The following is a 144,179-nucleotide window of genomic DNA, read 5'->3' as shown; positions in this document are numbered from 1 at the left end:
AGAATTTTTTGGTCATCAAAAAAATTTTTTGCCATAAATTTTTTTTTAATTTTTAAAAATTTAAAAAATTTAAAAAAAAAATTGGAAAAAACTTTTTTAAGAAGGATATATGTATAAGATTCGGCACAGACAAATATAGCTCTCCTACTTGTTTTTCACTAATAATTTTAAAAAAATTTAAAAAACTTGAAAAAAAAAACAATTTAGAAAAGAAAAATTTGGTAAAAATTTTTTTTTTAAATTTTAAAAAACAATTTTGAAATTTTTTTTTAAATTTTGTATATCTAAAAATATTTAAAATTTGTATTTTAAAGTACAATTTGGTGAAGGATATATAAGATTCGGCACAGCCGAATATACATAGCTATAATACATTTGTGTAGATGTTCGTAACGCCCAAAAATATTAGTCTAAAGGTAGGATCACACGATTGCCGCAATGCACCAATTATTGGTCTATTTTATACGTCAATCGTGTGATTTCACAACTTATTGGCTCATATGTCAAACCACAACAATATTGTGCTTATTTGGCCCAATCAAATGCAACCCTGGTACGGCAATCATGTGAATGCTTGATAGGCAGGCAACATGCACCAATAAAAAAGTTAAAAATACATCAATATTTATTGTGTTCTAGTGCGGCAATCAAAGAAGACAATTAGCGCCAATATTTATTTTTGTAAATGAAATATTGTTTTTGTCAGCCACTCTCTGACCCACATACATCTTTTAACATTTCTTTATTAATTTTTTTATATGATAATTAAGGCCGACGCAATTTTCTTTTTTTATTTAACAAATATTTTTTCAAAAATAGATTGTTTTTACATTTATGTAAACAAAACAAAATTTAAAATCTAGCACAACAGCTGTTTCTCTGAGTTGCCGTAAACTAGAACAATCGTGTGACTGAAATGCGACAATTATTGCCACTAAATCGCTTTGCGCCAATTTACGACAATCAAATTTATATAAAATGAAGCAATCATGTGACTGCAGAGAATTTGATTGGGACAATTTCTTTATTGGGCCCCAATTCAGCACAATAAAAATTGTATTAAATTGGTTCATTGCGGCAATCGTGTGATCCTACCTTAATAGGGTTTTTACACTTACGTACATTTTGGCGAAACGTATGGAAGATGTTGAAAACTTGAAAGATTTGTTCACACTTGCAACATCTAACATCTACCATCAGTAAAATTGCAAAAAATATTAAAAATCATATTGTTTGTATGAAAACAAAATGAATTGAGACTGGTTTTCTTTTTTATACTATCAAATTAAATAAGAAAATAATTTCACAAGCTAATTTCAAACAAATAAAATGTCCCCTCATTATTATATTATATTTGTTTACATTTTTTCTTAATATAAATGCCATTTTATTAGTGGTGACACTAAAATAATTGAAATATGTTAGGTGGAACGAAATGAGATAGGAACATTTTTTTTGAAGATGTAGAAAGATGTTGGCACTCAGCGCTGTGCAATTCTTATGGGAAGATGTTAACATCTATGCAAATTGATGGTTTATGTTAGATGTGCGCTAGTGTAAAAACCCTATAACACCCTCAGAATCACTTTATGAGTCGATTAATTTTGAAGACATTTCGATAAAATGTGGTATATACACTTTTTTTAGGCCCAAGGACGAAGCCTATTGAAACTAGATGAAATCGGTCCATTATTTCCCCTAGCTCCCATACAAATGTCCTCCCGAAATACTTGGAAATACTATGGAAATCATGTCACCTAATTTCATGCCGATCTATCTATAATTAGTCATAGCTCCCATATAGGGCCCGCTTTTGTGGTATACACAAAAATTTCAACGCAAATAACTTTGATGGCGATCGGTCCATAATTAGTCATAGCTTCCAAATAAGACCCTCTTCCGAAAATTACTTTTTTAAATTTTAAAAGAAAAAAATGGTTGGGCATTTTTTCTTACTTGTTTTAATACATGTCATTGAACAATTTGACAGAAATGGTTAAACTGTACTTTTTCTTGGGACTTAGAGCTTTTTCTTGTGATAAATTTGCTCATCACTACAAAACAACAACAAAAAGCGAGATAACTACAATTTTTTTCTTTGTAATCAATGTATTTTTACTTATTGTACATTACTGCATTAAAATATCAAATTCCAAAAAAAGTGGACTTAGAGCCTTTGCATGTTAAGCCAGCGATATTTCAAAGACGTATATAAGACCATCATAGTAAGTTATACCTACAATTGGTAAAAATCGGAAAAAAATAATTTTTAACCCGAATTTTTTTTTACCAAAAAAATTTAACATTTAAAAAAAAAAATTTAACATTTAAAAAAAAGAATTTTTAAATTTAAAAAAAAAATTAAATAACAATTCCAAAAAAAATGTTTTCCAAAAAATGAAAAAAACAACTTTGAAAAAAAAAATTGGTTTACCTAAAAATATTTAAAATTTGTATTTTGAAGTATAATTTGGTGAAGGGTATTTGAAGTATAATTTGGTGAAGGGTATATATCTCTTACTTGTTTTACATTAAAGAAGTAACGTAAAACTTCCCGCATATGACGCTTTGTTAGCTTAAAATTCGACATTTTTGAAGCAAAGAAAAATTTTGTTGTTTACACTATAATGTCCAATAACTAAGTGAGAATAAATCACAGATATGAGGAGCCGCAGAACAAAAGGTACTTTTTCGAAAAATATTTTTACAAATTGATTTGTTTGGAATTTTTAGAATATTTGGGTTGAAATCTTCTAGAAAAAATCAGTTTCCCAAAATTTTTAAATTTTCAAAAAAGTACCTATTGTTCTGCGGCTCATATGTACCCTTCAAAATGATATATGTATAAGTTATTAAAAACAAAACCCGTTGTCCTCTTGAACCGGATGTTTTTCCAAATAATTTTGGGACGCAGACATGTCTTAAAATATTCACATCCATGTACTTGGTCTAACGACGAAAAAAAGTACCAAACTGTTTACACTGATTTTATTCAATCTACATCTTGAGTTCCAAATAACAAACAATTAGTTAAATTTTGTATCACTGGAAGAATCAATGTTTAAAATTTTATAAAAATTGGCTTAAGTCCCGGTCCACACTGTGAAACATTTGCTGCAAAACATTTGAGTTTGTTGGTGAAAGGGGAAAGAGGAATGAAAATGGGAACTTTGTTTCATGTACATGAAGTTTTTGTTGAGTATGTCATCCACATTTATTCGTTCGTATTCGTACTGTACAGAAATGTCAAAAACTGAATTGCAAAAACTTCACTGTGTGGACACGAATGCAGTTTCAAAAGAGAATTTAAAAATGTTTTGCAGCAAATGTTTCACAGTGTGGACCGGCACTAAGAGTATCGGATAAAATGTATTATCCCGTTTTTACCCCTTTTTGGTACTTTTTTTGTCCCCATTGAAATGATACACGTTTTATTTAAATAAATTTCAGTATCGTAGTGGAAGTTCATAATATTAGGAAAGTAGTATAAATAAAACTAGACTGGATCAAAATCTGCCCAAAAACATACGATATTATAGTGGACAAGATTTTTTAAAATCGCAAGATATTTTAAATATCAAAAACTTCTAAGAAATTCCGGTAGTAATTCTTTCATATTTTTTATTTATTTACGATAGTGGTAGCGAAGCACATCGGGTTAAGCTAGTATACATAGAGAATAGACATAGAGCGGAAACTCTCCTGTCAAAGACCTAACTCAGTTGTCAGAAACCTAAGTGGTGAGAATGTATTAGTAGAAAAAACTATGTGAAAACAAAAACAAGACTCGTATGTGTGATTATTTTGAGTAATTTTTTTGTTTGAGTTTTTTTCTAGTTTCCACTCTATGTTTCTCTATGTATACTAGCATAGAGAAACATAGAACAAAATTACTCAAAATAATCCCACATACGAGTGTTGTTTTTGTTTTCACATAGTTTTTTCAACTAATACATTCTCACCACTTAGGTTTCTGACAACTATCTTTGACAGGAGAGTTTCCGCTCTATGTCTATTCTCTATGCTAGTATAGCTATATAAATTGATGGATAATAATATGACCATCTATTGATTGTGAATTTCGTTTCTTATTTAATATTTTTTAATGACATCATTGACATTAATATTGTAAAATTTGTTGGTAAATTATTTGTTTGAAAATTCTTGTCATTTAATACTCTTTGTCTATACCTACTAAATTTTTGTCGTAATAAACGTGAAAATAGTTGACAAGATAAAAAATTATCAGGTATAACCTACATTTATTAGTGTTATTGCTTCGTCTTGACAACAAACGTCATATAATTGTTATGATATGATATTTGTCAAGTACAGGAGTTTATAGATTCCGGAATTGAAAGACTTTAAAAAAATGTTTCTTAATAGTTTTTCTTTCCTTAAAAAGGGAGGTTCTTTATGTTATTGTTTTCATTTTAAATTCAGGTATTAGACAATTTTCCCTATTTTGTTTTGGTAGCCTAATTTCGTTTGATTATTTTGTGTGTGTGTGAAAATATTGTTCTTTTCTTTTAGGTACATTCTTTTATTATTTTAAAGAATTTTATGACATAATTGTTAACAAAAATGAACCATAAAATGTATACAAACGAGGAATGCTAGGTATCATTCTCATAATCCTGGCTGCTAGATTTATTTAATAGTTGAAATATCCTAAGATTAGATTAAATCATCTTTTGGTTTAAAAATTCTTTCAAAGACAGCTGAAAATTTGCATAAATTGTTATGTATTTTTGAGGTGTTAGAATTGCGAAATATTGCATAAGATTTTTAATAAATAGACAGCTGTCTAGACAAAGAGTTTGTTAGTAATGTTTATTGACAACTGACAGTTGACTAAGGCAAAACAAAATAAGTAAATATTAGAAGAAAGTAAGACTGAAATAGATAGAAACACCATAAAATTAAAAAGAAATATGATTATAATTCTCATGTAGTTTAACAAGAAGTCAATGAATCCTTTTTAGACTCTACCTAAATATAATTGTCACTAAAATTTCTAGGCCGACTCCACTTTATTGGTCAATTCACAAGTTCTCTTATCAGTCATATTGTCATAATGTCCTAATATTTCACAATGGTTTTTATTGTTTTTCAAGTAAAAAGTGAATTGACCAATATGTTTTAGTATCATTTAGCAGCTAAGTATTCCTTGTAAGCTAAAAAATGTCAATTGTTTACTTTATTGTTTCCAGGTAATCTATCGTGAAGCCAATTGTTACCTTAGTGTCTCGAAGTAATCTAAAATATAGTCACTTTTAAAATTGTTTGTATTGCTTACTAGGATGTTGTTATTTTACCTACCAGAAGTAATCTATGGCAGAGTCAACCTGTCACTTAGTCTTTGTTATCTGAACAATAGTTTGTTTAGATTTTTTATTTTTACTCTAATTTACATATTTTTGGATCATTTGACACGTATAAGCTCTTTGTAAGGCTATGAAAAGTCAATTGATTACTTTATAGATTACATGTAATATAAAGTTTAAGCAATTCTAACTTTAGTGTCTCTAAGTAATCTAAAATGTAGTCACTTTAAAGTTTTTTGTATTGCACTTTAGAAAGTAATTATTTTACCAAAGAACAGCTAAACATTTTTGTAAATTTAAATGTATTTTAGGGGATTAGATATTCAAAGTATTGTTACGAAATTGTACTTGAATTCAAATATAACGATTTTAAGGGCTGATTTAAAAGTAGCATAATGCTTTCAAATAACAGTGCTGTAATAGCAAACTGTAACATATCTGTGGGCATTATTAAATAAAAGCTTTCACTTGACCATTTATCGTAAGTTGGCAACGCTGTTTGCTGCGACCGTATATTCGAATTCGAATATTCAGTTAAAGAACATTGTAGAAATAGAGCTTTCTAGATGGTAATGCAGTGTTATAAATAGTGGCAGAGGTTGCAGGAGACGCTATTTGAATAAACATCAACTGAGTGCCTTAAAAAGTGCTGTGTTTTTCAAGTGAATTCGTGTGCATTGTAAACTATGTCTGTATTTCTGAGAATTTATAAACGTTAATAAAATAAAACATTGAGTGACTATTTAATTATGTTGTTGTACATTTTTAAATAAATAAAGATTTGTTACAATTTTCAAACTACTAAACGGCTTTTATTTGCAATCAAAAGTATCCGGTTTATTTAAAGGAAATAAACCAACGTTTTGAAAAGGTTAAAACGTAACAGTATATATACGATTTTCAAACGGAAGACAAAGATAGTCCAGACCAGCAAAAAAAGTTTGAAGACCAAGAATTGGAGGTATTACTCCATGAAGAGGTTGCAAAATCATTGGGAGCTACTCAAGCAAAAATTTCAAAACGTTTGCGAGCAGCAGGATTGATCCAAAAGCAGGGAAATTGGGTATCATACGCATTGAAGCAGAGATACCTTGAAAGACGATTTTGCATGTCCGAAATGATGAGTTTTGTACCGAATCATTACTTGCGATAAAAAATGGATCCATTACAATAACCCGAAAAGTAAGAGAACGTATGTCAAGTCCGGTTAACCAGCCGAATCGACACAAAAGCAAAATATCCATGGCGCTATGGTAATTCTCTGTATTTGTTGAGAGCAAAAGGGAGCTATCTATTATGAGCTGCTGCAATCTGACCAGGCCATCACAGGGAACCTGTAGCGAACACAACTGATTTGTTTGCAGCGAGCAATGTCCGAAAAATGCCCAGAATATGCGGTCAGACATGAAATCGTAATATTTTTTCATGACAACTCTCGGCCACATGTTGCAATACCTGTTAAAAAGTATTTAGAATGAAGTGGTTGAGAAGTTTTGCCTCATCCGCCTTATAGTTCAGACTTTTCGACCAATGCAGAACGATCTCTCTGGGATACGCTTTTCTTCAGAACACAGTATCCTATATTGTCTTGATTCGTTCTTGGCCTCAAAAGTTGAGCAGTTCTTTTAGCTGGGAATCCATATGTTTCTAGAAAGATGGGAAAAGGTCATAGCTAACGATGGCCAATACTTTGAATAAATTTATATTGTACAAATGTTTCAAAACAAAAGGGAAAAATTTACTTTTTACATCCCCGGTAATCTAGTGTGAAGTCAATTGTCACTTTAATGCCTCTAAGTAATCTACTGTGTAGTCACTTTTATTTTAGCCACCACAAATAATCCATTGGAGAGTCAAGTCAATCCCTTAAAGTTGCTTTGTAATCTGAAGAGTAGTTTGTTTTATTTTGATTTCACTTTAAGGATATGTTATTTCACTGTTCCTTGTTAGACCAAGCGGTAGTCATTTCGATAGTTGAATTATATTTAAGCAAAAGTACGAATGAATTAATTCTTAATTCAGTTTTCAAAATCAAATTAAATTGTATTCCTTAACTTTCCATTAAAAAATTCATTATGAATAAATTCGTAGACTTAATTCCTTAACACTTCAAACGTATTGCATTCATTCCTTTGAGAATTCATTCTTTATAGAATTAATTCCTTATGGAATCATTAACTCAAAAACATGATGGCTTTAAAAATAGTTATTGAATGATTCTAGCATTTGTTCAATTCATTTTGTAAATTATTAAAAACAAAACAAATTGAATGAAGAACAAATAGTTTTATTCAATTATTATTTGATTAGATTTTAATTAACGAAAATGTAATCAAAAGTTGAATGAATTCTAACCACTATGGATTGGAATTAATTCAACAAAATATGAATTCTTTTAAAATAAAAGCCTTTGAATAAAGAAAATGAATTTGTTTTGTTTGGGAATGATTTTATGGATTGAATTGCTGATATTTTTTAATTCTTTAGTGAAATAAGTTTTTTCACGGTTTTTATTTAATCCTAATTAACAAATCCAAGTGGGAATACAAAGATAATGAATGATTAATCCCTGATTTGCAAATTATTAGCAATGTTTATTAACTTGCTTAATCACAATCTATTGATATTACCGGCAAAAGGAAATCTTCAAACAAGAAATTAATCATCCAGAAAAACAGCTGATTATTTTTTTTTATACTTTAAAAAACCTCACCTTAATGCTGTAAACCGTATTATATACGGCTTGATTTAATTATTCCACAAACTATATTGTTTTCTAACAATTTGGGGAGGATTTTGTTTACAGACAGCATTACTTCTTGTCGTTTTTATCAGTTCCCTTTTATACACTTTATCAAAATACAATGGACTTTTGTAAACATCAAACAAACAGCGATCATTCACAATAGCCTATTAATAAAAGGAGAAATAATATAGAAAGTGAAAGTAAATTAAATAATTGTGCAAAAGTAAAACAAGTAAATATTAGGTTATTAAGATGATTATCAATAAAGGCTGCCAGGGATGAAAATGTTAATACAATTGTAATTTTCTTCATTTCCCTAGACTCATTTGGTTGTTTCAAATCATTTTATTTAAGAATTCAAATGTACGCATTCCTATAGACTCACCCCCATATTCATAAACAATTTTTAAATGTGTAAAAGGTTTATAAAACTAAATTTCCATACAAATTTCATAAACCTTTGATAGATTTAAAAACTGTTTATGAATATGGTTGTCAGAATTTAAATATTCGATTTAAGCATGTCCGTTCATGTCGTATTAATGTTATTTTCTTTTGTTTGTATTTCGCCAAATTGTAAAGAATAGAATTACATAAACCCAATACTTATTGCACAGAAGCTGGACCCATTTCAATACTGCCATTGCGCAATAATCTTAATTCAGTTTATTTTGTGGTTAGTATTCTATTGAAAATTTTGTGAAGAAACGAAAAATATCGATTAAAAAAATGAATTTTTTAGCATTTATTCTTCTGAATTCGTTGATATTTGGTATATTTCTTATGGCCACGAAGAATTTTCAGTACTCCAGAATTTCGGAATTCGCTTTAGTTTAGTTTTTATCAATATATGTAGGTTCATGCTTTTTAATAGATGCATGCAAAATACCTAAAGTAAAATTGTTAATAGCTTTAGAACTGCTAGTAGGATTTGATCATTTTTGATCTCATATTAAAGCTAACAAGTAAGAGAGCTGTGCCGAATCTTATATACCCTTCACCGAATTATACTACAAAATACAAATTTTAAATATTTTTAGGTAAACAAAATTTTTTTTCCAATGTTGCTTTTCATTTTTAAGAAAACAATTTTTTCGAATTATTTTAAAATTTTTTGTTTTTAAATTTAAAATTTTTTTTGTTTTAATTTTAAAGTTTTTTTTAAAACTAAAAAAAAAATTTTTTAAAACTTTTGTTTTCCCGATTTTCACCCATTGTAGGTCCAACTTATATACGTCGTTGCAAAGGTCTTTGAAATATCTCTCATTAGATATCCATATTGTCTATATTAATGACTTTGTAATCCAGATATAGGTCAAAAATCGAGGTTGTCCTGGTTTTTCCTCATATCTCAGCCATTTGTGGACCGATTTTGCTGATTTTAAATAGGAAACTTCCCGAAAGCATGTCTGAGATTTGGATCCCGAAGATATCTGGGATCTTCTATAAGGATTCAGAAAATATATCTTTAATTATGAGCCATGTGCAAAAACATATATAAAATTTAGAATGAGACCAGGGGAAGAGGTTCTCGAGATATCTGAAATTTAAGGATATATTTGAAATGTATTTAAATTTTAATGTATGTATATTTCTATGTAAACCAGGGACCGTAACAATTATGACATTTATAATAAAAATCACAACATAATTGTTATTTTCTGAGTTTTATTTTTTTTGTCAGAAATAATTGTTATTTTTGATTTTTATTTTTTTTTGTCAGGAATATTTGTCAGACTTTGATTTTTATTTTTTTTTGTCAGAAATAATTGTTATTTTTTGATTTTTATTTTTTTTGTCAGATATATTTGTCAGACTTTGATTTTTATTTTTATACCCTTCACCACGAGTGGCAAGGGTATATATAAGTTTGTCATTCCGTTTATAATTTCTACATTTTTCATTTGCGACCCAACAAAGTATATATATTCTGGATCGTTATAGATAGCGAAGTCGATATCGCCATGTCCGTCTATTGAAATCAACTGTATGTTGAAATCAACTTTCCGTAGCCCCCAAATAACTTACAAACATAATTGATACGTCAATATATCGGGAATTCTTCCGGCTCGGTTGCCATTTAAAATCGAGAAAATCGGCCCACAAATGGCTGAGATAACGGGACAACCTCGATTTTTGGCCTATTTTTGATCTATATCTGGATAACTAAGTCATTAATATAGGCATTTTTTTTTACCAAAAAATTTTTTTGGTAAAAAAAATTTATGACAAAAGCATTTTTTTGGAAACAAAAAAATTTTTTTGGTAAAAAAAAATTTATGACAAAAAAAATTTGTTGTTAAAAAAAAAATTTATGACAAAAAAAATTTGTTGGTAAAAAAAAAAATTTATGAACAAAAAAATTTTTTGTTAAAAAAAAAATTCGGGTTAAAAAATATTTTTCCCGATTTTGACCCATTGTAGGTCAAAGCCTTATATACATACATCGTTGCAATGGACTTTGAAATATCTATCATTAGATATCCATAATGCCTATATTAATGACTTAGTTATCCAGATATAGATCAAAAATAGGCCAAAAATCGAGGTTGTCCCGTTATCTCAGCCATTTGTGGGCCGATTTTAAATGACAACCGAGCCGGAAGAATTCCCGATATATTGATGTATCAATCATGTTTGTAAGTTATTTGGGGGCTACGGAAAGTTGATTTCAACATACAGCCGAATAGACGGACAGACGGACATGGCGATATCGACTTCGCTATCTATAACGATCCAGAATATATATACTTTGTGGGGTCGCAAATGAAAAATGTAGAAATTACAAACGGAATGACAAACTTATACCCATGCCACTCACAGTGAAGGGTATAAAAATAAAAATCAAAGTCTGACAAATATATCTGACAAAAAAAATAAAAATAAAAAAATAAAAATTATTTCTGACAAAAAAAATAAAAATCAAAGTCTGACAAATATTCCTGACAAAAAAAATAAAACTCAAAGTCCGACAAATATTCCTGACAAAAAAAATAAAAATCAAAAATAACAATTATTTCTGACAAAAAAAATAAAAATCAGAAAATAACAATTATTTCTGACAAAAAAAATAAAAATCAAGAATTTAAAAAGCATGTTATTTTATGAAATTATAGTTGAAAACAATCAAAATGGTATGCTTGACTTGACTCTCCGATATTATCCTGTGATGGCTTTTTTCCTTAGAAATTTCAAGAATAATTATTATTTTCGGTCCCTGATGTAAACACAACTGACAAGAAAGAAGAGCAATGATTAGCAGAATTTTAAAATATTTTCAAATTGCGCCACTATGTTAGAATCTTCTTTCAGTATATGGAATAATCGAGTTTCATATTCTCGCCACTTTCATAATAAAAGATCTGTGCATAATAAGAGTAGAATGCACTTTTTGAACTTCCAAATACAAATTTAGACAAGTATGAAATCATATTCTAACAATTTCATTCTAAAAGCCGATATATGTTGTCCCATTATCAGACCAGAAAGATATGTTCAAACATAATTTAAGTCTAGCTAAGTCATCACGAGAAGTGATATAAAAGCAACTCCTATCCGTCTTCTCATTGCAAGTGGCAAATAGCAACTCATATAGCACTCATATAACCTTCGTAATGTCCATGATATCTTTGAAATAATAGACTTTAATATGGTGAGAAAAATTGTAATATGGAAGCCGGCTCAATACTCACACTATTTAGAAATATATTTGGACGACAGTCCACATTCCCTGAAATTATCATAATTTTATATTTCGCAGGATTGAGATGGAGGAAATTTTCACGAGAACAAGTAAGAACATTATCTAATTCAATGTCTATGTCCCTGTCAAATGGAATCAAGCCAGTTACTAATATCGTCTGACTTACGCAGACTTACAATACCAGAGTATTGAATTCCTAATTTAATGCACCTTTCATACTAGGCAATTTAGTTGCGCAAGTCTCTTGTGTTTTGTAAATGCCAGAGGTAATATCGGGTTAAGGAGAAGAAAATTTTACATGCTGTTTTGTTGTTGGGCAAGAGACTTGCGCAACTAAATTGCCTAGTCTTTGAAACTTTACAAAAAAATACAAAAGCTTGATAGATTGCATAGTGAAACCAAAGTGGTCAATCAATGTTCTAGCTAATAATTCGTGACATAAAGAGTCGAAAGCTTTATGGAAATCTAAAAACACTAAAACACTAACTCAATGTCTATCTAAATTTGCTCGTATAGACTCTATAATATTTAACCTCAAGGTCGATGTGTTAATGCCTTTCCGAAATCGCGATTGAATTGGACTTTAATAATATTTGAAATATCTTTGAGCAGCAAGATAAAATAGTTATTGGACGAAAGTCCTCTACCGGAAATGCATTTTTGGAACCACTCTATCAACTTTCCATTCCAAGGGGAAATATGATCTGGTAATACACAAGTTTATGATAAATGTGAGGTGCGTTACTACTTCCGGAAATATTTAAGATCGTACATATTCAATGATTTCGGGTTCCAATACTCATCACCGAAACGACAGAGAACCCGGCCATGAAATGCCTTATGCATTAATTAATTTGTTTCACGGACTGTAATACATGCCGTCCACAAAAATATGACGAGATAACGAGCACTAGGAACAATCACTGTATCATTTAACAGGATCATTTTCAAAGAAGCATGATCAAATCCGAACCATTGACATTTTGTAGATGCATTTGTTTTTCATTTTAACTAACTCAAAACTGTGAAATGTCAAACTATTTACTGTACAAATTGCGGCAAATTCAATTCTTGTGCGAATTTTGCCACACCTTTCATTCATTTTTAATCCACTTCACTTGAGTTCATATATGTCCAAAATGGCGCTTAATTGAAGTTTAAGAATTAAACTTTTTCATAATTACCAAAGTGAAGCGTATCCCCTTCTGTATCTATCGAAACAAATAGTAGTCGGAGGGGGCAGAGTCTGGACTATAAAGCGGTTAAAGGCAAAACTTCCAACCACTTCGTTATAAATAGTTTTAAACAAATATTGCAATATGTGGCCTAGCATTGTCATGATGGAATATTACGGTTTCATGTCTGGCCGTATATTCCGGGCGTTTTTCGGCCAATGCTCGCCTCAAATAAATCAGTTGCGTTCGGTACAGGTTCCCTGTGATGGTCTAGCTAGATTTCAGCTGCTTATAAAAGATTGGACCTTTTTTGTCCCACCAAAAACTGAGCATTACCTTAGCGATATTTGGAGTTGGGGTAGATTCGGCTGGTTGGCCGAGCTTCACGTACGATCTCTTACTCTTCGGGTTATCGTAACGGATCCATTTTTCATTAATTCGGTGCAAAAATTATTTTTTTTTACAGCGTTCAAACATCATTTCGGACATGCAAAAATCTTCTTTCAAGGTTTCTCAGCTTCAATTCGTATGGTTCCCAATTTTCCTGCTTTTGGATGAATCCTACTGCTCGTAAACGTTTTGAAATTTCTGCTTGAGTAGCTCCCAATGATTTTACAAGCTCTTGTTGTGTTTTACAACAATCTTCATGGAGTAATGCCTCCAATTCTTGGACTTCCTTGTCAAAATCACCACTTTTGAACGGCACAAACTATCTCTCGCACCTTTGGACCTCCGAGTGCCAAATTTCCGAGCAACTTAGGTAATATTTATGATGTATGGGAATGGAGTATGTAACGGGTGCATTTTTATATGTATAGAACTTCCGATAGGGATAACTGTAAAACTAGCTGTCATACTAATGAAGTGTGTTTGACTTATTTTTCAGTATACTTTGACAAATCACCATGCAAAGAAATTTATTTTCAAAATTTACGCTCTGTTTGCCAAACTATTGACTTTCATCGTCAAATCATATTCAGCGATGAGGCTAATTTCTGGCTTAACGGGTATGTAAACAAGCTAAATTGTTGTTTTGAAGTGGCCACAATCCGCACAAGCCTCTTGAGACTCCATTACATCCCGAAAAATCACTGTTTGCTGCTCTGTTCGCCAAATTTATAGAAAGTTTTATCGTCAAATCATCTTCAGCGATGAGCCTCATTGCTGCCTTAAAGGGTGTGTAAACTATCAACATTTTCGTTTTGGAGAGGCCACAATCATCATGAGACTCTAGAGACACCATTACATTCCGAAGAAATCACTGTTTGCTGCGGTTTACATTTACATTCCGCAGGCTTCATCGGCTCATTTTTCTTTAAATCCGAAACCAGAGCTAACATTATCTTGAATGGCGAACGCTACAGGCAAATGATTCGTGTTTTTTATTACTCATGTCATTGTATTTGGAGGAGAAATAATTCCAACAAGAGGGAGCAAAATTGGACCGACAGGAGATGGCGATAATAAGGCGCAGTAACGGAGGCCATATACCAGAAATTATTTTTAAACATTAAATGACATGAAATTTGTGAGTCAATAAAGTCAACATTTAGCCAAAAAATCTATGCCTCTATTTGTTGAAAAAATCTCTAGTATCACTACAGTTAATAGCCTAACTGAATTGAATTCCCTAATTGATCATATAACGATCACCTTTTTCAAATATTTCTAGATTTCTACCACCCACAGAGATTTTGTACAACTTGTAGCAGCAAACCAAGTATCTCACAGTTGAAGTCTGCTTTAAAAGCCGACCTTGTAAAAGTGCTTGTGTGTAAACTGAAAATCTTGTTTTATAATCTATTGATTATAAAAGATGTTCCCAAAGAATTGGGATTTCTAAATCCGTGTGTAAGCGTGCAAATTACTTTTAGAACATTATGTGTCTTAAAAGAATAACAAATCCGTTTTCAATACTAATTAATAGTTGTAAATTCCATATAAACATAGAGCAACTGAAAAAAGATTAAAAGAATTAGGAAAAATAGCTGCTAAACAAACTAAAAATAATATCCGGTTTAAGAACTAAAGCAAGTAGAAGCCATAAATGATAATTAACGGGGAGGAAACCTACAACAGCTTTCAACGATAGCTCTGGGCCAACATTCTGCACAGGATTACAGGGAAAAACTGAAACGTGTTAACAAAAGAGAGATTTACGGCAATTATAAAAGGCGCATAGACCACAGGAAAACGATACACCCACATAAAGGACAAAAGCAGACAAACGGCATTAAAATTAGAAAGAAACTCAACAGGACTAAAAACTAACAATTTCAGATTACCTGCAAGTGATAAGTGTTAGAATATTTTGCTACGCTAATTATTTTATGGCTACTGGTAAATACCAAGAATACGAAACATATGTCCTTTAAAACAACCTAAAAAGGCCACAGGTACAGTAACCTAAACAAAGTCATAATACCTTTTCTTTCAATGGGACTAAGCCGAGTAGATTTGTAAAGATATTTAGTACCTGGAAAAAAGGAAAAAACGTCTCTAAGAGATTATATAATAGCAATGATCTTGTGCATGACTCACTCGAAACATTTTAAGTATAAAAACAAGGACATTTTCTTAAAACACATCATTACAAACTAAAACGTCAAGGTGATAACAACTGTGCTGTAAAAAATCTAAAGAAAAAATACATACAATTTTGTGAAAGTTACTTGAAAATAATCTCGAAGAAAAACTATAAATAAACATGTATTCCAACATTCAACAAAATTTCATTGCCGAAACCCAGGAATACTATCAACAAAACTACAACCAACAAAAACGCCTAAGAGAAGAGGAGCAAGAAAACCAAGACAACATTACCAACATGCTGAAAAGAAGACAACCCAAGACCCTGTTCAGGCCCTGGGGTGAAGAGGAAACTAAAACAAATACTAGCCCTGAAGTAGCAAACCGCAAAAAGGCGCCTACTCCTCCCTCTCCTCAGGCCTATCAACCTCAATTACCATTAAACGCTGCTCCAGCTCCCTATCAACTAACACCCTACCAAATGGCCGTGCAACAGCAGCAACGCCATGCCGCTTTGGCTCTACAACAAGCCATGTACCAGCGTCAAATGTTAATGGCCCAAGCCTGGACCCAACATCGTCAGCAACAATATCATCACCAAATGATGCTGCACCATCAACAGCAACAAATGCGTCAACAGCAAATGTTCGTATTTGGCCAACAACAAGGACCTAAATAGATTTGAAAATCTATTTTAAAATTTAGTTTTAAAAGACAAGTATTTCAAATATGCATCGCTGTGATATTTATGTAGTTAAGTTGTGATATTTATTACAATTATTATTTAATAATATGAAATTAATAAATTTATTTAAACAAAAAAAAAACAATTTGAAATTCTTATTTACAATACGAAAATGGTAAAAAATTAACAAGATATCGAATGAAAAATTAGTCAAAAATATTTGTTTGAAAAATACTCAGTTTTTTCAATTCTTTCCAATAGTTTTCATAAAAATTTATTCGAATCATTTTTCTCTTCGACGGAATTGTTAATGTTTAATTAAAGTTTTGTTTATTTACAGAGGTTTTTTAAATTAGTTTTTAATTTAAATTAAAATATAATTCATAACAAAATTAAAAATTTATTAGAAATCTATATATCTGTGAAGTTTGGACAAAACATTTTAAGTCGAGATAAGAAAATATATTAGTTTTTTTATAATATTTTCTTAGGAATATTAGTTTCTGAGATATCATAAAAAAACAAATCAACTTATTTGGAGTTGTTTTGAAAAAAACAACTTAATTCGCAAAACTTGTGAATTTATCGATTTATCGAATTTATTATCTATCCATTGTATAATTCTTTGAGACATATAATAAAGTATTCAATGACAAATAATAAAATATTGATCGATAAATTCAAGGCGTATTAACAAGGTGAGTGCATAAAATCAGCTGTTTCTTAATTCGCTGCGGTTTTATGTACACTATATGTCAAACTTTGTTTATGTTTACATTTGTTATTGTAAATAACATAGTAATATTTTTATTCGCCTTGATTTTGACATTTACCGTACTTTTTAACAAAAACAAATTGCCTGTTGTTTTTGGATTGTTGTATTTGTTGCCGGGACGCACTCACCTTGTTAATACGCCTTGGATAAATTCAACAGTTCTCCTGAAAAATTTGAAAATTTCACTTAAGTTGTTTTGTCAAAAGTTCACAGATATATAAAAGAGTAACGTGGCTGACTGATTCATCATCGCACAGCCCAAACGACTGAAGCTAGAATCATGAAATTTTAACTTCCCAAAACCTTTCCACTAAGAAGGGATTTTTAGGGGGTAAAAAACGGGTAAATTCGGTAACCTTATATCTTCAATACTAATAAAGATACAAACAAACTTAAATTACATATTACTCCATTTAAAGAATATACTGACGGTGTTTCGTACTTTTTCGAAATTCGAACCTTTTAGGGAAGAAAACGGGTAAAAACTGTATTTTGGTACTTTTTTGGCACCCCTATGTATCTTTTAAACAAATAAACATAGAAACAAAATTTAAATCGTATTCTTTACTTATCAAAAAACACAAAAATATAAGTTTGTTACTTTTTGGAAATTCTTATGGGATAAAAATTATGTTTAATTTTGGTACTTTTTCATAAAATATTTGAATAAAATTTTACCATCGCAATGGGGATAAAAAAAGTACCAAAAAGGGGATAAAATCGGGAAAATTAACTCGATTCATACTTGGAACTCGAGTGCCAAGGTTTATATTGGGCCAAATCCGGGTAAACAGTTTGGTACTTCTTTTAAAACATATTTTTTCTTGGGTACATTAACACAGATTTCAATCGTTTGAGACATGTCTGTCGCATAAACAATTTTGGCAAAATGGAGTATTTTTAAATTTCAAGCTTTAGGGGTGTTCAAGGAGGAAAAGGGAAATTGGTACTTTTCTCCTAATGGTACTTTTTTAATATTTTAAATTATTTCACTTATCGACATTAAAGTTAGCTGATATGCATCTGAGTGAAGTTAGTGTTAGGAATAGGGGATAATATTTAGGTACCAAAATGTGAGAACTGAACTATAGGTACTTTTTTGTTCTTATAATGGTACTTTTTTGAAATTTCTATAACAATACACTTAGAAATATAAAATTAAGTGAGTGAGAATTCTGGGGGTACTTTGGTACTTTTTCTTTATTCGAATGGTACTTTTTGTAATTTCTTCACCAATGAACCTAGAAACATGAAATAAATGTTATATGGACCCGAGTGAGTGGGAAACTACAAGTGGGTGCTTTTTGGTACTTTTTCTATATTCTAATGGTACTTTTTAGAGTTTCCAAAAAACGGAAGAATTTCAAAACCGCGGTTTCAGGTTTAAAAAATTAAAAACCGATCGGTTTTGTGATAATTTATTAAATATTAAGTGTTAAAGAAACAATATTAGTTAATAATATAGGAAATGCTATATAAATTTAATATTCATACTTGACGGGTTATGGTGTAGTGAATGCGAATTCAAAATCAATGGTATTATTTCTTTATTACAATGGTACTTTTTGAATATTTATAATAACAAACCTAAAAATTTAAAATTAGGCATACATGATTCTGAATGAATTTGAAAGGTAATTTTAGTGATAAGTTTCTTTTGCATTTTCTATAATAATGGACCCAGAAATATGAAATTAGGCCTTTACAATTAGATTCACAAAGGGCGACTTAATAGTACTATTTCTTTCTTCTAATTGGGGTGGCGAAGCGCACCGGGTCAGCTAGTAGTTTTACAAATTTTTTCCACAAATTACTCATGTTTTCATTTCATTTATCTAGTTTTTATTTACTGTTTCCTTTTATTCACAATGTTATTGTGAATAATCGCGATTTTTTTTGGTTTGTTTACTTAAGTACTTTCATTTAATCAACTATGGCAATATTGTTATGAGTAAGAGTATGAGAGAACGTAAGAAAAGAGAAGAAAACGTAAACACCAGGGATGGAAATGTTGATACTATTGTACTTTTTAATACTATTTAATAACCGATTATTACATATATGGGCAATTTCATAAGTCTGTCAACCACAACTGAAAAAGCAAAAACCCTTTTCAAGATGATTTGAATAGCATAAAACACTACAATTTTATGAAAAGGTAGAGAGCTATTACAACAATTTAGGATCAAAAATAATAGTTTAAACTGAATATCTTTGATTATTTAATTAGTTATATAATTTTACTCTGATTGTTTTTTAGCTATTATCACCTTTGTTTTTTAGTTTTTGTATGATTTAAAAATAAGAGATTTTTCAAATTTTTAGCTTTAATTTTGAAACGTTTGTACAATATAAATTTATTCAAAGTATTGGCTATTGTTAGCTATGACCTTTTCTCATCATTCTGGCAACATATGGATTCCGACCCAAAAGTGCTGTTCATCTTTTGAGGCCAAGAACGAATCCAAAGTGAATCCTATCATCGATCGGACGGTCACGGTTTAGGATACAACCACTTCATATTTCAAATACTTTTTAACATGTAGCCGAGCGTTGCACAGTGGGGGAACTAAAAAAGAAGTGGAAATAAATCATGTACCTTCTAAAAGATAGCCTACCACTAATCTCATTAATGGCTTCAAAATACATAACTAGCAGTAATTACCTTCATCTTGTAGTATTCTCAGACGTTTGGTAATGCAGTAGTCGGTTATGCAGTGCAAAAAATAAGTATATTACAAAAAGGAAAGATTCTGTAAAAACTGGTGTCTTCAACTCACCTTATTTATTCAAAAATTAAGCCGGTGATCCTGACCTCACGATGATTGATCCGGGTGAGATGTGGTTTCAACCGGATGGCGCTACGTGACATACGGCGACCTTAAATATTAATTTATTGATATCAACATTTGGCGATAACTTGATTTCGACAAATGGACCTGTCAATTGACCTCCAAGGTCGTGCGATTTGATAGCAAAATTTTATTCCTGACATACGGCCAGCTCAAAATTATTTTCAAATTGATCTGTCGAATAAAAAATTAGTTTGATTTTTATATAGATTCAAAGTTCATATTTTTTAATAGTTTAGTGCAAAATACCTAAAAGAAAACTTTTCTATAGAAAACTGTTTTACAAAGTCACTTTTCTATAGAAAACAAAGACAGTGCCTTACAAAGACATTTTTTTTTGGAAATTTTTTTGCAAAGATACTCTTCTACAAAAAACTGTCTTGCGAAGATACTCTTCTATAGAAAACTGTCTTACAATGATACTTTTCAATAGCAAACTGTTCTAGTTCAATTATAGTTAAGCTCTAGTTCAGTTCTAGTTCAGTTCTAGTTCAGTTCTAGTTCAGTTCTAGTTCAGTTCTAGTTCAGTTCTAGTTCAGTTCTAGTTCAGTTCTAGTTCAGTTCTAGTTCAGTTCTAGTTCAGTTCTAGTTCAGTTCTAGTTCAGTTCTAGTTCAGTTCTAGTTCAGTTCTAGTTCAGTTCTAGTTCAGTTCTAGTTCAGTTCTAGTTCAGTTCTAGTTCAGTTCTAGTTCAGTTCTAGTTCAGTTCTAGTTCAGTTCTAGTTCAGTTCTAGTTCAGTTCTAGTTCAGTTCTAGTTCAGTTCTAGTTCAGTTCTAGTTCAGTTCTAGTTCAGTTCTAGTTCAGTTCTAGTTCAGTTCTAGTTCAGTTCTAGTTCAGTTCTAGTTCAGTTCTAGTTCAGTTCTAGTTCAGTTCTAGTTCAGTTCTAGTTCAGTTCTAGTTCAGTTCTAGTTCAGTTCTAGTTCAGTTCTAGTTCAGTTCTAGTTCAGTTCTAGTTCAGTTCTAGTTCAGTTCTAGTTCAGTTCTAGTTCAGTTCTAGTTCAGTTCTAGTTCAGTTCTAGTTCAGTTCTAGTTCAGTTCTAGTTCAGTTCTAGTTCAGTTCTAGTTCAGTTCTAGTTCAGTTCTAGTTCAGTTCTAGTTCAGTTCTAGTTCAGTTCTAGTTCAGTTCTAGTTCAGTTCTAGTTCAGTTCTAGTTCAGTTCTAGTTCAGTTCTAGTTCAGTTCTAGTTCAGTTCTAGTTCAGTTCTAGTTCAGTTCTAGTTCAGTTCTAGTTCAGTTCTAGTTCAGTTCTAGTTCAGTTCTAGTTCAGTTCTAGTTCAGTTCTAGTTCAGTTCTAGTTCAGTTCTAGTTCAGTTCTAGTTCAGTTCTAGTTCAGTTCTAGTTCAGTTCTAGTTCAGTTCTAGTTCAGTTCTAGTTCAGTTCTAGTTCAGTTCTAGTTCTAGTTCAGTTCTAGTTCAGTTCTAGTTCAGTTCTAGTTCAGTTCTAGTTCAGTTCTAGTTCTAGTTCAGTTCTAGTTCAGTTCTAGTTCAGTTCTAGTTCAGTTCTAGTTCAGTTCTATTTCACCCAAACCCGCTGGCCCGCAACATATTAGATAACCGTGGCCACACTCGATTAAGAAGGAGGGACACAGCAGACCTAATTTAGAAGGAAGAATGCCAATTTAACCAAAACAACCATGAACACAAAATTTTTTCGTCCGGCACTGGCTGGACTAAGTAAATAATAATATTAGATATAAGATTTGAACCACTTATTGTTAGTTCATTAAATAATGAAGATACAATAAATAAATGATGATAAAAAAAAAGTTCAGTTCTAGTTCTTGGCAAGACACTTTTTTTTTGTAAAACTGTCTGATATTTTTAATGCTAATGTTTAGAAAATAGTGAAAGAAATCAGACAAAAAATGTTTTTGTTTAATATTCAGATCATATATATTTTTAAAATAATTTAATCAAAACTAGCGGACTTAAAAACTAAATAATAAAATAAATTCTATAAAAAACTAAAATAGAACACAACCAATGCCGTATAAAATAAATGTTTCTTCTCAAAGAACATATCACTAGACTCGTTTCAATTCAATAGATAAGTCATCCTTGTATCGCCAACAATAAATACTTCCTTATTTTAGCAGTTATTATAGAAAGCTGGATTATTGATGGCATTGGGATGTACAGAGGGCCAACCATTGCCATTCTCATAGAATTGCATGACATGTTTCATGTAGAGAGCGGCACGTTGTCTTTGCAGTTTGAGAGCGTATTGTTCCTGAGACTGTTGAGCGGATTGTTGCAGGGCATACAAATGCATGTAGTGATCTAGTTGAGCTTGATCGGGAACTTGAGATTGTGTTGAGGAAGTCTTGTTGGTTGTCGTCTTATTATCCAAATCGTAGGGTCTGAAGAGTGTGGCCTTTGAGGTGTTGTGGTTGAAGGCAGGAGTTTGTTCCTGTTGCTGCATGATCTCTTCGTCCTGGCTGTTTCTGCGCAACAAACGCATGCCCAGCTTTTTGTGTGAGTAACCACAGTTGAATTTCTTGTGAGTATATTGTAGAGTTTCCATTTCTTGATTTTGTGAAGGAGCCATTTTTTGCTAGTTTAAAATTTAAGTTTGAATTGGATTGGAATGAGGTGTTTACTGTTTGATGTTTGGTGATTGAATGATGATAGTTCCGTTATATGCTGGTCCTTTTATAGTGGCTGCGTTCACCAGGTAAGTCTGTTCGTCTGTCTGTCAGTCTGTCTCCTTTAATCATGGATCAATTTTCATATGTCGCTCATGTGTTAAGAAAATCCTTACATTATCATTAACTTAAGGTCATTTGTTCTTGTTTTCAAGCCGTTTTATGAAACTAAGTAAGATAAAATCTAAATACACCTTTTTTGTCTAAACAAAAGAAAATTTATGTAAAAATCCTTTTGTTTATGACTAGACTAATCCTGGAACGGTTTAACTGTGTTCGTCATACAAATACTACATGCTATTTATTATCTAACTGTTTTCTCTGCTGCTACCTAAACATCCTGACTCACACATTTCAATAACCTTTTGTTCTGCCGTCTCCCTTATTAATTTGTCCTGTGTAGTCCCCTGCCTATTCCCTTACCTGTGTACGTCATGCTCTTTTGTTCTCTCTTTCTCTCCCCTGCGCTGTTTTGCCGGCATCTAATCAATTTTGCACACTTTTGATCGCTAGTTGTCGGATCTTGTTTTCTTAAGATCATGTTTCGTTTTCTTTATTATTAAATTGTTGTTGTTTTCTTTTGCTTACGATCAATTTAAAATGTACAACGTTATCCTTACCGCAATGTATTTGTAAGTAATTAGCAACATGCTGCAGATCAGCTTGTAGCAATATTTTCGCTTTCTCGAACACATTTCTTTTTGTTAAATACAAGTCTCTAAAGTATTTTATTACTCGGCCGTGGTCCTTGAAGTTTAATTAGTGTGTTTCGGCAAATTTGTTACGCTCTATGGTGAATTAGCAGTTCATTGGGTTTTTCCAGCAGGCAAAAAGTAGAAAATTAAGTGGTTTTGAAAACAAAATATTAGTTTGTTAGTATGCCAGGGGTTATTTTAATTGTTATGGAAATTTTTTAAAGTCGTTAAGATAAATAAATCTTTAAGGGGTCTATTGTCTAAGGGATTTAATAAAACATTATTTGAAATGTCTTAATTAAAGTTGAGAAATGCAAAAATATGTTTATTTAAAATAAATTAACGAAAAACAAAGTGAATAGAACTCAAAGTCGATAAATTGTCTTACAAAAACAATTTCCTATAGAAGACTGAACTAGAACTGAACTAGAACTGAACTAGAACTGAACTAGAACTGAACTAGAACTGAACTAGAACTGAACTAGAACTGAACTAGAACTGAACTAGAACTGAACTAGAACTGAACTAGAACTGAACTAGAACTGAACTAGAACTGAACTAGAACTGAACTAGAACTGAACTAGAACTGAACTAGAACTGAACTAGAACTGAACTAGAACTGAACTAGAACTGAACTAGAACTGAACTAGAACTGAACTAGAACTGAACTAGAACTGAACTAGAACTGAACTAGAACTGAACTAGAACTGAACTAGAACTGAACTAGAACTGAACTAGAACTGAACTAGAACTGAACTAGAACTGAACTAGAACTGAACTAGAACTGAACTAGAACTGAACTAGAACTGAACTAGAACTGAACTAGAACTGAACTAGAACTGAACTAGAACTGAACTAGAACTGAACTAGAACTGAACTAGAACTGAACTAGAACTGAACTAGAACTGAACTAGAACTGAACTAGAACTGAACTAGAACTGAACTAGAACTGAACTAGAACTGAACTAGAACTGAACTAGAACTGAACTAGAACTGAACTAGAACTGAACTAGAACTGAACTAGAACTGAACTAGAACTGAACTAGAACTGAACTAGAACTGAACTAGAACTGAACTAGAACTGAACTAGAACTGAACTAGAACTGAACTAGAACTGAACTAGAACTGAACTAGAACTGAACTAGAACTGAACTAGAACTGAACTAGAACTGAACTAGAACTGAACTAGAACTGAACTAGAACTGAACTAGAACTGAACTAGAACTGAACTAGAACTGAACTAGAACTGAACTAGAACTGAACTAGAATTGAACTAGAACTGAACTAGAACTGAACTAGAACTGAACTAGAACTGAACTAGAACTGAACTAGAACTGAACTAGAACTGAACTAGAACTGAACTAGAACTGAACTAGAACTGAACTAGAACTGAACTAGAACTGAACTAGAACTGAACTAGAACTGAACTAGAACTGAACTAGAACTGAACTAGAACTGAACTAGAACTGAACTAGAACTGAACTAGAACTGAACTAGAACTGAACTAGAACTGAACTAGAACTGAACTTGAACTAGAACTGAACTTGAACTAGAACTGAACTTGAAATAGAACTGAACTTGAACTAGAACTGAACTAGAACTGAACTAGAACTGAACTAGAACTGAACTAGAACTGAACTAGAACTGAACTAGAACTGAACTAGAACTGAACTAGAACTGAACTAGAACTGAACTAGAACTGAACTAGAACTGAACTAGAACTGAACTAGAACTGAACTAGAACTGAACTAGAACTGAACTAGAACTGAACTAGAACTGAACTAGAACTGAACTAGAACTGAACTAGAACTGAACTAGAACTGAACTAGAACTGAACTAGAACTGAACTAGAACTGAACTAGAACTGAACTAGAACTGAACTAGAACTGAACTAGAACTGAACTAGAACTGAACTAGAACTGAACTAGAACTGAACTAGAACTGAACTAGAACTGAACTAGAACTGAACTAGAACTGAACTAGAACTGAACTAGAACTGAACTAGAACTGAACTAGAACTGAACTAGAACTGAACTAGAACTGAACTAGAACTGAACTAGAACTGAACTAGAACTGAACTAGAACTGAACTAGAACTGAACTAGAACTGAACTAGAACTGAACTAGAACTGAACTAGAACTGAACTAGAACTGAACTAGAACTGAACTAGAACTGAACTAGAACTGAACTAGAACTGAACTAGAACTGAACTAGAACTGAACTAGAACTGAACTAGAACTGAACTAGAACTGAACTAGAACTGAACTAGAACTGAACTAGAACTGAACTAGAACTGAACTAGAACTGAACTAGAACTGAACTAGAACTGAACTAGAACTGAACTAGAACTGAACTAGAACTGAACTAGAACTGAACTAGAACTGAACTAGAACTGAACTAGAACTGAACTAGAACTGAACTAGAACTGAACTAGAACTGAACTAGAACCTAAACTAGAACTGAACTAGAACCTAAACTAGAACCTTAACTACTTTACGTTTCTATAGAAAAATTACTTACAAGTTGACAGACAACTGCTGTTATAAAAACATATTATTATATTGCAATAAATTCTACTATTATTTTATAACATGTATATTAAAACTAATTTACTTTTATTTATTTTAAGCATCAGCTACATACGGAATTTTTCCGGCTTAAAATTTTACCTGAAATATACCTTTTTCTTCAACTTGAAGAAATTTAACAAATTCTTTTTATGGCTCCGCTTAATCCAGCACAACATGAAAAGCAATAAAATTCATATTTTAATCTATCAGTTAGAAGAGTACTAAAATTTAAAGGACAAAAGAACACAAGTATGAACTACAGCGGATTAGTGAAAATTTCATATAGTTTGTGATATCATAAAATGAAAAGGTCACTATTTAAGCTGACAATAAAGTTGTTTAAATTTTAACTACAATAAATTACACATTTCAGGAAAACATGTACTATAAATTTATTTTATTGATTACACTGATGAACATATATTTCCTATAGATAGATATCAGAAAATATTATGATAAGATCACATTGTTCAAATAATTGACTAAATTTCATTATCATTGAGCTTAAATTACAAGAAAATATGTATGTTGATATAATATTTAGTTTTCAAAATAATAAAAAAAGTCTATAAAATTTATTGTTCTGTAGTATTTACAAAGTTATTAACGATTTAAGATATTTTAGTTTTTTTATACTAAAAATCGATTTTTGATATAAAATATGAGTGATCAAAGATCGAGCTTATTTTCCATAAATTTCCAGTATTTACAAAGTTATTAACGATTTAAGATATTTGAGTTTTTTATACTAAAAATCGATTTTTGATATAAAATATGAGGGATCACAGATTGAGCTTATTTTCCTTAAAATCGCAGTATTTTAAAAGTTATTAGCGATTTAAGATATTTGAGTTTTTTTATACTAAAAATCGATTTTTGATATAAAATATGGGTGATCACAGATTGAGCTTATTTTCCTTAAAATCGCAGTATTTACAAAGTTATTAACGATTTAAGATATTTGAGTTTTTTATACTAAAAATTGATTTTTGTCAGTTGCTCTTGCTCGAGTCATATACTAACTTCAACTAAGACTCTTTCTTTAGTCATATTTTAGCTTTAGTTAAGGCTCTTTCTATATTCAATTTTATTTTACAGACAGATTCTAGCTTCTTGAGTCATATATTAGCACGAATTTTTGCTTCAATTCAGGATTTAATTAGATTTTACCTTCATTTGCTGCTCTTTTGGAACTCATATTTTAGCTTCAATTATTTATCTTTTTAAATGCATATATTAGCTCTAGTTGCCGTTCTTTTAATATGGTCAGATTTTAGCTTTAATTGATGATATTTCTTTAATCATACATTTGCTTCAATGAAGGTCTTTCATTAGATACATTTAGCTTCAATTGAGTTTCATTCTGTAGTCTTGTTTTAGCTACAATTGACATTTTTTCAATCATATTTTGGTTTTAATAGAGGCGTCATATTTTGGCTTCAATTAAGGCTTTTACTGTAAAGAATTCTTCAAACGTTTCCTTGGTTATTAAAAAGCGTGGCGAGCAATATATCAAACTGAGATCGGCAGTTGCTCTATACTCCCATTTAATCTTTAATCTTCTAAGCTACAATCGTTGATCTTTCTATACTCCGATTTAGCTTCTATTGTTTCTGCTTCCAAATTCACATTTAAGCTTCAATTGCTGTTGTTTTTATAGTCAGATTGTAGGTTTAATTGAGGCTCTTTCTTTAGTCTCAATGGAGTTTCATTATGAAGTCTTGTTTTAGCTTTTATTTTAAAACATTTGTACAATATAAATTTATTTAAAGAATTGGCCATTGATAGCTATGACATTTTCCCATCTTTCTGGCAACATATGGATTCCGAGCCAAAAACACTTCTCGTCTTTTGAGGACAAGAACGAATCAAGCCAATTTCGGATACTTTGTTCTGAAGTGCAGCGTATCCTAGAGAGAGTGGGTGAGGCAAATTATTCGAACCACTTATTTTTATATCGTTATTAACAGGTTATCGTAATGAATCCATTTTTCAATGCAAAAATTATTATCTTTTATAGCGTTCAAGCAGCATTTCGCACATGCAATATCGTATTTCAGGGTCTCTCGGCTTCAATTCGTATCGTATCCAATTTCCATGCTTTCGGATGAATCCTGTTGCTCGCAAACGTCTTGAAATCCCAATGATTTAGGAGGCTATTGTTGAGTTTGTAAACAATCTTCATGGTCTTCAAACTTGATTGGCTGGGCTGGGAGATCCTTGTCTTCCATGTCAAAATCAACACTTCTGAACCGCCCAAACCATCTTATAAATTGCAGAAAGTTCCAGATCGCAATGCGTTAATGAACTTAGAAGCAAAAGAAAAAGCAAAAAATTGAGGTAAAATTTTATAAAAAAAAATACACCTGTTGAGTGATGGATGATGAAACTTATGTTCTGGCCGACTTTTCACAACTTCCAGGTCCAGATTTTTATGTGGCTGATCGACGAGGTATATTCATGAACATACCGGACAAAAAAAAACAAACAAAATTCCCCAAGAAGTTTCTATTACGGAGAATATACAAAAACGGCCTTCATATTTCTGGCCCAATTTGGCATCATGCCACTATGGAAAAAATGCTTTTGAGTGGTATTCAAACAATAATGTCAATTGTGTACTACGGGAGGCAAATCCACCCAACCAGAATTTCGGCCTGTGAAAACGTATTGGTATCTTGTAAAAAAGAATTAAAGAACACAGGAAAGGTATCCCAGGATATGTCAGATTTTAAGCGTAAGTGGGCAACCTCATCCAAAAAATGTAACGGTTTGATGAATTGGTACAATATTTGAATTATTTGGCTTTCCTTTATTCTAATACTAGCTGACCCGGTGCGCTTCGCCACCCCAATTAGAAGAAAGAAATAGTACTATTAAGTCTCCCGCTCACTCGGGTCCATATAATCTTTATTTCATGTTTCTAAATTCATTGGTGAAGAAATTACTAAAAGTACCATTCGAATAAAGAAATAGTACCAATAAGTCTACCACTAGAATCCTAACTCACTTAGGACCATATATGCTTAATTTCATGTTTCTAAGTCCATTGTTATAGAAATTTCAAAAAAGTACCATTAGAATATAAAAAAAGTACCAGAAAGTCCACACTTGTGGTTTCCCACCCACTCGGTTCCATATAAGCTTTATTTCAGGTTTCTAGGTTCATTGGTGAAGAAATTACAAAAAGTACCATTAGAATAAATAAAAAGTACCAAAAAGTCTCCCCCTAGAATTCTCACTCACTTAGTACCATGTATGCTTAATTTCATGTTTCTAAGTCCATTGTAATATAAAATTCAAAAAGTACCATTAGAAGAATGAAAAAGTACCTATAGTTCAGTTCTCACATTTTGGTACCTAAATATTATCCCCTATTCCTAACACTAACTTCACTCAGATGCATATCAGCTAACTTTAATGTCGATAAGTGAAATAATTTAAAATATTAAAAAAGTACAATTAGGAGAAAAGTACCAATTTCCCTTTTCCTCTTTGAACACCCCTAAAGTTTGAAATTTAAAAATACTCCATTTTGCCAAAATTGTTTATGCTACAGACTATGTCTCAAACGATTGAAATCTGTGTTAATGTACCCAAGAAAAAATATGGTTTAAAAGAAGTTCCAAGTATGAATCGAGTTAATTTCCCCGATTTTATCCCCTTTTTGGTACCTTTTGTATCCCCATTGCGGTGGTAAAATTTTATTCAAATAAATTTCTGTATCGTGGTGGGAGCTCATAATAAAATATTCGTATATCTATGTCAAATTATAGAAAAACATATTTTATGAAAAAGTACCAAAAATAAACACAATTTTTATCCCTTAAGGGTTCGAATTTCCAAAAAGTACCAAACTTATATTTTTCATTTTTTATAAGTAAAGAATACGATTTAAAGTTTGATTCTATGTTTATTGGTTTAAAAGACACATAGGGTGCCAAAAAAGTACCAAAATACAGTTTTTACCCGTTTTCTCCCCTAAAAGTTTCGAATTTCGAAAAAGTACGAAACACCTGTCAGCTTATTTTTTGGAATGGAGTAACATGCAATTTTAAGTTTTTTTGCATCTTTATTAGTTTTTAAGATATAAGGTTACCGAATTTACCCGTTTTTACCCTTTTTACCCCCTAAACGTTCGAATTTCCTTCTTATCGGATCGTTTTGGGGAGGGAGGAACCCACAGTTAAAATTTCATGATTCTAGCTTCAGTCGCTTGGGCTGTGGGATGATGAATCAGTCAGTCAGTCAGTAACGTTACTCTTTTATATATATATAGATGAGCTTCAATCATAGGTGTTTCTATACTTCAATTTGTGCTTTAATCCAAATCCTCCAAATGAAAATACAATCGTAGGTGTTTCTGTACTCCAACTTGAGCTTGAATCGCAAGCCTTTCTATACTCTAATTTGAGCTTCATTCGTAGGTCTTTCTATACTCCAAATCTGAACTTCAACCAATTTCTATTCTCCAAATCGAGATTCAATAGGTCTTTGTAAACTCCAATTTGTGACTCAATCGTAGGAATTTCTATACTCCAATTTGATTAGCCATCGTCGGTCATTCTACACTAATTTTAAATTCAATGGATGGTTTATCTATACTCCAATTTCCGGATCAATCGTAGGTCTTTCTATACTCCAATTAGAGCAGCCATCGTTGGTCATTATATAATCCAATTTGAGATTCAATCGAACGTCTCTTTATACTCCAATTTGAAATGTAATCGAAGGCCATTCTATACTCCAATTTTAAATTCAATAGTAGATCTTTGTATATTCCAATTTGAGATTCAATTTCATGCTCATTCGTAGGTCTCTCTATCCTCCAAATTGAGCTTCAATCGTAGGGCTTTCTATACTCTAGTTTGAGCTTTAATCGTAGTACTTTCAGTACTCCAAATTGAGCTTCAATCGTAGGCCTTCTTTATTATAATTTGAGCTTCAATCATAGGTATTTCTTTACTCCAATTTGAGGTTTAGCCGTAGGTCTTTCTATACTCCAATTTGAGATTCAATCGTAGGTGTTTCTGTATTCCAATTTGAGCTTCAACCGTAGGTGTTTCTATACTCCAATTTCAGACTCAATTGTAGGTCTTTCTATACTTCAATTTGAGCAGCCATCATTGGTCATTATATACTCCAATTTGAGCTTCAATCGTAGGTATTTCTGTACTCCAATCGTATGTTATTCTATACTCCAATTTCAGCCTCAATCTAAGGATTTTTTATCCTCCAAGTGGAGCTTCAATCGTAGGTGTTTCTATACTCCAATTTGAATTTCGTTATGTAGACTCGTTTTAGCTACAATTCAGTTTGTTAGTCATTAGCAATAGCTTTAACCATTTGCAGTGATCCCGATTGAAACCATTTCTTAGAAACTCCTTTCAATCTCTTTACAAACTAATTCTCAATTTCCATCTATCTTTTATTTTATAAAAATCAAGGCTATAAAACAATTTAACTCAAACTCTTATTTATTTCCTGTTTGCAATAAAACTTTCTCAACTAATTATATTTCCTTTCAAATATTCCAATCTCCTTCTTCCGGACTGTTGTTTTTTTCTCTTTCTGAAAACAATTAAACATAATTGACTTTAGTTTAATCAAATAAACTCAAGGTCGCTATAATATTGTAACAGAATTCGCGTTTCCTGAAGTTAAAGAATAAAACTTTATTGAACTAATGATTTGAACATTTCCTATGAAATTTAAGTACTCTGCTCTCTGTTCTCCTCTATTCATAACCTTAAAATTATTAAATTCATATTAAACTCGTATGTGACAATAATGCAGAGTTTCAAATTAACCATTTGTTTAAGATTATAAAAGAAATTCTCAAAATCCCGCACACAGTCGGCAGGAAAGAGAAAATGAAATGTGGAATTTGGCATTGTTATGACCTCTACAAATCCTGTGTCCTTTATTATAATATTTTTTGCTGGAACATCATAAAACCGTATTGTTAGAGAATCTAGGAACATGTTTTACGCTCTATTGTACTGTTAACAAACAATTGTAAATCCATATGACACAACTCCTCTTGTCATAAAACTCTATTGTTGTTTCATTCATCAATTTCGCACTTCTAGACAAAGGGATCAGTTTACAAGCAGAAAACAGAAAAAAGGGATCTGACAAACAGCAATAGACAAAGATTAAAAAAGATAGAGGGGACACACAGAGAGAGACAATTGTTGTCTTTGGTAATTACCCAAGGGTATTTAAATTCAGGTACATTTTAACAAACAGGATCCTTTTACATTCGCACTTTTACTGACACACACTCAAATAAACAACAACAACTACCAACTGTAAGAAATATATATCCTTTGTTAAGGACTAACACTAAACTCTAGGCTGATTTAATCTTTAAAAGAAATTTCATGGTGTTTTTCATAAATTTCTAAGAAACTCATAAAAATATGTGCACGAAATGCTTAAAGTACTTTCCTTAAAGGATCAGGTCACACTTTAATGCTGACACACACAATTTCACATGATCTGTTAACATGCATATGTCAGTCAGCATTGATCCCTAACAAGACACAAATAGCCTGCTGTTAATACCCAGTATATGGTTTTTGACGAAATTAGAAAAATAAAATACTTAGACGCCGCATGTAAAAAAGAAGATTTTTCTTAGACATTAACAGTTGAGATCCTTGATGATTTACACAAAAATAAAAGACAAGCTATTAAACACTAGCAGCAACACAAGTAAATAGACACTTAAACATTTAAAGGTCATTGTCGTCTCTCCTACTGCCTTTCCCCAGAACAATCTGTTGTGTCTCTGCATCTATTTGCAATACCGTATGTGTCCCGACAATAGAATGGACCTCACACTTATCATTTGTTTCATCATCAAGTCTTTACATGAAAGTAACAGGATATGCCGGTTACAAATGTGTCAGATCTAATAGTTACAATGCAGTTTCCATTAATCATCAAATATTGTTTTTTTTTTTGTTATTCTTTGCTTCTTTTGAAGAGCGTATCATGTTACAATCTCTATTAAGGGTTTTTTTTCGAAATTAAATTACACGGTCTGTAATGCATTAAAATGTAGGCTTTGTCTATATTGCAGCGACACCATGACGAATCTTTAAAACCTAAAGAAATATTAACATATTTGCTGACCTTTTATTATAGAAATTTTATCATTGATTTATATACTTCCGGGTTTTAATAAAAATCTTTAATTGGTTTATAGTATACACTTGATTGTTTGACATAAGTGATGACTCATAGCGGGAGTACATAGAAGGTTTAGGAATACTTTGCTTTCAAAAAAAGGAAGTTAAAATTCTTAAATTCCTATGGACAATTTTGTATGGCCTATCCTTGTAATCTCGCGATTATTTGCGGATTATATAATGCCTTTATGTAATCCAATTTGAGCTTCTATCTATCATTCAATTTGAGCTTTAGTCGTAGATCCTTCCGCACTCCAAATTGAGTTTCAATCGTAGGGCTTTCTATACACAAATTTCAGCTTCAGTCGTAGGTCTTTCCACCCTCCAAATTAAGCTTCAATCGTAGCCCTTTCTGTACACAAATTTCAGCTTCAATCGTAGGATTTTCCACCCTCCAAATTGAGCTTCAATCGTAGAGCTTTCTATACACCAATTTCATTTTCAATCGTAGGTCTTTCTATCCCCCAAATTAAGCTTCGATAGTAGGCCTTTCTATACACCAATTTCAGCTTCAATCGTAGATCCTTCTACCCACCAAATTGAGTTTCGTAGGTCTTTCCACCCTCCAAATTGAGCTTCAATCCTAAGCCATTCTATACACCAATTTCAGCCTCAATGGTAGGTTTTCCCCCTACCAAATTGTGCTTCAATGTAAGTCTTTCTACACACCAATTTCAGCATAAGTCGTTGATCTTTTTATACACCAATTTCAGCTTCAATCGTAGGTCTTTCCACCCTCCAAATCGTAGAGCTTTCTATCCACCAAATTAAGCTTCAATCGTATGCCTTTCTATACACCAATTTCAGCTTCAATCGTAGATCCTTCCGCCCTCCAAATTGAGTTTCGTAGGTCTTTCCACCCTCCAAATTGTGCTTCAATCGTAAGTCTTTCTACACACCAATTTCAGCATCAGTCGTTGATCTTTTTATACACCAATTTCAGCTTCAATAGTAGGTCTTTCCACCCTCCAAATTGAGCTTCATTCGTAGGTATTTAAATACAAATTTTAGCTTCAGTCGTAGGTCTTTCCACCCTCCAAATTGATCTCCAATCGTAAGCCTTTCTATCCTCAAAATTCAGCTTCAATCGTAGGCCTTTCTGTCCTCCAATTTCATTTTCAATCGTAGGCCTTTCTATACACCAATTTCAGCTTCAATCGTAGGTATTTTCACCCTCCAAATTGAACTTCATTCGTAGGTCTTTCCACCCTCCAAATTGAGCTTCAATCGTAGAGCTTTCTATACACCAATTTCATTTTCAATCGTAGGTCTTTTTATCCTCCAAATTAAGCTTCAATCGTATGCCTTTCTATACACCAATTTCAGCTTCAATCGTAGATCCTTCCGCCCTCCAAATTGAGTTTCGTAGGTCTTTCCAACCCCCCAAATTGAGCTTCAATCCAAAGCCTTTCTATACACTAATTTCAGCTTCAATCGTAGGATTTTCTACCCTCCAAATGGAGCTTCAATCCTTGGACTTTCTATACACAAATTTCAGCTTCAATCGCTCTTTATACTCCAATTTCAGCTTCAATCGTAGGTCTTTCCATCCTCCAAATTGAGCATCATGCGTAGACCTTTCTATACACCAATTTCAGTTTCAGTAGTAGTTCTTTCTATCCTCCACCTTCCATATTGAGCTTTAATCGTAGGTCTTTCTATACACAAATTTCAGTTTCAGTCGTAGGTCTTTCCACCCTCCAATTTCAGCTTCAATCATAGGTCTTTCTATACACCAATTTCAGCTTCAAGTGTAAGTCCTTCCACCCTGCAAATTGAGCTTCAATCGTAGACCTTTCTATACACCAATTTCCGCTTCAATCGTAGGTATTTCCACCCTCCAAATGGAGCTTCAATCGTAGGTCATTGTATCCTCCAAAATCATGTTCCATCGCAGGTCTTTCTATACTCCAATTTGAGGTTCAATCGATGGTCTATCTATATTCCAGTTTAAGATTCAATCACAGGTCTATACTCCAATTTGAGCATTCATCGTAGGCCTTTCTATACTCCAATTTGATACTCAATCGTAGGTCTTTCTATACTCCAATACGAGCATCTATAGTAGGTACTTCTATATTCCAATTTGATATTAATTCAAAGGTCTTTTTATACTCCAATTTTAGATTCAATCATTTGGGTTTCTATACTCCAATTTGAAATTCAATCTTAGGTCTTTTATACTCCAATTTAAACATCCGTCGTAGGTCGTTCTATACTCCAATTTGAGACTCAATCGTAGGTCTTTCTATATCCAATTTGTGCATCCATCGTAGGTCGTTCTGTACTCCAATTTGAGACTGAATCTTAGATCCTTCTATACTCCAATTTGATATTTAATCGAAGGTCTATTTATACTCCAATTTGATACTCAATCGATGGTCGTTCTATACTCAAATTGGAGCATCCATCATAAGTCTTTCTATGCGTTTCTATACTCCAATTTGAGATTCAATCGTAAGTCGTTCTATACTCAAATTGGAGCATCCATCGTAAGTCTTTCTATGGGTTTCTATACTCCAATTTGAGACTCAATCGTAGGTCTTTTATACTCCAATTTGGACATCCGTCGAAGGTCGTTCTATACTCTAATTTGAGATTAAATCAAAGGTATTTCCGTACTCCAAATAGAGCTTCAATAGCAAGCCTTTCTGTACTCCAATTTGAGACTCAATTGCAGGTCTTTTTATACTCCAATTTAGAAATCCATCGTATTTCTCTACTCCAAGTTTAGATTCAATCATAGGTCTATCTGTATTCCAATTTAAGATTCAATTGGGACTATATCGTAGGTCTTTTATACTCCAATTTGAGCATCCATCGTAGGTATTGCTATATTCCAATTAATATTCTACACAAAACCAGGATCCCAGAGTTGAGGAAACTGAAATATCATTGAAAGATCGATATATATATTATTTTTCCAATGCTAACTGAATGATTGGAAAAGTCAGATTGGTGGAAGCTATACTTTAATATTAATGAGACACAATGTTCGGCTCCAAATGGTTCCAAGGAGATATCCAACTTTGGAATGTATTTGTTTGAATCTGATGTGAATCAAGTTGTATTATAGGCGCAATCAAACTTGTCATTGCGTTCTTAGATACCAACTATAAGTTATAGGCAATATTGAGACCAAACAGTGCAGATATGTTGGTTCCTTGAATGGCGAAATGTCTCTTGGAGCCGAACAGAATAATTGAATTCATTGGAATCCTGCGTATATCAAACGACCTAGCAACAGAAAATCAACAATGATATTCCAATGTATCTACTTTTATAATCTTTAGCAATTATTTTGGATTTTTAATTTGTTCTCAATAATCTTATTGATCGAATTTCTAATTCATAACACTATCGTTTTTCAATTCACAGCAGATGTGTCTTGAATTCTTTATAGCCATTGCTTAAGATTTTAATTCAATTGAAGAAGCTCCTTTTAAATAATTTCAATTTGAAACAGTAAGAATCTATGAATAATTAATTTTCTTTGTCCATTATAGGACACACATTTTTAAGAAGTAAATTGTACCCTAAACGGAAGTATTTACACTTAAATGATTATGCAACATTTTATACAAATAGAAATTGATTATCATTCTTCTATTGTAATGATGACAATCTTGATGTTTGCTAAAGATAAATGAAAATGTGTTTAAATAAATCTATAAAAAAAACAATAGCTTAGGAATTATTGAGAAAAAGGTGGTTGTTTATAAAAATTATATTCAAAATCTTGTTCTTTATAATGTTTTAAGTGAGTGTCATCTTGACACTTTGTCTGAAGGAACAAACAAAAGAATAGATAAGGAATTTAAGTAAAATGATACTGAATTAATGGGAGATGTTAGAGATCTTAAGGAATTAAAATACAATATATTCTACATACTTATAATAATAGAAAAACAATAATTTCAAGAAGAAATGGGATATTTAGAAAAATGTCTTGAGATCCATGCTAAGGATTCTTAGAACTTTGTTATATTAGATTCCAGATTTTGACGCTCATATTCACAACAAATTCTAAAACAATGATGTTTATTATATTCCTAAGTAAATCATTGATTGTCCTTTTTAAATGATCATGTAAAATCAAAAATCACAAGCAGCTACATAATAATCCACTTTTAATTCCTATGATCATCAGATAAATACATAAAACCTCGGACAATTTCGCGAAACTGTCACCGCAGCAGCCGCTCGTTTCATTTACGCTGGTTTTACATGCCAGCTGTACTCGCAGATGAGCGTGATGACACCCGAAATTCCAACCCAAACTATACCAGATACCAGCAGAACCACCAATTTCAGTTTCAAGCTTCGTCTTTCCATCCTTCAAATTGGGCTTCAATCGTAGGACTTTCTATTTACAAAGTTCAGACTCAATCGCAGGTCTTTCCTCCTTCCAAATTGAGCTTCAATCATAGGCCTTTCTATACACCAATATATCCACCAATCGTTGGCCTTTCTATATTCCAAATTGGGCTTCAATCGTAGGTCTTTCTATTCACAAAGTTCAGCTTCAATCTTTGTCTTTCCATCCTTCAGATTGAGCTTCATTTGTAGGCCTTTCTATACACCAATTTAAGCAACAATCGTTGGTCTTGCTATACTCCAATTTGAACTTCAATCGTTGATCTTTTTAAGCATCAATTTCAGCTTCAATCTTCGTCTTTCCATCCTCCAATTTGAGCTTCATTCGTAGGCCTTTCTATACACCAATATAAGCATCAATCGTTGGTATTTGCATACTCCAATTTGAGCTTCAATCGTTGATCTTTATATACACCATTTTCAGCTTCAATCTTCGTCTTTTCATCCTCCAAATTGTGCTTCAATCATAGGCCTTTCTATACACAAATTTCAGCTTCAATCGCAAGTCTTTCCACTCTCCAAATTGAGCTTCATTCGTATGCCTTTCTATACACCATTGTAAGCACCACTCGTTGATCTTTCTATACTCCAATTTGAACTTCAATCATTGATTTTTTATACCGCAATTTCAGCTTCAATCGTAAGTCTTTCTATCCTCGAAATTCAGTTTCAATCGTATGCCTTTCTATACTCTCATTTGGGTTTCAATTGTTGGTGTTTCTGTACTCCATTTTGAGCTTCATTCGTATGTCTTTCTATTGAGGAGAAGAAATGATCACAACAGTAATTACAAGGCAGTCTAGTCTCTGCAGTTGTTATAGAATGAAGAAAAGTCCAGATAAATTTAGAGAAGACCAGAATATGAATAAATGACAGCCAATTCAACAGATGTAGCTTCAACAATATGGCCGCTAAAAACAATCAAATTTCTCAAGCCCCTAAAGAAAGACCATTTATTATGCCAATGGCATAAATAAGGACCACGAAGTCATTGGTATATGTAATCTAAGCTTGGAAAAAGTTTAGTTTATGACAAGATTTCCCAAGAGTAGATAATAAGTCTGCTGTCTTCGGAAGTTTTGTCCCTGTGAGAACAAACTATTGAGACTCGGTTCATTTCGGATCAAAAATCCAATTGTCGTGGGAACGGAAGATATATGTAGTGGTTCTTGTAGCAGCATTAACAAGTTTACAATATTAAATCAGTGTAGATCTATATGTAGATCAAGTTTCAGGAATTGTGCAACTTCGACTGAATGAGTCCATAAATCCACTGGACGTAGTGAAGTATGTTTGGTTGGTTGGACAGTTGTATATGTGGACTGTGTCATGAGGACCCTGACCACATGCTGGACATAAGTTGCGGGTCCAAAGACATTAGTTGTGCCAGAACAACTCTTATTTTAGCGACAGAAACTTCTAGGCATCTGCTATCGGTGCTGGTCTTCTGTGCTTCGTGGAGGGAGTCCATCAATATGTGTAAAAATCACTTCGCTTCGTATTCCTTGTTCTTCAAGGAGAGACAAATTAAAGTTTCTAAAGTCGCATTGATATGAAGGAGAAAATCCTTTGTCCAAATTAACAAGATTAGGGACAATAGAGAAATATGAGTTATTTCTTCTTTCATTATATTCGCCTTCTTCATTTCCTGATCCACATCTAGTTTCACTTTCTTCTGGATTTCTTCTACTGCTGATTCTTCCTATATTTTCCGCTTCTTCTTGACTTTCTCCTTTTCTTTCACTTCCATCTGAAGGAGAAAATCCTTTGTCCAAATTAACAAGATTAGGGACAATAGAGAAATATGAGTCATTACTTCTTCACCTTCTTCATTTCCTGATCCACATCTAGTTTCAATTTCTTCTGAATTTCTTCTACTGCTGATTCTTCCATTTTCCTCTTCTTCTTCTTGATTTTCTCCTTCTCTTTCACTTCCTTCTAAATTGCTGTCTCTACCATCTGTGTGTTCACTGGTATTATATCTGAATCGTTTGATAAATTTAGGTCCTTCTTCGTTTTCTGTAGAAAAGTCGTCCAAAATCAAAGGTTCCCACATTGTAACTTTTTCACTTGTTGTACTTCAATTTGCACTGTTAATATCACTTCTATCAATATAATTTATTTCGTGCTACCGCGGAATTGATGGTGTCTCTATGAATGTTGTTCAAAGCTGTCATATACGACCTGCGTATTTGCATAGGTCCTGTCTGACATGCCTCGGCGGACACTCGAACTGAGTGATGTCAAAGTTTGGATGACTCCTCAGGTGACATCCTAGAAGTAACTGTTGCATCAACATAACGTTATGTTCCTTGACCGGTAGAACCTTAGTTTCCTCGTGAAGATGGTGTTTGGGTGTAATTTGAAGGCAGCCTATGACGGTTCTTAAGGCTACATTTTGACAGCTTTGAATATTTCTCCACTGAGTATCACTCTACGAAGACGAGCACACCGGAGCAGCATAGTTGTTCACTGACCAACCAATCGTCTTGTAGGTAGCTAGCAAGGTTTCTTGGTCCATACTCCAAGTGCTGCCGGCTAGTTCCTTGAGGACCTTGTTCCTATTTCGCAGTTTATGCGTGATTGCAGTGGCATGTGCTGAGGAGGTATCAAAGTGACACTCAAGATTTTCGGGTAGTTAGCCATCAACCATGATGCCTAAGTTGAGTTCTACCTCCTTTGTCCAGATTTCACCCCTTGGGGCACGGATATGCATCTTGGTGAGTTCCACAACTTGATGTTGTGCTTCGAGGGGAAATATGGAGCGAAACCGGGGCTCCGAGGTGGACGGGCCTCTTTCCTGGTGAGAATTTAATATTTTTAAATTCGCAGCTGACTTGAGTCTTATCAAGTAGCACAGGGATCCTATGGCCCCAGGACTCCGGTCCTGTAGGATCATTGGTGTTGGTCACTTCGGGTGATGTCATGCTGTCTGTGGTTTCAACCCAAATTGGTTTACCAGGCCGGATGTTGCAGCTCTGATAATTGTCCTGAGCTTGTTAGTTGATTAGCTATGGATGGCAGGGATTAGATAGCCCGAGCTCTCGAGCAAGGGGTTTGTGCATTGATCTATGCAATCCTTGTACAAGAATTTTCCAATTGAGTGTTCTTTGCAAGTCATTCAATGGCGGTGATAGACGCATTATTTCTATCCGGTGTTAAGTCCACCGTGCGGTTTAGGCCTATGCGGCAGGTGTCCACGTTAAAACTTAGACACATCTGTCCAGATGGTGAAGAGTGTTGCCGATGACTTTGTTGGAGATAACGGCAGGTTACGTGCAGTGAAGAAATTCTGGATTTCATTGAACCATTTATCGATATATGTAAATATCCCTTATGAAGTCATTTTCTCTCAACGTTTCCTTAACCTTCTCACTGTAATTTAGGACCTTGTTCAATGTGGAAATATTAACAGTGAAAAATATATCATAATGAATTCCGTTCAGTCAAGAGTTTCCTCGATATTCGGTACTTCATGCAAGGACGTCTCCATATGAAGAAACCTCCATTTTGTAATGGCAAAACATGTCTATTAGAATTTTTGAAATTTAAAGTTTTTATAGAGGACTTTAGTGTCTCATTAAATGTTCATCAGGTTCAATAATTTTAAGTGACATTTAGACTTCTTTAACTGTGATCAAAGATCACTCTTGACAGCTGAAACTAAGCTCCGAGTGTGTTAGGAGCAATTAAGAAAGCTTGACATTTACTGGAAAATAGTTTTTCCCAAAAATAAGTGAAAATACTAAATGATTCCTTCATATTTCGAATATTTGGATTTAAACCATCAAAAAGTCTCATAAATAAGATACAATAGCTTTATTACAGATCTAATATTAATCGCTGCTCCAGACAATAAATAAGTCAGTAGACTACCAAAAAACCCTGTCAAATTCCTAGAATTCTTTCCATCTCTCTTGCATAATCCACTACAACAACTTGACCTAAAGAAAGATCAATGTCATTTATATTGAATAAAGTCACTCACTATATTATTTATATGAACACAATATGTTTTTTTTTGTCTCTCGAAAGGAAACCTATCACAACTTTCACCTGCTATTGAAACGCCTCTCAATTGATTTCAAAGATTATAAAAAAAAAAATACAATAAATTATAGTAACGATTAAAAGAACATAATAGAAAAATGAACAGACAACTGAAACATATTGTGAGAAAAAGTGATAAGAGGGGATGGTCTCGCCATGACATCATGGAATCATAGTATAGAAAATAAAAATCAAAAAATCGTTAAGCACAGCAGGGGTTCAGACAGGATGAGGAGATACAATGGAGGATTTAAAAAGGGAATACTCAAAACTGAAGGCAAAAGAAATGTTTAGTGAGCTGCAATGTGTTTTTTTAGATTTTTTGAAATGCAACAACTAAATGGAAAATTAATTAGTTTTCATGCTTAAAAACAATAGATATCCTGGAGAGAGATAACAGAACAAATGCAGGTTTTCATGAAATGTAATTGAAGAAGGTCGACATATGTGGAAGGTTAAACAGAATGATGGCGTGGTGTGAAAGCAGAATGGAATTCAATATTTGAGCAATTTAGCATAAATCTTTAGAGTTTCAGGATCTAGAGGATTCAGATTATTTAAAACCAAACATCCTAAAATATTAGACCAAAAAATATCAGAATTTATACAGCCCAATTATGAATAAAAAATTCCACGGGAGTTTGTTCCCCGGAAGTTTTTTTCCCATTGAATTTCAATAGGAAAAATGAGAAAAGGGAAAAAAACTCCCGGGGAATTTTTATTCATAATTGGGCTGATAAAGTAATTACGTGGAGATAAAATTAACAAATTGTCCTACTTTTTATAAGTTGGACCCCAATGAAATAATGAATTTTTAAATCGTCTGTCGCTTTTATTCTATTTCTACTTCAACTTTTACACAGTTAGATAATAAAACAAACAATTAAATCCCAAATTCTCTACAGTAATCCTTCCCCAGACACACACAAGACAAATGTCTAGAAGATTTAAACAAATCCCTTAACAATAAACAGATTTTAAAGGTGAAAATTGTTTATTTATGAAGAGAAGAGAATAGAAATGAAAAAAACACTTAAAACAAGTTGATAAATGTCCTGGTGATCGGAAAAAATAGAGAAAAATCCACTACCTGCTAGAAACACAACCCTAAGAGACAGAAACACAAGAGAGACAACCCAAAGAGCGAGAGATTCACAAGAGAACTATAAAAGCAGGGTGAAAATTAGACAACAGCATCAGTCTGCTTTCAGCCAGCAAAACAAACACACGAAATATTTTAAATTAACCAAAAACTAAACTCAAATTAAATCGAAAAAAAATGGCTCCCTCACAAATGGAACATCAGCAACAACAAACTTTGGGCCAAGGATACACCCACAAAAAGTTCAACTGCGGTTATTCACACAAAAAATTGGGACTACGCTTAAGACAGCGTGACCAGGAGAACAAAGAAAATCACCAGCAACTCGTTAAAACCAACAAATCATCTTCTAAAAATCTATTCCGTCCCTATGCTTTGGATGACAACAATACACCCAGAAAACGTAAACTCTCCCGATCATCAGAATCTTCTGAGGAAAACTATAGTACAACACCTGTCAGCTCGCCACAATGCTCACCTACACCTGCTTATCAACCACAATACCAGCAACAACAACCACAATTAGCCGCTGCCACACCCCCACAAACTTGTGCCTCCCCCGCCTTGAGCCCCAATTCCTATGCCATGCGTTTGCAAAGACAACGTGCTGCCCTCTACATGCGTTATATGGCTCAAATGCAGCAACAACAGGCTGCTTTCCAAGCTGCAACTGGTTATCCTAATGTAACCATGGGTTATCCCAATGTAACAGCTCCTATTTACAATGGCTGCTAAATTTTGGAAAACATAATCAACCCAAAGAAATGATTGTTAACTTGTTGTTTAAGCTGTAACGTGATACTTATATTCTTAAGAAGAATAGTTTTATAATTTTATTTAAAACATAGATTTTAAGTGTTTTTTATTGTAAATATATAATCAAAGATATAGAGATAAAAGCCTAATTTATATATTTATACAAAAAATTATTCGAATAATAAGAAAATTATTTAAAAATCAAATTTATAACTGGAGTTTTTAATTTTATTTTAAGGAAAATAGACTCGATCAGAGATCACTCAGATTTCATATCGATTTTTAGAGTAAGAAAACTCAAATATCTTAAATCGTTAATAACTTTGTAAATACTGCGATTTTAAGGAAAATAAGCTCGATCCGTGATCACTCATATCTTATATCGAAAATCGATTTTTAGAGTAAGAAAACTCAAATATATTAAATCGTTAATAACTTTGTAAATACTAAGATTTTAAGGAAAATAAGCTCGATCTGTGATCACTCATATTTTATACCAAAAATCGATTTTTATTATAAAAAACTAAAGTTTTTTTAAATCGTTAATAACTTTGTAAATACTGCGTTTTCAAGGAAAATAAGCTCGATCTGTGATCACTCATATTTTATATCAAAAATAGATTTTTGGTATAAAAAAACTCAAATATCTTAAATCGTTAATAACTTTCTAAATTCAGCGATTTTAAGGAAAATAAGCTCGATCTGTGATCACTCATATTTTATATTGAAAATCGATTTTTAGTATAAAAAAACTCAAATATCTTAAATCGTTAATAACTTTGTAAATACTGCGATTTTAAGGAAAATAAGCTCGATATGTGATCACTCATATTTTATATTGAAAATCGATTTTTAGAGTAAGAAAACTCAAATATCTTAAATCGTTAATAACTTTGTAAATACTACGATTTTAAGGAAAATAAGCTTGATCTGTGATCACTCATATTTCATACCAAAAATCGATTTTTAGTATAAAAAAAACTCAAATATCTTAAATCGTTAAGAAAATAAGCTCGATCTGTGATCACTGATATTTTATACCAAAAATCGATTTTTAAAATAAAATAACTCAAATATCTTAAATCGTTAATAACTTTGTAAATACTGAGATTTTAAGGAAAATAAGCTCGATCTGTGATCACTGATATTTCAAACCAAAAATCGATGTTTAGTATAAAAAAACTCAAATTTCTTAAATCGTTAATAACTTTGTAATTACTGCGATTTTAAGGAAAATAAGCTCGATCTGTGATCACTGATATTTTATATCAAAAATTGATTTTTGGATTTTTTATATCGAAAATCGATTTTTAGTATAAAAAAACTCAAATATCTTAAATCGTTAATGACTTTGTAAATACTGCGATTTCAAGGAAAATAAGCTCGATCTGTGATCACTGATATTTTAAGCAAAAATCGATTTTTAGTATAAAAAAACTCAAATATCTTAAATCGTTGATAACTTTGTAAATACTGCGATTTTAAAGAAAATAAGCTTGATCTGTGATCACTCATATTTTATACCAAAAATCGATTTTTAAAATAAAATAACTCAAATATCTTAAATCGTTAATAACTTTGTAAATACTGCGATTTTAAGGAAAATAAGCTCGATCTGTGATCACTCATATTTTATATCAAAAATCGATTTATAGCATAAAAAACTCAAATATCTTAAATCGTTAATAACTTTGTAAATACTGCGATTTTAAGGAAAATAAGCTCGATCTGTGATCACTCATATTTCAAACCAAAAATCGATTTTTAGTATAAAAAACTCAAATATCTTAAATCGTTAATAACTTTGTAAATACTGCGATTTTAAGGAAAATAAGCTCGATCTGTGATCACTCATATTTTATACCAAAAATCGATTTATAGCATAAAAAACTCAAATATCTTAAATCGTTAATAACTTTGTAAATACTGCGATTTTAAGGAAAATAAGCTCGATCTGTGATCACTCATATTTTATACCAAAAATCGATTTTTAAAATAAAATAACTCAAATATCTTAAATCGTTAATAACTTTGTAAATACTGCGATTTTAAGGAAAATAAGCTCGATCTGTGATCACTCATATTTTATATCAAAAATCGATTTTTAGTATAAAAAAACTTAAATATCTTAAATCGTTGATAACTTTGTAAATACTTCGATTTAAAGGAAAATAAGCTCGATCTGTGATCACTCATATTTTATACCAAAAATCGATTTTTAGTATAAAAAAACTTAAATATCTTAAATCGTTGATAACTTTGTAAATACTTCGATTTTAAGGAAAATAAGCTCGATCTGTGATCACTCATATTTTATATCAAAAATCGATTTTTAGTATAAAAAAACTTAAATATCTTAAATCGTTGATAACTTTGTAAATACTTCGATTTTAAGGAAAATAAGCTCGATCTGTGATCACTCATATTTTATACCAAAAATCGATTTTTAGTATAAAAAAACTTAAATATCTTAAATCGTTGATAACTTTGTAAATACTTCGATTTAAAGGAAAATAAGCTCGATCTGTGATCACTCATATTTTATACCAAAAATCGATTTTTAGTATAAAAAAACTTAAATATCTTAAATCGTTGATAACTTTGTAAATACTTCGATTTAAAGGAAAATAAGCTCGATCTGTGATCACTCATATTTTATATCAAAAATCGATTTTTAGTATAAAAAAACTTAAATATCTTAAATCGTTGATAACTTTGTAAATACTTCGATTTAAAGGAAAATAAGCTCGATCTGTGATCACTCATATTTTATACCAAAAATCGATTTTTAGTATAAAAAAACTTAAATATCTTAAATCGTTGATAACTTTGTAAATACTTCGATTTTAAGGAAAATAAGCTCGATCTGTGATCACTCATATTTTATACCAAAAATCGATTTTTAGTATAAAAAAACTTAAATATCTTAAATCGTTGATAACTTTGTAAATACTTCGATTTAAAGGAAAATAAGCTCGATCTGTGATCACTCATATTTTATACCAAAAATCGATTTTTAGTATAAAAAAACTTAAATATCTTAAATCGTTGATAACTTTGTAAATACTTCGATTTTAAGGAAAATAAGCTCGATCTGTGATCACTCATATTTTATACCAAAAATCGATTTTTAAAATAAAATAACTCAAATATATTAAATCGTTAATAACTTTGTAAATACTGCGATTTTAAGGAAAATAAGCTCGATCTGTGATCACTCATATTTTATATCAAAAATCGATTTTTAGTATAAAAAAACTTAAATATCTTAAATCGTTGATAACTTTGTAAATACTTCGATTTAAAGGAAAATAAGCTCGATCTGTGATCACTCATATTTTATACCAAAAATCGATTTTTAGTATAAAAAAACTTAAATATCTTAAATCGTTGATAACTTTGTAAATACTTCGATTTTAAGGAAAATAAGCTCGATCTGTGATCACTCATATTTTATATCAAAAATCGATTTTTAGTATAAAAAAACTTAAATATCTTAAATCGTTGATAACTTTGTAAATACTTCGATTTTAAGGAAAATAAGCTCGATCTGTGATCACTCATATTTTATACCAAAAATCGATTTTTAGTATAAAAAAACTTAAATATCTTAAATCGTTGATAACTTTGTAAATACTTCGATTTAAAGGAAAATAAGCTCGATCTGTGATCACTCATATTTTATACCAAAAATCGATTTTTAGTATAAAAAAACTTAAATATCTTAAATCGTTGATAACTTTGTAAATACTTCGATTTAAAGGAAAATAAGCTCGATCTGTGATCACTCATATTTTATATCAAAAATCGATTTTTAGTATAAAAAAACTTAAATATCTTAAATCGTTGATAACTTTGTAAATACTTCGATTTAAAGGAAAATAAGCTCGATCTGTGATCACTCATATTTTATACCAAAAATCGATTTTTAGTATAAAAAAACTTAAATATCTTAAATCGTTGATAACTTTGTAAATACTTCGATTTTAAGGAAAATAAGCTCGATCTGTGATCACTCATATTTTATATCAAAAATCGATTTTTAGTATAAAAAAACTTAAATATCTTAAATCGTTGATAACTTTGTAAATACTTCGATTTTAAGGAAAATAAGCTCGATCTGTGATCACTCATATTTTATACCAAAAATCGATTTTTAGTATAAAAAAACTTAAATATCTTAAATCGTTGATAACTTTGTAAATACTTCGATTTAAAGGAAAATAAGCTCGATCTGTGATCACTCATATTTTATACCAAAAATCGATTTTTAGTATAAAAAAACTTAAATATCTTAAATCGTTGATAACTTTGTAAATACTTCGATTTAAAGGAAAATAAGCTCGATCTGTGATCACTCATATTTTATATCAAAAATCGATTTTTAGTATAAAAAAACTTAAATATCTTAAATCGTTGATAACTTTGTAAATACTTCGATTTTAAGGAAAATAAGCTCGATCTGTGATCACTCATATTTTATACCAAAAATCGATTTTTAAAATAAAATAACTCAAATATCTTAAATCGTTAATAACTTTGTAAATACTGCGATTTTAAGGAAAATAAGCTCGATCTGTGATCACTCATATTTTATATCAAAAATCGATTTTTAGTATTAAAAAACTCAAATATCTTAAATCGTTAATATCTTCGTAAATACTGCGATTTTAAGGAAAATAAGCTCGATCGGTGATCCCTCATATTTCATACCAAAAATCGATTTTTAGTATAAAAAAACTTAAATATCTTAAATCGTTAATAACTTTGTAAATACTGCGATTTTAAGGAAAATAAGCTCGATCTGTGATCACTCATATTTTATACCAAAAATCGATTTTTAGTATAAAAAACTCAAATATCTTAAATCGTTAATAACTTTGTAAATACTGCGATTTTAAGGAAAATAAACTTGATCTGTGATCACTAAAAAAAACTCAATTATCTTAAATCGTTAATAACTTTGTAAATACTGCGATTTCAAGGAAAATAAGCTCGATCTGTGATCACTTATATTTTATACCAAAAATTGATTTTTTAGTATAAAAAAACTCAATTATCTTAAATCGTTAATAACTTTGTAAATACAGCGATTTTAAGGAAAATAAGCTCGATCTGTGATCACTCATATTTTATATCGAAAATCGATTTTTAGTATAAAAAAAACTCAAATATCTTAAATCGTTAATAACTTTGTAAATACTGCGATTTTAAGGAAAATAAGCTCGATCTGTGATCACTGATATTTTATATCAAAAATCGATTTTTAATATAAAAAAACTCAAATATCTTAAATCGTTTATAACTTTGTAAATACTACGATTTTAAGGAAAATAAGCTCGATCTGTGATCACTCATATTTTATACCAAAAATCGATTTTTAGTATAAAAAACTCAAATATCTTAAATCGTTAATAACTTTGTAAATACTGCGATTTTAAGGAAAATAAGCTCGATCTGTGATCACTCATATTTTATATCGAAAATCGATTTTTATTATAAAAAAACTCAAATATCAAAAATCGATTTTTAGTATAAAAAAACTCAAATATCTTAAATCGTTCATAACTTTGTAAATACTGCGAATTTAAGGAAAATAAGCTCGATCTGTGATCACTCATATTTTATATTGAAAATCGATTTTTAGTATAAAAAAACTCAAATATCTTAAATCGTTAATAACTTTGTAAATATTGCGATTTTAAGGAAAATAAGCTCGATCTGTGATCACTCATATTTTATATCGAAAATCGATTTTTAGTATGAAAAAACTCAATTTCTTAAATCGTTAATAACTTTGTAAATACTGCGATTTTAAGGAAAATAAGCTCGATCTGTGATCACTCATATTTTATATCAAAAATCGATTTTTAGTATAAAAAAACTCAAATATCTTAAATCGTTGATAACTTTGTAAATATTGCGATTTTAAGGAAAATAAGCTCGATCTGTGATCGCTCATATTTTATACCAAAAATCGATTTTTAGTATAAAAAACTCAAATATCTTAAATCGTTAATAACTTTGTAAATACAGCGATTTTAAGGAAAATAAGCTCGATCTGTGATCACTCATATTTTATACCAAAAATCGATTTTTAAAATAAAATAACTCAAATATCTTAAATCGTTAATAACTTTGTAAATACAGCGATTTTAAGGAAAATAAGCTCGATCTGTGATCACTCATATTTTATATCAAAAATCGGTTTTTAGTATAAAAAACTCAAATATCTTAAATCGTTAATATCTTCGTAAATACTGCGATTTTAAGGAAAATAAGCTCGATCTGTGATCACTCATATTTTATACCAAAAATCGATTTTTAGTATTAAAAAACTCAAATATCTTAAATCGTTAATAACTTTGTAAATACAGCGATTTTAAGGAAAATAAGCTCGATCGGTGATCCCTCATATTTCATACCAAAAATCGATTTTTAAAATAAAATAACTCAAATATCTTAAATCGTTAATAACTTTGTAAATACTGCGATTTTAAGGAAAATAAGCTCGATCTGTGATCACTCATATTTTATACCAAAAATCGATTTTTAAAATAAAATAACTCAAATATCTTAAATCGTTAATAACTTTGTAAATACTGCGATTTTAAGGAAAATAAGCTCGATCTGTGATCACTCATATTTTATACCAAAAATCGATTTTTAGTATTAAAAAACTCAAATATCTTAAATCGTTAATAACTTTATAAATAGCGCGATTTTAAGGAAAATAAGCTCGATCTGTGATCACTCATATTTTATACCAAAAATCGATTTTTAGTATAAAAAACTCAAATATCTTAAATCGTTAATAACTTTGTAAATACAGCGATTTTAAGGAAAATAAGCTCGATCTGTGATCACTGATATTTTATATTGAAAATCGATTTTTAGTATAAAAAACTCAAATATCTTAAATCGTTAATAACTTTGTAAATACTGCGATTTTAAGGAAAATAAGCTCGATCTGTGATCACTCATATTTTATACCAAAAATCGATTTTTAAAATAAAATAACTCAAATATCTTAAATCGTTAATAACTTTGTAAATACTGCGATTTTAAGGAAAATAAGGTCGATCTGTGATCACTGATATTTTATACCAAAAATTGATTTTTAGTATAAAAAAACTCAAATATCTAAAATCGTTAATAACTTTGTTAATACTGCGATTTTAAGGAAAATAAGCTCGATCTGTGATCACTCATATTTTATACCAAAAATAGATTTTTAAAATAAAATAACTCAAATATCTTAAATCGTTAATAACTTTGTAAATACTGCGATTTTAAGGAAAATAAGCTCGATCTGTGATCACTCATATTTTATACCAAAAATCGATTTTTAAAATAAAATAACTCAAATATCTTAAATCGTTAATAACTTTGTAAATACTGCGATTTTAAGGAAAATAAGCTCGATCTGTGATCACTCATATTTTATACCAAAAATCGATTTTTAGTATTAAAAAACTCAAATATCTTAAATCGTTAATAACTTTATAAATAGCGCGATTTTAAGGAAAATAAGCTCGATCTGTGATCACTCATATTTTATACCAAAAATCGATTTTTAGTATAAAAAACTCAAATATCTTAAATCGTTAATAACTTTGTAAATACAGCGATTTTAAGGAAAATAAGCTCGATCTGTGATCACTGATATTTTATATTGAAAATCGATTTTTAGTATAAAAAACTCAAATATCTTAAATCGTTAATAACTTTGTAAATACTGCGATTTTAAGGAAAATAAGCTCGATCTGTGATCACTCATATTTTATACCAAAAATCGATTTTTAAAATAAAATAACTCAAATATCTTAAATCGTTAATAACTTTGTAAATACTGCGATTTTAAGGAAAATAAGGTCGATCTGTGATCACTGATATTTTATACCAAAAATTGATTTTTAGTATAAAAAAACTCAAATATCTAAAATCGTTAATAACTTTGTTAATACTGCGATTTTAAGGAAAATAAGCTCGATCTGTGATCACTCATATTTTATATTGAAAATCGATTTTTAGTATAAAAAAACTCAAATATCTTAAATCGTCAAATTTTATACCAAAAATCGATTTTTAGTATAAAAAAACTCAAATATCTTAAATCGTTAATAACTTTATAAATAGCGCGATTTTAAGGAAAATAAGCTCGATCTGTGATCACTCATATTTTATACCAAAAATCGATTTTTAAAATAAAATAACTCAAATATCTTAAATCGTTAATAACTTTGTAAATACTGCGATTTTAAGGAAAATAAGCTCGATCTGTGATCACTCATATTTTATACCAAAAATCGATTTTTAAAATAAAATAACTCAAATATCTTAAATCGTTAATAACTTTGTAAATACTGCGATTTTAAGGAAAATAAGCTCGATCTGTGATCACTCATATTTTATACCAAAAATCGATTTTTAGTATTAAAAAACTCAAATATCTTAAATCGTTAATAACTTTATAAATAGCGCGATTTTAAGGAAAATAAGCTCGATCTGTGATCACTCATATTTTATACCAAAAATCGATTTTTAGTATAAAAAACTCAAATATCTTAAATCGTTAATAACTTTGTAAATACAGCGATTTTAAGGAAAATAAGCTCGATCTGTGATCACTGATATTTTATATTGAAAATCGATTTTTAGTATAAAAAACTCAAATATCTTAAATCGTTAATAACTTTGTAAATACTGCGATTTTAAGGAAAATAAGCTCGATCTGTGATCACTCATATTTTATACCAAAAATCGATTTTTAAAATAAAATAACTCAAATATCTTAAATCGTTAATAACTTTGTAAATACTGCGATTTTAAGGAAAATAAGGTCGATCTGTGATCACTGATATTTTATACCAAAAATTGATTTTTAGTATAAAAAAACTCAAATATCTAAAATCGTTAATAACTTTGTTAATACTGCGATTTTAAGGAAAATAAGCTCGATCTGTGATCACTCATATTTTATATTGAAAATCGATTTTTAGTATAAAAAAACTCAAATATCTTAAATCGTCAAATTTTATACCAAAAATCGATTTTTAGTATAAAAAAACTCAAATATCTTAAATCGTTAATAACTTTGTAAATACTGCGATTTCAAGGAAAATAAGCTCGATCTGTGATCACTCATATTTTATATTGAAAATCGATTTTTAGTATAAAAAAACTCAAATATCTTAAATCGTTAATAACTTTGTAAATACTGCGATTTCAAGGAAAATAAGCTCGATCTGTGATCACTGATATTTTATACCAAAAATCGATAAAAAAAAACTCAAATATCTTATAACGTTAATAACTTTGTAAATACTGCGATTTTAAGGAAAATAAGCTCGATCTGTGATCACTCATATTTTATATCAAAAATAGATTTTTAGTATAAAAAAAACTCAAATATCTTAAATCGTTAATAACTTTGTTAATACTGCGATTTTAAGGAAAATAAGCTCGATCTGTGATCACTCATATTTTATACCAAAAATCGATTTTTAGTATAAAAAACATAAATATCTTAAATCGTTGATAACTTTGTAAATACTGCGATTTTAAGGAAAATAAGCTCGATCTGTGATCACTCATATTTTATATCAAAAATCGATTTTTAGTATTAAAAAACTCAAATATCTTAAATCGTTAATATCTTCGTAAATACTGCGATTTTAAGGAAAAGAAGCTCGATCTGTGATCACTCATATTTTATACCAAAAATTGATTTTTAATATAAAAAACTCAAATATCTTAAATCGTTAATAACTTTGTAAATACTGCGATTTTAAGGAAAATAAGCTCGATCCGTGATCACTCATATTTTATATCAAAAATCGATTTTTAGCATAAAAAACTCAAATATCTTAAATCTTTAATAACTTTGTAAATACTGCGATTTTAAGCAAAATAAGCTCGATCTGTGATCACTCATATTTTATACCAAAAATCGATTTTTAAAATAAAAAAACTCAAATATCTTAAATCGTTGATAACTTTGTAAATACTGCGATTTTCAGGAAAATTAGCTCGATCTGTGATCACTCATATTTTATATTGAAAATCGATTTTTAGTATAAAAAAACTCAAATATCTTAAATCGTTAATAACTTTGTAAATACTGCGATTATAAGGAAAATAAGCTCGATCTGTGATCACTCTTATTTTATATCAAAAATCGATTTTTAGTATAAAAAAACTCAAATATCTTAAATCGTTAATAACTTTGTAAATACAGCGATTTTAAGGAAAATAAGCTCAATCTGTGATCGCTCATATTTTATACCAAAAATCGATTTTTAAAATAAAAAAACTCAAATATCTTAAATCGTTGATAACTTTGTAAATACTGCGATTTTAAGGAAAATTAGCTCGATCTGTGATCACTCATATTTTATATCAAAAATAGATTTTTAGTATAAAAAAACTCAAATATCTTAAATCGTTAATAACTTTGTAAATACAGCGATTTTAAGGAAAATAAGCTCAATCTGTGATCGCTCATATTTTATACCAAAAATCGATTTTTAAAATAAAAAAACTCAAATATCTTAAATCGTTGATAACTTTGTAAATACTGCGATTTTAAGGAAAATTAGCTCGATCTGTGATCACTCATATTTTATATTGAAAATCGATTTTTAGTATAAAAAAACTCAAATATCTTAAATCGTTAATAACTTTGTAAATACTGCTATTCTAAGGAAAATAAGCTCGGTCTGTGATCACTGATATTTTATATCGAATATCGATTTTATTATAAAAAAACTCAAATATCTTAAATCGTTAATAACTTTGTAAATACTGTTGCTCCTTAAATCGAGGTCCAACTGAGAAAAGGACGAAGTGTGATCACATATATTTGCCGCCATTTTTTGTCCTTGAATTTGTCATTATCCTAAACATATTTCAACTATATCTAAAGGTTCTAAATGAGACATTTGAATTTCCTAAACCTTTTTATTTTCCTCCTCCTCGTTGTCTCTCGTCCTTGCTCTGCAACCATCACAATTTCAGCAGTTTGTTTATTCTCCTAATTAACTTTGTCCCTAAGGATTATCTTTAACCACAAATCTATGTCCTGTAACGAATTGTGTAATAAAATAAAAATGTTGTTTCGTCTTTAGAATAACATGCCGAAAACTATTCGTCCTTAACCTCATTGTTTAGGACGAATGCTTGGAAACGTGCATATTCTAAAGAAATTAAGACAATGGTGTCTTACAAATAAATCGCAAGATTTCTTTAGATTTGTAAAGAATTGTGCACATTTCGAGAACCTGGTCATTAAGCGCCAGTGCAATAAAGGTTTTAACTTACAATGAATTTCTTAAGAAACGAGAAAAAAACATATTTGTTTAGCAGATTGAACTGTGTAAACATTCGGTCATAAAGGTGTTTTTCTTACAATTTTCTTTACAATTTGCAAATTGTTATTTTATAACCATGTTCTCGGAAAAGGTGCATGTTTACTACGTGATACTAATGCATTTTTCAATTCAGGTAAAAAGGTAATGCAGGCAAAGGGAAATCCCTGTGTTTTAAAAAAAGGTACAAATCCCTAAATGAAAAAAAGGTCTTACAAACGAAAGACAAACGTTTGAGTGCATTAATCCCGGGAAATTAATGAATGAATGACCGAGTGTTTTTCGATTGTTTCGAAAGATAATGACTTGAAAGTATTAAAGGAAAAAATCCAGTAGTTTATTTAAATAGGATCAAGATTAAATAAAAAAATCGTAGAAAAAACCAATACGTACGAGTAATTGTTATAGATCGTTTGTGTATTGATTAATGATCCTTTTTGTTAATTGTTTCTAAAACTAAAAACGATCAAGTCAAAGAAAGTGTAACATTTGTTGTTCAATGTGTTTCATTGTAATTAAAATGCAATAAAGACTTCCTCCAGGCAAGATCTTAAAGCTGCAATTTTAAGATTCTAAATAATTGTTGGGATTCTTTAATGGCTATCGATTAGACGGTAGTTAATTGATGGTTTACTTTCAGTTAAATATGCTAGTTTGTTTTAAACTATTTACTAAAATCTTTCTTTGCGATCAAAGTAAAGTGTGTCTTTTACGCAATAGTGGACATTATTGAATCTTGAATTCTGTTCTGTTCTTTAATTTGAAAAAAGTGATGCTGAAGTACACTGATTGCTCACCAAAGCTTATCGGTTTCAATGTGCGAAAGATGGTTTGTGCAGTTCAGAAGTGGTGATCTTAACACGGAAGACCAAGATCGCCCAGGACAGCCAAATATGTTTGAAGTCCATGATTTGGAGGCATTACACCATGAAGATTGTTCTAAAACTCAACAAGAGCTTGCAAAATCATTGGGAGCTACTCAATCAGTAATTTCGAAACTTTTTCGAGCAGCAGATTCATCCAAAATCTGGGAAATTTGGTACCATACGAATTGACGTCAAGAGACCTTGAAAGACGATTTTTCATATCCGAAATTATGGTTGAACGCAATAAAAGAAAATCAGTTTTGCACCGAATCATTACTTGCGATGAAACATGGATCCATTACAATAATCCGAAGCGTAAGAGATCGTATGTGAAGCCCGGCCAACCAGCCGAATCGCATCAAAGCCAAATATCAATGTCTCTAAGGTAATGCACTGTATTTGGTTGGAGCAAAAGGTATTATGAGTTGCTGAAATCTGACCAGACCATCACAGGGAACCAGTACCGATTGCATCATATTCGTTAGAGGCTAGCATTGGCCGAATGACGCCCAGAATATGCCGCCACACCTGAAACCGTCATGACAACGCTCGGTCACCTGTTAAAAACTATTTAGAATGTACTGGTTGGGAATTTTTGCCTCACCCGCCTTATAGCCAGACCGTACCCCATCCGACTACTATTTGTTTCGATCGATGCAGAACATTCTCTTTCGGATACGCTTCACTTTGGAGCAAAGTATCCGATATTGGCGTGATTCGTTCTTGGCCCCAAAAGATGATCGGAATCCATCAATAACATTTGAAAAAAAACCCTTATTTTTTAGTCATACACCAAATATTTACGATAGTTGTTCATAACAGGTGTATTGTCGATTATGTAGGAGTGAAAATTGTTGTGTCATCTGCAAAATAATATACACCCAGAGAAAAAATGAACACATCCGTGTACGATTTGACACCATTCGGTGTCAATAGTGTATCAACCCCATATGTGCACAAATTGTACACGAACGGTGTCAATTTGTCAACGAAAAAATTACACCATTCAGTTGTCGAATTCACACCATCCGTTGTCGATTTGACACCGTTCGTGTACGATTTGACACCAGTTCACTTCACTTTTTTAATGTAAGACTGCTTTTACACACAGCAAGTTTACTTGAAGCAAGTCTCTTCGATTCCTTTTTAAACTTGCTCGACTGTTTACACACAGCAAGTCTGTTTTCAATTTTGTATGTCAAAACCTAATAGACGTCATAGTGAAAATGAGAAAACAAAAGAGAATTGAAGAGACTTGCCAGTACAAGCAAGTGTGTACCCCTCTTCTTTCTTCTTGCCTCTCTCTCCTATAAACTCTAGACTTGCGCAAGAAAACTTGCCCTGTGTAAAAGCAGACTAAATAAAATTTAAAACTCACTTATAAAAACAAAGCAGAGCAAAAAGTTTCGCCGCAACACTTTGACAATAACTTGTCAGCAACTCACGTTGAGATGCGTCGGCGTTTAATTTAACAACATTGCGATTCGTCGATTCGTACCCGTTTGTTTACAATTCATAAACGTACGGTGTCGAAAAAAAGTGACACCGTATGGTGCCAAAATGACACCAACCGTTTTCGATTTTGCAACGTCATTTTTCCCTCAGTGTATAGATTTCCCAGTTGATCATTCTGAAAAATGTAAGAGGGAAGAACCGAGAATACCAGAATCCAGTATAAGTTCTTTGAAGATAATGTGTTTCCAATAAGGTCGGTTCGGGTGACATTGTAATTTTATAATATATTTATCACGGACTTCCTTAAACTCATCCTTCACTTGTGGTACTTCTAAGTCCCTGTGAATGTTCTCATTACTTATGGTGCTCTTCCCCCTGACGATGTTATAAGGTTTTATACTGACGGCTCTAAAAGGGGTAATCGAGTCGGAGGCAGAGGTTTCTTTATTGAAAATTGTGGGACAAAACCTACTTTAGGCTACCTCACATCTGCACTGCTCTTCAGGCTATAAAACGTCCATCCAATTGACAAGGCTGTCGTTAACGGAATAGTGGGTGTCTACACGACATCTTGGTTAATCGAGGAATGTCGGGTATCTCTAAATGAGATAGAGAGATGTTCTAGGATAACGCTTAGATGGACACGATGGTAATCAGGGTAATTGTATGAATTAGCCAAAAGGGATGAGGAGGCGATCGATTCCTTTTCTGGTATTTCCCTTGCAAAATGTAAGATGGTTGAACAGCAGTGGCTATATGAGACTGGCCAAAACAGGTGGACCAAGGAACATGTGTTATAGCGAGGTCGATTTGGCCCTTATATGTTGCCGGCATATAAGTCTAATTGTTTTCTTCTATTACAGAACTCAAAGTAAGCAAAGCGAGATCAGCGTTTGGAAGATTAAAAAACATATGGCGCTCACAGCAACATCTCTCCACACCAAGTTGCGCATCTTCAATGCATGTGTAAAATCACCTCTGCATTATGGAAGTGAGACTTGGTTGATTACAAATGCAAATCAACAAATTCCTAAGAATTATATGCCACATATTCTGGCCAAACACAATTACCAATACAGACCTTTGGAGGAAAACCAAAGAAACACCCATCGAAAACCAAATCAAGAGATGAAAATGGAAATGGATTGGGCATACACTCCGTAAGCCCATCGAAAGTATATCCAGAGCTGCACTGGACTGGTACCCGCAAGGCAGCAGAAGAAGAGGACGGCCAGCGAACACTTGGCGAAGAACAATACTAACGGACGCAACAAAGATAAATAAAACATGGGAAGAAATCAAAACATATAGTAACGATAGAGTAAGATGGAATAATCTTGTCGAAGCCCAATATTCCCTAGAAGAATAAAATAAAGGAAAAAAAATTACAGAACTCTATTACAGTATAATTGGGACACATGCTAGAACCCTACGGTACAACGACTACTGTAGAAGGTGCAATAACGAATAAGAGGAGGAGACTATGTCCCACCTATTCTGCAAATTTCCGACTCTGACAAACTTGAGGGAACGTATCCTTGGAATCCCATTCCTATCGTGTTTAGATTAGCTATCAATGATGAATCTATGACGAATCCACTCCTTCATCAGATAATATGGTTGGCTCACCTCGGAGACAACGGACGTATTATAAATAACCTCCTGTTTACTTTGTGTGTATCACAATCGGATCAGTTTTAAATGGACCCAACTGAGCTCCTTGACGAGTAGCTGCCCATGAAACCTAACCAAACCTAAGGTACACCCGTCATGATCCTAACAATGTTCAACTGCGCCCTGTGTATAAGGTCAATACTGCTATTGCACGCCTTTCCCCACAGTTGGATTCCATATGTCCAAATTGGTTTTAAAACACTTTAGCATTTTAGATTTGGCTCTCTGTATAAGATCAACACTGGTATTGCTCGCCGCTCCACACAGTTGAAGTCTATATGTCCAAATTGGTTTTAAAACACCTTTATACAGGATGACTTTAAAGTCAAGGCTTAATTTTGATTGCTCACTGATCAACCAGTGAAGGCTAGAGGGTTTTAACCTCATGTGAAGTCTCTTGGTTTCTATATGACGACTCCAAGTAATTCGCCTAGTTGGGTGTGGCTGGTGGACAATTTCCCATCTTTAACACGGTCGTAATATTTTTACTTTTTAACTCATTCACCAGTATTCGCCAGTTTTTCAACCATTTCTTCAAACATATGTGGGTTTTTGTGCCACCTAATCATCAGCAAATGTAGAAATATTTAATCTATCGCAAGGTGGCAAATCGGTCTAAATTAAATAGAGGGTAGATAAAACTTTGTTATCAAAATAAGTGTTCGTTAGTCCAAAAGTCATATTTTGCGAAGTATCGTAATATTTAATGAATGGCTATGTTAATTCACCACGTGGCTTTGCATCCCAAAAAGTTACTCTTTGTTGCGGATTTTGTGCCAGCGGCATAATTATCCTGCCATCTGCTGCTTGAAAAAAATCTCGTAGCTGCGTATAAATCTATTTGTCTATATATTTCTACCTAGCGCTATTTCTGTCACTCACCTAAATAAAGTAGGTTGATGAGAAAGCGATTAAAATTTGTTGAATAACCAAGCCTATAGAATACATTTGGTTTATAATAAAGGGGTATTTTTTTAAAACAATTTATGTCATTTTAAAAATATTTCCATACAACGAATTTATACGAAAAGAAAGATGGGAATCTTTCTGGCAACATATGGATTCCGAGCCAAAAGAACTGCTCAACTTTTGAGGCCAAGAACGAATCAAACCAATTTCTGATACTCTGTTCCAAAGAGTATCCAGAGTACAAGACAGCTCTGTGATAAAGAAGATTTCAAAAGAAGCAGACCTTTGAAGAACTTGGACTGATTAGACATACCCCGGATGGAAACAAAAACATAACAGTATAGATATTATTTATTCTTAATTATTTATATTTAATGGTTTCTCTCCATAATTCTGATGACGATGTGACTCTTGTGGTCCCCATGAGAACCAACTGATACTTCTAATAAATTTGATTAGGTTTAATAGTGATAAATCTCTGAGTTTGTCCAGATCATTAAATAGAGATCTACCAAGATGTAATAGTCTACGCTATTGTATGGCCGGACAGTGACATAGTTGTACTGATTCTTCCTCCTATTCATCTAAACAACTTCTACAATAGCTATAACGTGGGTAACCCATACGTTCCGACATGTGTCCAATCATACAGTGCCTAGTAATTATACCCGTAGGAGACAAACGATTCCTGGTCCAATCCTTTGTCAGAATGGGCCAGAGCATTCTGGATATTCTACAAGTGATGATATTTGACCACCTGTGTTCCATATCTCTCAACGCCCATTTATTTATCTAATTCGATACTGTCAGCAAGTGTGAATATCCCTTTGCGCAAGAATTACGTCCAGGGAACCCTTGATTGCGCATTCATCAGATACTTCATTTCCCCGGATGATCCCATGACCTGGAACCCATATTAATTCGACGTGATTAGTTGTGCCAGTGAATGAATACAATTGAAAAGACATTTCCACCTAATTACGCTGGAGTTAAGAGCCTTGATTGATGCAAGGCTGTCCAAGTAGATATGTATAGTGTAATTTTCGATATTCAGTTCCCGAATTCTTCAGTTCGCAGCTGTATCGATGGCATAGATCTCAGCGTGGATAACCGTGAAGGTATCGGACAATCGAAGAGATATCAAAAAGTCCAGTTTATCGGAGAAAATTCCCGAGCCCGTGCCTTCAGTGTAGATTGAGATCACGTAGTCCCGAGTCATACATTGTCGGTATACTGATCCTATTCTATCAAACTTCAGTGTAGGTATCATGTAGTGCGTTTGTTGGACTGACTATCTTTCATAGGATGTTGCAGTGATCAATACGGTCATGCTTAAGTCCGCCCGACTCTTTGAGTCGTAGAGCAGACTTAGCGGAAATGCATTGGATATATATGTAGTATATAGACTGGCATGAGGTGTGGAATTCTTTGTACCTTGTTTAGAATAGAAAGGTGAGGTTTTATGTCCACTGCTCTTCACCAAACAAGGTGAAAATAGGTCTTATGGTTTAAGACCCCATCCAAAGTTTTTCTTACATATATAGAAGGCACGTTACGTTTCCACTAGAGCTTAGAGTCCAGAATTACGCCTAGATATTTGGCTTCACCCGAAATCTTCAGATAATCAAAGAAACAGTTCGGTTTTGACAGGGTAGACCCCTAGACCGTTTTCCCTGGCCCATGATAGCAAAACGCTAAGAGCTGATTCCAGAGTTCACTTATTTTTTAAAAACACATACTCAGGTCAACAAATAAAGAAGAAAATGTTGGTGCCTTGCTACCGTTAGTGGTTTTGTATTAGGTGTGTATTGAAAAAAACAGCATTTTGTTTAGAATTTTTATTCAAATGGACTTAAAAGATTTGCTAATCGAGGAATCATCCGCAAAAAATTTCCAAGCGAACGGGAAAATAAATGTAGATCCATCGGAAAAAAATGTATAGCTTAATTCAAGGTTAATATCTGTTATATTTAAGCAAGAATAACATTAATATTCTCTATTTTGTGCGATAGTTTGACAATATTAAAGAATGTACAAAATATCCAGGAGATTGTGACAATAAATGTGGAGCTTAATTAAATATAAAAATCAATATATTAATTTAAGCCAGAATAACATTTTAGATATTGAATTATTCTAATGATCTTAAAAGATTTGCTAATCGTCCCTAGCGATCGGGAAAATAAATGCAAAGCTTATTTCAATTTTAACATTAATATAACATATTTTTCTGATATAGGGGTTATAGGGGGGTAGGGACTGATCCTCACAAGAGTTGGTAGAAAGATTTAAGTTCATATAAAACATGTTTGTGTAGAATTTAATCACTATATTTATTATTATAAGACAATTATGAACGTTCAAGTCATTTTCTGAGGGGGACCTTGTATGGGGACTAGGAACAAATGTTGTCGGGTTTTGTCATAATTTACAGTATAATTTCAAAGTACTTAGAACTAATTTGTGCAAAATTTTATCAGGATTGCCGCATAAGGGAATTTTGGTACAATACGAATTGAAGCCGAGAGACCTTGAAAGACAATTTTGCGAATGATATTTGAACGCTATTAAAAAAATCACTTTTACACCGAATCATTACTTGTGATGAAAAATCAATTCATTATGATAACCCGAAGCGTAAGAGATCGTACATGGAGCCCGGCCAATCGACACCAAAGCCAAATATCCATGGCGCTAAGGTAATTCTCTGTATTTGGTGGGAGCAAAATCGTCGCATATATTATGAGCTACTGACATCTGACCAGACCATTGGCCGAAAAATTACCAGAATATGTGGCCAAACATGAAACCGTAATATTCCATCATGACAACGCTTGGCCACATAATACAATACCTGTTAGAAACTGTTTATGGTCCAGACCTTGCCCCGACTATTTGTTTTGATCGAATAAAAACGCTCTCTCTGGGATAAGCTTCACTTTGGAAAAGAGTATCCCAAATTGACTTGATTGGCCTTAAAAGATGAGCCGTTACAAGCTAAAAATTTTAACAAATCTCACTTTTTTAAGTCATACTCCCAAAATATTGTCCATTTTCAATACCCAACCAACCATATCAACAGAGAGTATTTGTGGAAAATTTCAGCCAGCTAACTCCTTTCGTTTGGGAACTATTGTGTCATAAGGATCCAGATTATATATACTTTTGAGGGCCTGCGATGAATATTTCGATGTGTTCCAAACGTAATGACAAAAACAATAAAAAATAAAGATCACCCTAAGGTCACTGCTACACGTTCAATATATATATTGACCGAGATCCAGTATAGCGATATTTTTTGAACGTGTAGCATGCAGTATTGATGGATCGCAATCCAAATCGCAGAATAACCTAATTACAATGGATCGCAATCCAAATATCACAATATATATTAGGGCACTGCTACACGTTCAATATATATTGTGATATTTGGATCGCAATCCATTGTAATGGATCACGCAAAATTAGGTTATTCTGCGATTTGAATCGCGATCCATCAATACTGCATGCAACACGTTCAATAAATTTCGCTATACTGGATCTCGGTCAGTATATATTGAACGTGTAGCAGTGCCCTTAGGTTGATCTTTATTTTTATTTATTTTGTCTTTACGCGATCCAAATCACAGAATAACCTAATTGTGCGTGATCCATTAAGCTGGAGGTCCACACCACGCGTTTTACGCTTTCTCGCATTCTACGCGGCTGTCAAAAAAGTACAATCAATATATTTGTACGCTGCAAGTTACAAGTACAAAAGCGTAGAATGCTTAAAGTAGATCTACTTTCTACTTTTATAAGCGTCACAAGCGGCGCACGAACATGTCAGCTGATTTTGACAATTTATATTCTTTTTTTAATGTGTATTTTTCAATTTTAATAAATTAAAACAAGTTTAATGGTGAAAAAATAAATAAAAGCTGCAGAAAACGCGAAGTTTTTTTAATAATAAAACAAAAAATTGACGCTTAAAAAGCATCGCATGTAACTTGAAGCGTAGAATGCGAAGAAGGTATGAAATGCACGCAACGCTTTGACGCGAAAACGCGTGGTGTGGACCTCCAGCTTTACAATGGATCGCGATCCAAATATCACAATATATTTATATTGAACGTGTAGCAGTGCCCTAATAAAGATCAATACTTATCAATGAAGTAACCGATAACTGTGTGTCAAAAATCCATCAGCGAATAAGAGAGAAAACAAGTATTGCAAGATTAATTAAAAACAAAAACTAATAAGAAAAACAGTTGAAAAGAAAGTTCAAATAAAATAAAAAAAATTAATGCAAAAATATGATAAATTTACAAAAATTCTTGAATTTTCACTGGTAAAAAAAAAACAATAATAAACAAATATTATTATAAAACCGGAAAGATCTTCAAAATAAACAAGTATGTAATTGAAAAACTACACTTTTGAAAATTAACATAAACTAGTTTTAAGTTAAGAGGGAAAAAAACATCAATGATATTAAATTCCACGGGTTATTCTTCAACTAATTGAGGGTTTTTCTTAAACTCTTGCGCTATCTAAAAGATTATTTAAACATTTTTAATGAATACTAAGATTTAAACATTAATTATTCAAACAGTTTTGTTAAAAAAAAAAAAAAAAAAAAAAATATGTTTGTTGTGTAGCTGTTAAAGCGGATTAAGAGAATACAACTAAATGAAAAATTAATTGGTTTCCATTGTATGCAAGCAGCAGTTTGGTACCTCCTCCGTCCAGCAGGTAAAAGAACAGCAATTTGAAACTGCAGCTTAGTTTCAAAAGAAAATTATGACTATAGCCATTTAAACTAAAGTAATTCTAACACAAACACTTTAAACAATACTCTCTAGCACCACAGGTAACCGAAACCCGATATGAAAAACATGACAAGATAGATGACACATTCGTGTAATGGCTGTAATAGAGAAAAAATTCCTTATTTTTTATGATTGTTCAAAAAACATGTTTATGATGTCTTTAGAATGTTTTTTTTTATTTTCTTATTTTCAGAATCAACTAGAGCATTTTCCCCAGATCAGGCAACAAGAATTATACAACCTGTATGCATGTGTGCACTCAAACTTTGTTAAAGGTGTCATAAATTTTACGGTTAATGATAATTTATTGATGGAACAAACGTCAAGGGTCATGTCATATGACCAGAACCTTTTCTACCTGTACATGGGAGGGGGCATACAGGCCGCTAAGAAAAAGGGTGATCTGTTATATAAAATCAGTGATCATGTGGAAAAACGCAACAGTCTCTCTTAAGACATCAATGAGTAAAGATCATTATAAAATTAAACACGCTTAAGCTCGGAATTAATACGTTAAATCTCAGTGAATTAAATAAAAAATACAAGTGAAATATATTTCTTAAAAATGGCACCAGCTTTGGATATTTCTAATCAAAATAACGATAAATATACCCACAAAAAGTTTCAAGGAAAACGCAATTATGCTCACAAAAAGTTTGGAACACGTTTGGCTGCTACAATTGCAGCAGCATCGGAAGATCATACACAAACTCATCTTCCTGTCCAACAGGAATTTGAACAACAAAAAGTTGTACAAACCTTTATCAACACAAAACGATCATCGGCTGATATCTTTAGACCTTATGCTCTGCCCGATACTACCCCCAGAAAAAGGAAACATCATGAACTACAAACTGAACAAACCGAAGAGTGTCTAATGGAAGTTAAAAGATTTGCTCCCTCGTGTATGGCCACTCCTTCACCATCGCCACCACCACAAGCTCTATCACCAGTATTACCATTTAGTGGCCATTTTATGCAGCCCTCGCCCATGATGATAAATCCCTACTATCGCCCACAACACTATCAGTTTAATCCCCAAACATTTGCCTTAATTTTGCAAAAGCAAAGGGCCGCCCTGTGCATGGGTGAAATGTTAAAAAGGCAAGCAAATTTTAATCTATATAATCTTATGGGTCAATAGATTTCCTTAATCTCAACTAATCTAAAGGCTAGACAATAAGAGACTCCTTATAAAATAATCTTTTGTGATAAAATCTATATTAATGTAATAATATTAAATTAACCAACCTCAGCCACCAGTGATTTTTCTTATAATTGTTTATAATAATTAAAATTTTTTAAAAATTACTTTAAGTTAAATTAAGTTTTTTTTTGTATATTAGATTTAAGTACATTTATATTTCTTTTGCAATAATTGTATATAATTTGTAAGAATTTTTTTAAAACAATTTATATTTATTAAATAATTAGTTTGGACGAATTTACAAACAGAAAATTTAAATTGAATTACAAGGTGTTTTTATTTATGGGATAACATGGGATTAATAATATTGTTACGAAATTGCTCGAGCACATTTCCAGTGCTCGAAACTTCTACTTATCAATCAATTAACATCAAAACTCTAGAAATAGAACATTCTAGTTTTGTCCGTTAAGATGAAACTACTAGAAGATGTCACTGATACGAAAACAGTAGTAGCGGGCTGCAGTCAGTTTTTCATAGGTCAGAATTGACATTAAAAGAATAAGGTTTATTTGATGGAAATAACTACCGTTTTTTAAAGGTAAAACCGCAACAATATGTTAATGAATGAAACGAATTAATTGTCATCTCTTGAGTTCTTAATCTAGGATTAAGAATCTGTTAGTTAAACTAAAAATCATGATTTTATTGGATTAATTCTCTTGTGTTTTATGCAAGGTTGGCTACCAATTCGAAGGGGTTAAAAAGTAACGATATTTTTTGTTTATTTCCGTAACGGCATCTTAGTGATAACGGTCATTTCGGTCTATCTTAAATGATTTATAAAGTTTGTATACCCACCATCAAAAAATATGGAGGTATAATGATTTTGTTATTCCGTTTGTAACATATTTGCCCAATTCACAATCTGTGTCGTAGTGTTGTATCGTTGTATGTCGTATTTTTTTTAATATTTGGTCAATTCACAAGGTCTCCTATCAGTCATATTGTCATAATGTCTTAATATATCTCGACTCGGCAGCTCGGCTTAACCGACACTTAGAAATTCGGCGAAGGTCTCTACTGGTTGGTTACGATAACACAATAAACATAGCATACAGAGTACTATTATTTTAGGACACTTTTTACTTGAAAAACAATAAAAACCATTGTGAAATATTAGGACAATATGACATGATAAGAGACCTTGTGAATTGACCAATTTTGTTTTTGTTTCGAAAAATTTTGTTTGAAAATATCTATGACAAACAACTTACAACGATACGACTCCGATTGTGAATTGGGCAATTGAAATATTGATCGTAGAACCAAATATTATATATATTCTGGGTCTTCTGTCAAGACCAAAACAAGATAAGGCAAAAGGAAATGAGCTGTCATTTTCCAGAAATAGTCTCTGTTTGACTATTTTGACTATGCTTGAACCAGCAATCAGGGAATGAACCCTACTTATGCAATGCATTTTGTTGGAATTGGGAAAATAAGTTATTGGAGGGAGGATAGAGGGAGTAGTGTTTGTGTACATTTGATTTGAATATTCCTATATTGAAAGTGACAGGAAATACGGTTATTCCACGGCTATAGAACGTATCTTTACTGAAATGTGTTGTGCGATCCACTATCCAGTCGACCACGAATTGATGAGTCCTTGCCGAATAACGTGTATTGTGCAAAAAACTAAGGGTATCGGGAACAGGTTCCCTAATTTCTTCAGAGCACATTCCATTGTAGTATCAGTAGCACAGTGAAACACAACACACATTGCGACGATGTTCCAGTAAAGCACTTCCTCCCTCTCCTGTCCTCGGTCGAGTAACTCCAAAATATACTTCTAAGCACGTGAGAGTCCCAGTTTAGTTTGGATATAAGTGGTGTAAATAGTAAGGAGATCAGATGGAGTATTTCCTACACCGTTTTAGAAAACCCAAGAATGCTTCCTTCGACTTGCGTGTATTAAAATCGACTCTATTCACATAACCCCCCCCCCCACCATTCAGAGATTGTTACAAGCGTTAAGAGTAATATTCATGTTTTGCCTTATTGCCACAATCTACGTCTGGCTTGGTCTACAATTGTATGAATATGAATGGCAAATGTTGTTGTCATCTGCAAAAGAATAGATAGGGTTGGAAGTTTGACATAGAAGGACGTTTAGAAAGATAAGAAATGGAGTAGAAGAAAGAAATTCCACCTACAACAACTCGTATAGTGTGATCTCCGAGAAAGCTCGATATAAATCGAGCAATTTTACACAAATTAGTACTTGGTACGAATAAAAATTACCAGACGACTGACTTTAAGGAATTCTTATAAAAAAAACCTTTCGCAATGTAGGAATTATCTTTCTATACCATCTAAAATACTTATAATAATCCTCCTGAATATAATAAATGATACAATAGAAACGAAATTGTGTAAGGAACTAGTTGGTTTCCGGCCGAACAAGTCGTCGTGTGTTGACCACAACAAAACATTAAGAATTATCGCTGAACGAATAGAGAGATGGCAAAGTAATCTGTATCCCACTTTTGTAGATTATACTACCGCATTTAACAGCATATTTCGTTGCAAAATATGGGATCTCTTTAAAAACAGTGGTATTCCACATAAACTTATTAACAGAGTCTTGCAAAGCAACTGGCTCTCAAAACAATTTTTACCGAAATAGAGTGTAAGACAGATATGTCTACTGTCTCCACTACTCTTTCTGATTGTTATAGACAATATGACGCGGTATCCAATGGAACTTAACCAGTCATCTCGAGGTTTTAGACTTCGCTGACGTCATCTGTTTTCTGTCCACTAAACATTCGGATATGCAATCGAAACTTGATGACTTGATTGTCCACTCAGCAAATGTTGGTCTTAAAATTAACAAATGCGATGAAAATAAGAGCCGCAAACAACAAGCCTTTTGTCATCGGTCAGGAACAGGTCGAGTTTGCTGACAAATTCTGCTAACTGGAAATCAACCATTAGAAACGTTCTAGCAGTTTTGCTTTAGAGCTGCTAAACGTGACTGACAACAATAGCATTGAACTGTAAACTACAAGGATTTACAACCCTCAGCTTGTGTGTTACATTTTGAAAATCTGGTGGTCAAACATCATAACCAACCACGCACTATATAGAAAATGCAACATTGAGCCTACCCAAATTATTATTAAAAAAAAAAGAAAGTGGAAATGGATCGGGCACACTCTTAGAAAGTACCCAGATGAAATAAACCTCCACCAGACAATTGAAGAAGAGGCCGGCAAAAGACCACATGGAAAAGAAGCTGGCATAAAGACATCGAAAACTGCGGAAGAAGCTGGAATGAAATAAAAGTACTTGCGAATGATCGAATATCTTGGAGAAATTTTGTAGAGGCCCTATGCTCCACAGGGAGTTAAGCGGAGAGAAGAGGAATAAGTACTCTGAAATTATACTGTCCGTCCACAAGGCCTTTGCTGGTTCAAACCCTGAGATCCAAGAATAGGGAAGTCGGCTTGTACGATGGTAAGTGATCACGTTGACCCATTTCTTAGGTGATGGTTATAATTACGTTCTTCGACCCAAGGAGTTCCAACATCAGCATGAATAATCCTACGGGGCCTACTGCCTTTGAAGTCATGTCTACGTTTAAGGCTTCTGTTACTTTAGTTCGGGTATACAATTGTGGTATCTAAGTCAGGAAGATCATGTAGTTTGCAAACAATGCTTTTCGCCTTGTATCTCTCGTAGTGCAAAGTAATGCGTCGCCTGAAAGTACGCATGCCCGGCTTAGGATCAGAAATGGTGGTATCTGCAAACTAAATCCTCCTTATGTCCGTAATTTCAACAAATAGATATCTATACTGATAGAATTCTGGGTATTTTACACCGGAGATATATATTTGTTGAAATTACTGGCATTAGTTTGATTGGAGAGAGACAGAAATGTAGGCCGCAACTTGCCAAAAAAAAAAATGATCCAGCCATTTGTTCAGCTTCTCCTTATTTACAAACCTGCTGATATCGCAGTTCAGCTGAGATCGTCAGGGTTGGAATTTCAGAAGTACGACCTGCGGGAATGAAACAATGATGCGGTACTGTTTCGAGAATCTTCCTCTCTGCTACGTATACGAGGGAATCGGTAGACCACTGTAGATGTTCTGAAGCCGTGTCAATCTATTTTCTTTTGGTTTATATATGTTCGGCGTTCAGATACGATAAAATCGTTGGGTCTATCCAGACAAATGATTATGGGTAAATGTTCTGACCCCAGAAAAATAACTGCACGCCAGGTGCCAAATTACCGCATTCGATATCGAGTAAAATTTATCATAATTTTCTTATTTGAGATTACGGCATTCGACATCGAGCAAGAAATTTAGTACATTTTATCACAATTACGATATCGAAATCATTTTTCGATGCGATAGCTCATTCGATCACGAATGCGGTAATTTGGGCCCAGGTTACGCAGTTAAACAGACCAGGACTCGCTATGGTGATATCTGGCGAACTAGCGCAATTATTCATAACCCGTGTAGGGAATAAACATTTAGGTTGCAGGTGGATTCGTCAATCTCTTGACGCCAGCGACTCTAATATCTGATCTCTTCAGTGGGTAACGCAGTTTCCGCCGTTAAGATCAGTACGCTTAATCCATCAGCAGGACAGAACTTTCGATGACAGCAGACCTGTTACAACAGTTCTTCCATTTAAACAAATCTTTGTCCGTGATTACCAATTTTTAATTTCTCCTGAACTGAAAGACAACATTTATTTAAGTAAATTTAAAGAAAACACCTCAACCATTATTTTATTTAATTTACTCTCTTTTTTATTTTACTGATAAAATACTACTTGTTTTTCTTTAATACTAATATACATATTTAAAATTAAAAATACTAAAACGAATGATAGTTTTTTTTTCATTTAGTAGAAAACACTTAGCATCTAGTACACAGAAATACCATGACGATAAACAAAAATAAAAAATAAAAATAAAAACAATATATTTAAAATGAACCAAAAAAATAGAGGTAGAGATAAACATAAACAACTTATTAAATTTGAAAATAATAAGGACCAATAACGTATACGAGAGATTTAAAATAGAATAAAAACTTAATACTTGTAATGAATTTATAAAGACAAGTTCAAAATTTTTAAAACGAAAAAGTAATAAAGACTCGCTTATTTCTATAATTGTGGTGTTAGGAAACGAAATCCTTAACACATGTTATTTGTAGTATAAATTAAACGACATGTTTTTTTCTTAAATAAAAAAAGATGTGTAATTTCTAGCATTTTAAAGTTTTAACTCTAAACATTAAGACATTTATACGATTTCTTTATTAAATTACAATTTCAAAAATAAAGTAATAGGACAATGATCACTACCCAGACATTGGCTACGTATACAATTATCAACGACACGCTTGATAAAACGTTCCGAGACAATGAAATAATCCAGACGCCAGCCCACATTTCGTGACCGGGCATTACCCATGTAAGTCCAAAAGGTATAAGCCCCCTTGCGTTCCGGATACAAGTGTCTGAAGGTGTCTACATAACCAAGAGCCAGCAGTTCAGACATTTTATCTCTTTCCTCCTTGGTGAAGCCAGCATTACGGGTATTTGTTTTGGGATTTGCCAAATCATGCTCTTGATGTGATACATTCATATCACCACATATGACCACCGGCTTGCGGGCATCTAGATTTTTAATAAACTCCTGGAAAAGTTTCTCCCATTTCATGCGCGCCTCCAAATTTACAAGTTTCCTACCCGAATTGGGTACATAGACATTGATCAAAAAGAATTTCTCATATTCAGCCGTGATAATTCTACCACAATCATCGAATTCCTTATGGCCAATGCCATACTCGACATTAATGGGCATAATTTTCGAATAGATGGCCACGCCGGCATAGCCACCCGGCATGCACAGCCAATAGGGATGATAGCCGGGTATGCGTACGACTTCTTCGGGCAACTGTTCCGTGGTGCATTTAGTCTCTTGCATACAAAATATATCGGGTTCTTCGTATTCTAAATATTTCAAACCCTCCTTCTTAAGCCACGATCTCAGGCCGGCCACATTCCAGCTAGATATTTTCAAATTAAATCTGGGCTCTTCGACCGTTTGCCCATCGGCTGGCGGTGGCAATTCAAAGTCGGCTTTATCGTATTTGGTGGCGGTGGCATTTAGCGGAGCCGTGCCAGTTTTGTTCTTTTTCGACTTAGAAGCTGTAAAACAGGAAAATAAGAGATTTTTCAGTTGCGTGCCGCACGTCATATCTAACTTACGTTTCGAACCGTCTGCTTCGTCATCCATATCAGCATTATCCACACCATCGTCCAACTCATTATTATCATCTGCAGCCGTTTTCGCTGTTTTTTTCTTGTTAGTTGACGGTGCGGCACGTTTACGACCACCTCTAGTTTTTTTTGCTGGTGCCGCTGGCTCCTCTGTCTCTTCAGCTACTTCTTTAGTTGAGCTAGGGGTTTCTGGAAAAAGTTGTTGGGTATTGTAAAAGTCGAATTTTAGATTTTTTGAATAGCGAGGCATGTTTTTTATTAAAAGGGAAATTAATGTAGAATTTTATAGAAAAATAAATTTAATTAAGGATTGCAGTGAAAGAAAATTCCAATCATTATTAAAATATTAAAATAAAACATAAAAAATTAAGAGGTTCATAGAAACTTTTTTCAATTCATTTTAAAAATAATACATGTTTATTGCAATGTATGGCATCAGGAGGAGTGAAACTAAGAGCTTAACTTTTCGGATTTTTTATCCATAAACAGTTTTTTAAAACATTCAATTATATTCTAAGTTCTTGAGGTAGGTTAGGTTACGTGGATTGCTCGCAAATTAGCGAGTTCACTCGGAGATCTTGGGGCTTATGCTGAGAAGTCATACATGAAAGCAGGATAGTTTTCCTCCCCATGAGGCTATGGTCCCCATGAAAACCAACCGGTACATCTAATAAATCTGATCATATTTACTAATCTCTGAGACAGACCAGATCATGAAAAGGAGCTCTTCCAAAATGTAGTAGTCTATGCTCTTGTAAAGCCGGTCAGTCACATAGAAGGTGTTGTACTGATTCTTCCTCCTCTTCATCTAAACAACTTCTAAAATAGCTATAACGTGTGTAACCCATACGTTCCGACATGTGTCCAATCATACTGTGCCCAGTAATTATGCCCGTAAATAGCCTAATCGAATTCCTACCAAGAGACAAAAGAGTCCTGGTCCTATCCTTTGTCAGAGTGGGCCAGAGTATTCAGGATATTCTACAAGTGATGATATTTTACCACCAGAGTTCCGTCTCTCTCAAAGCCCATTCATTTCCCCGGATGCCCTCATCTTCTGGAACCCATATCAACTTGGCGTGATGTTGTGTCAGTGTTACCTGTGATTAGATACAATTGAGAAGACATTTCGACCTAATTACGTTGGAATTAAGAGCCTTGATTGATGCAAGGCTGTCCAAGTAGATACGTATACTCGAATTTTCGAGATTCTCTGTCTGGAAACCCGTTTTGTTATCGGGAAATCGAATATAATAAAAGGTCTAGTTCATGGGAGAAAATTCCCGAGCCCGTGCCTATCTATCTTTGAACCATCAGTGTTGATTGAGATCACGTTGTCCCTTAATACAGAATTCGCGGCCAAATCAAACTCAACAAGACCTTGCAAAATTATTGAGAGCTACTCAAGAAGCAATTTCAAAACGTTTGCGATCAGCAGGATTCATCCAAAAACTGGGAAATTTGGTAACATACGAATTGACGTCGACAGACCTTGAACGACAATTTAGCATGTCCGGAATGATGCTTGGATGCTATAAAAGAAAACCATTTTTGCACCAAAGCATTACTTGCAATGAAAAATGGATCCATTGCAATGACCAGATACTTAAGAGATCGTATGTTAAGCCTGGCCAACCAGCCGAAAAGCTAAATATCCATAGCGCCTATGTAATTCTCTGTATTTGGTGGAAGCAACTTTGACCAGACCATCACAGGGAATCTGTGCGGAATGCAACATATTCGTTTGAGCATTGGCCGAAACACGCCCAGAATATGTGGCCAGATATGAATCCTTGATTCGTTTTTGTCCTCAAAAGATGAGTAGTTCTTGGCTCGGAATTCATGTTGCCAGACAAATAATAAATTTAGATTGTACAAATGTTTCAAAATAAAAACTAAACATTTTTAAAAATACCGCATTTTTATGTCATACACCCAATAAAACAGTGGAAATGGAACCGGTTCATAGTGCAAAATGAACCGGTTCATATGGAATAGTGTGAGAAATGAATCGGTTCATATGGAATAGTATGAGAAATGAACCGGTTCATATAGAATAGTATGAGAAATGAACCGGTTCATATGGAATAGTATGAGAAATGAACCGGTTCATATGGAATAGTATGAGAAATGAACCGGTTCATATGGAATAGTGTGAGAAATGAACCGATTCATATAGAATAGTGTAAGAAATGAACCGATTCATATAGAATAGTGTAAGAAATGAACCGGTTCACATAGAATAAAATTTTTGATGAAAAAAATTTTTGATAAAAAAAAATTTATGAAAATATTTTGTGAAATAAAGTTTTGGTGAATAAAAAATTAAAAAAAAACAAGAGAGCTATATTCGCCTGTGCCGAATCTTATATACCCTTCACCAAATTATACTTCAAAATAAATATTTTTAAGTAAACTAAATTTATTTTTTTTTGAAATTGTTTTTTAATTTTTTTTTAAAAAAGTTTTTTTGGAAAAAAAATGTATGACAAAATAATTTTTTTTATGAAAAAAAAATTCGGGTTAAAAAATATTTTTCCCGATTTTGACCCATTGTAGGTCCAACTTACTATATATATCCTTATCTACCGTTGCAATAGACTTTAAAATATCTATCATTAGATATCCATATTATCTATATTAATGACTTAGTAATCCAGATATAGATCAAAAATAGGTCAAAAATCGAGGTTGTCCCGATTTTTTGCTCATATCTCCGTTATTTATGGACCGATTTTGCTGATTTTAAATAGCAAACTTCTCGAAAGCATGTCTGACAGAATTACTGAAGATTTGGATCCCGAAGATATCTGGGGTCTTCAGAAAATTGATTTCAACAGACAGACGGACAGTCAGACAGACATGACTTAATCGACTCCGCTATCTATAAGGATCCAGAATATATATACTTTATAGGGTCGGAAATGAAAAATGTAGAAATTACAAACGGAATGATAAACTTATATATACCCTTCTCACGAAGGTGAAGGGTATAAAAATTGGTGAAAATAAAAAAACTTTTGGTGAAAAATAAATAGATCTTTGTTTGCTTATACCTCATCTATTTGTGGGCCTAGATTTATCGATTTTAAATAGAAACCGAACCAGGACTATATATTGATTTATCAATCATGGAATGCAAAATGGATGCATTCGTAAATGCAGTAACATTGCATCACTGCATCATAATAAAAGTTTAACGTTCGAAAAAGAATATTTGTCATTATTATTAATTTACGTCAAAGATTTTTTAATACAAATTGTTGGCAAAGATGCCATTTAATTTACTGTTGCAAAAGTTTGCTGGTCATTGCATCTGTGATGCACAAATTTACTGCTTTTACCTATTTCTCAGCCATTTGTTGGCCGATTTTATATAGCAACTTAAGTTGGCCTAAGTTTGGGTATAATAATGCTATTCACATAGAATTGTATTAAAAAATAATTCTATTCGTATATGTATGTAGATTTTTATGTAAAAATGGAAAACATTTGTTGGGTGAAAACCAATTTGTTGGTTAAAACAATTTTTATTCAAATTTAAACGTTAGGAGAAAACAATTTTTAAGAAAGGTTTTTGTGAAATATATTCGTAGAAAACAATATTTAATAAATGTTAACTGTACCCTCAACTACTTACCTTCAATCTCTTCCAAATTCTCCTGTTTAACTTCACCATTTGAAATTTCATCTTCTTCTTTTCCCTGTACAGGCGATGATGAACTTTCTTCTGCTAATTTTTCAGCTTTCTTAGCACGTCCTCCCCGTTTAGGTTTTTCTGGAACAATTTCTTTCTCAACACTTGGTGCCTTGCGGGAACGTTCTAAAATTTAAAAGTTTTGTGTTTAAAATATAACTAAGGAAGCTTTATATGCATTTATTTACTTTTAGGTAGCACCTCCTCAGCATCACCATTAGCAGCTGCTGTTTCTTCCGCCACAACTGCTGCTTTAGCGACTCCTCGGCCTCGTTTTGTGGGTTTCTTTTCCTTAACGTCGACCTTAACTTCTACCTCTTCCACCTCCTCTTTGACCTCTTCTTTATCCACGACCTTTTCTTTCTTGGCAGCTCTACCTTTTTTCTTTTGTGGCTCAATATCTGCGGGAATTTCTTCTGTTTTCTTAGAATTTCTTGAGGATTTTTTAGGAGCTGAAATTTATTCAACAAAAGGAATGTAAATAAGTATAAAGCCAGCTGAAATTTTGTCAAAATAAACCCAAAAACAACTACTGAATAACTCTACATAAAAGTTTACCTTTTTCCATCAACTCTTCTTCAATTTCTTGCTTTACTTCCACTTCTTCCTCTGCCTTTGTTACCGCCTCTTGTTTCTTTCGCTTGCCAGCCACAGTCCTGGATTTCTTTGCAGTTCCCTTAGCTTCTTCAGCTTCGTTAGACTCCTCGTCCTGTACACTTTCAGCAACTTTAGCTTTAGCCACAGTCCTGGATTTCTTTACTGTTCCCTTAGCTTCTTCAGCTTCGTTAGACTCTTCGTCCTGTACACTTTCAGCAACTTTAGCTTTAGAAGTATTTTTTGCTTTTGGCTCAGCCTTCTTGCCGCCACCACCTCTACCCTTGGGTTTCGTTACGGCTTCTACTTCTTCATTTTCTTTTGTTGTTGTAGTTTCTTCAGCTTCTTGGCTTTCGGCTTGTGGTGCATCATTCTCTATAACCTCATTTTCATTTGTCTTCTTTTTACCTCTACCTTTAGCAGCCGGCTTCTTGCTAGCAGGAGTTTCTGTTTCCAACTCGGAAGCAACATTTTTACCACGTCCACTGCTGCGTTTTGTTGGCGCCTTTGATATTGTTGATTCCTTAGATTCCTCGGCATCATTGAGCGCAGAACCATTTTTTGCATCAGTTGCTAATTCTTCAACCACCTCTTTTTCGCCATTGTTTGATACTTTAGCGTCTGCAGATGATGCTGCTACTTTTGTTGCTGCTTTTTTGTTGGTTGCTCTCTTGGGTGGCATTTTTTCTTTATATAATTTATATTTTGTTAACTTTTTATTATTTCTAAAAATATTTCTTTAATTTTATTAATTTCCAGCAGGATATTTTCACTTTTTTAAGCAAACGCCGCAAATGTTGTACTTTCAGTTGTACACAAAAACTATTCTACTTCTTTTTGGCGCTCATTCATAAAATATTTTTGAACTGCCCTAGTTTAGGGTGGTTTCAATTTTTTGGTTCTATTTTGTTGAATATGTTATTCAATCTGGCAACTTTATACTCCTCAGCTCTTGTCAGCCGTTGGCGGCTGTCGCAGTGTTGCCACTACAACATTTATAACCCTATCAATGTTGATAATTCAGTGGTTTTCCCTCAAAGCCAGCGATTTTGAAGAGAACTGCTGGGCAAAAAAGTGTTTTATCAACAATTTGATAAGTGAAAACTTTTTGAGTTTTTTTCATTACAATCTATAAAATAATGCCATTTTATATCCTTCAACAGTAGAATATTGAGGTGCGACGCAATAAAAAAATAGTATGGGCTCTTATAGACAAATCGGTTTATAAATGGCAGACTTGTTAATATTTGGCGAACATTTTTTTTTTGGTGAGATAAAAATTTGTGAATACCACGACGTGGTTTTGTTTTTCTACCGAACTAGGACTATACCCGATATATTGATGTATAAATAAAGTTTGTAAGTTAGTGAAGGGCCTTGAAAAATTAAGTATTTCATATCATTAAATTTAAATAAAACAAAGTGTGTGTTAGTATTTTTATTCGTTTGAAAGTCCTATCGATCACATTACATTGGCCCACGACTTAAGAAAACTCCACAAAAAAGTCTAACAGGGTCAAATCGCACGATCTGTTGCTTAACGCTCGTAGGATGACGGTGATGGCATAGGCAAAGTCGTTCTCAAAGAAATATCGGCCAGTCCAAAAACCTTGGATTTAAATTCTTCTTCGGCTGGGGAGCCATTTTTAATATTTTTTTTTTTTCTTTATTATTAATTAATAATTGATTAATATTAATTTAGTTTGTATTATTATTTATAATAATTATAATGAATTGTATCAGGAATTTACTTTTGTAATATATATTGATTGGCCTTATAGGCTTTTTATATTACTTGGAATAAATAAATAAATAATGTGGATTGGTATCATCCCAAATTCGACAATTTTGTTTTTTGACGTACCCATTCATAAAGAAATGGGCGTAATCGCTAAGTTTCAGTTTTCATCTGCTCCAGGGACCATTTAGCGAACACACATCGTTATCTACAAATATTTTTTTTATTTTATTACTTCTTTGCAGAATATTTAAAATTGTTCAGCAAACGTCGCAAATGTTGCACTTTCAGTTATACACAAAAACTGTTCTATGCTTTTTGGCGCTCATTCATAAATTTGTTTGAACTAATTCAGTGATTTTCCCGCCAAGCCAACGATTTTGAAAGAGTGTTTTAGCGGCAATCAGGGATGGAAAAGTTAATAAATTTTTTTATAAAATACGCGGTGCATTTTAGTTTGATAAAATGCACCGATGGCGTCTCGACGCACATATATTACAAAATAATTGTTCTAGCTTTTTTTGAAGAAATAATAATGTTCAACGTAACCTGTTTTTTCTTTTAAAATAGTGTTTTTAATTTGTTTTTAACAGAACAAAATTAATAATGTTATTTAATAAATCTTAAATATCCAATACACAATTAAATGATTTGATTCCACTTAAATAGACGACATACCTATATTTTCCATCACTAACAAATAAATATACTAATTGCTCGTAATCAGCCTATCTGGCAACATTAAATTCTTCAAAATTCACTTTACTCTCATTCAAAAAAATAACCGTTAAATTTGTTATTATTGACAAATTGTCATTCGCTGTCATTCAATTCTCAATTACTATTCGCATTGCCAACTCAAATCCAATAAAACTCAATGAAATACTCTCTGTGTTTTTCATACTCTGGCTGATTCATTTGTTTATCCTTTAAGTAATGTATTAAAAATCGTGAAAAAATCCTTGAAATTTTCAAAAAGAAATCCTTTTTTAATTGGCTCCGACAGCGAGTAAGTATTTAATTATAGTTGCTAAAGTAAATAATAGATTTTAAGTGTTAAATATTGTTTTCTATGTTTGTGAAAGACGTAAAGACAATAATTTTTGCACACAATTTGCAACATATACATACAACAATGATGACCTGCGCCTTTTTCCATCAATATAGTTCATGGTATTCTTTTTTCGTATTTTTTCAGTAGAAGGACGTCAGACAACGAAGCCAAACGGGGGAAAAAGAATAAAATTAAAAGCCAAATAGCATTGGAGTGCAAAAGAAAAAAGTTAATAAATTTTTAACAAAGACTTGGGAAAAACACCACCAGACGAATAGGGGCCTTTGCTGAAGAGGTGATAGAGAAAGTTTTATTGAGTTCTAATCTAATTTATATTCGTGGGAAGCGAAAAAGGTGTTTGTAGCTTACACTTAAAACATGTCTGGAGAAGAAACGTCAGCAGATCGTAATGTGGAAATATGGAAAATAAAGAAATTAATAAAAAGTCTGGAAATGGCTCGTGGGTAAGTGTTTCCTCAGTTAATTGCATATTAGTTATTATTCCAACACCTTGCCAAGGTAATTGTGCAATGTGCTTGTTAAGAAGGTTAGAATTTTGCAATATGTTTAATTAATTAAAAAATGACTGTGTGTTTTTGATCTAATTACAGCAATGGCACTAGCATGATTTCTTTAATTATTCCACCCAAGGATCAAATATCCAGAGTGAGTAAAATGTTGGCCGATGAATTTGGCACCGCCTCCAACATTAAATCGCGTGTTAATCGCCTCTCTGTCTTGGGTGCTATCACCTCGGTCCAACATAGACTTAAACTGTATACCAAAGGTAGGTGAAGTTGTTTTTTTTTGTATTTCTCTGCTTAATACTTAATAATTTTGTATAGTGCCTCCCAATGGTTTGGTCATTTACTGCGGTACTATTGTCACCGAAGAAGGTAAAGAAAAGAAGGTTAATATCGATTTTGAACCCTTCAAACCCATCAACACTTCATTGTATTTGTGTGACAATAAATTTCACACAGAAGCTCTGACCGCCCTTTTGGCCGATGACAATAAATTTGGCTTTATTGTTATGGACGGTAATGGTGCATTGTTTGGTACGTTGCAGGGTAATACCCGTGAAGTTTTGCATAAATTTACCGTTGATCTGCCGAAGAAACATGGTCGCGGTGGTCAGTCCGCCCTGCGTTTTGCCCGTTTACGTATGGAGAAACGACACAATTATGTGCGCAAAGTTGCCGAAGTCGCTACTCAGTTGTTTATCACAAATGACAAGCCAAACATAGCTGGCCTTATATTGGCGGGTAGTGCGGATTTTAAAACTGAACTGAGTCAATCTGATATGTTTGATCCGGTATGTTGTTTTTGTTGCCATATTATTCAGATTGATGTGAATTAAATTTCTGTTCATTATCCAGAGACTGCAATCGAAAGTCATCAAACTTGTTGATGTTTCTTATGGTGGTGAGAATGGTTTCAATCAGGCTATCGAATTGGCTGCAGAATCTTTGCAAAATGTTAAATTTATTCAGGAAAAGAAACTAATTGGTCGTTATTTTGATGAAATTTCTCAGGTAGCTATGCGGTATTTACAAATATATATATATTTTTACTTTATATGTTAAATTTTGTAGGATACTGGTAAATATTGCTTTGGCGTTGAGGATACTTTACGCGCCTTAGAGTTAGGCTCTGTTGAGACATTGATATGTTGGGAAAACTTGGATATACAACGTTATGTTTTGAAAAATCATGCCAATTCAACATCTACCACGGTATTGCATTTAACGCCGGAACAAGAAAAGGATAAATCGCATTTTACGGATAAAGAGGTATGTAAAAAGAAAATACAAAATAAGAATTTTATAAAATTGTCGGGTTTAAATTTAAATTAGAAATTTTATTGAACCTTGGTTTGCCCGCTATTGAGTATTGCTTTAATCAGAAGTAAATGATAGTCGTCAAATTCAGAGAAGAAAAATCTTTTGTTTTGTTATTGTATATTGTCACGAGATGACAAATCATAACGCCGTTTGCTTTTAGTCACTAATTGTGTAAATCCCGGTGCTAAGTTCTAGTTTTTTATGGAAAACAAAATATAAAAATTAACAGTTACGATCCCGAACGAGACACACTGACAGGTTTAGTGCGATTAGAACTCGACTTTGGAACATGAACAAAATCAAATGAAAAAATTTACCGAGTTTTGTTCGGCCTCTTTTGATTTCTTGGTAATAATTATGTCATGATATAAATTTGTAAACAAAAAATACTAATTAGAACATGTTATTAAGAGTAACTAAGTGCAAGCAAAATTATATTTTCAGTTGTCAGTCCAATTTTCTCATGATAACAAAAATTATACAAATTTAGACGTTTTTTTAATATTTGGAGGATTGAAACGGTCTGCTATTAGGTCGTATTGTCATAATGTCGTAAAATATTTTTTTAGGTTTAACAAATTCTTGTTGTGCTGCAAACAAAAAAAATTTATTATAGTCTTATTAGTTTATAACTTTTTTGTTTGAAACCCAACAAAAATTTATTTAAACTAAAAAAATATTTTATGACATTATGACAATACGACCTAATAGGAGACAGTTTGAATACCCCAATTATGTTAGAACAAAACAAGTAAGACAGCTAGTTATATTACGCTGTGCCGAATCTTATATACCCTTCACCAAATTATACTTTAAAATAAATATTTTAAATAGATTTTGGTAAATAAAATTTAAAATTTTTCAAACTAATTTTTTTTAAATATTTTTTTTTTTTAATTTTTCATTGAAAAATATTAATTTTTTTTTTAATTTTTCAGTGAAAAATATTAAAACATTTTTTTTTTTTAATTTTTCAGTGAAAAAAATTTTATGTCAAAATTTTTTTTAATTAAATTTTTAATTTAAATAAAAAATTATTTTTGAAAAAAAGTTGACAAAATTTTATTGGTGAAAAAAAAATTCAGGTTAATAAATATTTTTCCCGATTTTGACCCTTTGTAGATGCGACTTACTATGGCGTTATATTAGGGTATTCAATCGATTAACCGTTAATCGGTTAACCGATTAATTTTGGACGGTTAACTGTTCGAATAATTTGAAATTGCCGATTTTCAAATAACAAATAAACCGATTAATTTGTTTCGATTAACCGATTAACCGAAATTCCTTTTTTTTGCACTTTAAACAATTTTTTTGTATTTATTTTTCCATTTCAATTCAAAGACAAATTTCAAATTAAAATTAGATATTTTTGAACATCCAATAAACATGTATAACAACTGACATATTTAATTTACATGTATTTGAAACTTTGTTTGTATTTACATGTATGGACGAAACTTTTTTTGAAATGAGTCTTTTATCATAACTAAACGAAACTATTAAATTGATCAAAATCTAAAACAATTCAAAAATGAATATTCCTTATCATGCTCTTGATTTCTCCAACATATACAATCAGCGAGAGAGTTTTTTCCCAAGAAAAGTTTTATTAAATCTAAAGAAAAAAATCGTTTAAATTATACAAATCATGCGATTTCAGAAATATAAATAGTAGATGTTAATATCTTTCTAATCTGTATTAAACCCAAATGTTTACTTATCAAATATACGAGAAAACATGAATTTTAATTTTGATGTTTACAAAAAAAAGAGCACTCTCACACAAAAAATAATTGACTTTTTTGAAAACTGATGAAACTATATGAAAGATTATAGAACAGTTCATAAAACACGGATTTTAAGTTATGACGTTGTTGCAGCAAATAGGCGATATGTTTAAAAAAAATATCTCAAATACCTTATTTGCTGTTTTTTATGTTTTTGTACACAAAATTCGTTGTTGTATTTTCAATTTAAAATGAAAATAGAAATTATTCGGTTAATCGAATAATTTTAAATTAACCGATTATTAACCGAATAAATATAAACCTCGGTTAATTATTTGCTCGATTAACCGATTAAACCAGAAACCCGATTAATTGAATACCCTACGTTATATACGTTGTTGCAAAGGTTTTTGAAATATGTGAAGGGTATAATAAATTTTGAAATTTTGACTGTTGTATATGAACCGGTTAATTTTTCACTCTGTATGAATCGTTTCATTGTTCAGTATACTCTCTATGAACCTGTACATTTTCATTCTATTCTATATGATTCACTTAATTTTTCTCCCTATTCTATATGTACCGGCTCATTATTCGATCTTCTCTATATGAATTGGTTTAGGTTAGGTTAGGTTCCATGGGCTGCTGCTCCTCAAGCAGCTCACTTGGGTCCATTTAAATCTGATCCCATTGTGATACCCAAGGGGTAGACAACAGGGTATTTATAATACTTCCGTTGCCTCCAGGTTAAACCAGCCAGATTCCCGGATGAAGGAGTAGATTCGTCTAAGATTCATCCTCGATAGCTCGTCCAAGCATGATAGGAATGGAAATCCAAGGATGCGTTCCCTCAGGTTTGTAAGAGCCGGGCATTGGCAGAAAAGGTGATATACAGTCTCTTCCTCTTCTTCATTATGACAGCTTCTACAGTAATCATTGTACCGTAGGCCCAATCTTCTAGCATGTGTCCCGATTAAACAGTGCCCTGTAATAAAGGAGACAATTAGCCTTATTTGCTCACGACGGTATTCTACAAGTAGATTCGTCCTGTTGGCATCATATACGGGCCAAGTCGACCTCGCTGTGGCACAGGAAGGTTCATTAGTCCACCTGTTTTGTGCAGTCTCATACAGTTTCTGCTGAACAACCATCTTGCATTTAACAAGGGAAATACCAGAAAAGGGGTCGATCGCCTCCTCACTCAACATCGCACCCCTTTTGGCCAGATCATCTGCTATACAATTACCCTGATTTCCATCGTGTCCAGGGACCCATATAAGCGTTATCCTAGAATGTCTCGCTATCTCATTTAGAGATACCCGGCATTCCTCGGTTAACCTAGATGTCGTGAAGACACCCGCTATTCCGTTAACAGCAGCCTTGCTGTCAGTAAATATACATATATCACCAGATATTCGATAATACCTCAGCCAGTTGGTTGCGCGTTTAATGGCAGTAATTTCCGCCTGAAGGACAGTACAGAAGTTAGGTAGCCTGAAGTAGGATCTTATCCCAAAGTTTTCAATATAGAAACCTCCACCGACCCTATTACCCCTATTAGAGCCATCCGTATATATCCGTATGACATCAGCAGGAGGGAAGAGTCCGCGCTGCCATAGATCCCTATTCGGGATCATAATATGGAAATGCCTATCGAAAAAAGGTTTTGCGATGCAGTAATCGATATTACCATGTATAAACCCATAGTAATTCAGTATCCTAGAGTGTCCAAGATCCTTACCAGACCACGAACCCCCCGCATTTAGTCTCACAGCAGAGTTGAGAGCCATTTGTATCACCATCAAATCCACTGGTAGCCAGTTTAGAATAGTAAAAAGTGCCTTAGAGGAAGTAGACCTTATAGCGCCTGTAATCAGTATCGCAATAGTCCTTAGAACTCGTTCAACGGCTTTCCGGTGAGTAACATTATCCAATGCCTGCCACCACACCAATACTCCATAGAACAAGATGGGTTTGACGACTGCTTTGAAGATCCAATTGATACCTTTCGGCATAATGCCCCAGTTAGTACCAATTGCCTTTTTGCAGGAGTAGATGGCCACGTAGGCCTTGTTAATCCTATTCTGAATATTCATATTCCAGGACAATCTCTTATCTAGAATGATGCCAAGATATTTTGCATTATCCCTAATTTCAAGACTGATTCCATTCAGTCTAGGTGGTCTAAAGTCATCGATCTTATACCTCCTAGTGAAGAGAACCAGTTCCGTTTTTTGGGGGTTCACACTAAGTCCACTCGATATACTCCACTCACTCAGTGTACTTAATGCTGATTCCATACAACTAGATATTGTATCCAGAAATTTACCGGATATAAAAACTGCTACATCGTCAGCGTACGCGACTGTTTTAATCCTTCTGTTGTCCATCCTGACCAACAGGGTATTCATAGCCAGGTTCCACAGAAGTGGCGATAATACACCACCCTGTGGGGTTCCGCGATTGGCCACTTTTGAAACACTTGTACCACCTAGGGTAGCACATATGACTCTGTAGCCGAGTATCTTTCCGACTAACCGGCGTATACAAATGTCAATCCCAAGTTCCTCCATCGCAGATAGGATGGCGTCGGGTCTGACATTATTAAAAGCTCCTTCAATATCAAGGAAGGCAACAAGTGAATACTCCTTATGTGATAGCGACTCTTCAATGGAGCCAACTAGCGAGTGTAGAGCTGTTTCCACAGATCTGCCCTTAGTATAGGCATGTTGGGATTTAGAGATGAGTTCAGTCGGAATGGTCATTCTCAGGTATACATCAATCACCCTTTCTAGGGTTTTCAGCAAAAAGGATGCGAGACTGATTGGCCTGTAGTCCTTTGGTTTAGTATGAGTCGCCTTGCCTCCTTTAGGAATGAAGACTACTCTACACCTCGTCCACCACGTGGGAATATAGGTCCATTTGATACACGCTGTGTATATGTTAATGAGCCATGGTACAACTATTTCTTCGTTCTTCTGAAGATCAGCAGGAATAATGCCATCCGGCCCAGGGGATTTAAATGGGTCGAAGCTCTTAATTGCCCATTGAATTCTTTCTCTGTTCACCGGAACAGAGTTTTCACACGGAGCAACAGAATCAGCAGCCCCATTCACAGTTTCAACATCAACTGGGAGGCAGCCCGGGAAAATGAGTGTCCAGAAGGACCTCAAGTGGTTTAGTTTTCACTCTTTTTATATATGAATCGGTTAATTTCTAACTCTTTTATATATGATGCGGTACATTTTCAATTCTATTTTATATAAACCGTTTCATTTTCCACTATATTTTATACGAACCGGTTATTTTTCACTCTTTTATATATGATGCGGTACATTTTCAATTCTATTTTATATAAACCGGTTCATTTTCCAATATATTTTATATGAACCGGTTCATAGTCACTCTATTCTATATGAACGATTAATTTTTCGATCTTTTTTACATCAATTGGTTCAGTTCAGCTTTCACACTCAGAAGGGTATATATAAGTTTGTCATTCCGTTCGTAATTTCTACATTTGTCATTTCCGACCCTATAAAGTATATATATTCTGGATCCTTATAGATAGCGGAGTCGATTAAGCCAGTCTGTCTGTCTGTTGAAATTTTTCTGAAGACCCCAGATATCTTCGGGATCCAAATCTTCAATAATTCTGTCAGACATGCTTTCGAGAATTTTACTATTTAAAATCAGCAAAATCGGTCCACAAATGGTTGAGATATGAGGAAAAAACAAAGACAACCACGATTTTTGACCTATATCTGGATTACTGAGACATTAATATAGACAATATGGATATCTAATGATAGATATTTCAAAGACATTTGCAACGACGTATATAAGACCATAGTAAGATGGAACTACAATGGATCAAAATCGGGAAAAAAAATTTTTAACCCGAATTTTTTTTTTCACAAAAAAAAAAATTCAAAAAACAAATAAAATTTGAAAATTTAAAAAAAAATTTGAAAATTTAAAAAAAAAATTTGAAAATTTAAAAAAAAATTTGAAAATTTAAAAAAAAATAATCGAAAAATTTTTTTTCAAAAAATTAAAAAATCAACTGGAAAAAAATTAAATTTTGTTTACCTAAAAATATTTAAAATTTTGAAGTATAATTTAGTGAAGGGTATATAAGATTCGGCACAGCCGAATATAGCACTCTTACTTGTTTTTCACTCTATTCTATATGAACTGGTTAATTTTTTACTCTACTCTATATGAACCGGTTGGTTTTCCACCCTATTCTATATAAAAATTTTAATTTTTCACTATTCCATATCTAATTATTTTTTTCACCAATGTTTTTTTTCAACAAAACTTTTATTTTTAAATATTTCGGATTCTTTAACATTATTTTTTTAATTAAGAATGTTACCTATTGATCTGAATTATTTTTACTTTTTATAGACTGGCGTAGAAATGGAACTGATTGAATCTCAGCCTCTGTTAGAGTGGCTGGCGAACAATTACAAAATGTTTGGTGCCACTCTAGAAATAATCACTGACAAATCCCAAGAGGGCAGTCAATTTGTACGAGGCTTTGGCGGCATAGGAGGTAAGTTTACACAACAATGATTGCATTACAAATAAATTATCAATAATAACTGTAGGCTAGTGTTATAGAAATTTAATTTAATAAAATATTTAAAACTAAAATTGGTTTATATACTTTTTTTTCTTCTCTCTCCCAATTTTTTTTTTTTTAAATATTTTTTGTTCTTATTGCTTATGAATAATCCTTAATTGTTTTTGATTATTATAAAAAATGCTTTTTGTGTATAACTCCTACAAACAAAACAAAAAAGGTATTTTACGCTATAAAGTTGATTTTCAGTCACTACAAGCTGATGAACCTTTGGAAGATGTTGATCTTGACGATTATTAAATTTGTTATTATCATACAATTATATATTTTTTCCAGCATTTTTCATAATTCAAAAAAGAAACGTAACAAACAAACCAACCAACCAACAGACAAAGAAGCAGCTTGTTCATCTCACATTAATATTTATAATAATAATTAAAGAAATACTTTAACAACAACGGTCATTACTATATATATTTCAACCCTACTTACATGAATATATTGGTGGCTAGTAGTTTTACAAATTAAATTTAAGTATCAATTTTTTTTTAAATATTCCCTAGTACATACAGAAGTATGTATACATATAAAAAATTTCTTTAGCATTCCATTTAAAATATGTGTATAATTTTTAGTTCTTTTTTTAACATTTAACTTTTAAAACTTACAAGCTGCTATCCACGTAGTATGAGAAAAAAAAAATACAAAAGAAAACCGTAATAAAAAATTGAATTGAATTGAAATACTAATTGCTTAATTTATTATTTGTTGAGTTTTTAAATAAACATTTTGTGTGGGAGTCGAAAAGGTTTTTGAAGTCAAGAATACCGCCTAATATCAATATTTAATTAGAAATAGCTTATTATTGTTTGGTATATAGCTTCCACTTAGCTGTATTTACCATTTTTTATTTATTTTAATTTAATTTTAAGTTTTATTGTTAATTTTTTTCTATTTACGTCTCTCTTCCCTTAGGTATTTTACGTTACAAGGTGGATTTTCAAAGTATGCAACTTGACGAATTGGATAATGAGGATTTCGATTTAGCTGATTATTAGACAATTTCAAAACTACATACTACTGCTTTTATACATGCTTACATACATACCTACCAATTTCATTGCCTTAACGAGTACATACATACTACTTATGTATATTTTATATTATTTATTTCCATTGCATCCCGATACGTGTCAAAAAAATTATTTATTAACAGTCAAACTGTATTGTACTATTCTGTTACGCTTCGCTGTTGATCCTTTTTTTGGCTTCTTTCTTCTGTGAAGTATTATTATTATTATTTTACCATTAGTATTTAAATACTAAAAACAGAGTTTAAATTATTTATTGTATTTTTTAAGTATTTATTATTAGGATCGTGTTTAACTATAAAGATGACGAGTATTAGAAAACAAAAATACGTTTGACTTTCACTAATGAAATAAACGAATAAGTAGATTTTAAAAATCATTTAAATATAAAAAAGATAATAAAAAAAAGAAAACTGTTTTCAGATTATACTCAAATTTGAATTTCACTCAATTCTATTTGAACCACTTCAGTATTCTCTCTATTCTATATGAAAGGGTTCATTTGTAACTATTCTAAATGAACCTGTTAATTTTTCACTTTATTCTAAATGAAGGTTAATTTTTTCAGTATTCTCAATGAATCGGTTCATTTCTCGCTCTATTATAATAGAACCGGTTCATTTCTCACTCTATTCTAATAGAACCCGTTCATTTCTCGCTCTACTCTAAATTAAAACCTAACCTAACCTAAATGAACCGGGTCATTTCTAACACTATTCAAAATGAATCTGTTAATTTCTCACTCTATTATAGATGAACTGGTTAATTTATCACATTTTTTCACTATATTACAATTGAACCGGTTCATTTCTCACTCTATTCTAAATGAACCGGTTCATTTCTCACTCTATTCTAAATGAACCGGTTCATTTCTCACTCTATTCTAAATGAACCGGTTCATTTCTCACTCTATTCTAAATGAACCGGTTCATTTCTCACTCTATTCTAAATGAACCGGTTCATTTCTCACTCTATTCTAAATGAACCGGTTCATTTCTCACTCTATTCTAAATGAACCGGTTCATTTCTCACTCTATTCTAAATGAACCGGTTCATTTCTCACTCTATTCTAAATGAACCGGTTCATTTCTCACTCTATTCTAAATGAACCGGTTCATTTCTCACTATATTCTAAATGAACCGGTTCATTTCTCACTCTATTCTAAATGAACCGGTTCATTTCTCACTCTATTCTAAATGAACCGGTTCATTTCTCACTCTATTCTAAATGAACCGGTTCATTTCTCACTCTATTCTAAATGAACCGGTTCATTTTTCACTCTATTCTAAATGAACCGGTTCATTTCTCACTCTATTCTAAATGAACCGGTTCATTTCTCACTCTATTCTACATGAACCGGTTCATTTCTCACTCTATTCTAAATGAACCGGTTCATTTCTCACTCTATTCTAAATGAAACAGAGCATTTCGCACTATATTCTATGAACCGGTTCATTTCTCACTCTATTCTAGATGAACTGGTTCATTTCTCACTCTATTCTAGATGAACTGGTTCATTTCTCACTCTATTCTAGATGAACCGGTTCATTTCTCACTCTATTCTAGATGAACCGGTTCATTTCTCACTCTATTCTAGATGAACCGGTTCATTTCTCACTCTATTCTAAATGAACCGGTTCATTTATCACTCTATTCTAAATGAAACAGAGCATTTCGCACTATATTCTATGAACCGGTTCATTTCTCACTCTATTCTAGATGAACTGGTTCATTTCTCACTCTATTCTAGATGAACTGGTTCATTTCTCACTCTATTCTAGATGAACCGGTTCATTTCTCACTCTATTCTAGATGAACCGGTTCATTTCTCACTCTATTCTAAATGAACCGGTTCATTTCTCACTCTATTCTAAATGAACCGGTTCATTTCTCACTCTATTCTAAATGAACCGGTTCATTTCTCACTCTATTCTAAATGAACCGGTTCATTTCTCACTATTCTAAATGAACCGGTTCATTTCTCACTCTATTCTAAATGAACCGGTTCATTTCTCACTCTATTCTAAATGAACCGGTTCATTTCTCACTCTATTCTAAATGAACCGGTTCATTTCTCACTCTATTCTAAATGAACCGGTTCATTTCTCACTATTCTAAATGAACCGGTTCATTTCTCACTCTATTCTAAATGAACCGGATCATTTCTCACTCTATTCTAAATGAACCGGTTCATTTCTCACTCTATTCTAAATGAACCGGTTCATTTCTCACTATTCTAAATGAACCGGTTCATTTCTCACTATTCTAAATGAACCGGTTCATTTCTCACTATTCTAAATGAACCGGTTCATTTCTCACTCTATTCTAAATGAACCGGTTCATTTCTCACTCTATTCTGATGAACCGGTTCATTTCTCACTCTATTCTGATGAACTGGTTCATTTCTCACTCTATTCTAGATGAACCGGTTCATTTCTCACTCTATTCTAAATGAACCGGTTCATTTATCACTCTATTCTAAATGAAACAGAGCATTTCGCACTATATTCTATGAACCGGTTCATTTCTCACTCTATTCTAGATGAACTGGTTCATTTCTCACTCTATTCTAGATGAACTGGTTCATTTCTCACTCTATTCTAGATGAACCGGTTCATTTCTCACTCTATTCTAGATGAACCGGTTCATTTCTCACTCTATTCTAAATGAACCGGTTCATTTCTCACTCTATTCTAAATGAACCGGTTCATTTCTCACTCTATTCTAAATGAACCGGTTCATTTCTCACTCTATTCTAAATGAACCGGTTCATTTCTCACTCTATTCTAAATGAACCGGTTCATTTCTCACTATTCTAAATGAACCGGTTCATTTCTCACTATTCTAAATGAACCGGTTCATTTCTCACTATTCTAAATGAACCGGTTCATTTCTCACTCTATTCTAAATGAACCGGTTCATTTCTCACTCTATTCTGATGAACCGGTTCATTTCTCACTATTCTAAATGAACCGGTTCAGTTGTCACTATTCTAAATGAAACGGTTTGTTTATCACTCTATTCTCAATGAACCGCTTCATTTCTTACTCTATCTAGACGAACCGGTTCATTACTCACACTATTCTAGATGAACCATTTAATTTTTCTCACTATTCTATATGAAACGCTTAATTATACCCTTCAGCTTCGTGAGAAGGGTATATATAAGTTTGTCATTCCGTTTGTAATTTCTACATTTTTCATTTCCGACCCTATAAAGTATATATATTCTGGATCCTTATAGATAGCGGAGTCGATTAAGCCATGTCCGTCTGTCTGTCTGTCTGTCTGTCTGTCTGTCCGTCTGTCTGTCTGTCTGTCTGTCTGTCTGTCTGTCTGTTGAAATCAATTTTCTGAAGGCCCCAGATATCTCCGGGATCCAAATCTTCAACAATTCTGTCAGACATACTTTCGAGAATTTTGCTATTTAAAATCAGCAAAATCCGTCCATAAATAACGGAGATATGAGCAAAAATCCGAGACAACCTCTGAAAATTTCATCAAAAAACACAATGTATTGCATGCTTTGACAAAAAAACAACAAAACGTATGCTTGGGTGTGCAAGCTTTGTGTATTTGGTTTTTATACCCTTCAGCTTCGTGAGAAGGGTATATATAAGTTTGTCATTCCGTTTGTAATTTCTACATTTTTCATTTCCGACCCTATAAAGTATATATATTCTGGATCCTTATAGATAGCGGAGTCGATTAAGCCATGTCCGTCTGTCTGTCTGTCTGTCTGTCTGTCTGTCTGTCTGTCTGTCTGTCTGTCTGTCTGTCTGTCTGTCTGTCTGTCTGTCTGTCTGTCTGTCTGTTGAAATCAGTTTTCTGAAGACCCCAGATATCTTCGGGATCCAAATCTTCAATAATTCTGTCAGACATGCTTTCGAGAATTTTGCTATTTAAAATCAGCAAAATCGGTCCACAAATGGCTGAGATATGAGGAAAAAACCAAGACTACCTCGATTTTTGACCTATTTTTTTACCTATATCTGGATTACTAAGACATTAATATAGACAATATGGATATCTAATGATAGATATTTCAAAGACATTTGCAAACGTCTTATATAAGACCATAGTAAGTTGGACCTACAATGGGTCAAAATCGGGAAAAAATTTTGAACCCGAATTTTTTTTTTTTAAAAAAAAAATTTTAAAAACAAAAAAAAATTTTAAAATTTAAAAAAAAAAATTTTTAAATTTAAAAAAAAATTTTTTTTCAAATTTAAAAAAAAAAAATTAAAATAACAATCGAAAAATTTTTTTTTTCAAAAAATTCAAAAACAACTGGAAAAAAATTAAATTTTGTTTACCTAAAAATATTTAAAATTTTGAAGTATAATTTGGTGAAGGGTATATAAGATTCGGCACAGCCGAATATAGCACTCTTACTTGTTTTTTTTGTTTTTTGTTTCTTTTGGCGTTGTTGTTGTTTTTTATACAACTAAACGTTTGTTTGGTTGTGTGTTGGTTTTTTTGACAAAAAAGCAACAAAACGTATGTTTTTGGATGTGCATTCTTTGCGTATTTTGTTTTTTTTTTGTGTTTTGTTTCTTTTGGCGTTGTTGTTGTTTTTTATACAACTAAACGTTTGTTTGGTTGTGTGTTGGTTTTTTTAACAAAAAATCAACAAATCGTATGTTTTAATGTGCATGCTTTGCGTATTTTGTTTCTTTTGGCGTTGTTGTTGTTTTTTATACAATTAAACGTATGTTTGGATGTGTGTTGGTTTCATTGCCTTGCGTATTTTGTTTTTTCTTTTGGTGTTTTGTTTCGTTTGGCGTTGTTGTTGTTTTTTGTGTTCTTGATAAATTTAGGATGCTGTACGCTGAAAGTGGGCAATGTACATACATATATACTAATTATAAAAAATAATAATGCATCCACAACAAAGGTGAAGGGTATATAAGATTCGGCATAGCCGAATATAGCACTCTTACTTGTTTTTCACTCTATTCGTTATGAACGGTTTATTTTTTCACACTATTCTGAAGAAAGCGCTTAATTTGTTCACTCAGTTTTATATGAACTACAATAATAAATAATTTTAACACCACAATTTTGAAAACAAATAGTTTTACTTTATTTTGAATTCATTAATAATAAAAAAAAAAAACTTATTAAATACCTATTATACTTTTCCACTTTTACATAAAATCCATATTTCCAATATTATCAGTCATATTATCATCGGAATCGAACGTGAAACCCTTACCAGAGCCAAAATCTAAAAACTCTTGTACCTCATCATTGTCTATGTTATTTGTTGGTGTTTCCTTTAATTTATTCTCCTCATTGGAATCTTTAGATCCAAATCGATATTCTTTATTATCGTTGAAAAAGGTTTCAAACCCTTTTAAAGCTGATATTTTATTGTAACTATTACTTAATATATTCGGAGAAACTTCTGCAGATGATGACACATTTGAAAGTTGTTCATAAAACGATATTTTTGTGGTGTTTAAAATGTCTTTAATGCTCACATTTGATGATGCGAGCGAGGAGGTGGATAATGAATTATCAGCAGACTGTTTAGAGCTGCTGGCCGTAAAATTTAAAGAATTTTCTTTGCCATGTTGCATAGAACCTTTCTGAATTGGAAATGGTGTTTTGAAAACAATGCATTCTTGTATTTCTATTAAAGGCTTTTCATCAAGCTTATTTTTCGCAGATGAAACATACTCAGATGTATCCATTTCCTCTAGATTTTCATTTTCATCTTCCATTAATTTGCCAGCCGGCGTTAATAAATCAATTGTTTCAATTTCATTATTATTTTCTAAATCTTTCATTTCTTGTAAATTCTCTTTCTCATCTTCATTACACTCCATAACTGTGGGTGGTTCCGAAACATGGATATTTAAATCACTATCAGTTTCAGTGTCTGTATTGAAGACAGTTTGATATTCTTGATATTCCTCCAGTTGCAATTTAAATCTTACATTCTTGGTTTTTTTAGTAGTTATCGTTTGATTGTTGCTGGAGTTGCGTAAAATTGATTTTACACAAATATTGGTGGTATTTTCTATGGTAGTTATATTGGTTTTCTTTTCAATCTGATGAAAACTATTTAAAATCTCTGTAAATGAGGGCAATGATGGCATGATGCATTTGATGGCTTCAATATTTTGTGTGGATTTTGAAGGAACATTCCGAGAAATATAAGTCCTTAAGTTGGGATTAAATGCCTAAAGAATTGAAAGATGAAATTTATTTCATTATTTGATAAATAATATAGTAAAGTCTGCCTATAACTGAGACCTAAATTGTTTTTTTAACTTAATTTTTCCATCAAAAAATTGTTTCAATACATATTTTATCTCTTACTTGAATATAGATAGCATTTTTTATTCTTAATTTTTTCTTTATAATGAAAAATAACTATTTTTCCTACCTTTAGTTGTGTTTGTTCCAACTGCTTGGTCAAGATCATTTTCTCTTGTCTCAATTCTTCTATATAAGCTTCATGTTGTTTCAATTTAAACATCTTTGGAAAAAAAAACTTATTACAAGAATATCTCAAACACACATTCTTAAAACCTTAATTTACCTTTTGCTTTAAACTTTCTATGTCTTTACTGCCACTTATTAAATAAACAATTAATTTATTTAAGTTCTCCTTTACCTGGTCTAAATTTTCCGTACTCTTTTTCATAGATAACTTCAATACATCTAATTCTTTTTTTTCGGCTTCCTCAGCCTCCCTGTATGCAACTTCAGCTTGACGATATTTTTGTACAATATGTCTTTGTTCCATTTCATCGTGACGTTTTAGAGTTTTTACAAAACAATCCTGTATAGGTTGCCATTCTTTAAGGAATTTTGCTTCCATTTCCATATGATGACATTGTAAAATCTTGGTAAAGTCCAGTTTTTCTGTAAGACTATTTAATTCAATAATTTCTTTGTACACCTTCATTGAGGTTTTTGCGAAATTTTCACCGGCATTCTTGTCGTTATGCGAAGTGATGGATTCTAAATGATAGAGTTCGATTTTATGGCGAACATGTTCTCGATCAATTTCTGAAAAGATATTTAAAATAAAATAATAATTAATATGTTAAATATTAACTTTAAATTACTTTATCTTTGTGTCCTAACCCTACTTTAACCTCTTTTGAACTTACCCTCCAATTGATTTTCAAATTGACTGTTTTCTTGATTGAATTCTACAAATTCCTTGGTCAAATTATTAATCTCAGCATCGTCACTGCAAAAATGTTGTATAAATTGTGAAATAGTACCTAAATAGCTCATAATGTAAAGATTTTCACACAAATGTTGGCACAGAAAATATTTTAGCGTTAAACTCAAGAATTTGTAATTGTAACGGTAAATCTAAAGAACCATTCGAGAGTTGCCACATTTCTTTTCTTACAACAACTCTGGTTTTACCAGTATATGTAAGCTAACATTCACTGTAAATTGATAGCATTTGTTTACAAAATTCTTATTATTGTTTGTTTACGTGCAGCTGGAACAAATATTAAATTACAAGTGTAAACATTAGAAAAAATATTAAAAAATGAATTTAAATATAAATTTAGAAGAATTACAACACCAATGTCGTATTTGTTTGCAACAAGGTGATGTAAATATATGGAATTGTAAAGTTACTGTAAAAACTGAAGCAGATATACAGGCAAATTCTTTAGGTATGGATGATTCCATAGAGAAAACGTTTTTGGAATTAATGGATATATTTTATGATAGTCAAGTAAGCCCCTCCATCGAAAATAATATCATTAAGTAATTAACCAACCTCTACATTTCTTTTAGGATTTATTAAATTTAACCGATGAATTTCCCTCACTATGTTGGCCTTGTTTGGAGGACTTGAAATATTGCTATATTTTCTATGAAAAAATTAAGCTTGCCAATATACAGTTGGCAAATCTTTATCAGGAATCATTAAATCAATGTATTGAAGAGGAGCATCTTATAGAAGTTGTTGAAGATAAAGATTTAAAGGAAATAACTGAAATAAATCCAATTGAAACTATGGAAGAAGATAAACTCTTACAACATTTCCCCCCTTACACTATTAATGAAACTAATCAATTGCACACATTAAGCAAACCAACACGCTCAAAACATATACCTTTGGATAAAAATGATGCCTTTGTTATAACGCAATTTGTACCCGAAACTCTAGACACAAACGAAATAAATTTCACAAATCAAAACAAAGAAGACGATGAAGAATGTCAACCACCTCAGCATTTGTTAACAGTGAATTTAAAAGCGGTCGAAGTCAAAAATCTACACAATCTAGAAACTCCCCAGCCCTTAGATACAGATAGTGAAGAACCTGCAGTTTATATATGTCAATATTGTCCTCAGGCTTTTGCCAAATCCGATTATCTTAAGACTCACATACAAAAATCACATGTTTGTAAATTTTGCACCCAAACATTTAGCATAACGGAGGATCTGTTCAAACATATACGCGAAGTACACACCGAACATAAATGTGCCATTTGCCATAAATTGCTGAGTTCTCATACAAATTTAAGGCATCATATAAGACGAGTACATCGTATACAGCTGCCAGCCAAAGTTACACTACTTGACTTTATCAAATCAACAAATGTAGAGGAAAGTATGCCAGAAAACGATGTGGAAATTTTACAAGAGCTAGGAGCGACAGAAATGGATTTTAATACACAATATGTTTGGCAGAATGATGATTGTATAGAAATGTTTGGTGAAAATAATAGTACTGAAATGAATTAGCAAACTTAGTGAAATCTTTTGAAATTGAAATTTATACAAACTATAATAATATTAATGTTTGTCTTTAATTGCAAACAGATATTTAAAATAGATCAATTTCTTGCAACTTTAAATGAATTTAACATCATATTGTATACTTTTTTCTTTTTATTTCAGTTTACTGCCATGGTACAACAAAGACCAGGTATATTTATTAGGGATTTTGTCATAACAGAAAATGTGTAATTGATAACGTGCTTGTATACTGTTTTCATTTCAGTTTACTGTCATAGTATATTATTTACACTTTGATTTCATTTGTTATATTTTCTTCACTATCAGGCGTCCAAAAATTTAAAGCACTTTTCGTAACTTCCTGGCCTTTATCATAGGAATAACCACCTTCCAAGTACATAGGAGTAAATTCTCTATATGCCAAACATACTCGTCTCTCCAAAACATCTTCGCGTAAAACAGAATGTTCGAATTGATAGCGCACTGGGCCATATAAAACGATAAGCGATAAACTACAAATGGAAATTTAACAAAAAATGTTTAATCTTTTGAAAGTTTGGAATAATTTGGTTTAAAAGACCATTTAGTAAAACTCACTTTGGCATTATTATCCGTATGACTTTATCCTTAAAACCTTGTAAATCCTCCACACTTAATAGTGGCTCCAATAACTGATTCTCATATTTGGGCACCAAATCTAAATTGTATTTACTGATATCTGCCAGACTCTTTTCTAAAACATCTTTATACAACGTTAGTGATAAAACCGAGTCACCTAAACAATTAACCGTCACCACACGTTCTCCCCAAATCCAACAATCATCTATATGAGGATCTATGGACGCACCTTTTGTTGGATCATACTCCAAAGAACATTGTTCTATGGTTTGAAAATTCTCCAATAATTCTTCATTTTTAAATTTGTTTTGTATAAAACCAGTTGTTTGGGGAAATCCCTTAAATGTACCATTTTGTAACTTCCGCTTCTTAAAATTTGTTTTTGGTCCATAGTTTTGTTTCCGGCGTCCACTTTGTGAGATACACCAGGGTAAATCATCCAAACGGCACATGATTTCATTACCTTCGTCGGGAGTTAGAAAATTAGCTTTAACAAAAATGCCTGGTAATTCTAGACCATTTTCCTGGTTATGTTCTGGATGTTCATTTTGGACCTTTTGACAATCCCAACCTTGATATAAACGTTTACATTTGATGCACCAAGACCAGGGCTCGAGTTTTTGTAATTCTTGCTGTAGATTGGGTTTTTGTATGTTAAAATCTGATTCACATTTAAGGCAAGTGCGTACACCTTTGCAGCCGCAAGGTCGTAAAGTGTTCATAATTATTAATTTGTTGCGGGAGGATTATTTGGCTGGTTACAATCTGTGATTGTGTTTTTAAAAATTTTGCAACAGCTGTTTGATTTTGTGTTTGTTTTTGCGAATAATGTTTTTGCGATAACTATCGATAACAGTGATGCCAGTTTAGTATAAATAAATGTCTCAAATCTGGCATTATTATTTTAAACAGTATACATATCAAAGTTGCCAGATTAACCGGTAATTTGTAACGGTAAATAAAATGTATACTATGAAATAGAGATTTTTACACAATTTCCATCTAAAAAATATTTTTTTAAAAATATAGACAATTTTCTTCAAGGTTTTCACGTTTTATTATTTTAATATTTTTGTTTTTGATTTTTATATTCAATATTACATCAATTTAATACGTATGATTATTTTCTTAATTTTTTTTTTTTACATTTAGCTTGATTTTGGATTAAATTTTGAACCTATATTGTATTTTAAACCTTTTAAAGGAATTGTTTGTTTTGTTAGATTGGCTTAGCAATTTTTTTGGATTGAAATTATAGAAATTTGTGTATAAAAAAACTTAAAATTAAAGTATATATGTAGTGTAAAGTAAAGCATAATACATTTAATAAAAATAAGGATAAATATACTGATTTGTGTTTCTTCAGAATGTTAGTTAGAGTTACCGTAATACCTACATAAAGTTTGATTGAAACTTGGGCAGCTTATTGACTACTGATACCAACCGCCACAGGTTTAGATTAAGGGTTAAACAACAACGGCACCAGCTTCCGAGCGGCTAACGGGCAAGTCGGGACAATTTTTCCAAGTATCGGTTAAAGGATCATAACACTCGACAGCACTTATAGTGACTTGGGCTCGGTAAAAGGTGGCCTCACAGGGCTAAGAAAAAATCAAAATATAAAATAATATAATAATGATATAGATATAGATATAGAACAATTTATACCTGGTCACCGCCTGCCACATAGAGTAAACCATCAGCAGCTGCTACGGCGGGTATAGCTCTCGGCACCGACATGGCACATACCGTAGACCAAGTGTTATCATCAAAACTGTATCGTTCCACCGAACTTAAAACAGCAGCAGAACTACTATTACCGCCCACCACATACAAATAACGTTCCAATATGGCCACTCCCATTTGACAGCGGGCCACTTGCATTCTAGCCAAAGGCTGCCACTCCTGGGTAACGGGATTATAGCTGAAAAAGGGGAAACAGATTTTATTAACATTAATTTTAAATAATTCTCAATTCCTGTTAACTGACCTGACTAAATCTGGTAAATGGCGACTGGAAGTGGTGCAACCACCCACTATATAAATGAGACCCTCAAAACTAACCACCCCCATGCTGAAACGTGGCTCAGGCAAATTGCCTATGATCTGCCAAACATCTTTATCGGGATCGTAACGTTCCATTGAACCACCAATATCATCACCTATCCAACCACCCACGGCCAACAGACTATTGTCCATGGCACACAAGCCAAATTCGCAACGTGGCACTATCATTGGTGCTATAGGAGACCAACAATCATTCTGAGGATCGTATACTTCACCATTGGCCAGGATTTGGGCACCTCTCTCACCACCTATGACATAAATCTTGCCATTTAGGGCCGCCACACCCGGCAATATACGGCCAATCTCCATGGGGGCTGTTTCCGTCCATTCCCTACGAAATATATCGAATTTTGCCACCGTATCATAGATATCATCGGCTGGATTCCAAGTAGAAGTTGTCTCTCGTCGAGAACCTCCTATAATATAGATATTTTTCTTGGCCAACTGGCGAGGACATACACGCAAAGGCACCAATTGACCCCGTTTCGAGGCTATATCGCGACATATCGATCTCAAAGCTATCTTTACAGACATATCACGACAGTCTCTTAAAGCCTGATCGATAACTTTGACCGGCACCAGAGCCAAACGTACCAGCGACAAAATATCGAAAACAAAACATCTCCTTTGGGTGACATCATGTTTGATCCAACGTAAAGCCGCCTGAAATACTTGAGATTCGGAATCAACACGCAACAGTTCTGAGGTTAAAAGTTGTGACAATAAAGTTTGTGGTGTTTCGAGAAATTCATCTTCCTGAGTAATCTAAAAGTACAAAACAAAAACAGAAAAAAAAAAATAAAAATTATGTAGTTCAATTAGTGTATAACAAATTGCGTTAACACTTACCGCCGGAAAATTGGCATGCACAAAGTTTAATGCACTCTTAGCTAAGGCTTCGCAATTGTGAGCTTCAGCAAAGCGTAAAATACCCAAAGCATTGCTGGCATGTAACTCACGACACAAAAACTCACAACAACCATCTACCACTTCATGCAGTTGCAACATATCAGCCGCAGCTAATAATTCTTGGACATTGGACTTTGTGTTAAATTGTGAAAGGAAAATAGATACATATTACAAATTAAGATGATTAAGTTGAGGAGTATTTAAATTTGTTCAAATATTTAGACCAATTACAAAAATATTTACACCATTTCCAAAATTATTAGAAGGAAATTTGGCATATTATCAAATTTTTTTCGCTAATCTTGGAAAAAAAATATTTTTTTTTTAATTTTTTTTTTTTTTTAAAAAATAATTATTTAAAAAAAATAATTTTTAAAAAAAGATAAATTTTTAAAAAAAAAAATAATTTTTTTAAAAAAAAAAAAAATTTTTTAAAAAAAAAAAAATTTTTTTAAAAAAAAAAATATAATTTTTAAACCAAACAAATTTTAACCAAAAAAAAAATTTGCACAAAAAATATTTTTTTTAATTTTAAAATTGAAATTGGTGTTTATAGCAGTAAAATAACAAACATTTTAAAACAAGCCCCTATGTAATACGAAACTAAAACTTACTTGTGTTATTTCACATCTTCCCGTATAGATGAAATCCAATAAAATATTCAAAATTTCACCATCAATTGTATGTAATACAACTGTCTTTTGGTTGACTTCGTTCAAACCCAACTCCGGTCTAAACATGGCCTCAAAATAGGCACTAGCAGCACTTAAGATAACGCGATGAGCCGCATAAGTGGCCCCACCGGCCACTATATCAACGTCACAAAAACGACTTTGTGAACGCAATTGATTGAGATTCGTCAATACCTTAAACGGATACTGACCATTACAATACGGTGGTGCTTTGGTGGAACGTTGCGAATTTATATTCAATGAGGTGGTGCCATTGGAACTCGAGGCAGACGAATCTGTACCAGAAGCTCCTGAAGCGTCGGTAGGTGAATTATTGCCATTACCGTTATATTCATTTTGTGGGGAATACGATTTCAAAGGAGGCATTCTACAACAAAAGAAAACAAAATTTTTTTTATATAAAAAAAAATAAAGAAAAATGTATTACCCACTTGTTTCCAAACTAAAAAGTACGTGTTGTATTGTTTGTTTTTTTTATTATCGTTTATTTACTACTACTGTTTGTTGAGTTTTTCTTTTCAATTAGTTTTAATTAATTTTAATTGGCCAGCAATTTTTTTCGTTAGTTTTTCTGTATTTTGTTTTCCTTTTTTTCACTTGTATGAACAAACAATTTTTCTCCTTTTTTAATTTTCGTTTTACAACCAATTAAAAAAGTATTTAAAGTGTTATTAGTCGGCAATATTATATTTAGTTCATGTATGTAGTAACTTATTTAATTTATTATAATTTTTTCTTTATAAATCACATATTTCTTAATACTTTGTTTACGTTTTACGCCTTTTTCTGATTAGAGAGAAGAAAATTTTTATAAAGTGCTGCCAGATCTGTATCTGCTATATTATAATAAAATATGGTTGCTGATGTCAGCCGCAACTGCTTCTGGCCGGTGCTGCCACTTGCTGTTTTGTGTGATTGGAAAGGGATGCCAGTTTTCGTAAAAAAGAAACTTGTTGTGAGAAAAACTTTGACTGTGATATTTTGGGAATGAAATTTAAATTGATAAATTTAATGCTCAATTAAAACATTTTTTTTTAACAAAAATTGATTTAAAAAAAAAAAAAAAAAAAAAAAAAACATAAGTGTTTTACACAGAAGCCGACTTTTAGCCAAACAATTTTCAGAATATGTGTTTTTAGGGAATTGTGATTTTCAAATGCCAAAATTTATTAATTCTAAAAATTTTAAAAAAGTTCAATTTGAGCCAGAAAATTAGAAAAAACAGAATTTTAAAAAATATTCACAGTCAATAAAATATTTTAAAATTAATTCGACTGTGCCTACGACGAAAAAAAAATTTTTGGTGAAAAAATTGTGTAAAAAATCGAGGAATTTTTGATTTTTTTTGCTTGTAAATTAACCTCAAACGGAATAAGAAACTTATATATACATCACCACTCATCGGTACTAATTAGACAATTTTAAAAAATACGGTCAATCAAATATAATTCTAAAAAAATTCATTAAAAAATTTCAATCTGTACTTCACCACTTATAATTATAAAAATTGGTAATAATTACACAATTATAAAAAATATGGACAAAAAAAAATTCTAAAAAATTTGAACATCTAATTTGTTTCCGCCCGGGTTCGAACCGGGGACCTTGTGCGTGTGAAGCACACGTGATAACCACTACACTACGGAAACTAGTTATAAGCACTCAGCAAAAACCTTTATATTAACTTAATGCTCATGATATAATATAAATAGATTTGTATGATAACGCACCTGTTTTAAGTAAAATAAATAACCTCATGTCTTTATAACAACCCTGTTTCTAAAAAAATGTAAACAGAAACAGCTGTCATAATATGCAAAAACCGCTTATTAGCGAGTTACTTAATACAAGTTAAATAAAATTTGTTAAAATTAAAAAAAAAATATTAATAAAATGTTTGTTAATAAACTATTAAGCGTGCCTTACAAAAACAATTTATTAAGGCTATTAAGTAACATTCGTATAACTGATAAAATTGCACAGAATGTCCGTTTATTGGCCACAACTGCAGGCAATACGAACATTTTGGATTTTCATAATGAAAAATTACAAAATTATTTAGAATCTTTGCGCAAAGAATTCTACGATTTACGTACAAATTCCTCTGGCGATGATGAAGAATATAGAAGAATGGCCCAGTTATCGGATATAGTGAAAATGCTTGAACAACATCGTGCCATAAAGGGTAACATGCCTTCGCAGGAAGATATAGATGCGGAAAAAGATGAAGATATGAAAGATTTGATAAAGGAGGAAGCTGCAGTTTACACAGAACTTATGAAAAAGACCGAGAGAGAACTCATGGAGAAAATGCTTACTTTGGCCGATACCGAGTTTTACCCCTCACTGATATTTGAAGTTAATGCTGGAGCTGGAGGTCAGGAAGCCATGTTATTTGCTAAAGAACTCTATGATATGTATACTAACTATTTTGATAACAATAATTGGGATTATGAGATTTTGGCTGAGGATTTAACGGATATAGGTGGTTTAAGATATGCCAATGTTATAGTTAATGATGTAGATTCCTACAAACGTTTGCGTTATGAGGCCGGTGTACATCGTGTGCAAAGAGTGCCTACTACTGAAAAGTCGGGACGTATACACACTAGCACTGCTTCTGTAGCTGTAATACCAAGACCGGCTGATGTGAATGTTGTTATAGCCGATAAGGATTTAAAGATTGAAACGAAAAGAGCCAGTGGTGCGGGTGGTCAACATGTAAATACCACTGATTCGGCAGTACGTATAGTCCATATTCCCTCCGGCATTGCCATTGAAAGTCAAACTGAAAGATCCCAAATTAAAAATAAGGAAATTGCTTTAAAAAAGCTTCAAGCCAAGTTAATTCAAATACAATTGGAATCTTCTGATGCCAGTACCAAAGCAACACGCAAAGCTCAACAGGGCAATTTAGATCGCAATGAAAAGATCCGTACCTATAACTTTGTGCAGGATCGTATCACCGATCATCGTATACAGGGAGGTACTGTACACAATCTTAAAGAATTTCTAGAAGGAGGCGAGCATCTAAATAGTCTTATACAAAAAATAGCCATAGACTTCCGTAAAAAACGTTTAGCGGAAATGGTGGAAAATTGGAAGGAAGAAGAGACGCAGGCTGTAAAAGAAAAATAAATTGTTATCTTGATAGTAAAGTGAATTTTAGAAAAAATTTAATCGTGTACTTGTAAATTAAAAAGCCAGTTTTTGTTTTCAATAAATTGTTTTGTTTTTATTTTGCTATGTTACTCCAATCTCCGGCAGAACCCATTTGCATTAAATGCTTACGCACAGCTGTTTCCATAATAGCTTGAATTTCACGACAGCCTGCTAAAGCCTGTTCCATAACTTTGGGCAAATTGTCCAAATGAAAACGTTGGGACATTTCCATAAAAGCAATTTTATTAGAGTTTGGTAGAGAAGCCACGGTTAATGTTGGACCACCAGAAACTTCTTCAAAATGACAGACATCCGTTAGAGGTATATTGTTTTTACTTAAAGAGGCAGTACATGCTACCACGTATTCTTTGAGACATATACCGGCATCAACCAAAGCCAATGTGGCGGCATTTAAAGCCACTGCATAATTAGCACCATCAGCCTGTAAAACTTCTACATAAACATCAATTTGTGAACGGGGATATAATTCAGTTTTAATGGCTGCTCTTAACGCCTGCCTAAGGTATAAAGTTATTTCTTGTGATTTACGATCTCCCCGAGGACGATTTTTTCTCTCGGCTGTGGAAAAGGTGGCCATGCTATATTGACAATTAATGACCACTTCATTCACATCCAACTTTTTAGTGGTAGCTTGATGGGGTCCATATACAGCGGCCAATACCTTGGTATTGCCTTGCTCCAAATAGGCACTTCCATCCGGTTGTTCAAAAACTCCCAATTTACATTTGATTCTGCGTAACTCATGGGGCCTACGGCCATCTAAACGTAGACCTTGGTCACTTAATAACTCAAAATTAGACATTTTTTGTTTAAATTCAATGAAATTTTATAATAAAAAACCGCGTGTTGTCAAAAAAATTAAAACAAATCAACTAACTTTGTTTACCTTTTTTGTTTGAGTATGTTCAGTTGAGGCAATTTATTTGTACTTTGTTTACATTTCATAAATAGTCTGACACAAGGCGAATTCTTACAAGGTGGTGGCAGTTCTACAAAAACAACAATAATGGTCTTAACAAATATCAAAACACAAAAATGAAAAATTAAACAAATAATTATTAAAACTTAATATAGTGTAGATAATTAAAAAGTGAGGGCTTTACTTATTTATGTAAAAAATAAATATTTTGTTAATAAACTTAGAATATGTACATATTTAAAAATAAAAACAAGTTTTGACAACTGTTAGAACCAAAAAGCGAAAAAAAATAATCAGCTGTTGTTTATCTGACTCCACCTTGGATAAATTCGCCTTGGACCCAGCTGTTGGATGTCAACTTTTTCCTGAGTGTATGACGCTTTTCTTATAATTTGTTTAAAAATACATTTATCAACAAAATGGAATACAAACTAATTGAATTCATTAAAAATAATCCATTGCTGTATGAAAAACAATATCGTACAATTAAGTACTTGGATGAAAAGAAGGCGAAATGGCAGGAAATTGGACGAATTTTGCGCAAAGATCGTAAGTTTTCTGATGATTGCTTCCGCTTGGTATGTAACCATGGTACACTTTTGTTTATTTTTTAAGCGTCTACGGTCCGCCAAAAGTGGAAACATTTGCGGGATACTTATTTGCGTTCCTACAAACAGAAAATGAAAAAAGGTGATGATGGCGATGTATTATCTACTAGAACCTGGCAATATTACAATGCAATGTCATTTCTAAATAATCAATTTGATGAGTAAGTATTGTCTAGGGAATCAGAGTTTTGGGACTGTGGGAAGGGAAATATGAGGAAGTGCAAGTTGTTCCATTTGTTGTTCCAATGCGGTTCTTTTAAACTTAGATTAACAGATAATTTATATTTGAGACAGCACTTTCCAAGTTTAAACAGAGTTGAGCCAAATTAATTTTTTGTATTCGCTAAAATGTTTAAATTTATTCAATAATCAACGTACATATTTCATATTAATAATCAACAAATTTCCCTTTAAATCCTTTTCAGCAATGTTATTTTCAAAACTGAAGAAAACTATGACGATGAAACGGATGCTGCTATCAGTAATTTAAATCAAACGGATTCAGAGATCCATCAATTTGATGTTTCCATCTACAATGAACAGGAATTGTCGAATGAAGCCGATTTTGAGATTGAAAATTTCGATTTAAATGACTATGTCAAGAAAATAGACAATCCTACCACCAATACCGCCAATAATTCCAACACAACAAATACAGCTAATACTACTACTACTAGTAGTAGCAACAATAATTTTGTTCACACTTACCGGCCAGATACGGAAGCAAATAAAAAGAAAAAATATGATAAAGAGGCATTGATACAGGAAGCCTGTCAGGAAATGACCAGCCTATTACAAAATGCCAAAAAACATTTCACCCCACCCTCCTCGAATCAAGTATTCTTCAATAGTTTAGCGCTACAAGTTGAAGAAGCCAATTTGCCAGCTTTGACACAGATGCGTCTGCAGCAAAGAATTCTGGAGATGGTTACGCTGGAAATTGTTAATCATCAGCAGAATAATATACAACAACTATAACATTTTTTATTTAAGATATTCGTATACATTTATATTTTTTTTTATTGATTAACATGTTTATTATATAAATAATCTTTTAATAAATCTCGATTAGCAAAAGCTTCTTCCCTAGCATTACTATCGTAAAAGATCTTTGAGTGAGTAAGATCAAAATCTTGTTGGCGCCACAAACCCGGCACAAATTCCATGGTTGTCTCATCATAATGATCTACAAATTTCTTGTTGAAATAGGCCGCATCATGTTGCATGGCAAAATTGTGCAATATCATGGTGGCCTTAACGATATGCTCCACGCCAATGTCCATGCGACAAGTGAATTTGTTTTGTAGCACTTTCCATTTCCATACCAAAACACCCAACGAATTTTCTATTAAACGAGAGCCCACCTTTAAATGTTCATTGCAATTCTGTTTTTCGGGTGTTAAAGCTTTGCCGGGATAAGGTCTCATTACATTGTCAACCAAGGGAAAATTTGTGGGTGTTATAAAGTAGGGGGACAACATTAAACCAGTGTCAGGCATAACCATATCATTGGGCATCTGCAGTTTCTTTTGTATTAATCGGTTTATGAAATTGTCCTTTTCTTTAATCTCTTTAGGCAAGGCAACATCAGCATGGGTGATTTGGTATTTAGCATTACAGGCAGCCATGGCAATAATGGGCGAATAACATTTCTTGTCATGTTGAAATTCAATTACATCTATACAGCCAATACAATTCGGTAGGCCTATTTCTTTTTCAAATTCTTCCGCCAAAACAAAGTAGTCATCGGCCGAGGAATTAGACGATTTTAAGTATGTCGGTCCCAATTCTTCGCAGATCGCTTGGCAAGTGTCCAAAATAATTTCTCTGACAGTCGATTTGCCCATGCGAAAGGCCAAGGACAATAATGTTCTGGCTGAATCATGGGCTAAATAGCTGAAATGTTATAAGAAAAAAATAAGAATATAGTTACACTTTATTTAAAAATTATTATATACATAATCTTTTACCCCCATATTCATAATAAATTTTTAAAATTATCCAATGTTTATAAAACAAAATTTCAATACAAAATTTGTTTAATAAGACCTTATAATACTGACAATTTTTGGGATTATTTGAAAAAGTTAATCGACCGCTTTGTTAACTTGTGGGTTAAATCTTATATGGAATTAGTAACTGACATTAAATTAGCAGTTAAATAACTACAGTAACCCCCATTAACACAAAGTCTGGTTATGCCTTAACTAATAGCTATACAGTCGGCTAAAATTATTTTTGTGGAAAAACTATCAGTGTAACTATTAGTTAAAACATAACCAGACTTCGTGTTACTGGGAGTAAAAAGGATCATAAACTAGAATAATATTTACTTCCAAAACTTATGACAGTTTCACGATTTAAATTTTTATTAAAAAGGTTTCCTTCTACCTCATGTATCTAGTCAAATAATTCAAAACTTGCAATTTACCGTTATATCGCTACATACATACTTACATTAATGTCAACATAAGTCTACATTCTGGCGGTATTGGTTTACGCAAAGAATATTTGCATAATTTCTTTCGTAAAATGCGTATTAAATATTGATAAGTTGATACATTAATACGAGTGAATCTACGAAATTCACGACTATTATGTTGTCTGATTAAATCCAACAGATCGTTGTACAAACTATATAATTCGCGTTCATTTTGGCGAAATTCCTCACGCGTCCACAAACTACGATTTTGATTTGGCACAACAACATCGATGAAATTAACAAAAGCCAAATAGTATTTAAAGATTTCAATGAATTTTTCCACATAATCGTATTTCATTAATAGCATTTTGTGTCGATTTTATTATATTTTAGAAGTTTTTCAGATATTTTGCTAAATTCAGACGTTCTTGACTTTTGCTGCTGTCAATGTGTTTTTGGCAATGGAGGCGTCACGTTGCCGGACCTTAAAAATTATTTTTTATTGAAAAACGTTCATAAATAGAAAAATAGAAAGTAGTTTCATTTTCTCTTTATTTTTTTAAATTCTATATCTTACATGCTTAACACTGAGTCTACAACAGATATGATATGCTGTTAAAACACGGTTTTATAAAAGAGTTGCTAAAACACATGGTAAAACATGAGAAAAACGCTAACATGATGAGTCTAAACCTAACACTGACATAATGTTAGTTTAGACTCATCATCTTGTTTCGAAAATCAAAATCATTTTTAAGAATGTGGCAACGCATTTTGTTGTAATGCTCACACAGGGATGGCAAAATTGGTACAATTGTAATTTTTTTTGGTATAATTTGATCTTAAAAAGTACAATGGTACACCAATGACTCATTTGGTACAATTAGATAATTTATTTCACAATTAATTTACAAATTTATATTCCATATCAATTATACCAAAATATTAACAATAAACTTTTTATAATTACACTTATGAGTTTTTGAAATAAAGAAGAATTAGCGGCATTTGACAAGTCTTGTCACACTCGTAATTTTCAGTGTTTTTCAAACCAAAAAGTATATAAACAAATTTAAGCCATTATTATTACCATTATTTTCTGTTGAATATGAATATCCATAGAATTTGTAATTCTTAATGACAGAATTTTTCCGCTGTGGCTAAAGAACGATAATTTAAACTACGATGCACCATTATCAACTGAATATCTGTTGCTAGAACCAAAAGAATGAATGTTCATTTGTTTATTGTAACTTTAAAAAAATGCAGAAATTTAAAAAAAAAAATATTTACGGGACAATTTTTTCTGTTGAGGAACCCTAGTTTTCGTACAATTATAGTCAAAAAATTACAATTTCTGATGCTGATTGGTACAATTTTTAAATTCCATTTGCCATCCCTGGTATGACAGCTGCATGCTTCTGACAACTGACATTTCGTTTGTTGATTTTTATTGACAATGGCGACCCCTGAATAAAATATTAAGAAAAAAAATATATTTTTAGTAAAAACCCAGAGAATCTATTATAAAAACTATAATATTAATTAAAATAGAAAAAGAACGATTAATAAAATGTCTACTACCACAGCAGGTAAGTAAATAAACATATTTGTTTATTAAACTACATATAAATTAAAATCATATTTGTCTACCAATAAATAATTTTTTGGGAACATATAAAACAATTTTTAGTAGCAAACTATTTGTTAAAACTTTATTAATAAATCACACAAAATATACTAAATGCTAATTTTGTTGGTTCTTAGGTCAATGGGTAAAATTCTTTAATGCTTCCGGCATACCCTCGCCGGCTGCAGCAACTTACGCTCACATCTTTGTGGAAAATCGCATACAAGTTGATATGCTAATGGATTTAAACAAGGAATATTTAAGGGAAATGGGCATAACATTGATGGGAGATATTATAGCTATATTAAGGTAAATCATTTTGTATAACTAAATAAAAAATTACTAATAAACTAAATATCTAAAAGGCATGCCAAAACTGTATGCGATCAAACGGCCCGGGAAAAAGTTTTAAGCTCTGAAACGCATGTGCCCATAGCAGCTGTCCCGGCAAATCCTATAACTCCTTTGGAGAAAAATAAAATTCGTTTAAAATGTAAGTTGTTTTAAAAGAAAATTTAAAATACATACATAGTTTAAAATATTTGTTTCTTGTCCTTTAACAGCAACTGCTTCGGTAGCTTCGTCCAGTTCACCTGCGATTGTGACACCTTTAACTGCTGTAAAACCTCGCCGTGTCTTACCAGAGCATGAAGGCAAATATAAAATCAAATTACCTTCCGGCACCACCGAGAGAAGTAAACAAATTTTGGCCAAACAAGCTAAATGTAAGTTTTGCTTTTTCTAAAAATTTTTGGACTAAACACACTCACATATATTTTATTAGTGTATTCCGACAGAGAGGCTGCTAAAGATAGATCGGATATTTTTAAACGATTGGCCAAAAATTCTAAAGGTACCATTGATCTAGGGGATAATAATGATGATTCGTCTTCCGGAAGTTCGGACAATGTTAGGATGAGAATTACCGGTGTGGGCAACAAAACTATACAAACAACAGGTTCTATATTTTCAAGACTGGGCGGCAAGTCCAGCGAGGATACGGTGTCAAAACAAATAAAGCCCATATTAAAAAATACAGCTAAAAATGTAAGTACTCCAAATTGTAACAAAATATTTAGTTATATTTATTTTTTACTTTTCTCTATTAGCGACTCTCAACTATTGTTAAAGCCAAAACAGTGGCACCCACTATCGTTAAACCCATTAAGCAGAAAGTAATATTGGTGAAGAAAGTTCCCTTAAAGAAAGAAAGTGATGAAGACGAAAGTGCGGGGGTCTCCGACGAAGACATGTATGATAATATGGACATTTCAGGGGGAAGTGAAAAATTTGTAAAATTTGCCTCTACAGCTGAAGTAAGAGAAATTGCTCCACGCAGACACAGTTCACCCACAAGAAAAACGTTCAAGGCTCGACAAGATAATAGTGTTAAAGCTCGCCTCGGTATGAGTAAGTATATTTATTTATTTAAAAAAAAAACATTTTCTTTACATACGATTTTCCTACAGATTCTAAACTCCACAGCACCAAGAAATCCATTAATCTGAAAGCATCACCGCCTTCGAAACTAAAAACAATATCAAAAATGAAAGCCGATGAGGTATTAAATCGCCATGACTTGCCCGTACACAAACGTTTGGGCAGATCCTCTCCGTCAGCCGCAAAATCATCATCATCAACTTCTAGCTCAAACGTTTCGACCATATCAAAACGTTTGGGTAGAGTTAATATTGATAAATCTTCGCCTAAAAACTCAAGAGCTTCTTCAGTTTTTGATAGATTAGGCTATAATAGCTAAATATGACAGATACATCATTGCAATCAACCATTTTACTGTGCGTCTCTAATGCTCATTTCAATTCAACATTTTCATTTGATAACTTTTTCTTAATTTCTGTTTTAAGTTCTTGTTTTAAGTACCTTTTTTTATAAGGTAAGCTTATGTTTATTTTTTTTTATTTAAAAAAGTAATTTTTACAAATTTAAGTACATAATAAAAAAAAATTAAAAATGTGAAGATTTTATTATTAGTAATAAACTAAAATAAATAACATAATCATTTTTTGTTATTTTTTTCATTGTAGATTTAAAAAAAAATATTTTATAATCAAGTCACAGCAAACAAAAAATTACTTAAGCTGCAATTAATATCATCTCTAAATGATATTTATTTAAAAGCCATAGTTACCAACTAAAATCTACATTTAACAGCCAAAAGGTAAGAGTTTTTGGTTTATATTTTATTTTATAAACTTTTAAAATATTAGCAAACGTTTTTAACAAATTTTGTATGCTAATTTAGTTCATAAATCTTTTATAAATTCAATATTATATTAATGAGTATTATATTATCTCAAAGAAAAAGTTGATGGATTGCTTTTCCAGTCATTAACTTAGAAATGTTAAAGAAATGAGATTCCATATTTGAAGAAAATAAATGCAGCATGTAAAAAGCTGACAAAAAAGTTTTATTTTTTTATTAATTCTACGTAAAAATTATACAATAGACTTCCGATTCAGACCAGCTGATAGCAATCTTTTAATTATCATAACATTTAAATAGTTAAAGTTTTAAAATTGTCTACTGAGAAAACGATGGATATGTTAAAACTAATATGAGATTAATAGTTGATTAACTGAAATTTTAATTTTCAATTGCTGATAGAGAAATGACGAAGAGTTACTGCCAGTTTCTCGATGTCGAAAGAACTTAGTCGGCAATATTAGATGCTGTTTCCATAAAAAAATCTACAAAGCACTTTTTGTCGAGGCAATCAATTTTTCTCATGAAATAAATTTAAATAACTTTATAAACAAGCATTTAATAGAGAAAAGAAGCTCGATCTTTGATCACTCATATTTCTGACCAAAATCGACTTTTAATATGAGAAAATTCAAAAATATAAAACCTTTAATAACTTTCTAAACAAGCGTTTTGGTAAAAAATCTATTTATCATAACAAAGTTTCATCGAAAACAGGAGCTCGATCTGTGATCACTCATATTTCTGATATGAAAAACCAAAAATCTAAAATCCTTAATAACTTTGTAAATACGCGTTTAATCGAGGAAATCTGTGATCACTCATATTTCTGATATGAAAAACCAAAAATATAAAATTCTTAATAACTCTATAAATAAGCGTTTAATCGAAAAAAGGAGATCGATCTGTGATCACTCATATTTCTGATCAAAAATCGATTTTTTACCAAATTATATTTCAAAATAAAAATTTTAAATATTTTTAGGTAAACCAAATTTTGTTTCCAGTTATATTTTAATTTTTTGTAAAAAAAATTTAAAAATTTTTTTATTTTTTTAAATTTAAAAATTAATTTTTTTAAATTTTAAAATTTTTTATTTTTTTTTAATATACAGCAAAAAAAAACCTGGTTGTAAAAAAAATTCGGGTTAAAAAATATGTTTTCCGATTTTGACCCATTGTAGGTCCAACTTACTATGGTCTTATATACGTCATTGCAAAGGTCTTTGAAATATCTATCATTAGATATCAATATTGTCTATATTAATGACTTAGTAACCTAGATATAGGTAAAAAAAATAGGTAAAAAATCGAGCCGATTTTTTCGATTTTAAATAGCAGCCGAGCCGGAAGAATTCCGGAGATATTGATGTATGAATCGTGTATGTAAGTTATTTGGGGTCTTCGGAAACTTGATTTCTTTCAACAGACGGAATTGGCTTAATCGACTTCGCTATGCATAAGGATCCAGAATATATATACTTTATAGGGTCGGAAATGAAAAATGTAGAAATTACAAACGGAATGACAAACTTATATATAATCTTCTGAAGGGTATAAAAAACCAAAAAATCTAAAATCCTTAATAACTTTGTAAATAAGCGTTTAATCAAAAAAAGGAGATCGATCAGTAATCACTCATATTTCAGATAGAAAATCTATTTTTCATATGAAAAAACTCAAAAATCTAAAATTCTTAATAATTTTGTAAATAGATTTTTTTTCATATGAAAAAATCAAAAAAAATAAATTCCTTAATAACTTAATAACCGAAAAAGGATTGTGATCAGTGATCACTTATATTTCGGATAAAAAATAGATTTTTCGTATGAAGAAACACAAAAATCCTTAATAACTTTGACAAAAATTCATAATATGTTTGTTAAAAATTGGGATAATATGATTGGGATAATATGATAACAAAATATGCGTTATCCGAAAAACGCCAAGAATATGCGGCCAGACATGAAACCGTAATATTCCATCATGACAACGCTATGCAATTCCTGTTAAAAAGTATTTATTTCGATCGATGCAGAACGTTCTCTCTGGTCATTCCGTTTGTTACATATAGAAATATTGGTCGTAGAAGCACAAAGTGTATATATTCTGGGTCCTCATACGATTGAAATGTCTGTCATGTCTGTTGAAAACACAATAGGGCCCAAACGAAAGGACCTAGTTTGCTGATTTCCACAAGTACTCTCTATTGATAACGTTTGATTGGAATTGAAAATGGCCAATGCCTATAAATATGTTGATTATACGGCAATCCTCATAAAAATTTGCCCAATTTAGTTTGCCCAAGTAGTCTCCATTCAAGGTCCCCTCAGGAAATGACTTGAACATTCATAATTGTCTTATAATAATTAATATCGTGATGATATTTTCTTTTCTTGTTTTCAATTAATTGTTTAAATGCTTAAAAGCAAAACAAAACTGAATGAAAAAAAAAATGTTTCAATTAAATTTGTATTAGATTTGAATTAATAAAAATTTAATCATTCAAAAGTTGAATGAATTCTGTTATGAATTAATTCCATTATTAATAAATTCAGCGATAAATAAATTCTATTTTAATTAAAGACTTTGAATAAAGCTAAAGAATTCGATTTTGCGAATGGCTGACATTTTTCAATTTCGAATTAAGATTTTAGGGAATTAATCTCTGAAATTTACTATATTTTAATAGAAAACCTAGTAATTTTGCATTTATAATAAATAATTACAATTTGTTTTAGTTGTGCACTATTTTATTAAGTTAAATATGTATTTAAAAATATCACTACGTTTTTCTAGATTACTAAAAAAAAAAACATTAAAACTAAAAGGTATTTATAATACCTTAATTATATTACGAATAATAGAGTCAATAAGAAAGATTAAAAGAACAATATTAAGACAGTCAATAAGTGAGATTAAGAAAGAAATCCTATTTAAGTAAATAATATATAATCTTGCCCCTCAATAAACTGCAGACTTTGTAAATTCATTTCGAAATCACCATTGGTTAAATCCAATTTCATGCATATCACTACGGGAGGCTGAACTTTAGAAAAGTGTACAATTGGTATGGAAAATGTGGTCTGTCTTAAGGCGCCATCATAATATTTATACAATTTCTGGATTTTATCTGTAAATACAAAATACAAATATTTGAACAAATTTTCAATTTATAAGTTTGAGATCATACTTTTATCTACATCACAAAATGTTTGCACATTTTTCTTTTGCTCTTCGGGCAAATCTCTAAAGAATTTTCTACCCTGCTTGCCAGCATTCCATATAGAAAATCCCTTACACCAGGGTGGCTTCTTTAAGACATTAACCAATAAATGCTTAAGTCTTATATGCCAAATAGTTTTGGCTGACACGCTAAATGTGGTAGCCCCTGAGTGATAACGATATTTTAGCAAACATTCTTCTGCCCGTTTTACTAGGCCTTTATTGTCTAAATGTTGATAGAAAAATATTAAGTCTTCGGGGCAACCTTTGCCTTCTTCCGAAAAGCCTCCCGCTATGTTTGTGTAAACTTGACGATGACACAGCCAGGTGGGCATAATGATAGTGGGACCATTTGAGGTGTAGATTTGTAAAATTAATTTATCCGAGTGTAAATCATTGGCCCAACGGGTAAAGCGGCAAGTGGAATTACTGGGTGTGCGTATAAATTTGGAGCCAATTATCTAAAAAATAAATAAAATTTAGAGAAATAAAACAAAATTGTAATAAAACTGACCGCATTTTTGTATTGCTTTGCTAAATGATACTGTTGGCAAATACGTGCCGGTAGCATTTCATCATCTATATCTTGAAAACATAAATAATTGCCTTCGGAAGCTTCTATGGCTCTATTGCGACCATAGCCCACTAAAAATGTTACTAATTTAATAATATTTATAACAATTAAACACAATTTTCCTTATAGCTTACCTCCTTTTGATTTACCCGCTTTATTCTCCACAATATGCATGTTAATATTGTAATGTTCTCTTAAATGAGCCCGCCATTTGTTAAGTATTTTAAGAGTGTTATCATTACTACAGTCATCAAAGACACAAACCTCAATTATTGGCGCTAAATCGTGTAAATTACTTGTTGCTATATTATTTGGTGTTGTTGTTGTGGCAGCACATGCTAGAGTTGTTATTGTTGTATTTGGTGAGTTGGTCATGGTTGACATAAATGGATTCTGCGCTTCATCTGAATGCAATTTATGTGTTGTTGCCTGCAGTTGTTGGTTTTGCTGTGATTGTACAGCTGTTTGTTTAATAATCGATTCCATACAACTATCTATCCATTGGCCACCATTTAAAACCGTAATAATCACAGACTTTATTTAAATTAAAAGGGTTTTATTTTATCAAATTTCTTTGCTTTTTTTAAACTTACTATTAAGTCTTTGGTTTCTGCTAGTTGCGGCATAGTTTTTATTTATTTATTGTTGTGGTTTTTTTTAATTAAATTGCAAATATTTTTGCATAAAATTTTGCCGGTTGTAATCATGTAATATTATGTTTGTTACGTATACTGCTGTCATTTTTTTGTTCGTTGTAATTTCGTGTATTTAGCATCTCTTTCGTTTTATACATTTATAGCTCTCTTTCTCTGTTGTTGTGGGGTGGTTGGTTGCAAATTCTTTTGAGTAGCCGTTATTGTTGTTTCTCTTGTTATTGTTTACTTTTTCTTTTATTTGTGCTTGTTAATATTGACAATTTTGTATCTGTATGTTTTGTTGTGTTGTTGTTTTTCTTTTCTAAAATAGTTTCTATGTTATTTTATTGTTTTTTTTGCATGTTCTAGATAATAAATTGAAATTTTAGCTGCAGCACACTTCTTTTATCACTGATTTTGTTTGTTTGTTTGTAATTTTCCATTAAAGATGTTTGCTTTTTGTTTGAAATAATTGGTTTGTGAAAGGAATGTTTTATATATCACGTAGGCACTTTTTGTAAATATTACTTATACGTAATGGAGGTCATTGGCTGTAATAATATAATTATCATACGTAATGTGGTACAATGGGTGTTTACAATAAATAATACCTTTCTTATCTTCGGGCTTATGACCTATGACGTTTTTCATGATATGTTATTATGTTGCGCAGTTTGTAAATTAATTTGTTTTTACAGCATAAACATTAAAAAAAGTTCTTTGATGATATTTTAATATAAACATAATTTACTTATCATATTTTAGTTACATATAATTAAACCTATATAACCTGTATAAGTACCTATAATTTGGTTGGAATACTAACTAGACAAACGAAAAATCCGAAAACAATTTTTTAATTAGCTATTCAGTTTATACATATAAATAAATTGAAATTCCCTATAAATTCCAAAAAAAGTTTCGCAATGAATTCCAAATTTGTATGTATTCGAAAAAAGTCGTAAGTTTTGCGGGAAGTTTTTCTTTACTTCTTTAATTAGAAAAAAGTGTCGCTGAGGCATTCCGATTGTTTATAGTGAATGTGTGTTTTATAGGTTTCAACGTGCTAGAGATGGTTTGTACAGTTCAGTAGTGGTAATTTTGACAAGGTAGACAAATTATACTTAAATTTTTTTTGTTTTTAAATATTTTATTTAAACAAAATTAATTTTTGTTTAAATTCTTTTTAAAAAATATTTTTTAAATTTTTTTTCCAAATTGTTTTTTAATTTTTTTAAAAAGTTTTTTCCATTTTTTTTTTAATTTTTTTTAATTTTTTAAAAAAAAAATTTTCAAAAAAGAATTTATGAAAAAAAAAAAAAATTCGGGTTAAAATTTTTTTCCTCCCGATTTTGACCCATTGTATGTCCAATTTACTATAGCCTTATATACATCTTTGAAATATCTATCATTTCCCGGTTTTTTCCTTTGTCGATTTTAAGTGGCAACCGAGCGGGAAGAATTCCCGATATATTGATGTATGAATCATGTATGTAAGTTATTTGGGAGTTTCGGAAAGTTGATTTCAACGTACAGGCTATATCGACTTCGCTATGGATATATCGACTTCGCTATCTATAACGATCCAGAATATATGTATATACTTTGTGGGTTCGCAAATGAAAAATGTAGAAATTACAAACGGAAGACAAACTTATACATATATACCCTTGACACTCATGGCGAAGGGTATAAAAATGGGAAAAGGAAAAAAACTCCCGCGGATTTTTTATTCATGATTGGGCTGAATAATTTTTTCACCGAATAATTACTTGTGATTAAAAATGGTTCCATTACAATAACCCTAAGCGTAAGAGATCGTAGAGAAGCACGGCCAACCAGCCGAATCGACACCAAAGCCAAATGCCCACGACGATAAGGTAATTCTCTGCATTTGGTGGGAGCAAAATGGTCCATTTATTATGAGCTGCTGAAATCAGACCAGACCATCACAGGGAACCTATTCCGAAAGCAAATGATTCGTTTGAAGCGAGCATTGACCGAAAAACGCCCAGAATATGCGGCCAGACATGAAACCGTAATATTCCAACATGACAACTCTCGGCCACAATATGCAATAACTGTTAAAAACTGTTTAGAAACATGTGGTTGGGAAGTTTTGCCTCAACCGCTTTAAAGTCTAGATCTTGCTCCGTCCAACTACTATTTGTTTCGATCGATGCAAATCGCTCCCTCTGGGATACGCTTCACTTCAGAGCAAAGTATATATGTTGCCATAAAGATGAGAAAAGGTCATAGCTAACAATGGCCAATACTTTGAATAAATTTATATTGTACAAATGTTTAAAAATAAAAGCTAAAAATGATCTGCATGATCTGGAGTTTATTTTTGCAGCTTCAACAAATTGTTTTAACATTACATCGAATTTTCGAATATAATATGGCTTCATCATCAGGTGTATTCATGAAGGCCAAATTTCAGCTCAAAATTCAGTTACAAATTTTTACGTAAACAAACCTACCTACAGACTAAGTTTGTTTCCAATTGGATCTACACTCCGGAACATCCCGAGTTTCACTTCGCAGAATATTGTCAACATATCGACAAATAGGGGATCGATCACAAATAAAGTTGTGTTTCGTAATAAATCTAAATATCTTTTAAAGTATGTATAGAGAGACCTTAGATAAATAAACATAATTTTAAAAAGTAAAATTAAAAAAATCAGTCCATATTTGTACAAGATACAAGCCATACAAAGTTTTGCTAACTAGAGGAGGTCGTCGTTGACACCATGTCAATGTGCTCTACAATTTGTTCATACATCGTTTTGTCATCGGACAAGTAGTTTGGAAGATTCAGTCTTTTTTCGATCGACACCACTGCGTGACGTCACATACATTAAATATGCAATTTTTTCCAATCTCTTAAATTCGTTTCTTAATACCATGCTTGCAGAATCCTTAAAAACACAGCAAGATGCCTTATTTAATTTTATAAAGAAAATATCTACAGCATATCTTAAGGATGCAAAATTTATTCGAGTCAGTATGTAGCCAACAAACCAAACAGGGTGGCTCAAATACTTTTTACTGCCCTAAAGTATGCTGCAATTATTTTTATGTAAAAAAAAGAAATGCAGCTTGCTGTGTTTTATAGAATTCTGTGCGCCTGGTATTAATAAATCAATTTTCGAGATTTTTGCAATTGGAAAAAACTGTAGAGAATTTTTGTGGTGACGTCACAGTAAATAAAACTGAGATGAATGAATAACAACAATTATTTTTACTAAACGCATTTTTTAAAGATGTTTTAAGCCATTTTATTTATGCATTGTTACTACATTACTACTACTATTTATCCCAAAAAATTGTATTTTAAAAAAGTCATATTTTTTAATATGTTATGTAGTTAGTAATTATAATAAATAAATGTTTTATTTACTATTTATTATATCCCAAAATGAAAAACAATTGAGTTTTTTTTTTAATTTTTTCAATAAACAAATAAATTTTTTGTATATATTTATATTAATTTTCTAATTACAGTATACATTTATATTGTGTTTACATTCAATATGTTTATAATAATTATAACTAAAACTTAACAAAATAATTAAGTAAATGATGAATAAATGTATAAATGTTGGATTTTTCGTTTTTTTTCTTCTTTCCATTTTTCTTTGTTTAATAAACATTTTGTTTTTGAAATTGCCAAAAGTAAACATTATTAAGTTAAACGAAAAGTAAACAAACAATTATTTTGTTGCTAATGGGCTTAATAAATAATAAAATAATGATTTTTTGTTTTAAATTTTAATTATGAAATACAATACTATTTAAAGGATTTGTTTTGTTTTTTTGTTTAAAAAATTTCATTACACAAAAAAAGTCTTTCAATTAACTACAAACATGATTTCCAATATGGAAAATATATATAAAAAGATATGTAGGTTTAGGTATAAATATTTTAATGAAACAATTTAATAAATTCTAATTTGTTTAGGTTTTTATGACAATAGTGTGAAGTGTTTAAAGATTTACAAGGGATGAATGCTTAATACAAATTATTACAAAAATGATCAGTCTTTAAATGATTTTTTTTCTATATTGAAGGCAAATTTTATATTTGCAAAAATTTTCGGCTTAGGGAATTATGTTGTTTATTGTAAACGGTTTCAAAAGAGTTAATAAGTTCATCCATGCCTTTAAGTAAACCTTCCTCACGATTGCCGGGCACCCATTCACTTCTGTGATTGATGGTAACATTCTCCGCCAAAGGCCGGGACTTGGCAAAGTCTATTAGCCAGCAGCCTACTTTCGTATCATCATAGACTATGAAAATACTGGAGCCCACAATTTCATGGGTCTGGAAAAACTGTGACTTTTCTATTACCGAACGCATCAGCTTTAAACGTTTCAACAGATCCTTTTGTACCGTCTTCTTGGCACTCACAAATTCCTCTATGGTTTGGGCAATTTGCTCATTTGTTCTTACGGTTTTTAAATCTTTCATGGGTGCCTTGCCTTTCAATCTCAAGGCCTCAATGCGAAAACCTTTTGCATGAGAGGAGGACATAGCTTCACGGAACAGCATATAACGTAGTTTGGTTATGGCCTTTTGCTGATGTTCTTCTTCTGTGGGTGCCGAGGGATCTACTTTAATCATTTTTTGATATAGATCAGGTCTTAAAGTTTTGTTGCCCACTTCAGATTCTAGGAAAGTGCGACAGCCCATTTTTATGTCCATAACACAGGGATCTTTGAAGCCTTTGAGTAGATCTTGCAGTTCTATGAACATTTCTTGGGTTTCCAATTGTACGCAACCATAAAATTCGGGTACAATTTTAGAGGTTTGAGACTCTTGTGACAGCTGCTGGTAGGCCAAAACTTCATAGTCGGAAAAGGTAGCAACACGTTTGCGTACCACACCACTGGAACAGGGTACTATGCTTTCAGGGTGACCCGAAAGCTGCAACCAGCCCGAGGGCTTGTTGTTATTTTGTTGTTGCTGCTGCTGTTGTTGTTGTAGTAAAACCGGTGTTGCTGGGGCACTTAATTCTAAAGCATTCTGTAATTAAACCATAAAAGAAAACAAATATTTAGTTAGTGATAAGCTTTGAGCATTTAACAAATAGATAGTTTTTTTATTTTTATTATACATTGATTGTTTTTCTTTTTTTTTTGGTTTTAAATTAAATAAACAAACAAACAAAATCACCAAAAATTCCATTGAAATTATCAAAGAAATAGGTTGGCAATTAAAACAAATTAAAATTTTCCCACCAGCCGCCAGTTACGATGACAAGGTATTGGACTTTGTTGTTTGAAAAAACAGACAAATTAATGTTCAAAATAATATTTAAATACTTAAGGCTTATAAAGATTAAAAAGAAATTCCATTTATTTAATTTAACTTAAAAAAATTTGATTGTAATGACGCCAGTGGTATGAAACAGTTTGCTTTGGAAACCATTAAATTTATTTTAATTAAATCTTACACTGTCACAGCTGAGGCGTTTCTGAGTGAATTTGCATAATTTTCTAGTTGAACTGGTGGCTAGTCTACTTAGAAATACCTCGGCAAAGACTGTGCAAAATTTCATTAAGTTAAATTCAATGGTTCACAAACCCCCAAAAGATTTCCAAAATAAAATGTTTCTAAAACACTGTAAGACATACAGACTAACGGAAATTTAACTAAACCCAGTTTTAAACTGTTGAAACAGTTTATTTAACTAACTTGATAATCCAAGTTTCAAGTTCAAGCTTAATGTTTAACTCTCAACTGCTGTTAATCAAACAGTTACTAGGCCTGTTATCATTAAATATTGTAAAGAATTTGACTAAACAGTGATCCACAAAAGTTTTAAATTAATAAAAATTTAGTTTAATTTTCCAAAAATTTTAAACCTATAAATAAATGATTTATTTTAGCTATATTTCCATTTCTTTTTCAGTTGTGTTATATTCCCAGCAATAAACGAATATAAATACTTCTGTTATTAGTCATTAAAAGCATTTGAAATTATGTTAATTCACACCTTTTGGAATAATTTATACAAATTAGTTAAGTGTATGTACGCTAAGCATTGATTAGAAATCATTTGTGCAATTGATATTATAATTAATAACAAAAAAACCAACACAGTCTGCTGTTTAGTATTGCTGATAGGCAAAACAAAAAAAAAGAAAATTAGTTTGACGTTGACAGCCAGACAGAAGTGTGTCAAAATAATGAAATGACAAATTTGTAAACGAAATAATAAACAGACACTGGCTCCAACTATGAAACGTTTAGAAAATAAAGACAAGCTAATTAAAGAAAAACAGAATTTTCATTACAAATAATAATTATACTCTGCTTTTTTTTAAATGTAAATTGCAAAATTAAAGCGATTTTTTAGGTGTTCCTTTAAAATTTAAAAAGCTGTCATTCTTATTGCAAAAAATATGTACCTATGAGGCTTATTAAAGAAAGCCAGAATTTTTATTTAATAAAATTAATAATTTTATGCTGTGTTTTTGATTAAATTTAGTTTTTTTACCATAAATATGTTTAAAATGGCGTATTAAAGTGATTTTTTAGGCGCTTCTTTTAAATTTGTCATTGTTATTGCAAAACATGTGGCCAACACTAAACATTTCATATAAGTATGTGTGTGTGTGTGTGAATGCATTGGTGTTGCCATGTAAACTAGGGGCAACCCTTAACATTGTGTTTATATATTTTTTTGATATGGTAACATTGATGTATGCAAATGTCACAGAGGACCAAAACAACAAAATTTAAAGCATAACAGCTAAACAAAAATATTTTAAAATCATTTAATGCCTTATTGACTTTAAACAATAATAAAAAATGTCTAGTATTTTTAAAGAACTTTCCACTATACATATTCCTATCTCTATTAAAAAACAAACTCAACCAATAAACACTCACCAAAGTAGAGGGTGTGTCCAATTTCTAATCAATGCAATTTTTTTTTTTTTTTAATAATTTTCAAAATAAAAACAATATTTACATTTCAAAACGGTTTGTTAGGTAAATGAAAATTGCAAGGTAATTATTGACGCGTTATGGTTGGCAATGCATGTCTAATTTCGTTTCGTTTTTTTTCCATTTATTTACTTTGATTATTTAAAGAAATTCACAATAATGAGACTAAATTAAAAGGGACTTTGTAATTAAAATGTTTCCAAATGACGCAAAAGCGAGTTAGTGTGGTTTATTGACTGACTGTGGCTGTCATTAATAAAAGATAAGGTGACAATCTTGTAAACGTATAAATAGGTTAGTAATAAGAAGCAGAAAGTACAAAATAAAATACATTTCATCAGCAGGTTTTGCTGTTGTTTATAAAACATACATACTTATTAAAAATAAACCAAAATATATTCTTTTTCAAATTGAAGAAATTGCATCAGCAGTTTTTTTTTATATTTTCTGAAGAAAAAGTATTTTTTTTTTTTTGGTTATCAGCAATTATTAAAGTAATTATTTTTTTTTAATTTGTTAATTAATTGTTTTAGTTTAAAGCATTATTAGGGGAATTCTTAAAAAAATTGGTTTATTTTTGTCGATTTTTTTTTAAAAAAAGATTCTATAAGATTTAAGTTTTCCTTTCTTGTTTATAACTTTAATATACAAATTTAGAAACAAACTTTAGTTTGTTTCTTGAAAATATTACAACGTTTCTATACGTTTTATGACTGCCACAAGAAATTTATTAATAAAAGATAACAAGGTGAACAAATGTTGCATAACCTTAAAAATAACCATTTACTTGTTGTAGGCGATTTGAAAAAACTTTTAAAATAATATTTTCTTATTAAAATCAGTGTCAAAATTCAGTAAATTATGCTACGGTGTTTGTTGTGTTAGCAACATTGCCAACCATTTGTCGTTTGACATAAAGCAATGATGCCAAAGTTGCTGCTTCGTTGCAGTGTTCCAATATTACTGTTTTAACCAACAAACTTTATTCCTAAAAATTACATCAATCCTATTGTTCTTAAAATCTTTCGTAGAGAATAGCTAACTCGGCTGGGCACTTTAATATTAAGTACCTTTCAATATAGGTATATAAATACATATATTTTTCACTTAAAAAAGCAAAAGTTTATTTATTATAAATGTTGTCTGTGGTATATAACACTTGTCTTGTTTACTTTGCATATTTTATTTTGTTGTTTAAATTGAATTTATTTTTTTTGATACAATCTATGAAAAATTCCATTCATGGAAAATTTTTGGTGATTTTTGGTATTAATTGTTGGTAAATATTGTAATTTATAATTTACACTTGATGATGTGGTTCAAAACGCAAAAATAAATATTAATAAATAAATAAATGAAAAAAAAAATACTTACAATGGCCAGAAATTTTAACAAAGACATGCGGCTGGGTGCATCAAAATCACGTTGACCCAAGTAATCTGTTATATTTTCACAATTATCATATGAAATATTCTAAAATGAAAAAAAAAATTAAAGAAAATATTAAAATTTTGTAAAACAAATATTTGAAATAAAAATATAAACATTTTAAAAATTTCATAAAAAAAATTATTCAAAACTATAAAAACTTTCTTAATTTTCAATGTAAATTTGTACCTTAGCTTCCATTTTATTTTATTTTCTTTCTTACTGTTTACTTGTTTGTAGTTGAAATTTTAATATCATACTAAAATTACCTTTTATGATTTTTAACCCATTTTCTTTTAATTATCAAAGAGACTACTACATTTTTGTGTTATTTTTAAACATTTATTTTAAAATGTGTGTTTTTTTATCTGACATCTACGTTATCATGTTCAGGTTCAACAAAAACCTTAAACACTCACTTAAGTGTTTTATTATCATAAAAATAAAACAACATTTTATATAAATTTATAACAATTTTGATAAAAAACCATATATATTTACAAAATACATACGTACTTTTAAACCAAATAATTTACATTAATAAAATAAAACAAAACCCAAAAAATATTTGACATATTAAAATGTATAACACCACTAGGTTGGTTAACATTGGCATGGTATTAAACTTTACATGTCAATGTTGATTAAAAATCCCGTTACATATAATGTTGACATGTCTATTGGCTTCTGATTGGCTAATCTAAGATAACGGTATTTGTTGTGTATTTCAGTGTTGTTAAGTGTTTTTATATGGATTTTAACACTGTGTGTATAATTTATGTGTTTGATTAAAATTGTTTGGCTTTTTCTTTTGCTTTATTTTTTATAACTATATCTTCTTAAAATATTATAAGATTTAAACAGTTTAAACAAAAAATTTACATTTAAATACAGTTAAACTGTCACAGTATGGGTTTTATTTTGTTTTGTTTTTTTTATTTGTGTTCAATATGATTTTTTCGTTATAGTTGTTGAGTATATTTGCAGTTTTTGTTGTTGAAAGTCTCTCTAGTTGAGGAAAAAATATTATTTATTGTTATAGTAGCTAGTGACGTCAAGACTGACCTTAATAACTGAACTTAAAACTAAATAATGATTTATAAATTTTGAATGCTTCATTTTTCAATTTGTTTTAGGGCAAGTGTAGTAATAAGTTTTCTTTTTGAATTTTGAAACATGTTTTTTAAACTTAAAAAAAGTTACTTTTGGATTATCCGATTTTTATATTATACATTTTAAAGAAATTATAATAAATTAATTTTATATGATACTGACGTAGTTTTTTTTTAGTCTAAAAACTGGTCCCCAAAAAAAATTAAATTAATGAATACTTAGTAATATTGGTGAGTTTTTTTGACGTCACTTGCATAAATTTTGAAGTGAATTTTTTGAGGTTTTTTTAAAAAACCAAAAAAAAAAATTATAATATTTATGGTGATTAATTTTATTGTTAAAATTCCCTTTCACCCTACAGTTTGCAATAACGGAATAATAACAATAATTTTTCAATAACGGTATAATTTTGTAAACAATTACAAACGTTCACGCCTTTTTTTGTTTTAATTGAGATTTATTGCTTTATTTTTTGCATATTAAAGGTTAATGTGAAACACAATTAAATTTGTAAATTATTAAACAATTTGTTGTAGTAAATGTGTTAAAATCTAGAGGAAAAAAAAGATTTTTCTTAATTCCTCTTAAAACCAGTTAAACTAATTACCTATTAATGTTAAACTATTTTTATTGCTATTTTAATTGTATAGAAATACCCTAAAGCTTAACTTAAACTATTTGCTTTATATTACAAGGTATTTTTATAGCTATTTTTAATTGTTAAGAAATACCCTAAAGCTTAACTTCTACTGAGAAATTAAACCTTTTGGTTTTTATGTTACAACCTTAAATTAACAATAATTACGTATGACGTAGGTAAAAAAGGTATTAAGGTAAAACGAAAACAAACAAAAACTATATTTCCGGTTACTGTTTTAAATATTAAATAAAATATAAATAAAGTGTTTGTTATTCTATCATTATATAAATTAGCTTATTAAAATATATAATTTATTACAATTTGAGCACAATTATGGCTAAAAAAATCTAATTTTATTAAAATGATTAAATGTAAACATTAAAAATGAGGTTAGAATTAAAATTACCATTATTATTGTATTAACTAATAATTGGCAACACTTGCAATATCATTACCAAGTGGGAGAGTTGTATACAAAACAAAAACAAAGAATGTCAATAAGAGAGCATTATTAATAGTGATGCCCATTATTTATCTACAAATGAGTGATAAAATAGTCAGAACTGCTCAAAAATAAGAAAAAGTTAATTTCTGTTTTTTTACTAATTTTTGTATTTATTTTTATTATATTTTAAACTGTTTTTTATAAAGAAATAAAAATAACGATTTGTGATGAATTTAAATATTGTCAGTTTTTGTACTTTTTTGTTGTTAATTTTTCTGTTATTATTGTTATATATTCATTAACATTATTATGTTAATTTATTTGTTGCTTGTCTCTCTCTGTCTTCCTTTTTAATTTTATTTGTTTATGTTTATTTTTTTCTCTAATTCCCATATTAACATGGTTATTGCATTTCTAATAGCATTATAGAAATTCATTTCATGTTTTAGTATATAGAAAATTGCATACGTTTATTATAATTCCAATACAAAGCTAACAAACGACGCCAGTTTCTTTAACTTACAAACGTGTAAGAATTTATAATAAAATTAACAATAACGATATTAGAGAAAAAAAGCAAATAAACACACAATTTACATATAAATACTATAAATCTTTTTTAAACAAGTTTAAAAATAACATTAAGGAACAAATAAAAGTAAATTAGAAACAATAACATGAAGCAACATTAAAAAACACCCTCTATTTAGCCAACTAAAAGTGATTTAAATATATAAAGTTGGCAACGAGGAGATTTGAAAGCCAAGTGTAAATAGTGTATTTTTTAATAGTATTCAAGAAAATAGCGTTTGAAATGTTTCATATTTCTCTAATCTTTTCTTTAGCTCATATCTAAAAATATTTGATTATTAATAATTTTATTTATTAACATTTTTGAAATGCTATTACTTTTTTATGGCTAAAACCTGATTTGCTTAAACATTTGCAAAAAAAAATATATGTATAAAATAAACCACCCACAGTTAGAGTTTTTTTTAAAATATTATTTTACATTTTACAAACAAATATTTATATTTATTTGCTTCATAATGTTTGTTTGTTGTTTTGTATTTTTTTGTTTTTAATTTAAATGTCACTTTGATTTCTGAAACGTCAATATTGAGTGTATTGTTCTTTTTTATGCTTCATAAATATTCAATCAATGACTTTTTTATAGTGTATTCATACTAAATATTATTGAATAAATAATATTAAAAAAAAACAATAATATTAGCTAATAGTATTGCGCATTTTAAAATCAAAACAATATGAAGAGTTTATTTCAAGCAGGGGTCGTTCATTTCTTTGGCAAACCACAATGAATCATCTTTAGGTTAAAAAGAATTCAATAATGAGTGGTCGTTTTATGTGGTTAGAACTTCTGGATTTACAAAGGCTGACAAAATTGTAAATTAAGTTGTTTATATTAAAAAAAAAGTGGGCAATATAAGTGAGCTGTCAAAACAAATATCCCTAAAAAGTTTAAGCAATAAAGCTAGATATGTATTGTATGTTACAAATAAAACATTTAAAAGTGTATGTACTCGTATCAATTGATATCTCTTACAAAAATATGTATTTAAATTGTTTGTTTTTTTAACTTTACGTAATAATAATATCAATACTATAGACCTTTTTAATACAGCCCTGCTTCGTGCGTGAAAGTGTCAACCCCTTCTAGAGCAAAGTCCAGTTTTGCCACTGTTGTTATTGTTTATCTTTTAAAATTTTATCTTCCCCTTAGAAAACGAAAAGAAAACACTGCACAGCATTTTTTTTATAACTATAAGCTTTATTTATTATTTGATAAAAATCATAATGCATTTAAAAAAAAAATGGTGTTGACTTTTAGTTAAGGCATTTAAAGCTGGTTTAATTTTGCAGTGGTGTTATTATCAGTTTATTGCGACAAAATGATAAAATGAAAAGAAATAATATTTACAAAATCCAATTTAAAAGTCATTTTATGACAGTTGCTTTAATAAATGAAAAATTTAATTAATATTAAAGGAAAACAAGAAAGATGTGCTCAAAATATTTATTTAGGTTTCATAAAACAATTTGTGGCCAATTAAAAGAGCCCAAGTAAATCAATAGAAATAAAGCAATAAATTGTGTCTGTTTTTTGTAGAGATTTGTGTTTTGATTAAGTTCTATTAAAACAATAGACACTTTTGCAATTGACGTCAGTTTTTTTTTACAATAAAATACAGTAATAAAAATATTGAGTTATTTTGTTACAATTAAAACACCTGTAGTAATTTCTATAAGGAATTGAATTAAACATTAGTTGATGTGAAATTCTTGAGTACATATTTCATTTTATAACACTAATTAGTTGAACAAAAATACAAACATACAATAAATATTGAATGAATTACTCTTAAATTAGTCATGGCGATTAGCTAAGTTATGATTGCGGCTTTCCTTAAAATAGTAACATATAAAAAACAAGTTTTAAAAAAAAGAAAATTTATAGGTTCAAAACGAAATTTAGGGGGCTGTATTTTATAAAAAAAATAACCTATAACACTTTTTAAAAGTGTTTTAGACAAAATATGATAATTTTTAGACATGTTAAATTTATGTATTTTATTAAAAGTAGCGTGTTTAAAAGTTTACTATTTAAAAAAAAAAAAAATTATTTATATAGACACAAGTGTTTCTAGCATTTTTGGGTAAAATAAAACCCTAGGTTTCTGATGATTTCATTGGAATTCCCATATTTGTTATTTATTTAAAAGATTTTTTTGTTTTATAAGTACATTATTTAAAAACAGTTATAAAATACTTTTTGAAATTAAAACAAAAGCAAGGTTATTAACATATATTTTATTTTAAAACTTTAACTTATTTAAAAAAAAATTGTTATGGCAACATTTATAAGAAGTTTTATGATAAAAAATATGTCAATGTTACACTTAAGTATTTCTTATTTAAACAAAATATTAATTTTAATATTTATATAAAACATTTTTTCAATAAATTCCTCAAAACATTTATGTAAATAAATATTATATCAATTTAATGTCATTAAACGTAAATTTTTTATGGAAATTTTGCTGGTTCATTGTTTTCTACATATTTTTCTTTAAATTGTTTACTTTTGTTCTTAAAATTTCCCTAATATCACAAATATTTGCTACATAATACTTTATTTAAGCAACTGTTAGTTTTACCTACAATTTTTAACAAGGATGTATGATGTAAACAAAGCTTATCCTTATTGTTGTTGTTTTCTACAACATGACACTTTGTAACAGTGATGCCTACTATTTTCTACAAAAAAACGGAAAAATTAAGGAAACTATTAAATTTTGTTTGTAAAAACCTAAAAATTAATATTAACTTTAAAATAATAAGAAAATAAATTATTTCTTGAAATTCTTATAAATAAAAGAAGATGTTACAAGTGTTTTGTTGTAGTTTTGTTTTTATTTATTTTTAGAACATAATAAACTGTTATGTATTTTTAAAAACCTGTTTATTTTATGTGAACTGCTTGTCGTTCTTACTTAACCTTGAGTTAAATGAACTACAAACAAAGTTCTAGATCTCTAGTAGACATCATCATAAAATAAAAGCAAAAGATTTTAAAATGAGATAGACCACAAAAAAACCTTGTAAAACCGCATACGTTGTAAAAAATCTTTATATATAAAAAAAAAAATATTACATACATAATGTAACCATGACTTAAAAAATATAATAAAAATAAAACACGCGTTTGGCTGTCATTCATTAAATCTTAAATTAAAGCTAAACCGAAAGCCAGACAAGAATATTAAAAAAGCTATATAATAAAGGGATTCACAGTTTCCTAAAAATTTAATTTAAAAATTTTTAATAATTTTTTTTTTATAAATAAAACTTACGTCAATAACCGTAATTTTTTTTATGATTTAATTATCATTTAGAAACAAGTTTCTTTCAAAATAAATCTTATTGTTTTTTAAGCGTAATTGTGTTAACCTGACCTTGACAGTTAAAATTTGTTTAATTTTATTGATACTTTAGAACTTGTTTTATCATTTTTGGCGTGGGAATTATTTTGAAATACTTTACCATTAAAACAGAAATATATATGCCGGAAATAATTGATTATTAATGCAAAAATGATTTCTAATACAATAAATAAAGAAAAACATTGCACGTTTTTCCCTTAACAATAAAAACAATAGCAAGATAATCTTTAAATTAAAACTTAAAGGTAAATGAACTTAATAACAAAAACAAACAAAGTTTTTGAACTTTCTTAAACCAACATTTCATTAAAATAGGAAAGGTCATTAAAATATTGTTATTATATTTCTTTTAAGGTTAAACTTAGATTTAAAAATGACTTTGGATTTTGCAATTTTGTTTAGATTTGTTAAGGGGATTTGAAAAACATAAAAAGAAACCATTAAACTTTGGAATATTTAAATATCTAATTAAGTGTGACGAAAACAAGCTTTCAAATTTAAAAATATCATTTAAGTATATTTACTATTTGAAAATATAAATATTTATACAAAAAAATCATAAAAAAATTAATTTTAGACTTCTAATATTAGAATTAAAACAAAGTCATCTAAATAAAACATTAAATTACTATAAAATCTTTTCATTTTTATTTTTAAAGTCTAAATTTAGCTCATTTCATTTTAGATCAAGGTTTAGCTAAATATTTAAAGCTTTATTATTTCAATATTTATAATATTTAAGCTAAAGTTTCATAAATTTGTTCAATTCACAAGGAATTGCCTGACTTGGACTTCACTTCTTTTTATAACTAGACATTCATTATAAATTGATAGCCTTCTTACCAGGGATGGTGACAGGAATTTCAACAATTTTGTTTTGTTTTTAAATCAAAGAAGTGGCGTGAAGTAAACAATCCTTAGAGTGATGCCACTTGATCTATTACACACAATTTTGTTTTAGTGTGTTTATATTGTTGTGGGAACAAGAAAACCGGAAAATTTGTTGCGAATTTTTATGGTTTTTATTTAATATTCTTAAGATTTGTTTTGTTTTGTTTTATTTGTTCTCTTATTACACAATTAAACACGTAACTCATTTAGCTTATAAATTTTATATGGTTTTTATATTTATAAAATATACTATTCATAATGACAATAGTTCTAATTATTCAGGGTCTCGTTTTAGGAAGTCATTGTACATCAAAATGTACGTGATTTTAAATTATAAACAAACTCTCTTAAACAAAAATTTTATAATTCTTATCTTTTGTTAACAACAAATAAGTAAAATAAAACAAATAAAACACATGAACAGAAATTATTAAAATTTATTTTGTTTTTAAATTGTTATTAATATTTAAGCAGTGACATCTACACACACCTTTGACTTGAGCAGAAAATTTGTGAATTGAAATGTATAAAAACAATTGACAACAAATTAATGTGTTCAAAATTTAATCAAAGAGAAGCACCTTTTTAAGGCATGTTCTAAAAAGATAAGATTTCAAAAGGAAATTTTGGGAATTTTTTTTTGGTCTTAAGCTATTTTTAGTTTGTTTTAAATTTAAAATATTTTGTATAAAAATAGCTTAATTTTAAGGTCACTAAATAAAATATAAATAAAAAAGGGAATTTCATATAAAGTTAGGTAATAAAATGGATTTAATTTAGCTAAGTTGCCAACCAATTTTAATTTGCTAAACAATCATATGTAATGTATTCTTCACGTGCCGCTGTTGTTATGTTTTCTTGAAAGTAATTAAATTCTTTATTTTCTATAAATAGAAAAAATGGGGATTTCAGTTGTACAGATTTAATTAAATAAGTATTTAAATGTAAGCCAGAAAATCTATTTAAAAAAGTTAAAGTCTAGATTTGTTAAAATGTAAAATTTTTTTAAAACATGTTTATTTTGTAATTAGATCAGTTATTTGAGTTTATGTGCGTGTTTAATTAATTAAAAACTTAATGTTTTACGTGCTACTTATTGGAAAAATAAGAATCTGAAAATAAAGTAATAAAAAAGGGCAACTGGTTGGCAACACACTGATATCATATTGTTACTTAAACGTGCTGATGGCTTAAAAGACTGTAACAATTAAAAAAAGAAATGATTTACACAAGCAAATAGTTTTGTTTTCTTGACATTCATCATTTTACTTAGCAGCGCTACCAACCCTGTCTAAGATACTAACCTATTTAGTTGGCAACAATATCATAGTTAGAGTGTTGCAATATCACGTGATTTTTGTTAGTATAAAAAGGACTTACACTTAATTGTCAATAAAATCAACAATTATGCATAGATTGAAATAAAATATGGCTCATTTTATTCGTAACATATTATAGTTTTATGCCCTAAGAATAAAATCGCATTTTTGGATAGGTTTAGATTTTTTAAAAATTCAAAGTTTTAAACATTTTGCCAAAAAAAACTTTTATAAATAAGCAGTATACCTAAAAATTATGTTATTTAAAGCAAAATTAAGATAACATTAAGTAATAAAAAAACAAAAGTGTAATTTTAAAATTTTGCTTAAAATAAAAAATAAATTTCATTTAAGTAAAAATAAATTACAAATAAATCATTTATATTTCTTTTTCAGTTCATTTAAACTTATGATTTTACTATCAACAAATAAAAATTAATCACTTCAATACAGTCATTTTTACAGTATTTTTTTTTTGTCTTTTAAAACACACCATCATTTGGTTTCTGGCACGTTTGTGACGTCAATTGTGTCTCTGTTAATGGCTGTTGTGTGTGGTTTTATTTTATTTTTAATACGTGTTTTATATATTTTAGATTTCAACTTACTTTAATCCACACAATATGACTATGAAATTACTAGTAAAAGTATTAAAAATACGAAAATGTGGTTGCTTGGTCAAAGTTTTCTTTCAATTCAAGCTTATTTTTAGTTTAAATGACATATGTTGGTAGGTGGGTTACACATAACTTTGGCATGCAACGGATATCCGTGTTTATATGGTAAATATTGCTTTAGCTCTACCCTCCCCCCTTTCACCATCACTCTATCTATCTCTATCTCTTTTTCTTATTTTTTTTGTGCAAAGAAAGTTGTTATTATGTTTTGTATGTTTGTGTGTGTATGGTAAAGTGTAAAGTTGTATGTTTTTTGTTTGTTTACATAATTTTATACATCTCTGGGTATGATTGATGGCAAATGAATGTCAACAACAAGAAAAACCAATATTGCCATATGCTGTTTAATTTATTTTTTTGTTGGTTTTCTTTTCTTTTGAGCTAGTGACGCAAGTCACGTTTGTGTTTTAGTTTTATTTCATGCATATTGATTTAAAAATCAGACATGCTGATGGTAACTACAAATTTAAATAGTTTATTTATTACAAATATGTGTTATTTATATATTTGTATAAAGAATTATATGATATTTACTTTTTAGCATTAAAGTTAAAGTAAATAGGGAGTGACGTTTCAATGAAAGTGGTGATAATAAAAATTGAGTCAGGCTTAGCAACCGAAATGTTTGTTAAAAAGAGCTTTAGATAAGCAAAAAAAAAAAATTATTTGAAAAGAAATTTATTAAAATGTAATAATTTTTTTGGTTGATTTAAGTGAAATTATAAAATAAAGGTATGTTATTTAGAGAAATATATTAAAATTTAAAATTTCCGTGCTGATTTTAGAACAATCAAATGAATTAAATGTTCTTATCTATTTACAAATATAATTTTATTTAATTTTACCTTTTAAATTATTGCTTTCCATTTTACTTAAGGAGTGAGATCGAAAAATTCTTAACACACGTTTTTCATTACATTTTTTAACCCAAGTATTATTTGAATTTTTTTTTGATCAAGTTACCTTTGAAAAACATGTCAGTTATTATGTGTAATGTCAATTATATTAATTTTTTTGTTAATCTGATTAAAATGAGTGACCAGAAAAAAGTGCGTACTGAAATTATTAAATATTTTCAACAAAACCCAACTTGGTCTTACAAAAAGTTGGCCAAGCATACAAAGGTCTGCCGTCAAACTGTTTCCAATGTTATTAAACAGTACCGGGAGAACTTGTCAGTTGATAGAAAACCTGGTTCAGGTAGAAGGAATGGTCCACATGATGTTTCTAAAGCCAAAAAAATAGAACGCATTTTCAAAAGAGCTCCCAACACATCCGGTAGGAAAGCAGCCCGGTTAGCTCAGTGCTCGGACTATTTGGTACGAAAAGTTAAAGCTAATGCAGGTTTAAAAACATACAAGGCTCAAAAAGTTCCTGACAGGAACGCTACTAAAAATTTAGAGGCCAAAAACAGAGCACGGAAATTGAAGTCAAGTTTTATAAAAAAATATTCTTGCTGCATAATGGATGACGAAACGTATGTTCTGGCAGATTTTTCGCAACTTCCAGGTCAAAAATTTTATGTTGCTGATGCTCGAGGGAATGTTGAAGAAAAGTTTAGGACCCAAAAGCAGACAAAATTTCAGAAAGTTCTTGGTATGGCAAGCAATATGCAGTTGCGGCAAAAGAAGCCACTCATTTGTTACAACGGGCTCTATAAATACCGAAATTTACATCAAGGAATGTTTACAAAAAAGGCTGCTTCCATTCATAAGACTTCATAATGTGTCCACTTATTTTTGGCCTGACTTGGCATCCTGTCACTATGGCAAACAAGCCCTTGAGTGGTACAAGAACAATAATGTGGTATTTGTACCAAGAGAGGCAAATCCTCCAAACTGCCCGGAGCTAAGGCCAGTGGAGAGATATTGGGCTCTTGTTAAAAGAGAATTGAAGAGTACAAAAAAGGTGTCCAAAAGTGTGGTAGATTTTAAACGGAGATGGACTACATGTTCGAGCAAAGTGACAGAAAGCACTATAAAAACGTTAATGGAAGGGTTTCCGAAAAAGGTTCAAAATTTCATCACTAGTGATTAAAACTATAAAAATAATTTTTTTTGTAAATTGTAATAATAATTTCAATCAAATAAAAAAAAAATTAAAGCTGTAAGTTTAGTGGTTTCTTTTTTATAAACATATATGTATGTTAAGAATTTTTCGATCTCACTCCTTATTATATTTTCCCTAATACTTTTATTAAAACTTATTTATTTTTTAAATTTTCTTAAAAATTATGCTTAAAAAAGTTGTATTAGTTTATTAAAATTCTTTATTATACTCAATATTAACTTATTATTAACTTTTCTGTAAAAAGTTTTATTCCTACAACCATAGTTAACTCAAAATTTGTACATTTAATTTAAAACTAAGCTAAATATAGTTACTGTATGCCACTAATAGCCGGTTTTAGTCTGAAAATTAAAAGAAATGATTTACACAAGAAAATAGTTTTGTTTTCTTGACCTTCATCATATTACTTAGCCGCGCTACCAACCCTGTCTAAGATACTAACCTCTTTAGTTGGCAACACTATCATAGTCATAGTGTTGCAATATCACGTGATTTTTGTTAATATGAAATCTAACAATTAAAAAGGACTTACACTTTATTGTTAATAAAATCAAAAATTATGCATAGATTTTAATAAAATTTGGCTCATTTTATTCGTAACATATTATAAGAATAAAATAGTATTTTGGTTAGGTTTAGATTTTTTAAAAATTAAAACATTTTCTGTAAAAATTTTTATTCCTACAACTAGAGTCAATTCAAAATTTGTACATTTGATTTCAAAACTAAGTTAAATAGTTGCCAGTTTTAGTCTGAAAATTTGAATTTTTGAATGCTTTCCTGTAAAATCTGAAAATTTTATTAGCAAAGGAACTAAACTAGAGATTTTATTTAAAAAATTTGCAATGTATTAAAATTTAGCTTTAAAAAGTTATTTTATTTTATTAAAATTCTTTATTTTACAATTTATATTAATATTTTTCAACTAAAACCAATCTGTATTGCCCTGCATTATCTAAATACTATTTACAGCTTAAAAACTAGCTGTAAAATCAATATTTCTCCCCATTACAAAAACATCAATAAAAAATACTTGCGTGTACAAAACAAAATGTCAACTTACCTCATTATTGTTATTATTGATGTTGCTGTTGTTATTATTTTTATTATTCTTATCATTATTTGTTGCTGTAGCTGATTGTGTTGCGGTTGTTGTTGTTGTGTTGTTGGGAGATGTAGCTGTTGTTCTTGTTGTTGTTGCGTTTGTATTTGTATCCAGTGCAATTAGTCTCCATAATTGTTTCAAACCAATGTTGTCAACACAGGAAAATCTTAATTTATCATGAGACCAGCCCATTGTTGAAGATTCTGTGGATGTTGTTGAGTTTGTTGTAGGGTGTTGTAATACAGTTGAAGTCATACTTTAATTTATAGTTAATTGTTTTATGATAATTTTAAGTAAACACTTTTGTTTTTCACTTTTTATGAAATAATTAAGTACTTCAGGCTTTGTTTTTTGGGTTAACTTGAAAATTATTTTATAATTTTCTTACATTTTTTTTTTATAAAATATTTTTTTTACATAAAGTAACCAGTTTGTTTTCTTAATTCATAACTGCATTTATAGTATTTCTTTATTTTGTATTTAAATATTTCTATTTTTTATGTTGTTATTGCTTTTTATTTAATATAGGTCTTCACTTAACAATTTATTATCCAGCTGTATAATATAGCGTGTTTTTTTCAAGCTAGTTTACATGAAACTTGTTTTTTATGCAATATGTAGTAGTTGTAGTATTTTGTTTGAAATTAAATATTTTGGTTTTTGTATTTAAGGCACATTAAAAGTGCGCTATGTGTTAAACAATTGCTCGTAGCAAAACGACTAACTGGTTTCCGTTTATAACAGCGAGTTTTTGCTAAAAACAGCTACACATACTCCTCACAATCAGAAAACGATCGTTTTTTCCACGAAGTCCGCCTATAAAAACTCTCTGTAACACAAAACCCCTCTAAACGAAGCTGTTTTTTTTTTTTTTTGGTTTTTTGGTGAGTAAGCTACCCAACCAACACTTTAAAATTTAAACAAATAAAGAGTTCTCCACCTCTACTCCCCCAATTTCTATGTAATTCAATATAGATTTACATTTATTTACTCTTCGATTTCTTATTGGTTTCGTTTTTATAGTCGTTCGTTTTTCTTTTTACTCTGCTTCTCATTTATTCTCTCTCTCTCGCTCTTTCGTTTCTAATCGTTTTTAATGCATTTGTAAACATTTGCTATTCGATTTATTTTCAAGTATTTTAATTTGTTTTCAATGGTTTTTTATTACTGTTTAAAGAGAATATTGTTGTGCGTATTAAAACGAAATGAAGAGTATTGTATTGTAAATTGTTATCATTCAAATGTTGGGGAAAAAAAATCATTAATAATACAGCAGACAATTAAAATGAAGCATAAACATTGTAGGATGGGTTAGTGTTAAAAACGAATGACGAAAAACCCGGGTTATTGTGAATCGTAAAACATTTTCAACCCAAAATATAAAATGACTTATCAAGCTCAATTAAAATAAATGACACAATTATATTTTGTTTGATACTAATTTTGAATGTTTTCAATGATCATAAACATTATCTTAAGATCTTTAAAATCGTCTTGCGAAATCTTTTTCACATCCGAGATCATTTGTTTCATTTGTCAACTCTGAAAAGTAGATGGATGCTCCTGAATCATTTGGCAATGTAATTGCGGTGTAGATCTTCACAATAGGTATTGTTTCACTATTGTGTTTCCTGGGGAAAAAATTCCAGTTGAAAAAGCTATCGCTGAGTGAGACTCTGGTCGTTCCGGAGCGGGGACTCAATTGTCGTAGGAACGATGTTGAAGATCGTGATCATTATCAATGTCCCGATTCTTTATGTCGTAAACTCCACAATCGCAGCGGCGAATTTTACATTATTTTTATTTGATACTGATTTCCATCTTAATTAATTCAAGTTTACACCGAAATAATTGCTCTGACTCTGTATATCAATATTTGGAGTTCCAAGGTATTGCGGTTAGATCAGTGTTCTCGCTTAAAGTTGGAGTTTTAATGGTCCGCTATTATCCTGATTTCCATTTGGCTGCCCTACTTGCAGACGACACCATGACGGCAACCAGAAATAATACTTTTGACTTTGATCTTTTGGGATTAGATCAGTGTTATCCCTTAAAGTTAGAGCTTAAAAGTGCCAGGGTTGCGCTAATACCTAGATAATTATTGAGGACAGTCATGGAAACCAGCAATGAGGTTTCTGATATTGCATCCATCATTGACAAACAAATGTGTAATGGTGAGGATTTACTTCTCCTAAGGTTGTGTTCAGATCAGGACAAAGCATGTTACCAGATGATCATTGAGCTTCCAAAGAGGTTTTACATTTTCCGCGTATATTGCATATTTCTTCAACCCACTGACTATTGAAATTGGGAGTAATTGCAACATCGTTAACTCTGAATCTTAAATTTGGGAAAGATCACAGAGCTGCTGTATTGGCGGATTAGATTGTGGAGCAGCTGACTACAAATAATGCTTCTGACATTGTGTTCTTCATTGACAAATAAATGTGTAGTGATGAGAATTTACTTCAGACTAACTAAAGAACGATATCTTAAGCTCTTACGATTAGAGGATAGGTCACGCTGGTACTCAGATAACACCAAAGTGCAGCCCACTGACTGTTGCAATCTGAGTCACAAGATGAAGGAGATGATTGACGAATTGATGGTCGATATAGGGAAATTTCGATTATCGATGTCTAGAGCAGTTGCTTGACTATTGTAATTGGGAGTACTGTCCCGATTAATTTCCCATTCTGAGTCTCAAGATGGAGGAGATGATTGATGGTCGATATAGGGACACTTTGATTATGGATGCCTGGACCATCTGATTTGCTATTGTAATTTGGATATATATATTCTCTAGTCTTAGAATTCCTCCTCCAAGCTATGTCTTCAATGTCGGCAGAAAGTTCCGATATAGGAAAACTTTGATTATGAATGTCTGGAGCAGATAATCGACTATTGTAATTGTGAGTTCTGTCCCAATTAATTTCCCATTCTGAGTCTCAAGATGGAGGAGATGATGAACGAAGTGGTGGTCGATATGGAAACTTCGATTATGGATGTCTAGTGCAGCTGCTTGATTATTGTAATTGGGAGTTCTGTCCCGATTAATTTCCCATTCTGAGTCTCAAGATGTAGCAGATGATGGACGAATTGATGGTCGATATAGGGATACTTCGATTATGGATGTCTGGAGCAGCTGCTTAACTATTGTAATTGGGAGTTCTGTCCCGATTAATTTCCCATTCCGTCGAGATGTAGATTCTCTATTTTAACAATTCCTTCCAACATTTCCCTAGATCGATCAAACGAGTTAGTTATGTATTCAATGGCGACAGAAAGTTCCGCATAACTTTAACAGTAGCTCTCTTTAGACTAGCTTGATCAGTTAAACACTACATTATTTAGCCTAGGTAGCGATAAGACGTTTGCTGTACCCACCCTAATCGATCCAAGTATCACTCTGTGTAAACATTAGTTCAGGAGTTAACATGTTCTGGTGCTGATTGCAAGTCTCCAAAACAACTCGAAGATGAAGGATGAGAAGATTCAAGTATCACTCAGTTGAAACATTATCTCAGAAGTTGACAATTTCTGGTGCTGCTTGCAAGTCCCTATCCAACTTGAAGAAGAAGGAGGAGAAGACCTTTGGGAGCTGATTATATTGAACTAATTCAATGGATTGCAATTGGGAATGCTGGTCTGATTAATTGCCCATCAGCGAGATGTTTCTCTAATATCAGACTATTTTCTCATAATCATTTCCTTCGATTGATCAAACGATTTTATCGGCTTTGAATCCTCTCGCTTCTATCGAACCCAATCGACTTCCATGACAAGAGTTTGGGAAACTACCATACACTAGATCGTTTTATATCAATTGTTAGTTTGTATAATACATTTGCAGTACCGATCAACAGCACTCCGAGGATCAGAAAGTTGCAATATTGGCAGAACATTTGGATAAATGAAACAGGGAAATGGATCTGGTCTTTATTCAGGAAGAAGGATAGGATGACAATTAGGTTTATAACTATGTCCGACTCTAGGCTGTAAAGAATCGACTTTTAGTGAGGAAACAATAACAAGTCGAGTCACCAATATGACTTGGAGAAATGAAACATTAGCTGAGGATTTTACAAGCTCTACGGCTTATTGTTCTATCTATATCCAACCCAAAGAAGATTATTGGGAAGATCACAGTGTATTGACGAAACATCCTTCTAGGATAATGGATGTTTAAACTAAATCGTTGACTTTTGCGAATGCTGGTGTGGTTAATTGAGCATCTCTAAATGTTTGGCTACTACTTTCTGTCTCCTTTTCTTCTATTTGTCTTCAATGTAGTTTATTTTTCGTTTTTTGTATTGAATCAATTTAATTTCTTTTTATATTTAAATCTTTGCCACTGAGTTGCTCTCTTTAAAAAAATACATTAATATTTCGGTAGATTCAAAAGAAATTATTAATGTTGCATTTATTTTATGTTAATTTAAGATGTTGCAGCATCATTGTATTGTTATTAACACGTACCTAGTTATTAATTGTCCAAAAAAATAAAATAACTACCATTTCCGGTAATTTGTATTGCTTTTTCAATAACAATGTAGAAAAAAGATTTCTTTGATACTTTTAATTTGAAATCAAATGGAATCTAAAAATATTTAAATAAAACAGAAATTTTGGAAAATAATACGAGTTTGTTATAATATTTCCTGGCTAATCTGTGTCAAACCCCCAGCAAATTTGTATGATAAGGAATTTATATTTAATTTTTATAAAATATTGGAATAAAATCTTGTTTTTTAGAAAAAAAAATTTAAAACAAATTTGTTATTTATAAACTGTTAAATTTTAATTACTTTTTATACGATTATATTTATTTCTTGAATATATTTTGTTCCAAACTTTGATGTCAAGCGTTTTAAATATTTATATTTAAATCAATTAATTTGTTAGAACACTAAATAAGTGAAAGTACAATACTAAAGAGGTTTAAGTCGAATTGGAGTGGCACTAATAACAAATTAAGACAGTTTTCTAGAGAAAACTCTCGGTGTAAGACAGTTTTCTAGAGAAAACTCTCGGTGTAAGACAGTTTTCTAGAGAAAACTCTCGGTGTAAGACAGTTTTCTATAGAAAAGTCTCGGTGTATGACAGTTTTCTATAGAAAAGTGTCTGTGTATGACAGTTTTCTATAGAAAAGTGTCTGTGTATGACAGTTTTCTATAGAAAAGTGTCTGTGTATGACAGTTTTCTATAGAAAAGTGTCTGTATAAGACAGTTTTCTATAGAAAAGTGTCTGTATAAGACAGTTTTCTATAGAAAAGTGTCTGTATAAGACAGTTTTCTATAGAAAAGTGTCTGTATAAGACAGTTTTCTATAGAAAAGTGTCTGTATAAGACAGTTTTCTATAGAAAAGTGTCTGTATAAGACAGTTTTCTATAGAAAAGTGTCTGTATAAGACAGTTTTCTATAGAAAAGTGTCTGTATAAGACAGTTTTCTATAGAAAAGTGTCTGTATAAGACAGTTTTCTATAGAAAAGTGTCTGTATAAGACAGAAAAGTGTCTGTATAAGACAGTTTTCTGTAGAAGTTTTCTATAGAAAAGTGTCTGTGTAAGACAGTTTTCTATAGAAAAGTGTCTGTGTAAGACAGTTTTCTATAGAAAAGTGTCTGTGTAAGACAGTTTTCTATAGAAAAGTGTCTGTGTAAGACAGTTTTCTATAGAAAAGTGTCTGTGTAAGACAGTTTTCTATAGAAAAGTGTCTGTGTAAGACAGTTTTCTATAGAAAAGTGTCTGTGTAAGACAGTTTTCTATAGAAAAGTGTCTGTGTAAGACAGTTTTCTATAGAAAAGTGTCTGTGTAAGACAGTTTTCTATAGAAAAGTGTCTGTGTAAGACAGTTTTCTATAGAAAAGTGTCTGTGTAAGACAGTTTTCTATAGAAAAGTGTCTGTGTAAGACAGTTTTCTATAGAAAAGTTTCTGTGTAAGACAGTTTTCTATAGAAAAGTTTCTGTGTAAGACAGTTTTCTATAGAAAAGTGTCTGTGTAAGACAGTTTTCTTTAGAAAAGTGTCGGTGTAATACAGTTTTCTATAAAAAAGTGTCTGCGTAAGACAATTTTATATAGAAAAGTGTCTGCGTAAGACAATTTTATATAGAAAAGTGTCTGCGTAAGACAGTTTTATATAGAAAAGTGTCTGCGTAAAACAGTTTTATGTAGAAAAGTGTCTGCGTAAGACAGTTTTATATATAAAAGTCTCGGTGTATGACAGTTTTATATTGAAAAGTGTCTGTGTAAGACAGTTTTCTATAGAAAAGTGTCTGTGTAAGACAGTTTTCTATAGAAAAGTGTCTGTGTAAGACAGTTTTCTATAGAAAAGTGTCTGTGTAAGACAGTTTTCTATAGAAAAGTGTCTGTGTAAGACAGTTTTCTATAGAAAAGTGTCAGTGCAAGTCAGTTTTCTATAGAAAAGTGTCAGTGCAAGTCAGTTTTCTATAGAAAAGTGTCAGTGCAAGTCAGTTTTCTATAGAAAAGTGTCAGTGCAAGACAGTTATCTACAGAAAATTGTCAGTGCAAGACAGTTTTCTAGAGAAAAGTGTCTGTGTAATTCAGTTTTATAGAGAAAACAGTCTGTGGAAGACAGTTTCTAGAGAAAAGTGTCTGTGTAAGACAGTTTTCTAGAGAAAAGTGCCTGACGAAGGTTATTTTTAGTCTAGTTGGCAACACTAGTTTATGTCAGCTGTTTACTCATGATAAACGCCAAAGTAGTTTCGCTCTCACGATAGGAACAATGTTGCCATACTTTATTAAAATAATACATTTGTAAACAAAAGAATTCGTAGTGAAAGGATACCTCAAGTAAAAATCAATTAATTCTTAATAAGAAATACTTAATTTTATTATAAAAATTATCTACAGTTAACGTTTTAAATTTTTATTATATCTTATGACATAATATCAAGTTATTTAAATAAAAATCCAAAATTATGTTTTTTATAACAAATTTTATGGGTTAATATGTAGTGATGGACGTGTTAATGACATTTTTAAATTAATAGTCGTGCAAAGAGGATACAATTTCGTTTATTTTATTATTATACATT

At 31.2% G+C, this 144,179-nt stretch overlaps 15 protein-coding genes and 1 non-coding gene across 20 annotated transcripts; 7 read left to right on the top strand and 9 right to left on the bottom strand.

Annotated features, from left to right (window-relative positions):
- Positions 1–21,878: 21,878 nt before the first annotated feature.
- On the bottom strand, positions 21,879–22,337 carry LOC135950884 (uncharacterized). The gene has a single exon (XM_065500408.1). The coding sequence runs from the start codon at positions 22,335–22,337 to the stop codon at positions 21,879–21,881; it is 459 nt and encodes a 152-aa protein (XP_065356480.1).
- Positions 22,338–42,604: 20,267 nt separating this feature from the next.
- On the top strand, positions 42,605–43,162 carry LOC135950883 (probable basic-leucine zipper transcription factor R). The gene has a single exon (XM_065500407.1). It carries the CDS (start codon positions 42,605–42,607, stop codon positions 43,160–43,162), a length of 558 nt encoding a protein of 185 aa, XP_065356479.1.
- Positions 43,163–64,832: 21,670 nt separating this feature from the next.
- On the top strand, positions 64,833–65,411 carry LOC135950242 (uncharacterized). The gene has a single exon (XM_065499779.1). It carries the CDS (start codon positions 64,833–64,835, stop codon positions 65,409–65,411), a length of 579 nt encoding a protein of 192 aa, XP_065355851.1.
- A 4,808-nt stretch (positions 65,412–70,219) lies between these two features.
- Rrp1 (Recombination repair protein 1) lies at positions 70,220–76,744 on the bottom strand. 2 transcript variants are annotated; one of them, XM_065501855.1, is made up of 5 exons: positions 75,985–76,744; positions 75,615–75,878; positions 75,370–75,552; positions 71,718–71,918; positions 70,220–71,657 (listed from the first exon to the last, which is right to left on the bottom strand). In XM_065501855.1, the coding sequence occupies exons 1-5, from the start codon at positions 76,700–76,702 to the stop codon at positions 70,768–70,770; spliced, it is 2,256 nt and encodes a 751-aa protein (XP_065357927.1). In that variant the 5' UTR covers positions 76,703–76,744; the 3' UTR covers positions 70,220–70,767. The 2 variants fall into 2 exon arrangements, with proteins under 2 accessions (XP_065357927.1, XP_065357926.1); XM_065501854.1 differs by having other exon boundaries at positions 70,220–71,918.
- Positions 76,745–78,621: 1,877 nt separating this feature from the next.
- Positions 78,622–88,395, top strand: eRF1 (eukaryotic release factor 1). Of its 2 annotated transcripts, none has more exons than XM_065501852.1 (8): positions 78,622–78,767; positions 78,957–79,276; positions 79,424–79,599; positions 79,658–80,127; positions 80,192–80,347; positions 80,408–80,605; positions 86,800–86,947; positions 87,953–88,395. In XM_065501852.1, the coding sequence occupies exons 2-8, from the start codon at positions 79,191–79,193 to the stop codon at positions 88,033–88,035; spliced, it is 1,317 nt and encodes a 438-aa protein (XP_065357924.1). In that variant the 5' UTR covers positions 78,622–78,767; positions 78,957–79,190; the 3' UTR covers positions 88,036–88,395. The 2 variants fall into 2 exon arrangements, with proteins under 2 accessions (XP_065357924.1, XP_065357925.1); XM_065501853.1 differs by lacking the exon at positions 87,953–88,395 and adding an exon at positions 87,198–87,720.
- A 7,157-nt stretch (positions 88,396–95,552) lies between these two features.
- Positions 95,553–96,819, top strand: LOC135951225 (zinc finger protein 639). The gene is made up of 2 exons (XM_065500832.1): positions 95,553–95,789; positions 95,852–96,819. Exons 1-2 carry the CDS (start codon positions 95,598–95,600, stop codon positions 96,806–96,808), a joined length of 1,149 nt encoding a protein of 382 aa, XP_065356904.1. The 5' UTR covers positions 95,553–95,597; the 3' UTR covers positions 96,809–96,819.
- Positions 96,820–97,045: 226 nt separating this feature from the next.
- On the bottom strand, positions 97,046–98,193 carry LOC135950287 (alpha-ketoglutarate-dependent dioxygenase alkB homolog 4). The gene is made up of 2 exons (XM_065499834.1): positions 97,400–98,193; positions 97,046–97,314 (listed from the first exon to the last, which is right to left on the bottom strand). Exons 1-2 carry the CDS (start codon positions 98,140–98,142, stop codon positions 97,089–97,091), a joined length of 969 nt encoding a protein of 322 aa, XP_065355906.1. The 5' UTR covers positions 98,143–98,193; the 3' UTR covers positions 97,046–97,088.
- A 260-nt stretch (positions 98,194–98,453) lies between these two features.
- On the bottom strand, positions 98,454–101,857 carry LOC135952066 (actin-binding protein IPP). Of its 2 annotated transcripts, none has more exons than XM_065501851.1 (6): positions 101,516–101,857; positions 101,011–101,455; positions 100,337–100,528; positions 99,411–100,252; positions 99,089–99,344; positions 98,454–99,021 (listed from the first exon to the last, which is right to left on the bottom strand). In XM_065501851.1, exons 2-6 carry the CDS (start codon positions 101,452–101,454, stop codon positions 98,887–98,889), a joined length of 1,869 nt encoding a protein of 622 aa, XP_065357923.1. In that variant the 5' UTR covers position 101,455; positions 101,516–101,857; the 3' UTR covers positions 98,454–98,886. The 2 variants fall into 2 exon arrangements, with proteins under 2 accessions (XP_065357923.1, XP_065357922.1); XM_065501850.1 differs by having other exon boundaries at positions 101,520–101,857.
- An 807-nt stretch (positions 101,858–102,664) lies between these two features.
- TRNAV-CAC (transfer RNA valine (anticodon CAC)) lies at positions 102,665–102,737 on the bottom strand. Its single transcript has one exon. It is a non-coding gene; the product is annotated as a tRNA-Val (tRNA).
- Positions 102,738–102,952: 215 nt separating this feature from the next.
- Positions 102,953–104,310, top strand: mRF1 (mitochondrial translation release factor 1). The gene has a single exon (XM_065501847.1). It carries the CDS (start codon positions 102,982–102,984, stop codon positions 104,224–104,226), a length of 1,245 nt encoding a protein of 414 aa, XP_065357919.1. The 5' UTR covers positions 102,953–102,981; the 3' UTR covers positions 104,227–104,310.
- Ski6 (exosome complex component Ski6) lies at positions 104,296–105,151 on the bottom strand. Its single transcript, XM_065501849.1, has one exon. The coding sequence runs from the start codon at positions 105,071–105,073 to the stop codon at positions 104,324–104,326; it is 750 nt and encodes a 249-aa protein (XP_065357921.1). The 5' UTR covers positions 105,074–105,151; the 3' UTR covers positions 104,296–104,323.
- A 382-nt stretch (positions 105,152–105,533) lies between these two features.
- LOC135952063 (uncharacterized) lies at positions 105,534–106,875 on the top strand. The gene is made up of 3 exons (XM_065501846.1): positions 105,534–105,739; positions 105,806–105,959; positions 106,224–106,875. The coding sequence occupies exons 1-3, from the start codon at positions 105,610–105,612 to the stop codon at positions 106,774–106,776; spliced, it is 837 nt and encodes a 278-aa protein (XP_065357918.1). The 5' UTR covers positions 105,534–105,609; the 3' UTR covers positions 106,777–106,875.
- Positions 106,811–108,637, bottom strand: LOC135952062 (uncharacterized). The gene is made up of 2 exons (XM_065501845.1): positions 108,256–108,637; positions 106,811–107,694 (listed from the first exon to the last, which is right to left on the bottom strand). Exons 1-2 carry the CDS (start codon positions 108,585–108,587, stop codon positions 106,818–106,820), a joined length of 1,209 nt encoding a protein of 402 aa, XP_065357917.1. The 5' UTR covers positions 108,588–108,637; the 3' UTR covers positions 106,811–106,817.
- A 1,011-nt stretch (positions 108,638–109,648) lies between these two features.
- Positions 109,649–111,867, top strand: LOC135952060 (uncharacterized protein C19orf47). Its single transcript, XM_065501844.1, has 7 exons — positions 109,649–109,812; positions 109,988–110,159; positions 110,216–110,343; positions 110,414–110,575; positions 110,635–110,897; positions 110,960–111,260; positions 111,320–111,867. Exons 1-7 carry the CDS (start codon positions 109,794–109,796, stop codon positions 111,607–111,609), a joined length of 1,335 nt encoding a protein of 444 aa, XP_065357916.1. The 5' UTR covers positions 109,649–109,793; the 3' UTR covers positions 111,610–111,867.
- Positions 111,868–115,010: 3,143 nt separating this feature from the next.
- Positions 115,011–116,664, bottom strand: LOC135951851 (queuosine-tRNA galactosyltransferase-like). The gene is made up of 5 exons (XM_065501584.1): positions 116,467–116,664; positions 116,008–116,407; positions 115,814–115,944; positions 115,268–115,760; positions 115,011–115,207 (listed from the first exon to the last, which is right to left on the bottom strand). Exons 1-5 carry the CDS (start codon positions 116,497–116,499, stop codon positions 115,011–115,013), a joined length of 1,254 nt encoding a protein of 417 aa, XP_065357656.1. The 5' UTR covers positions 116,500–116,664.
- A 3,313-nt stretch (positions 116,665–119,977) lies between these two features.
- On the bottom strand, positions 119,978–137,799 carry IP3K1 (inositol-trisphosphate 3-kinase-like protein). Of its 2 annotated transcripts, none has more exons than XM_065501841.1 (3): positions 137,081–137,799; positions 124,844–124,942; positions 119,978–121,540 (listed from the first exon to the last, which is right to left on the bottom strand). In XM_065501841.1, exons 1-3 carry the CDS (start codon positions 137,375–137,377, stop codon positions 120,593–120,595), a joined length of 1,344 nt encoding a protein of 447 aa, XP_065357913.1. In that variant the 5' UTR covers positions 137,378–137,799; the 3' UTR covers positions 119,978–120,592. The 2 variants fall into 2 exon arrangements, with proteins under 2 accessions (XP_065357913.1, XP_065357914.1); XM_065501842.1 differs by lacking the exon at positions 137,081–137,799 and adding an exon at positions 125,087–125,126.
- Positions 137,800–144,179: the final 6,380 nt, after the last annotated feature.

This window comes from Calliphora vicina, chromosome 2, assembly GCF_958450345.1.
Source record: "Calliphora vicina chromosome 2, idCalVici1.1, whole genome shotgun sequence".
Taxonomy (NCBI): Eukaryota; Metazoa; Arthropoda; class Insecta; order Diptera; family Calliphoridae; genus Calliphora; species Calliphora vicina.
The sequence above is the reverse complement of the archived record's forward strand: the minus strand, read 5'-3'. Positions and strand labels throughout refer to the sequence as shown.

Excerpts from the sequence above, each read along its gene's own strand:
- LOC135950884 (XM_065500408.1), bottom strand. The coding sequence starts at position 22,337 with ATGGCTCCTTCACAAAATCAAGAAATGGAAACTCTACAATATACTCAC.
- LOC135950883 (XM_065500407.1), top strand. The coding sequence starts at position 42,605 with ATGGCTCCCTCACAAATGGAACATCAGCAACAACAAACTTTGGGCCAA.
- LOC135950242 (XM_065499779.1), top strand. The coding sequence starts at position 64,833 with ATGGCACCAGCTTTGGATATTTCTAATCAAAATAACGATAAATATACC.
- Rrp1 (XM_065501854.1), bottom strand. The coding sequence starts at position 76,702 with ATGCCACCCAAGAGAGCAACCAACAAAAAAGCAGCAACAAAAGTAGCA. Across the intron at positions 75,553-75,614 it reads TGAGGAGGTGCTACCTAAAA|AACGTTCCCGCAAGGCACCA; the intron begins GTAAATAAATGC and ends TTTAAATTTTAG. Across the intron at positions 71,919-75,369 it reads GAATTTGGAAGAGATTGAAG|AAACCCCTAGCTCAACTAAA; the intron begins GTAAGTAGTTGA and ends AACTTTTTCCAG.
- eRF1 (XM_065501852.1), top strand. The coding sequence starts at position 79,191 with ATGTCTGGAGAAGAAACGTCAGCAGATCGTAATGTGGAAATATGGAAA. Across the intron at positions 79,277-79,423 it reads AGTCTGGAAATGGCTCGTGG|CAATGGCACTAGCATGATTT; the intron begins GTAAGTGTTTCC and ends ATCTAATTACAG. Across the intron at positions 80,348-80,407 it reads ATTTTGATGAAATTTCTCAG|GATACTGGTAAATATTGCTT; the intron begins GTAGCTATGCGG and ends TAAATTTTGTAG.
- LOC135951225 (XM_065500832.1), top strand. The coding sequence starts at position 95,598 with ATGAATTTAAATATAAATTTAGAAGAATTACAACACCAATGTCGTATT. Across the intron at positions 95,790-95,851 it reads ATATATTTTATGATAGTCAA|GATTTATTAAATTTAACCGA; the intron begins GTAAGCCCCTCC and ends CATTTCTTTTAG.
- LOC135950287 (XM_065499834.1), bottom strand. The coding sequence starts at position 98,142 with ATGAACACTTTACGACCTTGCGGCTGCAAAGGTGTACGCACTTGCCTT. Across the intron at positions 97,315-97,399 it reads ATACGGATAATAATGCCAAA|TTTATCGCTTATCGTTTTAT; the intron begins GTGAGTTTTACT and ends TTCCATTTGTAG.
- LOC135952066 (XM_065501851.1), bottom strand. The coding sequence starts at position 101,454 with ATGCCTCCTTTGAAATCGTATTCCCCACAAAATGAATATAACGGTAAT. Across the intron at positions 100,253-100,336 it reads TGCATGCCAATTTTCCGGCG|ATTACTCAGGAAGATGAATT; the intron begins GTAAGTGTTAAC and ends TTGTACTTTTAG. Across the intron at positions 99,345-99,410 it reads CATTTACCAGATTTAGTCAG|CTATAATCCCGTTACCCAGG; the intron begins GTCAGTTAACAG and ends CCCCTTTTTCAG.
- mRF1 (XM_065501847.1), top strand. The coding sequence starts at position 102,982 with ATGTTTGTTAATAAACTATTAAGCGTGCCTTACAAAAACAATTTATTA.
- Ski6 (XM_065501849.1), bottom strand. The coding sequence starts at position 105,073 with ATGTCTAATTTTGAGTTATTAAGTGACCAAGGTCTACGTTTAGATGGC.
- LOC135952063 (XM_065501846.1), top strand. The coding sequence starts at position 105,610 with ATGGAATACAAACTAATTGAATTCATTAAAAATAATCCATTGCTGTAT. Across the intron at positions 105,740-105,805 it reads ACGAATTTTGCGCAAAGATC|CGTCTACGGTCCGCCAAAAG; the intron begins GTAAGTTTTCTG and ends TTATTTTTTAAG. Across the intron at positions 105,960-106,223 it reads CTAAATAATCAATTTGATGA|CAATGTTATTTTCAAAACTG; the intron begins GTAAGTATTGTC and ends AATCCTTTTCAG.
- LOC135952062 (XM_065501845.1), bottom strand. The coding sequence starts at position 108,587 with ATGCTATTAATGAAATACGATTATGTGGAAAAATTCATTGAAATCTTT. Across the intron at positions 107,695-108,255 it reads AGACTTATGTTGACATTAAT|CTATTTAGCCCATGATTCAG; the intron begins GTAAGTATGTAT and ends ATAACATTTCAG.
- LOC135952060 (XM_065501844.1), top strand. Across the intron at positions 110,576-110,634 it reads TTTGGCCAAACAAGCTAAAT|TGTATTCCGACAGAGAGGCT; the intron begins GTAAGTTTTGCT and ends ATATTTTATTAG. Across the intron at positions 111,261-111,319 it reads TAAAGCTCGCCTCGGTATGA|ATTCTAAACTCCACAGCACC; the intron begins GTAAGTATATTT and ends ATTTTCCTACAG.
- LOC135951851 (XM_065501584.1), bottom strand. The coding sequence starts at position 116,499 with ATGCCGCAACTAGCAGAAACCAAAGACTTAATA. Across the intron at positions 116,408-116,466 it reads CAGAAACCAAAGACTTAATA|TCTGTGATTATTACGGTTTT; the intron begins GTAAGTTTAAAA and ends ATTTAAATAAAG. Across the intron at positions 115,761-115,813 it reads CAAAGCAATACAAAAATGCG|ATAATTGGCTCCAAATTTAT; the intron begins GTCAGTTTTATT and ends TTTATTTTTTAG.
- IP3K1 (XM_065501841.1), bottom strand. The coding sequence starts at position 137,377 with ATGACTTCAACTGTATTACAACACCCTACAACAAACTCAACAACATCC. Across the intron at positions 124,943-137,080 it reads TCAATAATAACAATAATGAG|AATATTTCATATGATAATTG; the intron begins GTAAGTTGACAT and ends TTTTCATTTTAG. Across the intron at positions 121,541-124,843 it reads TGTTAAAATTTCTGGCCATT|AATGCTTTAGAATTAAGTGC; the intron begins GTAAGTATTTTT and ends GTTTAATTACAG.